The 141,231-nt window shown below is 51.8% G+C and overlaps 5 protein-coding genes and 1 pseudogene across 12 annotated transcripts in view; 2 read left to right on the forward strand and 4 right to left on the reverse strand.

Moving 5' to 3' along the window:
* The window catches only part of TMCC1 (transmembrane and coiled-coil domain family 1), a 159,565-nt gene extending 142,634 nt beyond the window's left edge, over positions 1-16,931 (forward strand). For all 7 annotated transcript variants that reach the window (XM_079795376.1, XM_079795375.1, XM_079795377.1 and 4 more), the window contains 2 exons: positions 5,065-5,200; positions 12,966-16,931. In XM_079795376.1, coding sequence (XP_079651502.1) covers positions 5,065-5,200; positions 12,966-13,280 — 451 coding nt within the window. In that variant the 3' untranslated portion in view covers positions 13,281-16,931. The remainder of the gene's footprint in view (positions 1-5,064; positions 5,201-12,965) is intronic.
* Positions 16,932-33,486: 16,555 nt separating this feature from the next.
* Positions 33,487-34,222, reverse strand: LOC307113727 (translationally-controlled tumor protein-like; annotated as a pseudogene). The gene is made up of 2 exons: positions 33,911-34,222; positions 33,487-33,674 (listed from the first exon to the last, which is right to left on the reverse strand). The product of its transcript is annotated as a translationally-controlled tumor protein-like (transcript).
* A 17,399-nt stretch (positions 34,223-51,621) lies between these two features.
* On the forward strand, positions 51,622-102,799 carry PLXND1 (plexin D1). The gene is made up of 36 exons (XM_079794815.1): positions 51,622-53,071; positions 68,529-68,705; positions 71,309-71,440; positions 71,695-71,795; positions 72,337-72,466; positions 73,680-73,857; positions 74,035-74,143; positions 74,554-74,656; positions 80,548-80,652; positions 83,148-83,237; positions 83,423-83,516; positions 84,679-84,833; positions 85,657-85,808; positions 86,760-86,859; positions 86,957-87,096; positions 87,845-88,012; positions 88,093-88,183; positions 88,400-88,663; positions 88,751-88,900; positions 89,648-89,762; positions 91,190-91,297; positions 91,392-91,504; positions 92,253-92,357; positions 93,064-93,194; positions 93,487-93,685; positions 95,642-95,788; positions 95,989-96,145; positions 96,672-96,775; positions 96,856-96,919; positions 97,673-97,707; positions 97,970-98,074; positions 98,567-98,730; positions 99,847-99,994; positions 101,074-101,214; positions 101,352-101,426; positions 101,650-102,799. Exons 1-36 carry the CDS (start codon positions 51,746-51,748, stop codon positions 101,764-101,766), a joined length of 5,793 nt encoding a protein of 1,930 aa, XP_079650941.1. The 5' UTR covers positions 51,622-51,745; the 3' UTR covers positions 101,767-102,799.
* Positions 102,800-123,310: 20,511 nt separating this feature from the next.
* Positions 123,311-130,839, reverse strand: H1-8 (H1.8 linker histone; the record flags this gene model as incomplete). The annotated part of the gene is made up of 5 exons (XM_079795064.1): positions 123,311-123,562; positions 123,901-123,965; positions 125,001-125,241; positions 126,883-127,142; positions 130,740-130,839. 5 exons carry the CDS (start codon positions 130,837-130,839, stop codon positions 123,311-123,313), a joined length of 918 nt encoding a protein of 305 aa, XP_079651190.1.
* A 7,608-nt stretch (positions 130,840-138,447) lies between these two features.
* The window catches only part of RHO (rhodopsin), a 4,967-nt gene continuing 2,183 nt past the window's right edge, over positions 138,448-141,231 (reverse strand). Inside the window, 4 exon segments of the mRNA XM_079795383.1 lie at positions 138,448-138,627; positions 139,458-139,697; positions 139,804-139,969; positions 141,156-141,231. The exon segment at positions 141,156-141,231 is cut by the window's right edge and continues 93 nt beyond it. Of these exon segments, the coding sequence (XP_079651509.1) occupies positions 138,517-138,627; positions 139,458-139,697; positions 139,804-139,969; positions 141,156-141,231 (593 nt within the window). The 3' untranslated portion in view covers positions 138,448-138,516.
* IFT122 (intraflagellar transport 122) overlaps positions 141,129-141,231 on the reverse strand; it is an 82,287-nt gene continuing 82,184 nt past the window's right edge. Inside the window, exon 31 of the transcript XR_013814873.1 lies at positions 141,129-141,231. This exon is cut by the window's right edge and continues 93 nt beyond it. The gene's annotated coding sequence lies outside the window, so the exon portion shown is untranslated.

Here is a 141,231-nt window from a genome sequence, read left to right on the forward strand (position 1 = left end):
CAAAATAGCCATTAATTTTTTGTCTCTATAAATTTGCCTGTTCTGAACATTTTACATATGTGGAATCATACAATTTGGTCCTTTCCCATTGGCATCTTTCACTTAGCATAGTATTTTCAAGGCTCATCCATATTGTAGCATGCGTCATTACTTCATTTCTTCATTTATATGTGTGTATGTGTGTGTGTGTGTGTATATATACCTACTTGTTCATTGATTTTGAGAGAGAGAGAGAGAGAGAAACAATTTGTTGTTCACTTATTTATGCATTCATTGGTTGATTCTGACCAGAGATTGAACCTGCAACCTTGGCATATCGGGACAATGCTCTAACCAACTGAACTACCTAGCCAGGGCTCATTTAATTTCCTTTCCAAATAATAATTCATTTTATGAATAAACCACATTTTATTTACTCATTTATCGGTTGATGGACATTGGGTTGTTTCCACTTTGGGGCTATTATGAATAATGCTGCTGTGAACATTCATGTACTAGTACAAGTTTTTGTGTGGAAATAAGTTTTCATTTCTCTTTAGTATATACCTGGAGTGGAATCTGGGTCAGAAGTTTAGCTTTTTGAGGAACTGCCACACTTTTCCAAAGCAATTGCATCATGCTATATTTCCACCAGCAATATATCAGGGTTTGAATTTCTCCACATCTTCGCCAACTCTTGTGATTATCTTGTATTTTATTATAGACTAGAGGCCCAATGCACGAAATACTTGCAAGGGGCTCGACCTTCACAGCCCAGGTTTCGTCCAGATGGTCGTCCGGGTCTAATTAGCATATTACACTTTTATTATTATAGATTCATGATCTTTTTACTAGTATTACACTCCATCTCCCTTTGTAGCTGTGTGATTTGGGTCAGCTATAGACCTGACTCAGATGTCTTCCTTATAAAGGGGTTAGCTTATCTGGGCTTCTTGAGTAGTTTAAAAGTGGCATCGCAGTGTAGAGGTTAAAAACTTGGGTTTTAAAGTCAAATAAACCTGCCTAGCTGGTTTGTCTCAGTGGATAGAGCGTCGGCCTGTGGACTGGAGGGTTCTGGGTTTGATTCCGGTCAAGGGCACATGCCTGGGTTGCGGGCTCAATCCCCAGTAGGGGGCATGCAGGAGGCAGCCAATCAGTGATTCTCTCTCATCATTGATGTTTCTACCTCTCTCTCCCTCTCTGAAATCAATACAAATATATATATATATATATATATATATATATATATATATATATATATATATATATATATATATATATTTAAATAAAGTCAAATAAACCTTGATTCAAATCCTTGCTCCCCTACTTAATTTCTGTGTGCCTTGGGCAAGTTACTTTAACTCACCTTTAAAGTGAAGATAATTTCTACTACCTTCTTGGTGTTGTGGAAATGAATTTGCATAGAAAGCACTGAATAGCCCTGATCGGTTTGGTTTGGCTCAGTGGATAGACTGTCGGCCTGCAGATTGAAGGGTCCCAGGTTCGATTCCGGTCAAGGGCATGTACCTCAGTTGCGGGCACATCCCCAGTAGGGAGTGCGCAGGAGGCAGCTGATCGATGTTTCTCTTTCATCAATGTTTCTAGCTCTCTATCCCTCTCCCTTCCTCTGTAAAAAATCAATAAAATATATATATATATTTTTAAAAAAGCACTGAATATACTTACCTGGCAGGGGAGATACCATGATCACGAAGGTGGTTTCCCCAGGATGAGGCTTATCCATTGCACTCCGGGTATGCTGACCCCTGTGATTTCCCCAAATGTGGGAAACTCGACTGCATAATTTGTGGTAGTGGGGGACTGCGTTCATGCTCCCCTTCAAAATAAAAATAAAAATAAATAAATAAATAAATAAATAAATAAATAAATAAAGCACTGAATAAATGGTAGCTCTGCTACTGCTGCTGCTATTTCTTTTTAATCTGTCCTAATGGTATACGTGAACTATGTTTAATATCAAATAAAGATTCCCCCAGCATTCCTGAAAGACTGTATAATTTGTGGGCCAAGAGATTGGGGCAGTAGTTTATAGAACACATGCCAAAGATGTCACATGGGTCTGCTTTCATCAGTATACAGGCTGATTGCTACCACTATGCTCCCCTCCCTGCCACCAACATTAATCTTTAGCTTAGGAGAGTTATTTGCTGACATGCCCATCCTTTTTCTTAAATCCCAAGGAACTGACACATTGGAACACCCGTTTTAAAAAGCCCCTCTCTGATGAGGAGAGAGAATGATGAAAATCATCAAACACTGAAAACACCATAAAACAATGGGCTTAATTTCATAAAAAGACAAAATGTTAATCTTATGGCATTGGGTGAACTTAAAATTTGATAGAAAAATCAATTCCAGAGGTGGCACCTATTTTTGAGCACATGCCCTGGACAGCAGATGAAGTGAAAAGGCAGAGTTACGGAAAATATTGGCCATAGTTACAGACAAAAGGTAGAAATGCTTTTTGATCACCCTGTTCAGTCACTTTAGTAACAGAATTTCAGCATGAAAGGAAGCAATACAGATTCCTATCAAGGATAAAGGAGAATTAAACAGGATTCAGTAATATAGTAAAAGGGTCAAACTATGCCTTTTAAAAAAAAATCTTGTTTCTTATAGGAGGAATGAAGTTCGGGATATTGTTATTTATCATATAATCATTGGAAGAAAAAATGTTGTTGATGCCACAACAGAAAAATTTTCTTAAAACAAAGACAGTTCCTGTAGTTCTTAAAAGTTTGTATGCTATAGATGTGATGAAAAGTAAGGGAAAGGGGAGGGTAGTTTTAAATGTTTGAGTTTGTTCTGGCATTTTTATTTTTTTAATAAGAAGTCCTCTAAGGCTCACATGCTAGTGTTAGGTGTGTGCTTACCTGAGTAGTGCTCGCTAGTTAGTATATACTCCGGTTGGGATGAGCCCTCTGTCTGACAGAGAGGCTTCCATTCTAGTCACCATAAGCTGGGGCTGTGTTTATTCTTTCCTTTCTAGTCTTTTTAAATGTGTAGTCTTCAACCTTTCTCCTACCTATGTAGCTCTTTGTTTGATTCCTGGGACTCCACACACAATTTACCCCAGTCTGTCCTCCTCACCACTAACATATAACCTATTTTCCTAAAACACTGTGTTCATCATGTCACCCTTTCCCCTTTCAGCAATCTGTTTTGGACCCATCTACTGTCTATTCCAGAATCCTCACTCACCTGCCTATCTTTTAAGACCAAACTTCCCTTTTTTCCTCCAACATAGATCCACTATTCCAATTATCCTAATACATTTCTACCTCTTGTCCTTTACCCATGCTCTTTTCTACGTGGAAATTCTGCTCTCGTTCTTTAAACCTGTTCCAGTCCCATGGGTCATTAGATGCCCTGCCCAGGTTCCATCTTTATGTAGAACTAGAGGCCCAGTGCATGATTGAATCATGCACATATAGGGTCCCCTACACGCTTTCGCTTTCAATCATGGGGGAGCTGGGTGCCTGTCCGCTGGTGCACCAGTCCTTTCAGAAGCCTCCAGCGCGGCGAAGGCTTCTGAAAGGACTGGTGCCTGAGCTGACAGGCACCCAGCTCCCACGCTTTTGCTTTCGATTGCGCGGGAGCTGGGTGCCTGGTGCCTGAGCGGACAGGCACCCAGCTCCCACGCTTTTGATGGTCCGCGGCGGGACGTGAGCTCGCTGCCCCAGAGGCCCCTTCTGTGCCGCAGCACAGCCATGGTGCAGACGCTGAGCGCGCGCCGCCACTGGCGACGTGCGCTCAACGTCCCGCCGGCCCAATCGGCCACCCCGAGTCCCACCACCCCCCCCCGCGCCTCCTGGCCAATCGTGGGCATGGCAAAGGTACGGTCAATTTGCATATTTGTCTATTATTAGATAGGATAAGCTCTCTTATATGTAGTCCTAGTGCTAGTCATACAAGGTGAATTAAAATCACCTTGCTCCCAAAGGACTTGTATGCATGCATATTAGCATAACCAATGGACACAGACACTGGGGCTGTGGGGGCTTGCCTGGGGTGGGAATGGCTGGGTGGCAGGGAGGGTGGGGTCAAGCGGGGAAAAAGGAGACATATGTAAAACTTTAGACAATAAATAAATAATAAATAAAATAATAAAATCACCTTGCTCCCAAAGAATCTCATCTCCCTTCATTTTCCCTCAGCTATAGTCACACAGGCCTACGTTCTTTCCCTCAAACCTACGAAGCTTGTTTTCCACCTTGAGAACTTTATACTTGTTATTCCTTCTGCTTTAAGATGTCCCCTACCCCCATCTTCACAGCACTTATTCAAGTTTCAGTTCTCATTGTTGAAGAGTGTTGAACTGGGAAGAGGCCTTCCATCTTAACCAGCCACCAGGTGCTCTGCTGTATACCCCTAGTGATCTTATTTTGATTACTTATCCCTTTCTGCCATCATCTTGGGTTTTCTGCCTCTCCCTCATCTCCTCCACCTCTACTTTAGAATGTAAACTCCTGAGGGCCGGGTTTCTATCTTGCTTACCACAATATTCCCAGTACTTTGAACATACCTGACACACATCAGGCTTTCAGTAAATATGTGTTGACTGAGATGTCCTTGACACTGTGCTTGACCATGGGAACGATGGGCTGTGAATCATGGACATCAAGGTGAGTGACCTGTCCATTGTCAAAATAAGCTACTGGGGACTGCTTGATCAGTTTCCATTTATGTGCTTGTTTATCTTTTGGTGAGACCTGCTTAATTGTACTCGAGTTTTCACTTCTCCCATATGCTGCTCAGAACAGAAAAAGAACTGCCTCATTTATTATAGGTATGCTCAAAGCTAACCAGGGTTGCTGGCATTTCTGCAAATACTGTGTGTGAAGAAGAATGTAGAAGAGTTATGTTGCCACTATCATATGGCCTTGTGATAAACTGCCCATTTTAGGGAAGTGCTGTACCCACTGGGATGCCCTGTTACCCCAGGCCACTCAACTTTTTTGTGCTTTTATTTTATTCCTTTGCAGAATGAGTTTGGGGATTAGAGGTGAATAACACCAGGAAAATACAGAATGCCTAAATTTTTAATTTCCCCCCCCTTTTTAGATGTGAACGATTAGAAGAACAACTAAATGACCTAACAGAGCTCCATCAGAATGAAATCTTGAACTTGAAGCAGGAATTGGCCAGCATGGAAGAGAAAATTGCATATCAGTCCTATGAACGGGCCCGGGACATCCAGGTTAGCATGAAGGATCCAGGTGTAAAAGCAAAAGATTAAAAAAAGTAGAATGATTGTTGCCAATGGCTAGGGGATAGGGGGGATTGTTGTTAAATAGGTATAGAGTTTCAGTTTTACAAGATGAAAAGAGTTATAAGATAGATGATGGTGATGGTTGCACAACAATATGAATGTATTTAATACCACTGAACTTTATACTTAACCCTTTGCACTCGCTTGCTTTTTTCTCGAGCTGCTACCGATGCTAACCGTGTCGAGTCACACTCGACATCCGGGTGCAAAAGGTTAAAAAGTTAAAATGATAAATTTTGTTATGTATATTTTAACACAATAAAAAAAAAGAAAACGGAATGAAATACTGATAATTTTACAACATAGATGAATCTGAAAAACATTGTGTCCAGTTGAAAGAAACCTGTCACAGAAGACACATATTATATTATTCCATTTATATGGAATGTCCAGAATAGGCCAACATAAGGAGACAAAGTAGCTAAGTGGTTGCCTGGGGCTGTGGAAAAGGGAACCGGGAAGTGATAGCTGAGGAGTAGAGGGTTTCTTTTTGGGGTGATGAGAATGTTCTGGAATTTTTATAGTAGTGTACAACATTGTGAATGTACTAAATGTTATTAGATTGTACATTTTAAAATGGTAAATTTTGTGTTAGTTGTATTTTACCATAATAAAAAGAAGTTTAGGGGGGAAAGGTTGGGAGGGTAGAATATCAAAAGAAACCAATATCAGCTATAATATACCTGCTCTTCATTTCTCAAAAATCTATACAATTTGAAGGTGATACGCTTGCTTGGGTTTCTGGGAAATGTTTCTTAGGCTCAAAATAGTCTCAGCCTATGGAAAATCATATGCACTACATCCGTTAGTTACTGCTTGTGCAGACAAGTCTCATGGCCATCTTGCTGATCTTCTTCTGTAGCAAAGGGGGCTTTTGTCCTAGCTGCCAAGTCAAAACCTTTTATAGGTACATTGCTAGGCAGTTTGTGAGAATACCACAAGGCAATCATGTGTAAGGCTCGTAGCAACCCTCTAGTTTATTCTGTGGGAAAATAGAATATTTATCTTTTGCTTATCCAGTTGGGAGGTATTTCTAAGGGAACAGTTGGTAATTTAATGTGAACATCTTGAAATTAGTCTTGGAGAAGGTCCAGGAAACTTGTATTACAGTAGCCTAAAAGAATCAAGAGAATGTCTATATTATTTGCCCAGCTACTGTCTTGTCCAGGCGCCTGGAATTCTGTTTATTTTTTAGTTTTTTCCCCCCAGATGATAGTGCATCAGGAAGTATCCTGTGTCCATTCTCCAGCTAGCTTCAGTCTGAAGTTGCCTGACCTTCACTTCAAATCCTAGGAAACCAGGACCCATTGAAACCAAGATCAGAAAAACCCAGGGTTCCACCAATGCTGAATTTTGGAGGTTATCTGACCTAAGGGAATAGGTTCTATCCTCTGAGTGTTATGGTAAATTTCATAAAAACTCATGGGTGAAGGTCATAGCCTTAAGGGGAGCAGATCACTTGTAATATTTGGTCTAGTATTTGAGCATAGTGTCCTCTCTACATAGATCAGTAAATCTTAAAAAGGGGAAGTACTCTGCTCTGTACTTAAAAGACAGAGCAGAGAGCCCTTTCCACTCATGTCAGGGACTTACTTGACTTAAAAGAACACCTGGTAGGGTGTATCTCCATTGTTATAGTGGAAACATTGGAAATAACCTAAATCTCTCCAGTACGGAACTGGCTGACATATTTATACTATAAAATTACCTGCATCAGTTAAAAAGAATGAGGTGGATTTCTACGTGTTGACATGGAGAGATCGCCAAGACTCATTGTTGAGAGAAAGAGGCAAGTGTGGACAGTCCTATATTATGATAGAAAATAAAAAAATAATTCCATACATTTCCCTAGGCACATATTTGTATACACTTAAAACATAGGTGAAAGGATGAAAACAAACCAAACTGCAGTATTTACTTCAAGAGCAGGGGCTGGAATTGAGGAAAATATCAAGAGAAAGTATGTGTCCTATTTGAATTTTTTTATGGTGAACAAGTAGGTGTGTCTTGTGCAACTTAAATTAATAATTTTTAAATGAAAAAGAAACAAAATTATTAAAAAAAGAAACATTATATATTTGAGATCTTGTCCATAAAATGTTTAACCAAATCTAATTGTATCCACTGCTTCTTGTGAGCCATCCCACAGGAGTGCAATGGAGGACAGTTGAGGTGAATAATAGTCTAGACTCCTTTTGTCACCTTGTATTTAACCCCCTTTACCCTCTTTGTCCTCCCCCTACCGGCTTCTTCTCTGGTAACCACCATTTTGTTGTCTGTATCTATAGGTTTGTTTTGTTTTGCTTTTTGTTTGTTTGCTTTTTGTTTTATATCCCACATATGAATGAAATGATATGGTTTCTTGTTGTTTTCTTTCTGACTTATTTTAATTAGCATAAGACTTTCAAAATCCATCCATCTTGTCATAAATGGCAATATTCCATCATTTGTTTATTAATTCTCACCCAAAGATATTTTTTTATTGGTTTTTAGAGAGTGGAAGGGAGAGGGAGAGTCAGAGAGCAAGAAACATTGTGAGAAAGATACATGGATTGGTTGCCTCCTGCACGTACCTTGACCAGGGCCTGGGGCTCGAGCCTGCAACCGAAGTACATGCCCTTGACAGGATTTGAACCCGCGATCCTTCAGTCCGCAGGCCAACGCTCTATCCACTGAGCCAAACCGGCTAGGGCAATATTTCATCTTTTTATGGCTGAGTATTAGTATTCCATTGTGTGTATATGTATATACCACATCTTCTTTATTCAACCATCTATCAGATACTTGTGTTGTTTGCATGCCTTGGCTCTTGTAAGTAATGCTGCAGTGAACATAGGTATCTATATATCTTTACAAATAAATGTTTTCAGAATTTTCAGGTAGATAACCAGAAGAGGGATTGCTGGGTCATATGGTAGCTCTAATCCTTAATTTTTTTAATATAATATATTGATTTTTTACAGAGAGGAAGGGAGAAGGATAGAGTTAGAAACATCGATGAGAGAGAAACATTGATCAGCTGCCTCCTGCACACTCCCCACTGGGGATGTGCCCGCAACCAAGGTACATGCCCTTGACCAGAATCGAACCTGGAACCCTTCAGTCCGCAGGCCAACGCTTTATCCACTGAGCCAAACCGGTTAGGGCTAATCATTAATTTTTTGAGGAACCTCCATGCTGTATTCCATAGTGGCTACACCAGTTTATATTTCTACCAGCAGTATATGAGAATTCTCTTTACTCCACATCCTGTGCAACATTTATTTCTTGTCTTATTGATAATAGTCATTCCGACTACCTCATTGTAGTTTTGGTTTGCATTTTCCTTACAGCTAGTGATGTTGAACATTTTTTTATATATTAGTTGGTCATCTGTATGTCTTCCTTGGAAAATGTCTATTCAGGTCCTCTGCCCATTTTTTAATTGGATTGTTTGGGGTTTTTTTCTTGTTGAGTTGTTCTTTGTATATTTTGGATTTTATCCCCTTCAGGTAGTTAACATTTGCAAATACCTTCTAGAATTTGGTTGGTTGCCTTTTTGTTTTGTTAATTATTCCTTTTGCTGTGCAGAAGCTTTTGGTTTGATGTAGTCCTATTCATTTACTTTGGCTTTTTACTTCCCTTGCCTTTGGTGTCACAAATACCCCTCTGAAATGAAGGTCCTGAAGTTTGGTGACTATGTTTTCTTCTATCTATCTTATATTTATCTATCCAGTTTTATATTCAAGCCTTTAAACTACTTTGAGTTCATTTTTGTGTGTGGTGTCAGATAGTCTAGTTTCATTCTTTTCAGTTTCCCCAACACTATTTATTAAAGACTTTCCTTTCTCCATTATATGTTTTTGGCTCCTTTGAAAAGTAGGTGCCCATATATGTATGGGTTTATCTCTAGGCTCTCAGTTCTGTTCCATTTGTCCTTTCTCTGCCAATACCTTATTGTTTTGATTACTATAGTTTTTTAGTATAATTTGAAGCCAGGGAGTGTGATACCTATAGCTTTGTTCTTTTTTTCCAGGATTGCTTTGGTTATTTGGGATCTTTTGTGGTTCCATACAAATTTGAGGGTTTTAAAAATTCTATTTCTAAGAGAAATGCCACTGGGATTTTGATAGGGGTTGCATTAAACCTATACACTGAGTGGCCAGATTATTATGATCTCAGAATGCATAGCTGAGTGGCCAGATTATTATGCATTCTGAGATCATAATAATCATATATATATATATATATATATATATATATATATATATATATATATATATATATATTAGAGGCCCAGTGCATGAATTCGTGCATGGGTGGGGTCCGGCCTGCCTGCTGGTCAAACTCCTGGTTGAGGGGACAATTTGCATATTAGCTTTTTATTATATAGGATATACACTGAGTGGCCAGATTATTATGCGTTCAGAGATCATAATAATCTGGCCACTCAGTGTATATTGCAACACTGTGTTGTAGTTTCCAATGTACAAGTCCTTCACTTCTTTTGTTAAGTTTATTCCTAAGTATTTTATCCTTTTTGTTGCAATTGTAAATGAAATTTTTTTCTTCATTTCTCTTTCTGATACTTTGTTAGTATATAGGAGTGCAGCAGATTTTTTGTACGTTGATTTTGTATCCTGTAACTTTACTATATTTATTGTTTCTAATAGTTTTTTCATGGAATCTTTAGGATTTTCTATATAGGAATCATGTCATCTGCAAATAATGACAGTTTTACTTCTTCATTCCAAATTTAGATGCCTATTCTTTTTTCTCTTGCCTAATTGCTCTGGCCAAGACTTCCAGTACTATATTGAATAGCATTGGTGAGAATGGGCATCCTTGTCTTGTTCCTGATCTTAGAGGAAACGTTTTTTTTACCATTTAGTATGATGTTAGGTGAGGGTTTGTTATATATGGCCTTTATTGTGTTAAGGTACTTTTCTTCTATACCAATTGTATTAAGTGTTTTATCATAAGTGGATGTTGTATCTTATCAGATGCTTTTTCTACATCTATTGATATGATTACATGATTTTTATCTTTTATTTGTTAATGGGGTGTATTGACCAATTTGCATGCATTGAACCATCCTTGCATCCCTGGAATGAACCCCACTTGATGATGATGATGATGATGTTTTATCTTTTTAATGTACCCTTGTATTCAATTCGCAAATATTTTGTTTAGGATTTTTGCATCTATGTCCATCAAAGATATTGGCCTATAACTTTCTTTTTTCTGTTGTTCTTACCAGGTTTTGGTATCAGAATAATGTTAGCCTTGTAAAATTAGTTAGGAAGTATTACTTCCTTTCGTTTTTTTGGAAGAGCATGAGAATGATAGGTATTAAACCTTCTTTGAATGTTTGGTGGAATTCACCAGTGAAGCCATCTGGTCTTGGACTTTTGTGGGGGTTTTTTGAGAGTTTTTTTTTATGACAGTTTCCATTTCCTTACAAGTGATCGGACTATTTAGGTTTTCCAATTTTTCATGTCTCGGTCTAGGAAGGTTATGTATTTCTAAGAATTTGTCTATTTATTCGAGGTTATCAAATTTGGTGGCATAAAGCCTTTCATGGTATTCTTGCATAATTCTTTGTATTTCTCTGGTGTCCGTTGTAACTTCTCTTTCATTTTTTATTTTATTTGAGTCTTTTCTCTTTTTTCCTTAGCAAGTCTAGCCAGAGTTTTGTCAGTGTTATTTCTTTTCAAAGAACCAGCTCTTTGCTTCATTATTTTTTCTATTATCTTTTTGTTCTCTATTTCATTTATTCCCACTCTAATTTTTATTACTTTCTTCTATTGACTTTGGGATTTCTTTGTACTTTTTATAGTCCTTTAAGGTATAATGTTAAGTGGTTTATTTGAGATTTTTCTTATTTCTTGAGATAGGCCTGTAATGCTGTAAACCTTTTCGTACCATTTTTGTTGCATCCCCAAAATTTTGGTATGTCGTATTTTTATTTGTCTCTCTGTATCTTTTGATCTTTTGCTTTATTTATTTCTTCTTTGACCCAATAGTTGTTCAGCAGCATGTTGTTTTATCTTCACATATTCATGTTTTTGTCAGCTTTCTTCTTATAGTTTTATACCATGTTGATCTGATAATATGCTTTGGTATGATTTCTGTCTTCTCAAATTTATTGAGACTGGTTTTGTGCTACAACATGGTCTATCCTTGAGAATGTTTCGTGTGCACTTGAAAAGAATGTATATTCTTGTCATTTGGGTATGGAAAGTTCAATAAATATCAGATTTGTCCTTTGCTCTAATGTGTCCTTTTTTTTTAATCCTCCGCCACAGGATATTTTTGCCATTGGTTTCTAGAGAGAGTGGTAGGGAGGAAGAAGGGGGAGAAAGAAAAAAAAAAAATCCATGTGAGACACATCAATTGGTTGCCTCCACACCTGTCCCTACAGGTGCTGGAAACCTGCAACTTAGTCACATGTCCTTGCCCAGGAATCGAACCTGTGACCCCTTGGTTCAGTCCTTGGGCCAATGCTCTAACCACTGAGCAACCGGCCAGAGCACTAATGTCATTTAAGGTCGATATTTCCTTCTTTAACTTTTTATTTGGGAAGTTCTCATTATTTGTTTGAATAGGCTCTCTGTTCCCTTTTTCCTCTTTTTTCCTACTGATATACCTGTTATTCTTATGTTGCTCTTTCTAATGGAGTCAGATAATTCTCAAAGAGTTGTTTCTTTTTTTTTTTCAATTATTAGTTCTCTGTCTTCTGGGTTGTTTCTTTCTTTGACCTCACTAATTCTCGCTTCCATCTAGTCTGCTCTGTTTCCCATGCTCTCTGATGCATTTCTCATCTCATTTAGCTTCAGAATTTTATTTGGCCCCCTTTTTTATAGTTCCAGTCTCTTTGATAAAGTACTCCTTTTGTTCATTCATTTTTTACCTGAGCTCTTTTACCCACTTTTCTGACTTCTCTTGTTACCTCATTGAGCAATCTTAAAAAAAAGAAAAAAAGTTTTTATTGACTTTTAGAGAAAGAAGCATTGATGTGAGAGAGAAACATTAATCCATTGCCTCCCATACATGCCCCTACTGGGGACTGAACCTGCAACCTAGATATATGCACAGAATTCTCCCTAAAGAGCAGGAATCGAACCCCCAATCTTTTGATGTACAGGACAACACTCCAACCAACTGAACCACCCGGCCAGGGCCAGAGCTACATTCTTTTTACGAGTGGTCACTGGCCCCACTGTGTTTTTGGAGGTCTCTCTACTAGGCTCTGCCAGGATGGGGGCAGGGACACGTTCATGATTTTGCAGCCCTGCTGTACTGTTTAAGATATCTCAATTTTCTCTATCTGGCTCTGTTGGGTTGGGTGGGACAAGGGAGGCAAGTTCATGATCTTATAGCTCCACCCAACTGCCAGCAGCAGTTGTAATCACCTCTGGGTTGCCCTGGTCTTAGCCTTCTTTGCAGGGTTCTTCAGCTGTTCTGATGAGTTGATCTTTTAGGCATGTTTGTATGTTGAGCAGGGGATCGTTTTTTGAATTATGTTAGTCTGATTTGTAAATTTAAGGGGAGAAACAAAGAAGTCTTCTTTTCACTATGATGCTGTGGTCACTCTAGTATATTTAAAATCATTGGCATAGCTCAAGATGCATCTGGCTTGCCCCAGGGGCAAATCAGCTACTCAGATTACTTGTGAGCAAAAGACTTAATTATTCCCTGTTCTGGCCCACAGGAGGCCCTGGAGGCGTGCCAGACCCGCATCTCCAAGATGGAGCTGCAGCAGCAGCAGCAGCAGGTGGTGCAGCTGGAAGGGCTGGAGAATGCCACTGCCCGGAACCTTCTGGGCAAACTCATCAACATTCTTCTGGCTGTCATGGCAGTTCTTTTGGTCTTTGTCTCCACAGTAGCCAACTGCGTGGTTCCTCTTATGAAGACTCGCAACAGGACGTTCAGCACTTTATTTCTTGTGGTTTTCATTGCCTTTCTCTGGAAGCACTGGGATGCCCTCTTCAGCTATGTGGAACGGTTCTTTTCATCCCCCAGATGATGCTGGCAAAAGAAGGCAGTGCTCCCTTACCCTCTGGCGAGTGCATGCAGCAAAGAATTAGACAGCAACTTACCTACTCTGAAGTTTTCTACAACAACAAAAGAGTTGAGTGAATCTGTTTACATTTAGAATAATGTTTTTTTCTTCAAGAGACGCAATTGCAATAGTATTTTTTAGATTTTATCCAAGAAGTTTTTTGGGCAAAATTCTTGGATCATTTTTATGTAGCATGATTTTCCTTGGGATGCAAATCTTAAACAGTCCTTTAACATGAACCAACAATCTGGAGCACACTGAAGGGCATCTAAAATGTGGCTTGAAAAACTGCACTAAAACCCACTAAAAAGATGCGAAAACCTGATTAGGGAAACCAGTTAAACCTAACACCCTGCCTTGTCTGGGCTCACCACCTCTCCCCTCCCAGACTAACTTTACTGTGAAATCCTACCACATTCCATGTCTGAATTTTTGGATTCAGGGCGGATTTTCCTTGTCCGTGGAAGAACACATGGATCTCCCTGGCTTTCTCACCCAAGTTGGCCACTCGTGCTAATGCTGAAAGTATGATTGCTTTTGAACCTGGTCCCTTAACCTTTGCTAGGATACAAGTGTGAGAGCATCATGCCTCACAGGATCACTGCATAATCCTACTACAGTATTTTGAAGTAGCCCTCCAAATACTTAATTTTAAGCAAAATCCCATGGCCGCACTTTTAAGGTTTTTTTTAAAAACATGTGTATAGTCATCAATTTAAAAAAAATAAATCCGAACAGCATACTTGAAGAATGTAATACTCAAACTCTCAGTGCTTCCTTATGGTTTCTAATAGGATTTTTTATTGTTAATATTATTGGGTGGTTTGTGTTTTTTTGTTTTGTTTTTTGAAAGGGTTGGGAGGGTCTTTTACTTTTCCTTTGAAATAAAGAAGTGATGTTTTTAAATGAAGAAATGTGTGGATATTTAAGAGTGCTGCTCCCTCTTGTCTTGAAACAGTTTGAGTAAAGGAAGACTTGCTATAAATGCTGCCCTCTGATGCCCTTGTTTTGTGATGCAGCTTAAACTCCCTTGTCTGGCTGCTGCTGCTGCTTTTTGCTATTTGCTGCCCCACCACCACCACCACCACTTCATGGGCTTGGCTTGGTTGGAGAGGAAAGGGGTGTGCAGGGAGAAGTTGTTTCCACAAACCAGCATGATAGGATAGAGATTTTTTTGCCCCAAGAGAATGTTCACCCAGTGACTTTGGGCTGAGCTGTCTTTAGGAAAAAATGAGACTAAGAGAGTCATAAATAATTCCTTGTGTTTTCTTAATTTATTTGTTAACACCTCCTAATTACTGAAACCAAAGTGATTATGAATCTTCTGTCTGCATTTTGGCCCCTGCATCCTTAATTTCAAAGCTTTATTTTGTCTGCCTGAGAGAATTGACTGATGGTGATTCTCCCTAAAGAGCAGAGAAGGAGATATCAGGTTAGAAGGACCCAAGTTTGGGGTGTAAAGTGTTGTCAGCTTTCTATTCATATAGACTGACATTAACATAATTATGCTCAGTGGACTTTTATAGACAGTTTAGAAAAATGGACTGAGACTTCTTCCCCTTTCTATAGCTAGTTCCACCATCTTGGTGGAACTTGGGCTTTTAGAGCTTATCTAGAAAGTATATTTGTAGCATTAAGTCACCTCTTAGCCTCAGCTCTGTGCAACCAAGTAATGAGCAAGGGGCACATGATGTGCCCCAAAAAGAGAACATGCTTTGCCTGTTTCCCTCTATCCCGGGAAATTCCTTTGAAACTAGATTAGCATTGCCTTGTCTGTCTGACAGCATGGTTTACATGACAGCTCCAGCCTCTGGTGGCTTTGGCAGGCTGGCCTTCTCAGAGTCAGCATGTTGTTACCATAATCATTTTGATATTTTAACTCAGGTATCCCAGTCTTCATTCTATCCCCAGATGATTGTAGCATACCTGTTAGCTCTGTTGACCTCTCAAAATTAGTGCCCAGAGCAGGGACCAGGGTGGATTTTTTTTAATCACAAGGGAGACTTTTCTTTAAAAAAATAATTGGAACCAATTCATGTTCAGGCCAAAAACAAATTGTTCCCAAGCCTATGTATTGAAAATGTTAACTTTGTCTAAAAATATTGCAGTGATTTTAGACCGGAGTGCCAAAGGATACCATGACCTTGTTGAACTAGCACAGTTTGTTCTTTCTGTTTTAGCTAAAGGCTCAGAATAGAGAGCCACAGTTCTCCAGTTTTTCTAAGATGGAACCTTTACGTCCCCTAAACTGTGTAAAGGCTACTAAGTTTTGCGGGCACTGGAAGTCACTGTGATAGATGAATTTAAATTATTCCTTATGCCTTGGGATGGTTTCTATCAAAGGAATGTTTTTACCTCTGGAAAGCCCCCTGATCTCCCAGCCAAACATGCCTGTGCTAACTTTCCATTCTCCTCTCTCAAACTGTCCTAGGAAGGACCTTCAGGCTGGGTCAGGCACAGTAATGGCCCTTCTAGCTCTCTTGTTTCTTGATTGTTCAGCAGGCCCAACAGTTGTCTGCATTTAATGCTATTTGTAACTATGAATATGGTTTGATGCCTTTCCCCATTTTCTGCTGCCCATACCTATTACCTTTGAGTTTCTTTGCATTGTGACTGTTCTTGGATTCTCTTGTCTGTTCAAAGCTCTTCTATAACCTTGCTCTAATGATTTAACAATTGTTCTGTAGGTGGAAAATTCCCATCATTTTAATGCTTCTTCTCTTTTAAAGACTACATGCATTCCCTTTGAAATGAAGCATTCCTGGATTACTTGTTAGTGGTGGTGCCTGAGGCTGGCTGTGGTAGCCTGGGTGACTATGTTCAGGTTATAGAATGACTAATATTTTACATTTTTTATGATAATTGAAGGACATGTCTGTCTGCTCCAATTTCAATTCCTTGGTATATACTCAGTGCATCCTAGCAAGGGAGGCTTTCTATTCCAGTGGCTTCTTAAGCAAAAGTAGGTTAAATTTTACACTTCACATTGACTGGGACCCTTTCTGTCCCTTGTACCCCCTCCACCCAATTGACATAAAAATCTGGTACCAAGGAAAATACTGAGATTAAGCCTTCCTTGCTAGTCATGTCCTAATAATGAGCATATTTTCATGTGTCTTTCACTGCCTTTGGTTTTGTTTCTAATTTCATATTCCTTTGAGGTACAGTCAGATGAAATGCTGAATTCCGAGAGAGTTCCAGTACAGAGCTGCCTTTCAGCTTTGGAAAATATGCATCCAAAACAAAACCAAATATTATAGTCAACAAATTCTCAAAGGCAAAATTATGGTTCCCACCCCTAAATGAGACTGGGGATTTTGAATGTGGCTCTAAGAGTTAACATTTCTATCTGTGTGTTATGTATGCTAAGTGATATCCCCAGTAGGACTGACTACTAGACTGTAAGTGTGTTTTATCAAAGTGTGTAAGAATAAAAACTCGCACGAATTGAAAAGTACAGAAATGACACTTGTGAACGTGTGAACGTTAACACTGTAGTTGATAGATCTTAAGCTGCTAATTGTTGAGAGAGAATTACATTTATGTTTTGTCTGGTTGCTGCAGATTCTCAGCAGCACTTTTACTGTATATACAAATTGAAATAAAGACCTCAGCTATTAACGAGGTGGTTGGACTTGGGTTTGTTTTGCTCTTTATTTTTGCATATTCCGTTTCCAGTGACAAGTTTGTCAGTCTGAAAACTTTCCACTAGTTTGTGCATTAGAAACTGTGTGTATGTGTTGTGTGAGTGCGAGCATGTGCGAGTATATGTTTAGCCAGTATCTTGAAACTGTAACTGATAGCTGAGTGGCTATCACTGTCTCCCTGGATTTTATATACATCACTTCCAATGTGGCACTTTGCCACAATTCCTTTAGACTGATAAGACTGCCTTTTAGACCTTTGGAGGGAGTTCTTTAGAGGCGGTACTCCCCAATTCAGCATCTGAAGATTCCACAGTGGGTATGATAATCCCTGTCCATCTGTTAATAAACAAATGTTATGATGGGTGTATAAACATACTTGGTAAATATTTAACATTTAGAGTTCCATATACATGTAAGGGGTTTATCTAGCCTAATTCCATTGATGGTTTTGTTGTAGAGGTAGTAATTTCTTTATTTTTTGTTAATCCTCACCCGAGGATATTTTTTCATTGATTTTTAGAGAGAGTGGAAGGGAGAGACAGAGAGAGAAAAACATTGATGTGAGATGCATCGATTGGTTGCCTCCCACACGCACCCTGACCAGGGCCGGGGATCAAGCCTACAACTGATATACATACGCCCTTCACTGGAATCAAACTGGGACCCTTCAGTCGCCGGGCCAATGCGCTATCCACTGAGTCAAACCGGCTCGGGCTGAGGTAGTAAATTTATATTACAGCTTTTGATCTATGGGAAGCCTCTGGAAATCCAAAAGCTTAATCTTGCCTTTGACAGGGTAAAGCAATCTGCATTTCAGGATATTTGGGGCCACACTTCTGGTTTAGTAGCTCTGTTCCTCCTACCACATCTATGAACTAGAAACATCACACCCATCTACCTAGTAGGTGTTGTGAAAATAAGAGAGATCTCTTGAGAAAGTTTTTAAAATTGTTGTGAGAATGCCCTTCCTTAAGCTTCTAGAAACAAAATGCAGGTTGTGCATTGCCCAATCCCAAGGGGCTCGATAAGTAAGTTACACTACGAAGGATACATCTTAGTGTTGTACAGTGCATAATGGGCACAAAGAGCAGCTCTGATTATAGGTGATATGCAATTTCAAAGCCTGCTTTATTTTCATTCACTGAAAACTTTGGAGAATGGAAGGCTGGTAGCATAAATCTGAGAAGTTGCCATGTAGCAAACAGTTTGGGGAGGTAGAGGACAGTATGGCCAACTAGAAAATGTGTGACTCACCTAAAGGATTCAAATGTGTTACTTTTAAACTCTATGGACTAAGTCTAGGTAGAGTAGCTACATTTGTTAAGTACTTATTGAATGCCAGGCATAATGCTTGGTACTTGACATGTAGTTCTCACTTAATTCCCCCCCATAATCTCCCATAAGCAATGTCCTCGTGGAGCTAAAGACAGTGAAGCATGAGTTAAATGGCTTGCTCAAAGTTACACTGGTAGGAAATGGGAAATGAATGTGATGGGAAATAGATCTATGCAGGATATGTAACAAAAGATGGGTGTCCACAGCGTGTCAGTATAAGAGTTAATACAAACCAAGAAGAAAAGTCAACTCGATAGAAAATAGACAAAGGTTATGACAAAATAGTTCACAAAAAAAGAAATGAATTTCCAATAAGCATTCAAATGAAAATGTTCAGCCTTGTGTGAAAATCAGTGCATTAAGTTCCGGGGGGAGGGGGGGAGGGGTGCGTGCAGCCAGTTGTGGAATCGTCTCCTATTTACATTTAAAATATTTTTGGCCCTAACCGATGGGGCTCAGTGGATAGAGCAGGGGTCCTCAAACTGTTTAAACAGGGGGCCAGATCACAGTCCCTCAGACCGTTGGAGGGCCGGACTATAGTTTTAAAAAAACTATGAACAAATTCCTATGCACACTGCACATATCTTATTTTGAAGTAAAAAAACAAAACGGCCAAAACACCCGCATGTGGCCCGCGGGCCGTAGTTTGAGGACGCCTGGGATAGAGCATTGGCCTGTGGACTGAAAGGTCCCAGATTCGATTCCAGACAAGGGCATGTACCTTGGTTGCAGGCACATCCCCAGTAGGAGGTGTGCAGGAGGCAGCTGATCGATGATTCTCTCTCATCGATGTTTCTAACTATCCCTCTCCCTTCCTCTGTAAAAAAAATCAATAAAATATATATTTTTTAAAAATAAAATATTTTTGTTTGTGTTAGTAAATATATATGTAAATATATAGAAACATAACTGCATAGAAAACTGTCCCCAATAGTTACTTCTGGGAAAGGGAGTAATGGTGGGACTTTGATGCTTGACTCCTGTAAAATATGGATCTCTTAATATGAATGTATTTGTGTATTTTTTAATTAAAAATATAAAAACTTAGCCGAGCTGGTTTGGCTCAGTGGATAGAGCATCCGCCTAAAGGGTCCCAGGTTCAATTTCCGGTCAAGGGCACGTGCCCAGGTTGTGGGCTGGATCCCCAGTGGGTGGCGTGCAGGAGGCAATCGATCAATGATTCTCATCATTGATATTTCTATCGTTCCCTCTCCCGTCCTTTCTGAAATAAAATTATATATATATGTAAAAACTTAAAGAAAATAAGTCCAATGAGGAGAGGTAAAAAAAATAAATAAGGTGGATAGTGTTCCTAATGCCAGGCTATAATAGACCATCTTTTTCTTTAGGATTGTTTTAGAAGAGGCTCTGGGCCAAGTTTCTTACAGCCCTGGATTTCTGGGCTTGGTGGTCAAATGGATGTCCTGATGCCAGAGGGCACAAGTGGGAAGTGTGCTTGCAGCAACTGGGATAGCCTATTCAGTTCAGCCCTTCATTCATCCAACAGCGATTGAGAGCCATTCTGTGTATAAGACTGCGCTGTGGGGATATGCTAAATCAAGGGGAAAGGAATGTGGCAGAAGGAGATACATGTTGTAATAGAGTCAGAAGCCATGTGTGGGAGTGAGGAGGAGGAAGCAATTTTGAGAGGGCAATTGGGAAAGGCTGGATAGAGGAGGGAGTGGTATCTGGGCTGAGAGATGATGGGTTTTTGATGAGTGGAGATGAATGAGGAGGGCATTCCACATTGAAGGAACAATATTAGCAAAACTCACAGAAGTGAAAAAGGCCAAGATGAGTAGTTCAAGCAATGGATATGAGCCTTGGATGGCTAGTAGGCTGCCTTGGAAGAAAGTGTGAATCAATAACAAAGTTCAAGTGGTAGGGAAGGTTTTAAGAAATCTTGAATGCCATGCTAAGGTTTGCCCTATGGTTGCAAGAGAAGCCATTAAAGCTGTTGGGAGGTGTAATGACCCAGCCTTGTGTTTAAAGGTAATTATAATACTTTCTAAAGGAACCTGTAGCCTTTTTCATGTCATTAAGTCAATTGGCTGGTTGAGAAATGCTGTCCAACGTATTTGATCTTTTGCCTTTTGATCCTATAATGTGGGGGAGTTGAAAATTTTATTTGATATCTAGGAAGTGAGGGTATAGGAAGCTCAGAGTTCAATTCTTGTTACAAAAACAATTCCTGTCACCTTTGGCATTAAAATTCTTAAATTCTACCCCCTCCACCACCCTCAGTGTGGCTAGTGGATTGAGCATGGCCCCATGCACCAAGAGATCACCGGTTGGATTCCCAGTCATGCTCCGGTTGCGGTCTCAGGCTCAACCCCCCAGTGGGAAGGTGTGCAGGAGGCAGCTGATCAACGTTTCTCTCTCATTGATGTTTCTATCTCTCCTCTCCTCTCTCTAAAAAAAAATAAAAAAAAAATAAAAACATTTAAAAATTTTTAAATTCTTAAATGCTAGAGCAAAAGGATTTGACAAAATTTATTCAGGTTTCTGCCTTAATGCTTAAATTGTCCAAAAGAATATTCTTTTAGAAGACTTCATTTCAACAGTTATTGACACTCCTATTAAATGTACAGCAAACCATGATGGAAATAAATGATAACCACTATACCTTAAAGAGAAGATTCTGAGAATTAAGTGAAATAATTATACAGTGCCTTGCCCACCAACTAAAGTAGAGTAAGCATTTCAAAAATAGTCTCCATTATTAATATTATTTTTTAAAGATGTTCTTATTGATTTTAGAGAGAGAGGGATAAAGAGATGGCAACATAGATGAGAGAGAAACATTGATCGGCTGCCTCCTGCATCCTGCACTGGGGATTGAGCCCCCAACCCAGGCATGTGCCCTGACGGAATCAAACCAGTGACCTCTTGGTTTATGGGTCGACGCTCAACTACTGAGCAACACCGGCTGGGCTATTAATATTAATAATAGACTGATAATTCCTTGAAGACAGGTATTTGTCTCGCTCATCTTGATCTCTTTAGAATATAACATGTTTCCCATTCTTACCTGAGGAAAAGGGCCCAGTAGCCAAAATTTGAGCTGTCCCTGGCCAGCCCTGGCTCTTGAGTTGATTTGGGAAACCAAAAAAATCAGTATAGGTCAAATATACCCTGACAATAGAAACAACAAAAAAGAACATCACAGCCATTGAGAACAAACTTGCAAATGGACTCCCATACAATTGGCTAATGATAGATTTTTACTGGAGCTTTCTTAACCACAAGGACATTGTTGTGTTCATGGCTATGTCCTTAGTGCCTGGAATGGTGCCTGGCACTTCAAAGGTGCTTGTTAAAAAGCGGAATTTAAAAATGTTTATTAAATACTTATTCAGTGCCAGACACAGTGCCACTTGTTTCACTTCTAACTCTTACAACTCCTCTGAAGAGGAGGTGCCATAAATTCCATGTTGCAGATGAAAACAGAAGCTCAGGTAGGTGCTTGGATTTCATCCTGTGGATAAGCCATTCCACTAGTAAATGGCAAAGTCAGCTTTTGCATCCAGCTGAGTTTACCATAAGGCCCATGCTATTTCTACTATTCCATTTGGCTGGACAAGGAATCAGATTTGTGGATTTCAGACTCTTTGACCTTGAGAAGGCAAATCACTTTTTCTGGGCCTCAGTGTAAAGTCAGTCACCTTAGTTCTTTTCCAGCACAAAAATGATATTCTTAGTACAGTGCCTGATGCCCAGCTCACAATCTTCATAGAAGCATAAGCTATAATCACTGAGCTGATTAAGCATCAGGACAGGACAAAATGGGAGTACGTAGCTGAGGTCTAGGTATGACCAAAATGGAATTTGTGGAGCGAGGGAGCAGGAAGCCAGGGGAGGAGGATGTAAATGTAACAAAATGTCTGCATAATAGTGGATTCATGGGTGTTCTGTACTCGTACTATATGAAATACTTCATGAGCTAAAAGAAAAAAACACAAGGTATCATGTCAGTGACATAGCACATTAATGGAAGCATTAAAGTGATGATAATTGGGTCAGTTCCTCTCAATATGTTCTTCATGAAATCTGCAAGTTGTGTTCAACTGGTCAGAATTCTTACAGAGCACATCAACACATCTGTGGTACTTCAGTGTTCCAAAAATATATATAGTATCAGTTTTATCCCATTTAATTCTTCATTTACTGTAATGATTAAAGGTTCATGGGTTATCTGAAAGAAGTAGTTGCAAGCAGCTTAAAATTTTCTCATGTCCTTTAAAAGAAATAAGTATTAATTTTTTTTATTGAGGTATTATATGTGTACATATCTTACCATTGCCCCCCCACACCCCACATCCATACATGCCCTCACCCCCCAGAGTTTTGCGTCCATTGGTTATGCTTATATGCATGCATACAAGTCCTTTGTTTGATCTCTTATCTCCCCCACCTCTCCCTAACATTCCCCCTGTAATTTGACAGTCTGTTTGATGCTTTACTGTCTCTGTATCTATCTTTTTGTTCATCAGTTTATAATGTTCTTTATTATCCATAAATGAGTGAGATCATGTGGTATTTTTCTTTCATTGACTGGCTTATTTCACTTAGCATAATGTTCTCCAATTCCATCCAGGTTGCTGCAAATGATGAGAATTCCTTCTTTTTTATGGCAGCATAGTATTCCATTGTGTAGATGTACCACAGTTTTCTGATCCAGTCATCTGCTGACGGGCACCTAGGCTGTTTCCAAATCTTAGCTAGTATTAATTTTAATAATTGATTTTTCAAGCACAAAAAGTAAAAATTTCAAGCATAATGTCACCAAGTTTTTGTCCATTTTAAATGCTCTATCACATAATTTGATTTTTTTTTTCATTTTAAAACACCTTTATCTGGTTCCAAATATATATATATATATATATATACAGTATATATCTACACTAATAAAAGAGAAAAATGCTAATTGACCGTACCTTCACTATGCCCACAGCCAATCAGAGCGAGTATGCAAATTAACCCAACAAAGATGGCGGTTAATTTGCATACACTGAGGGAGGGAGGACTGAAGAAAGCAGAAAGCAAGGTGGCAGGGCGGGCGGCGGTGGCGGCGGGCAGGGCAGGGCGGAAGCCCTGTTCTTACAGGAATCTTCCTGCAATGGGCCCCTTGTGTGTTTGTGTGTGTGTGTGTGTGTGTGTGTGTGTGTGTATGTTTTAATGTATCAATGAACCTTTTTCTTAGATAATTAAGCTGAAAGAGTATGTGTAATTCATGAATGTGAAAAGTTGACTTCACAAGTGTTATCATTCAGTGGGGGCAGCTGCCTGCCCTGGCGGTTCTTGATAGCCTCCTTTTAATAGAGACTCTGAATCACACACAGTTTTAAGCAGTGGTGTAAGCTTCTTCTTTTCTCTTACTCGTTTCCAACAGGCGTCTTCCAAAAACATATGACACACTTCCTGCTGAAAGTAATGTAATCATCATGACCCAGTTGTCAGCCTGGAGAAGCTGACTCAGATGATTGGCATGTGATGCTCTTTGGCCCTGCACTAAAACAACCTAGTCTACTGTGCTTTTTGTTCTTTTTAAAAAAATGGCAGCTTTCACACACCATACAATTCGCCCATTTAAAGTGTCCTATTCAGTGGTTTTTCGTATATTCACAGAGCTGTGCATCCAGCATCACTAATTCCAGAACATTTTCATCATCCCAAAAAGGAACTCTGCACCCTTAGCTGCCACCCTGCTGCTCTTCTATCCCTCCCAGCCCTAAGAAACCACTAACCTTTCTATCTGTAGACTTGCCTATTCTGGTCATTCATATAAATGGAATCATGCAATATGTGATCCTTTGTGCCTGGCTTCTTTTACTTAGGGTGTTTTCAAGCTTCATTCATGTGGTAGCATGTTTCAGTACTTCATTCCTTTTTGTTGCCGAATAAGATGGCATTGTATGGATATACCACATTTTTATCCATTCATCAGATGGTGGATATTTGGGTTGTTTTCACTTTTTTGGCTATTTGGAATAATGCTACTGTGAACATTCATGTGCAAGTTTTTGAATGAACATGTTTCATTTCTCGTGGGTATATACCTAGGAGTGGAATTGCTGGGCCATATAGTAACTATGTTTAACTCTTTGAGAAACTATCAGACTGTTTCCAAAGTGGCTGAGCCCTTTTATATTCCCACCAGCAGTCTCCACATCCTCGGGTACTTTTCATTATCTGACTTCGTACCCACCCTGTGGGTGTGAAATGATGTCTCATTGTGGTTTTGACTTGCATTTCCTTGATGACTGTGTGTTTTTATTCTAATATCTCTTTTCACCAGCTTTCCTGTCTATATCCTCCCAAACCAGGCTGTGGCTGTCACATTTCATTATTGCCAATGTGGTTGCCGTACCTAAAAAGCCTTTCAATTCCCTTCTAAAAACTGCTTTTCATCTACTATGGGCCAGGATTCCATATAACCCAGTTTGTCAGGATTATGTCCAACGTGAGATTAAATGGGTTCTGAATGAGGCCCTGCCGTGAAGTAAGGTCTGTGCCTGCACTTTGTGACTGCTGATCTAGCAGCTTTGTGATGATTCTGCTTAAAACCGCGATTTTATTCAAAAGAAGGAAAGCAGAAAGGGAGGGAGGGAGAGAGAGTGAGAAAGAGAAAAAGAGGCAGAAAGGGAAAGAGGGAAGGAAGGAAGAGGGAAGCGTGGCTTTCCACTAGTGGGCTGGGTTGGCCCAAGTCTTAATGCCCTCCCTCTCCTTGCTTCATGCCTGGTACCGCGTCACTCCTCTGCCCCTTTGCATGTGCTGTTCCTTCTTGCAGTGACCCCTCCCCCGACTCCACTTGTCTGCCTGGCAAGCTCTTATTCATTCTTTTATTTAACTCTTTACTAAGGGATTTTCAACCATAGGCAAAGAATGAATAGTATAATAAACCCCAATCAACAATTATCAACATGTGGTCAATCTTTCTTCATCCGTACCTGCCCTCCAGTCCCTACTCCCCTCAAACTGTATCCTTTTGCAGCAAATACAAGAGAGCATACATTATTTGTCCACTTTTATTCTTTTGTTTATTTATTTTTGGTCAGATGTTCTTTTTATTAAGGTGAAATTCATGTAACATAAAATTAATCATTTTAGCCTAGCTGTTTTGGCTCAGTGGATAGAGTGTCGGCCTGCGGACTGAAGAGTCCCAGGTTTGATTCCAGTCAGGGTCACATGCCCGGGTTGTGGGCTTGATCCCCAGTGGGGGTGGGGGGGGCATGCAGGAGGCAGCCAATAGATGATTCTCCCTCGTCATTGATGTTTCTATCTCTCCCTCTCCCTTCCTCTCTGAAATCATACATACACACACACACACACACACACACACACACACTAGTATATACACATATATATATTTAAAAATTAATCATTTAAAAAGTGAATGATTGCATGTCATTTGGCACATTCACAATATTGTGCAACCACTAGCTCTATCTAGTTTGAAAGGAATTTCATCCCCAAGAGAAAACCCCATATCCCTTAAGCAGTTTCTCCCCTTGAGCCCACCCTCTAACCACCATTCCGGACTCTGTTTCTGTGGCTTTACCTCTTCTGGATGTTTCATATAAATGGAAACATCTACTATGTGACCTTAGCATAATGCTTTTAAAACTCATCCACATTGTAGCATGTATCATCACTTCATTCCTTTTTATGGCTGAATAACATTCAATTGTATGAATAGACCACATTCTGTTTATCTGTTCATCAAGTGATGGCCACTTGGGTTGTTTCCACCTTTGGCTACAGAGAATAATGCTGCTATGCACCTGGGTGTGCATGTCCTTGTTTGAGTACCTGTTTTCAATCCTTCTGGGGGTGTACACCTAGAAGGGACATGGTTGGGTCGTGTGGTAATTCTGAGAGAAGGCGTTCTTCTATGTGTAACGTTTTGAGGACATAAGCAGCCTCTCTTCTGTGAAGCCTGCCCTGGTTTCCTCACACATTCATGTGACCCCACGTTTGCCCCCCCCCCTCTCTTTCTCTCTCTTACAGCACCTACCTCATTGCATGGCTTCTACTGGATTATGTGTGGCTTTACCACACTATATCCCTTTGTCTGGTAACTGAGCTCTCTTTCAGAAAACACCCTCATTTGCACAACCCGTAGTTCCCCACATGACTCCTGGCTTAAGAGAGGGACAGGTGATCCAAGTCGTGCCGGAGTCAGCCTGAGGCTCTAGCTGGCTGCGCTGGGGAAGAGGGACTTGCCCCCTAGGTTTGCTACCTGTAAGGACCCTCTGTACTTGAGCTGCCAGGAGCACAGCCTGCCTAAGCACGAAGTCGAGAGGGAGGGAGGCAAAGCCAAGACATGGAGAAGAGGGTTCCTGGTAAAGCCAACTGAACTCCTTGGATGCAGCAGCCATGCTTGAACCACCCAGCGTCATGAGCCAGTGAAGCTAGTCCTAACGGGGTTTTGTCATTTGCAGCCAAGAGACACATGTGATGGTAGATACATAATGGATTGTCTGCCAATACCCTCCCTTCTGCCTCCCCTCACTTCAGCATGCTGTCTGCATGGGAGTTGCCGCAGTCTCACAATCTAGGCCTGTCAGGCTTGGGACCGGAGAGAGGGTCAGTCCTAGTGCTTGGATCACAGGAGCAGGAAAGTATGAAGTTTGTAAGGGACAGACCCTAGGCTGGCTGGCCAGGAGAGGTGCGATAACACACACCACAGCACCCAGGGCCCCGGCCCAGCTGCCCTTGGGGCCAGCTGCACGCCATCCCCACCGTCGTTTGATGATGTACCATCTACCAATATACTTCTCACTAATCCCCCGTTTTGGTCCAGTCTAATTCAGGCTGTGTTTCTGTAACCCCTCTTCGTGTATCTCCCCAAGCTCCTTAAGACACAAGCTACTTACTTGTTTCTGTTTCCTTCACGCCAGCATGGCCTATGCCTGCATGGACACGCAGCGGACTTTAGGTGGAGTGTTTATGCATTCTAGGAGCTGTGCTAAGTTATTACGTCTGTTGTCTTGTTTAAGCCTCCCAGCATCCCTATTAGATGCCATTTGAAATTTCCAATATTTTTCCTGTAAAAACAGCAATTTCATATGGCCCGACCTAACATGAATGAAGTTTTTCTGATGAAGCCAAAGAGATGGGGGTGTTCCCTGAGGTAAGCCAGGTAGAAATGGTGAAGTTGATGGGCAAGGTGAGGCTTTGGTTCATGAGTGAATCCATGTGAAGTACCTAGAGCCATACCTGACGCATAATAAATGCTCAATTAACATAAACTGGTGTGGCTATTATTTGGAAGCTCTGCTGATATATATATATATATATATATATATATATATATATATATATATATATATATATATATGACGGCTGTAACAAAACGTTGCCATTTCCATGCTTGCTATCACCTTCATACTTCCGCACACGAAGTTCCCACGGTCCCTCTGTCCACTTCGGATTTCTATTCTTCCTTCAGTCACCCTCTTCTCAGAAGTCTTCCCCGACCAACCTTTCTCCCTCACCGTTTCCCCAAACGGAGCAGTGAAGCTGCTGCTCAGCTGTGCTGGCCTTTGCAACAGTGACAGGGTGAGCTGGTGGTGCAGACCTGCTGGACTGTGAGGGGCGCTCAGGGAGGACCAGGCTTCTCTCCTCAGGGACCCCACAGTCTCAATAGATAGGCAATGGCAGGCGCTGTGGGGCACCTATCCCACAAGGGCGCCTCCGGATGCTTCCGGCTCTGGAGAGGGAGATACCAGGTATGAAACAGTGATTGAGATAGAAATCTCCTGGTTTATGGGACAAGTACTCAGAGGAACTTGAGTCTGGAGTGAGGCCAGCGTTCCAAGGGTTCCCCACACTTCAATCCCAGCTCTCTGGTGCCACCTGTTGGAGAACTGCAAATGGTTTTACTGATGGGCACCTTCCCTGCCCCCAAAGAATTTGGGAACAAACACTCTTACATGTTTTAAAGTTGACATTTACAATATAAAAGTTTAAACTGTTGCCAAGGATGTACTGCCCAGGGTATTTTAAATATTGACGTTGTAAAGTTAAACTGTTTCATCCCTGTAATACAGCCAGTGACTCTAAAGATTGTGATTGAATACCCACTGTCACCCGTATGGGAAGTACATGAACATGCTCTTCTATATTAATGAGGTTTTACCATATTTTTCTCTTTGAACTTGTGTTCAATACTACTGTCCCCACAGTTTTAGCCTAATGTAATATGTCCGTATGCCTAAAAGATTCTACTGATCACATCGTCCTACTTCTCTGTAGCAAAAACTAGAAATACAAACTGAAATTTTAAAAATTAAAATTTTTCTGTGACCATAGCCACTGTTTAAAATGTTATCCTGTAAAGTTTTAATTACAAATATTAGTATGCAGTTGATCAAAACAGCATAAATATATTACAAATGTTGATATTTATTCAGCAAAATATTAGAATGTATTTTATGAGTTGACTGGGTTTCCCCATTTTGTGTACCAATGGATAAATGCTTCCTTTTTCAAGACAGTGTGCAGCTTCATCTAGTCCTAGTTCTCATTCTTACAGGCAAAGCACTCAGAAATCCCGTGACATAAATAACGGAAAAGAATGGAGGGAGCATGGAGCCGTGTCATGCCAATATTTTAAATCAATAATATTATATCAACAAGAATTATTTTTTGCTGCAACTGGGTGACAGGTAAATGAGGGTTTATTATACTAGTTCCTCTGCTTTTTGTTTGTTTCCCTATTACTGTACATAGTAAAAGTTAAAGAAATTATGATTAATCTCTATTAGTTGACAAGAAAATTAGGCCCTCCTGTAATTGTGTTGCAAGTAAAAAATGGGAACTATGTACTTGACTGGCTAAGGGGTTTATTTCCCAGTCTCTGGAGCCTTTCTTCTCTCCAGATCCAGCACAAGACTTCCAACTGGCCTTTTGTCAGCCTCAGGCAGGCTGGGCGTTTGCCTTTCTCTCCCAAAGCTAGAAGCTTTCTCTAGGAGTGGGTCCGTTGGAAGACTGTGGTGGGTGACCCATTTCCCCAAAGGCCTGGGAAAATGGGTCAGGCCAAGAAGGAAAGAAAGATTCTATCTTGGAATACAAGTGCATTCTCTCTCCCCTCCAGCCTCTCCCATGCACCCTGCCCAGAACCTGGCACCTCTCGGTGGAGAGAACAAGGGACCCGCCCGGGGCATGTGGTTAAGGGTGAGGCTGGAACTATTTCCATCCATCTTCTGCGAGATACTTCAGCCCAGGAAAGCCTAATTAAAGTGAATTAATTTCTTTTTTTTTAAAAAAATCCTCATCCGAGAACATGTTTTTGTTTTGTTTTTAATTGACTTTAGAGAGAGAGGAAAGGAGAGAGAAACGTGGGATCGGTCGGCACCCCAACTGGGGGTTGAACCCACAACCTAGTTATGTACCCTGACCTGGAATCGAACCTGCAACCTTTTGGGGTCCAGGAGGGCGCGTCAACCAACTGAACCGCCAGTCCAGAGTGCAAATTAATTTCAATTAAAACAAAAGCAAAGAATTAAATGTGATAGTGGAGTGGGATGGGTGGAGCAGGGGTAGGGGAAACACTATAAAAGACCTCCTTGGGCATTATGCTAAGTGAAATAAGCCAGGCAGTGAAAGAAAAATACCACATGATCTCACTCATCTTACCTTATAATAGAGAAACATGCAAATTGACCGCACCTCCGCTATGCCCACGATTGGGCCGGCAGGAGACTGGGGGCGGGACTCCGGGTGGCATATCCCCCGTTGAGAAGTTCAAGATGGCGGTGCCAAGTGGCCGGGCCCATGCCGCCGCTCCCGGGGGTGCCTGGGGCGATCGGCACCCCGGGGGGCCGCTCCTGGGGGTGCCTGGGGCGATCAGCACCCCAGGGGGCGTGGCCGGGCCCATTGGCACCCCGGGGGGGGCGTGGCTGGGCCCATGCCGCCGCTCCCGGGGGTCCCGGGGTTGATCGTCCACCTGGGAGGGCGTGGCCCTGCCCCTCCCGCCCCTCCCGGGGGTCCCGGGGGGCGATCGGCCACCCGGGGGGCGTGGCCCCGCCCCTCCCGGGGGTTCCGGGGGTCTATCGGCCACCTGGGAGGGCGTGGCCCGGCCCCTCCCGCCCCTCCCGGGGGTCCCAGGGGCCGAGGCTTTCCGGGCCTTGGGCACCAGTGGGCAGCCTGCACGGATCGCAGGAAACCACTGGGGGTCGGCTATTGCGATCCTTAGCAAGGATGTTGGGTGCCGCCGAGCCCAAGGCCACCGCCCGGGGCCAAGCCCCGACCCTGAAAAAGGCAGAAGGCGGTGGCCACAGCCAAGGCCTGGGTCCCTGGTGCCGGCAGAAAACTGGTGCAGGCAGCCAGGTGAATGAAGGTCTATTGCACGAATCTTCGTGCAAACGGGCTACTAGTTTATGGATAATAAAGAACATTATAACCTGATGAACAAAAAGATAGATACAGAGGCAGAGAAGCATCAAACACACTGTCAAATTACAGCGGGAAGGCTGGGAAGTGTTGGGGCCCATTTCTCCAGGCCTTTGGGGAGTGTTCGGTAAGAGATCAACCGAAGGACTTGTATGCATGCATATAAGCATAACCAATGGACACAAGACACTGGGGAGGTGGGGTGAGGGCATGTGCCGGGTGGGGGTGGGGGTTGGGTAGGGGAGGCCGGAGGGAAGGTCAATGGGGAAAAAAAGGAGACATATGTACTACTATTTGTAATACTTTAAACAAACAACAACAACAAAAAAGACCTCCTTGGGACAACTGGCAATATTTGCATACGGTTTTGCAGATTAAGTAATGGTATTGCATCATAATTAAATCACCTGATTTTGAAAACTCTGCTGTGGTTGTGTAATAGAATGTCCTTGTTCTTGGGAAATACACACGGAATGGTTTAGGGGTCAAGGTGCATCACATCTGCAACTTTCTCTTTGATGCTTGGAGGGGGACTTGAACATGCAGAGAGGGGGGTCAAAATGCTAAAACTTGGTGAATTAGGTTAAGAAGAGTGTCCAAGCGTTCTCTGTACTGTTCTCACAACTTTGTAACGGAAATTATTGCAAAACAAACTCTGACGCGGAAAGCCTGGTCTCTGTCACCACCTGGTGGCTATTGCGGGGAGCGCACCCTAGGGCCGGAGACATTCAACTCCCCGCCTCAGGCTCTGTCCAGAGCGTCCCTGGAGGGCCAGGGTTGATTCCGCTACGTCGTTAGGTCCGTCTGACGTTGTGAGCCACTGCAGGCGCATCTCTTGTGCAACCAAAGCGAAGGCACATTGATCTTGGTTTGAGAGAAGTCAGAATTTCAGGGCTTCCAACCCAGAAGCTTTCTACGAGGGAAACAGACCCAGAGAGGGCCCGTGCTCGAGCATGACTAAAACCAAGTCTTCCTGCCTCCCTTTTTTCTCAAAAAGCAGCTGGTTGCAGACGCTCAGACCCGGCCCTCCGCTAGAGTCTGGGCTCCCAACAGGTCTCTCTCTCTCTCTCTCTCTCTCTCTCTCTCTCTCTCCACCTCCTACTGTCCCTGCGCTGCACCCCCAGGCACACTCTCCCATCTTCCCGCCTTGCCCACGCGGTTCCTTTGCCCCAGCTCCCCGCCACCCGGAGGCCTGCGATGCCCACTGAACTCCGTGAGCCCTGCCTCCGCGTCTTCCCGAGCACATGCATCTGTGGTTTCGGAAGGGCTGAAGGCTCCAAGGGGGAAATGGGTGTGTTTTGGGGGTGCCGATGGTGGGCCTTCTCTCTGGTGACAGCGTGCACTGTCAGAGAAAAGAGTGCGACGCTGCGGAGCGAGGGGTGCTGAGGGGCTCCAGGGCACTCACAACACGGACCCAAGCTGGGACACCCCAGGAGAGCGGTCCCGTCCCGTCCAGTGCGGGGACCTCGCCTTTCCAAGCGAGGAGGGTCAGCTCGGGCAGGAGATTCTCGGAGTGAAATCTACACACCACCCCCACCCCCACCCCCACCCCCACCCCCACCCCCACTCAGCCCCCTCCCCTCCCGGCCCTACTGGCAGACCTGGCTCCGCTGCAGATCCCACCCCTGAGACAATGGCAGAGGCGGGGCTGGAGTGGACGTGGGAACAATGGTCACCCCCTGACCCCCACCCCCCAGCTTCCGGCCTTTCTCCGCCGCCGCCAGGCGCTGGAGTGGCGGGGACCGGAGTCTGAGCCCACCGAGCTCTGCCCTCAGCGCTGTCCTAGGGGCCAGGGGTCCACTCCCACCCAACTCTGTCCCCAGGTGGCCTGGCAAGGGGGATGGTTGCTTTTTAAAACTTTTTTTTTAATTGAGGTAATATTTACAAAACGGGAAATGGACAAATCTCATTGTGAACTGTGATGAGTTTGTTTTTGTTTGTTTGTCTTTTCAGAGGCCCACACATTGATTTTAGGCCACATAGGTCTGTCAGTCATCTCTGCTCTTCTAAAAACAAGCGATGGTGGCATCGTCCCGATAAAGCCGAACTCCAAGTTAGAGCTCCTGTCCTGTAAGCTGCTGACTTTTCCCATTTGAAACGGAACTACCTTGAAATCATACAAAACTTGCCAACCCCATTTCATGAAATCTGACGAGAGCATGCAACACAATTCCAAGAGACCTAGATTTCTACAGAACTTGGTTCTAACTTGACATGATAAAGAAGCTCAGACAATGCTTTGCTTCCGGCTGTATGAGTCCCTCTTTATTCTTTTGGTAATCTCTTCCAGTTAGCTACTTCTGTTAGTAGGCAACGGAATGTCTAAGGAATCCACGTCAAATGTTGGCTGCTGTGAGCATGGTCTTCTCCCTTTGCTTCATCTCAGAATTAAGACTTGATTCTTGTTTTGGTGGTTTTTGTGTGTGTGTGTGTGTGTGTGTGTGTGTGTGTGTGTGTGTGTGTTTTCTCCTCAGTCTCGGGAGTAGTTTCCATTGCAGACAGTCTGCATGCTTTATAATAGTGGTCCACAACCAGGCTCTAGCATCTCCAGGCTAAGAGGCATTAAACTAAGAGGCATTCTCTCAAATGAGTTTAAATGCATTTTATTTTTAGACAACCTACAGGACATGTTTTTTTAAAGAACAATGCCTCCACTCCAAATAAATCAAGGTCAAAATAAATGAAGAGCTCACGATACCATCATCAGTCCCATGTCCTAGTCCTGGTGTGTGGATGAAAAGCAGCAGCCGGTTATGATGACAGGTGATGGATCCAAATTGCCAAACTTGTTAACATTTTTCCACTTCCAAACCCTCCTTAAAGAAAACCATATATGGGGTCACACCATCCTCACGGTAGCCCAGCAGAGCCACCAGGCCATCTGGATTCATGTTTTCACAATAAAGAACTGGTCGTTTTTGGAATTGGCAAGGATGTGCTTGATCTGTTCTGCAGCCCCTGTCATAAAAGGCTTTACTCTTTCTTTCTTTTTAAAATATATTTTATTGATTTTTTACAGAGAGGAAGGGAGAGGGATAGAGAGTTAGAAACATCGATGAGAGAGAAACATCGATGAGCTGCCTCCTGCACACCTCCTACAGGGGATGTGCCCGCAACCAAGGTACATGCCCTTGACCGGAATTGAACCTGGGACCTTTCAGTCCGCAGGCCGACACTCTATCCACTGAGCCAAACCGGTTAGGGCGGCTTTACTCTTTCTGGTCTCTGCTCTTCACGTTTCCCTTTGATTGATTTCATGTCATCTTTGATGTACTTCCTGTAGGCTTCTGGTTTCCTGCAAATGATGGTTCGTGACAGCAATATCCACACCAGTGATGACTGTGTTTGAGGTACCTTGGCCCACAGGACCTTGAGCGGGGGCATTTCCACCAATCAGCGAGTCATCAGTGTTACCCTCTGTCCTCCTGACCATCTTCCCCTCTTCCTCCAGGCACAGCCCGTCCGAGATCTCCCGGGTCTTGTAGATATCGAGAACATCTCATCCTGGCTGGTGAGGTCCTGGTAGATGATCACGATGGATGGCAGCCGGAAGGAAACGGGTGGCACTGCCTTAGCAGGAGCTCGGAGCTCAGAGCGAGTGCACTGCAGCCGGAGCGGTGCTGTGTGCGAGTTTTGCGGGGGCAGGGAGGAGAGGGGAGGGTGGAAAAGCTATGAGGAGTTTTTACACGTTTGTACCCTGTAACCAGTTCTCAGAACAAGGGAGAACATTCCCAGCTCCAAGAAGTTCCTAGTGCCCCTTCCCAGTCAATCCCTGACCCCAACCCCGGCCCCTAACAAGCACTGATCAGATTTTTCTCTACAGTATGAAGACTTTAGATTCTGATTTTGAGATCCATCCTTTTGGTTTGTTGTTGTTGTTAATCCTCACCTCCATTGATTTTTAGGGAGAGTGGAAAAGACAAAGAGAAACATCAATGTGAGAGAAACGCATTGATTGGTTGCCTCCTGCACACACCTGAGTAGGGTCTGGGCCAGGGAGGATCAAACTGAGGACCCTTTGGTCTGCAGGCCAACGCTCTGTCCACTGAGCCAAACCAGCTAGGGCCATGTTGCTTTGTATATTAATAGTCCATTCGTTATTACTCCATTGTATGTACCTTTACTTATTTATCTATTCACTAGCTGTGGGACATTGGGTTGTTTCCAGTTTAGGACAACTATTAATAGACCTACTGTAAACATTTTGTACAGGTTTTTGTGTGGTTGTGTGTTTTCATTTTATTTCAATACCTAGGGGTGGGATTGCTGGGTTGCATAAGTCTACATTTGACTTTTAAAAGAAACCACCAAATGGTCTTCCAGAGTGGCTACACCATTTCACACACACACACACACACACACACACACACACACACACACCCGCCCAGCAGTGTATGAGAGCTCCATGGCTCCGCATCCTTGCCAGCACTTGGTGTTGTGAGTGTTTTAAATGTCAGCTCCTGCGGTGGGTGTGGCGTCGTCTCAAGAGAGTTTATTGACTAAATCAGTGAACATTCCCCACTTCCAGGAAGTGCCATCCGTGTCCCAGCCTTTCCCCGCCTTCCGGGCAGAACTTAGGTCCGGGCAGAACTTAGGTCCAGGCAGAACTTCGGTCCAGGCAGAACTTACGTCCAGGCAGAACTTCGGTCCAGGCAGAACTTAGGTCCAGGCAGAACTTAGGTCCGGGCAGGGGTCCTGGGGCCAGAACCAGGCCCTAGGTGGGCAGATGTCTGCCCCATCATGCCTCAGGGGCATGCACCTTCCTATGCTCCAGTCCTTCCCAGATGCTTCAGGGGAAGGAGCTGGTACTGAGTCCCCAGGTCAAAAGGGATGGGACCGGGTTTCAACCTGGGTCCTCCTATCTGCTCTGTTGGGGAGGGCCTTTTTGAAGGGGGATGTTTGAGCAGGGACTGAGTGACGAGAAGGTGGCAGCCCTAGGGGAAGGACTTCACAGGCAGAGGCAAGGGCCTGGAGGTGGGAGCATGCCTAGTACTCAAAGGCAACAGCGGGGAGGCCAGGGATGCTGGAGCCGAGAGAAAAGGGAAGAGAAGAAGGCTGGTGAGGTCATGGCGTCAGATGGTGCTTAGTCGGCTTCGGCTGCCGTAACAAAGTACCACCGGTTTAACCACAGACACGTCTTTCCTCACAGTTCTGGAGTCCGGAAGTCCAAAATCAAGGTGTCAGCAGGTTTGGCTTCTTCTGAGGTCTCTCTTTGGTCTGGAGCTAGCCACCTTCTTGCTGTGTCCTCACATGGTCTTTCCCGTGTCTGAACACGTCTCTCCTTATAAGGACACTAGCCCTATTAGACGAGGGCGCATCCATATGCCCTCATGTTAACGTCATCACCTCTTCAGAGACCCTGTCTCCAAATACTGTCACATTCTGAGGTACTGCGGTTAGGACTTCAACATATATTTTTGGTGTGTGTGTGTGGGGGGGGGGGGGTACAGTTTAGCTCATAACAGATGGCTTTAGCTATCTGGGAGGTGGGGGCCTTCGTGAGTGTTGAGCTAGAAGAGAGGAGATATGATTTGCATGTTAATAGGATCCCTCTGATGCCAACGCCCAGAACAGTCTGCAGGGAGGGATGGGGAGAATGGTGAGGAGACTATTGCCATAGGCTGGAAGCCGGTAGCTGGACCTGGGTGGTAGGGTCCGTGGGGATAGAAATCAGACTCTTGTTTTGTTTGCGAGGTGGAGCAGCAGGTTTCCCAGAGGGAAGAATGGATGTGGCTGGAGAGGGAGGAGAACATGAGGGGCATGAGGGTTGGGCTGAAGGAGGTGCCAGCTTCTCCTTGCTTCCAGCCTGATTCCTTATCTCCTAAGTGCCTATTGTGTGCAGCTTGCCCCTGTGGGTGAGGAAGGAGAGGCGTGGGGGGCAGAATCCAGGCCACAAAGGGTGCTGACTCAGGCCTTCTGCTCCTCCGGCCCTTCCTCCTTCCTCCTGGCGGTGGAGCCTGACCCCCTCTTGGACAAACATCTTGTGGCCGTTTCCGCCTCGCCTGCCCGGAGCCCCAGCCGGGCCTGAACAAACACTCGGGACCTGTGCTCCTGGCCTCAGCTCTGGGAAAATCCCGGCCAGGGGCTGTTCAGGTCAACCCTGGGGAGAGTGGGAAGGAGGAGGCGCCACCCCTGGGTCTGTGTGGTCCGCCCTGGGGGCCTCCTCCTGCTCCTGAAGCCCCAGCGCAGTGCGTGGGCTTCAGCTTCCCATCCGTAAAATGGGCCCAATTCTAACCCCCTGAGAGGACTGTGGGACCATGGAAAGCACCTCCCTGGCCTGGCACCTTGAGGGGTGACGCTCCCCACAAAGTTGTGAGAGGCCTGGGGAGTAGGTCTCCCAGGGACCTGCCCAAGGGACCCTAGTGCTCGACGGGGCTGGATTTTACCTTCCCTCCTGTGACCTCCCCGTTCCCGTTCCCGTTCTGAAGTGGCCCATGGGACTGCTCCTCCAGGCCCCTTCCTGTCACCTCAGAGCCTCCTGGGGTTCCTGTCAGAAATTAGGAACCAAGCCAAGGGTGGGGCAGCAGAGGACAGTCCTGACGGTGTGAAATCTGTGAAAATGGGCTTTGAGGAGTGAGCGCCCTGTCCCTGGAGGCGTGAGCAGACAGCTGAATGTGGAGGAGGTGACCTCACCAACATTTCCTCATTATTTGTTTCGAGAGCCCTGTGAAGTGGGCAAGCTAGCGGGTTTGGGGTCAGAAAGGCTCAGATACAAATCCAGCTCTGCTGTGCGACCAGGCCTTCAGCGCTCTGAGGGGCGCTGCTCTACCTCCTCGGCTGCTTGGGGAGTAAGTGACTCTGTCAGGGAAGAGCGCCCGCACCCGCAGCTGCCCGCGTGGAGGTGCGCGGAGGTGCTGGCCCCTCCGTGGCTGAGGGAGACGGGTCTCCCTGCTCCACCTCGCTGGGGTTCCTGACTGGCCCACAACCCAAACCCCCTCCTTGAGAACTTTGCCAGATAAAGCCTTTCCAGCTGGGGTTTGATTTTGTTTTTGTTTTCCAGGAAGGATCTGGGAGCAGAAACAATGAAATAAATTTTTTTTTTTTCCTTCCTAGCAGTTTCTCCTCATCTGAGAGCTGCGGGGCTGGCTTCCCACTTTGCTTTCCGGTGTTGGTGTTCCGAGGAGCTGCCAGGAGAGGATGAGTGTGGGCGGGGGAGGTCAGCGGGGGACTGGGTAGGAGGTGGGGGAGGGAGGGGGGAGTGGTCTAAGCAGGGCAAGCATTAGGAAAAGACCTGATGTGCTCCTTTCTGCCTGTGGATCATTGTACGTGCTGTCCCCCTCCCACCCCAAGACCTGGCCCCATTGGTAGCTCCAGTGCCTCCTTGAAGCAACACCTCCTCCAGGAAGCCCTCCCCGATCACCCCCACCAGGACTGAACTGGTGTCAGCAGCACCTTCCTGCTCTTATTAAGTTATAATCGACCTTCCACTGTGGGCTGGTTGTGTTGGTGTAGGGTCATCTCCTCTTCATGAGACTCTGCGCTCAGCACGGGGCCCAAAGATGGCCCTCAGTGGACACCAGCTGAGTAGAGCATGGAAACGGGGACCCAGTCCCTGCACCATGGTCCTCACTGATTGCTCAAGGGTCTTGATCTGGGAGGGGAAAGCAGAAGGGGAGAATCGGGTTCAGATGGGAGGGCCAGGGGGTCGGAGGGGCAGCGGGTATAGGCACAGAGCGGGTGCGGATGGGACAGCGCCCAAGGCTGTGTGAGTTTGGGCGGTGAGTTCTCTCAGTTTGTTTCCTTATCTGTAAAATGGGGATAAGAGCACCCCTTGAGTGGCCCCAGCACAAGGTCTAGGGGGGATCCTGCAGGTGTTCTAACCAGCTTAGCAAGGGCGGGAGCTGGGGTTGGTACTGAGGTGGTAGGGTCTCTTGGCTGGAAGGGTACAGCGGATGGAGGCAAAAGCAGAGCCCTGGACCCATAAATCACCTCGAGCCACTCGGCTACTAATGCTAACATTAGTACGACCACCCCCCTTTGCCTTCTCCCAGCATCCTCTGCGAGGGGGCCAAGGGTCCTGCAAATGGAAGTGAATTATAGGCAGGGGGGTACTCAAACCTGCTGTAAATCACTCTGTGGCCGCAACATTTAAGAGCCTTTTCTGAGGCTCCTCACTTAACCTTTTGTCCCCTTGCCAATCACGGGGGGGACCAGCATTGGGTAGGCATGAGGGGGTCCCAAGGGCCAGGGCTCTGGCTTAGGCTCCCCATGCCCAGGACCCACTTGGTGGCCTTGAGGGCCGCTGAGGAGAGAGGGACAGGAACAGGGGTAGAGGAAGCAGAGGGAGGCACCTCCTGGGAAAACACCTGCGCCCTCTGGCGAGGTACTGAATCGGAGGGCGGGCCTGCCGACAGTACCACTCACGCGGGGTAGCTCGCCCACCCCTACGCAAGTGCGTGGAATGGAGCCCAACACCCCTCAGGTTTACACAGCGCTTGTTGTGTGCCTGGCTCTGCCCCAAGTTAATGCTCCACAACAACTGGGAGAAACTGAGGCCCGGAGTAGGGCTGTGACTTGCCCAGAAGTTGTAGAGCTGGGGTTCCTCCGACGCTTCCAAAGGGGGAGCCTGCGGATCACCCAGGTGAGTCCAGCCATAGAAGCTGTGGTGGAGGGAAGAGGCTGGGGGGCGGGGGGCGCTCTTCTTGAGTGGACGACCTCCAACAGGTAGCTGGCTGCTCTGCGCCCCCATCTCCCATCTGGACGGCCGTCTGCGTGTCTCCATCCAAGCCCCTGGGCCCCACCACTCCCCCCGGGAGGTGCAGCTGCAAGCAGATTCCCTTTGACCTCTGATTCCCTGCAAAACTCCACCAGAACCCACGTTCCCTCAACCCATGATGGCTTTTGTCCCGTGTTTATGTTTAACGTGAACAATACACATTCTTTGTGGAGACAGAAAATTCAGAGACAAAGAAAGGAAAACCTCATTCCACCCGCCCCCAACTAAAAGTCATAACCCGGCAAGGCGAGGCACTGGGGGTGCATGCTGCCCAATTCTGCCTCTCCTTGACCTTGTGACCCAGGATGCACACCTGGGAGGCTGGGCCTTAGGCCTCAGGGCCCATCTGCAGCTGCACAGCCCGTCCACGCCCAGGCCTGGGGCTGGAGCTCAGGCCCTGGGAGCTCTTGGTTCCCTTCAAGACGGAGGGGGCCCACCTCCGCCCATGAGTAGCAAGGGGGAAGCGAGAATGGAGGGCAGGGATCAGGTGAACCGGGCCCAGCAGAAGAAGGGAAAGGAACCCAGTTCTCCCTCCTCTGACAGACCTGCCCACCGTGGGCCAGCACAGCCCCTTGTTTGGAATGGAGGTGCCAGGGTGGTGCCCCCACCACTCAGCCCACACCACCCAGGGGTTTCCTGGAGCCCCAGGCTGTGATGCAGGAAGGAAGGGGTCCCCTGGCTTCCTGCCCAGGAAGCCCCAGCTTCCTCAGACCCCTGGCTTTGACCTGGCCTGGCCAGCCACACCCCTTGAGCGGGTTCCGGGACACTGAGGCTAGGGGAGGGGCACCACATCAGCCCTGTTTTCAGACAGAGCCTGAATTAGGACTAGAACCCTGGCCTGTTTCAGCCAGAGCCTCAGACACCTGCCCCAGACTTCCTTTTTTTTTTTTTTTTTTTTTTTGAGGCCTAATACATTGACTTTTAATTACAGTTTTCTAGACATTTGAAGGAAATCTCTCTTTATTTCTTTCCAGAGTAATTTCTAGGTCATTTTTAGAGTTTCTTTTAAAATCCTTTTTCTTTCTTTTTTACTAAGCAGCCTACATGGTTGCTTCTTTGCCCCAGACCTTCTTGGTGGCTGCCCTGGGGCCAGCGCGGCAGCCCCTGAATCTCCCGAACCACCTGAGCGATTTGCAGTCACACAGAGCTGTGCGCAAGTCCTGTGCTGCCCTTGGCCGACATGGCCTTGGCAAGCCCCTGCTTCTTTTCGGCCTTCTGTAAAATGGGGCCAGACAGACCCTGTGCTCATGTGGAGAGTAATTAAGCTAAGTGCAGGCCCAGCCTGGAGGGGCCCAGGATGAGTGCCAGTTGGGTTGGGGGGTTTAGGTGTGTGGCCACTCCTGCCCGCCCGGCCAGGCCCAGGTGTGGCCGGATAATGGGCTGGGTGACTGAATCTGTGCTGACCTCATCGCCTTCCTCTGGGGCCCCACAGGGCTGCCTGTTTTGCTGGGGAGGTCTCCCCTCCTATCCTCTTCCTCCAGGCCTCCTTCCTGCTTCCCTGGTCTGAGGCTGGGCCCTTCCGTCCAGGCACTCATCAATCGCACCCGAGGTGCCAAGCGTCCGGCCTGTCTTCTCAGGCCATGATTCACTTCCTGTTTCCAGGAGCTGGAAATAGCTTCCCCTGGATGCTGGGCAGATGCTGGGGGGCTACCTCCATAAACAGCTGGTCAAAGTCTCCACCAGCATGCCTCCACCCAGGCCTGTGCATTCACCACTGACTACCCAAGTCTGTGTTTTGTTGGACACCAAACCCGCCTGAGAATGCACTGGTTGCTCATTTAGGGAGGTAGGGACACCTACTGGGGTTTGGCCCTGGGGCAGCAGCAGTGACAAGGAGAAAGGAGGACCTGCCCTCAAGGCATCCGTGGGCATTAACCAAATAATACAACTAGTATGCACAGAGGACTGTGCAGGGAGGGTGCGAGGGAGTCTGACCACAGAGCTGAGCTGGGAAGCAAGAGGGACAGCCAGCTGGGTGGTGGGACCAGCAGGAGGGCATGCATGCCTGGAGTGTGGCCACGGCCACACAGAGACTGCGGATGAGGAAAAAGGGACAGGGCTTTATCCCAGGAGCTTTTGTAGGGTTTCAAGTTGGAAAAAAATAGCATGAACATATTTGCAATTTGAAAATATCCCTCAGGCTACTTCATGGAAAAATGATTCAGAAGAGGCAGGAGGAGAGCAGGAGAGGGAGCAGGAAGACAAGTCCAGGTGAGAAGGGTGGGGCTCGGACCTATACGGTACTCTCAAACTGATGGTGTCTAGGGGGTGACTTCTAGACAGGTGAGGAAAAGGGACAGGGCATCCAGGTGCCTCCCGGTTCTGCCTTGAGCACATTGCAGTGGGGGCCCAGGGGTGAGTCCAAGATGTGCCTGTCATCTGCTCTGTGACTTTGGACAAGTCACTTAACTGTTATGCCTCGCTTCCCCCATCTATAAAATGGGTACAATAAACCTCCCTCTTAGGTGGTTGCTGTGAGGAAGAAGGTCCATGGGCAGCCTCGATAAACATTAGCTGCTTTGATTCCAAAAGCATTTTCTACCTCAGGTCTCGTAGGTCTTGACCTTCTGCCAGGAGTGAGGAGGCTTCCGCGAGTTGGAGAGGTGCAGCTGGAGACAGGCTGGGAGAGAGAAGGGCTCTGTCCAAGGCCCCACAGGTGGGAGGTGGTGAAGCAGGATGTGAACTGGAATCCTTCTGGCCCCACAGCCTCCCTTGCTGCACTGGGCCCAGAAGCGCCCCTCCCCTGCCCTGGCCTGAGCCGGGGGAATAGAGGGGAGGCTGGCACGGTGGCCCTGTAAATTTCAACACAGCCAAGCCACGACCTCCTAGGAAAACCTGTATGTTAGACACACAAACCCTCCCCAGGCCAGGGCAGGGGATGTCGACCTTCCCTGGAAGGGGAGGACAGCCTCAACGGGTTGGGCAGGGGAGAGGGTCAAGGCTGCCCTGGCACTGTATAGAGTGGGTGCCGGCCAAGAAAACGATGGAGAACATTCGTTCATCTCCTCTCCCATTCATTCATTCATTCATTCGTTCATTCGTTCATTCACTCACTCACTCACTCTTGTGAGCCTGCTTTGAGTCCAACCTTCTGCCTGGTGGTGTGGGCTTTAACCAAATGGTACAGCTAGTGTGCGCAGAGGACTGTGCAGGGAGCATGTGCAGGACCAGGACCAATCGCCTTGACAGAGAAGGTCTCAGTGGCCTCTAATGGCCCAGCAAGAGCCAGCTCCGGAGATGCCTGCTGGCTGGCTAGGGAGCCAGAGCAACGGACACATGGCCACCTGGTGGGTGCTCTGATGGTGGCGGTATGGGGGGCCATGGGAGTCCAGAGGAGGGGGTCTTACCCAGCCTGGGAGGTCTGGGAAGGCTGCCTGTAAGAAGAGAGGCCACAAACCCTGGTTGGGTAGCTCAGTTGGTTACAGCGTTGTCCTGATACACCAGGGTTGTGGGTTTGATCCCCAGTCAGGGCACATACAAGAAGCAACCAATGAATGTATAAATAAGTGGACAACAAATCCCTCCTCCCCCTCCCTCCCTCCTTTCCTCCCTCCCTCCCTCCCTCTCTCTCTCCCTCCTTCTCTCAAATCAAATAGAAAAAAATTTTAAAGATGGGGGAAGAAAAGAAGAAGAGAGGCCAGCGCCGAGTCCTGGAGACATAACCAGGGGGACAGGCAGGGAGGGGAAGTTCAGGGTTGTAGCGGGACTTGCTCTTCATGCTGGGCCTTTGGGTCTCAGATTCTAACTAATGTGGGCGAGCCGGAGGAGAAGTACAAGCAAAGGACTGCAGCTCGTCCTGTGGTCAGTGAAGGCTGCTCTTGAGTAAGACGAGAGATGGCGTCACCCGAAAGTCCCTAAAGAACTGGTTCCAAGTTCCTCAGCAGAGGGGACTTTCGGCTAGGCTGAGTAATTACTTGCAGGCTGGGCTGCCCGAGGTTAAGTGCGGGACCATTCAAGGTCAGAAGCTGGCTATCCAAGGCCAGGCTGCACCCTACAAGGCAGAGATCGTGCTATTGAAGGTTGATCATGCAAGTCATGGGATTTCATGGGGAAACCCTCTATCAGCGCTGGGGGCAGCAGGACCAGGACCAACGGCCTTGGCAGAGAAGGTCTTGGTGGCCTCTAATGGCCCGAATCCCAGCATGAACCCGTGGCGGACTGTTGGTGCATGGCAGCCTTTGTGTACAACTTCTCACGTCAGCCTGTTGTACCCGCAGACTTGGTTGTACACTCATCCCCCACATGTACCTGGATCCCCATCTGTGTACACATGACCCTGACATGCCCTCCATGCACACAAACACACATTCACACCCCTACTTCCAGGCACGTCTCACATCCATGCTCATCTTCCTACACTCCGCCCCCCCCCCCCCCCCGCCGCCCCTCACGCACACACACTGGGAACCACCCCCAGACAGGACCTGCAGGCTGGTGTTTGGGGAGAAGCTTATTACCAGGGCGGCTCCATGGGGCCCCGGTACCTCTTTTCAGCTGCTGGGAGCTGGACCAGGCGGCTGGGCCCTGCCTCTCGGCAGCTGTCGGTGAGAAGGCCCTCCTCCTTCAGAGCCTTGGCCTGGGGTAGGCTCCGCCCTCTAAGACTGTGCAAACAGGGGGAGAGTCTGTGTGGAGGCTTTGTGGTGGAGTCTGCAACCAGTGACCACAGGGAACCCCTCGAACTTAACACCTACAAAACGAGCTCTGCATCCCCCAACCCCAGTACTCTCTGGCTCAGAAAGAGGCCCCCTAGGTCGGCAAAGCCCAAGACCTGGGAACTCCCCACCTGGAGCCTCCCTCTCTTCACCCCCACCCCACACCCATCACCCCAGTCCTGGTGAGCCCACTTCCTAAATAGCCCCCTGGCCGGTCTTCTTCCTGCTCGGCCTTTGCCGCCACCTGTCAGGCCCCCATCATGACCTGCCTGTTCCCCCCTCAGTCCATTCTGATCCTGTCCCTTCCCTCTGAAAGCCATTTTCCGTGTCCTACGCTCTCCCTGGCCCCACCCTCACCGCCATGGGGAAGTCCCCACTGACAACAAGATGGACTCAAGTTCCCCGATGAGAAACTCTCCTCAGATCACCCGGCATCACCCTTCATAGAACTGGTGGCCCTTTGCAGTTATGGAATTATTTGAGTTATTTGATTAAAGACTGTCTCCCCCGAGAGACTGGGCTGAGGACAGGGACTATGTCAGTAGAGTGCCCATAACATCCCCAGTTCCTGGCACATAGTAGGTGGTTGGTCAATGGTTATTGAGGAAGAAAAGAAAGAAGGAAGGAAGGAAGGAAGGAAGGAAGGAAGGAAGGAAGGAAGGGAGGGAGGGAGGGAGGGAGGGAGGGAGGGAGGGAGGGAGGGAGGGAGGGAGGGAAGGAAGGAAGGAAGGAAGGAAGGAAGGAAGGAAGGAAGGAAGGAAGGAAGGAAGGAAGGAAGGAAAAGGGAGGGAGGAAGAACTCTGTTCTAGTGTTTTATTCTGCCCAAGGTTTTTCCTGGAGGGGGCAGGACCCTCAGAACTGCACCAAGAATCAAGTGTGAGGGGTCACCTTGAGAGTCAGTGGGTCTCCCAAGCCAAAACAGAGTAGGGTGGCCTGATGTGGCCTGGCCTTGTGAAGGTGGGCGGTCAGTGCGGCTCCATGGACAAATGGGGGTCAAGAAGGCAGCTTTGGCAGAGTTGTCTGGCATTGTCCAGGAAGGAGGTCTCTGGCAGATATCCTGGGTGGTGATCCATCCATCCATCCCAACATTTATTGGTAGCGACCATGTGTCCCACCCACACATACACCCTCATACGTGTGGTAAGCAGTTTCATGGGAGGAGCTTCTAACACTGCTTCAAGGCTCAAAGAAGACTTCTTAGGAGAAGGGCCCTTTAGCCTGGGCTTTGAGGAATGCCTAGAAGTTCACTAGGAGAGACTTTCCAGAGGAGGTGACATTTGGTCTGGGTCTTGAGGGATGCATACAAGTTGACCAAGAACACAAGAGAGGAACCATCTCTGGATGCTGAGTTACTTTAGGGCCGTGTGTAGGCCACAGGACAAGAAAGACCAGGCCCTGCTCATCCATGCCAGCCTCTCCCATGTGCCTTGTATGTGACTGAATGAGACAGAGAGTCTCAGATGCCTCGTCCTGGAGTGGTGAAGACTGACCCAGTTCACGTGTGTGCTCAGCACGGAGCAGGTGCTCAGCCAGAGTTGGGGAAATCTCAGAATTGATTCCGTTTCAGGCCATCTCCCTCCTTTGGGTCTCCTGTGATGGGCATACCTCCAGCGACGGGGCACTCACTCCCGTGTAGGGCAGCCTTTTCACTTTTCAGACCTAGCTGTGTCCCAGCCAACCAAGTGGTGAGGGTTGGAAGCAGCTGCTGGAAGGCCTGGATTTCAGCCCATAGCTGCCTGACCATCAGCAGCTCTGATGCTTCCAGGAATGGTTTCCTCCCCACCACGGTCTCCCAGGGAGCATCCGAAGTGGGGGAAATGTCCTCAGAAGTTTACTGGGACACAGAGTGGAGGCTTTTGCAAGGTTTTGGCCGGGGAGCATCCAGGGCACAGCGGGTGCTCACCCCACATGACTCCCCATCCTCCTCAGCTCTGGGCTTTCCTGCCTCCCTGTGGCTTCCATCGTCAGGGGCGCATTCATGGAGCACCTACTGTCTGCTCACGGGTCGCCCGCCCCCAGCCCGCCCCGGTGTTGTCCCCCGGAGATGGCGGCAGCCTGGGAATGTGGGTGGGGACCCCCGGGGCGTAGGCTGCTGGACAGAGGCCTCAGTGTGGAGCTGCTGGGGTCCTCTCCCGGGGCCCAGACCCATGACTGCACGTCTGAGAATGCCTCCCATTATCCAACTCACAGAGCACAAAGGGGCCACGCGGGGCTTGGCAGGCCCGGCGCCCGGGATGGGTGCACGGGGGGTCTGGTTCCCCACCACAGAGGGCAAGGATGTGCCCAGAGTCGAGAGGGCAGCTCTCACGCAGGAATGAGAACCATTTCCTCCAGCCTTCGGGGAGACAAAGACAGAGAGAAATGACCAGGGACTTGCCTCCTCTCGGGCAAGGGCAGGCCACTCCTCCTGAGCTGTGAAACCAGGCCCAAAAGGCCACTCCCCCCTCCTCACCCCTGGGGGGCATCCGACAGAGGCCGGGGAGAGAACACTCCAGAACTCCAAAGGTGGGGAACCCTCCTCGTTTCCTGTGGCATCTGCCGTGGGGAAATGCCAACAGCCATGCCAGCAGCACCACTGCTGTAATTTAAACGCATCGGCGTGACGGGTGCTGGGTCTCCCGGCTCCTCCTGGGCCGCTCAGTGGGATGTGGTGGCAATGACAGGAGGTCTGATATGAAGGGGCAAGGTGGGCTAGAGAGGGAGTAGGAGTCGCTTTGGGCCACCTCTTTGCTGTGTGACCTTGTTCAGGCCTCCAGGCCTCTCTGAACCTTGGTGTCCATGTTTCTGAGAAGAGAGGAGGGAGACCCGGTGGAGGGTCAATTAAGCAGGTGATCTTAGGCATCTGCGCCCTTAATTGGCTCGGCACTGACAACTGGCCTCCGTGCAGCTGCCATGAGGGTGACATCATTCTCTGGGCCTGGGGCTCTCCTGAGTGGGGTACAGATGATCGCTGTGAGGAGCCTGGGGGAGAGGAGCAGGGTTTCAGAGCTGGGAAGACCGTGGATGCCACACTTCCTGATACGCCGGGCCGCGTGACATGGGTATGTTTTTCCATCCTCACAGCAGCCTTGTAAGGCGGATTGTACTCCCCTCTTTCCAGATAAGGAAACTGAGGCTCAAAGAGAGGTGGGGTCACCGTGGTGGAACTCAGGTCTCAACTCCCCGGCAAGGGGCAGAGAGAGGCAGTGGTCAAGAGCAGGGTCTGGAGGCCAGTGAGCTGTGCCCCCACAGGCGAGCGTTGGCACCTCCCTGATCTCCATGTCCCCATCTGTAAAATGGGCTGACAAACCCCACCTCTCAGGCTGCTCCCAGGAGGAAACAATAGGGGTAAAGCCCTGAAGAAGCCTCTGCTCCTGGCCCTCCTCCTCTCCCTTCCCTCCCTCTCCCCCTCCCCCTCCCCCTCCCCCTCCCCCTCTCCCTCTCTCTGTAGAGGCCAGGAGGAGGGTGCTGAGCTGTCCCAGAGGATTCTGTCTCCAGCACCTTCCTGTCACCAAGGCAGTGCTCAGAGCAGTCAGCGTATCAGGAGGTATCAGGAGCGTTTCCTGCAGGAAAAGCGTTCTCTGAGCCCAGGCCCATCAGCAGGAGCCCCCTCCTCCCAGCACAGCCTGGCCCCACTGTTATTTTTTCCAATTGTAGAAGGAAAACATTTCCTCCCTCTCCTCACAGCTCTGCCCTGGGCAGCAGGGAGCCGAGGATGGACAGGGCAGGGTGGGGAGCCCCCGGCCAGGCAGGGGGAAGGCCCAGGCCTGTCTTCTCGGGGCCAGGCTGACCACTGACCCTCAGTGCCCAGGCGAGGACCTGCCCCCTCTGAGCCACCATGTCCTCACCTACAAAGGCACTACATTGGGTCAACGTCTCCCAACTTTCAGGCGTTTCATACACCTGGGTTGTGACCTACTGCACATTTATCTTTAAATTAACTCACCTTTTTCTGCCTGGCTGGTGTGGCTCAGTTGGTTGAGCGCTGTCCCATGCACTAAGGGTCGCTGGTTCAATTCTGGGCAGGACACATGCCCAGGTTGTGGGCTCAATCCCCAGCAGGAGGCAGCAGATTGATGTTTCTCTCTCTCCCTCTCCCTACCTCTCTCTCACTCTCTCAAATCAATAAAAACATATTTTAAAAAAATTAACTCACATTTTAAAAACTTCAGTAACTGCATTTATTAAGCAAACTTTACATCATTATTGTACCTGGAGAACCAGTATCACTTGCCAAAATCAGAAAATAACTGCAAATGTTATAAGGACAACAAGTGACTTCTAGAATGCTGGTGTCAACACCAATGAGCTTGAGACCTTCTTTCTATTAAAAATGGACAATGACAAATGTTAGAGGCATTAAAGATACATTAGCTCCAACAGAGACCTTCTCCTCGATATAATCAGAAGGCTTGAACAAAAACTGAAAATGGCCTGAGTCACAGTGTAATTCAAGGTTAGCTAGTAGTTAATCCAGGGTTGGTTAATCTGAGTTAGTTAATTCAGCGTTAGTTAATGCTGGATGCCACCTAACCTCCCCTCCTGGGTACCCTCCATCTCTCATCGGTTTCCTCTTAAACCTTTTCTGAGAAGACTCCCCACTGCATCTTCCTTCCTTCTGCCAAGAGTTATCAGCACCCCCTCTGCCCACCCAGGGGTGTGGGGTGGCTGCCACCATGACCCATTCTAACCTGGAGAAGCTCCCAGCTAATGGGCAGAGAGAAGAAAGCACAGGATCTGGAGATAGATCTGAGTTTAAATCCTCACCTTGCCAATGTCCCTCAGTTTCTCCATCTCTGAAATGGGTTCAATGATCCCAGTTTTGTCAGCTGACTGTGAGGATGGCAGGAGGTTGTTCAGGGCAGTACTGGACTCCACTAGCGACCATGGGGCTCATGACAGGAAGTGGGGCCCTGGTGCGCCATTGCTCAATGCAAGGGGAGAGAAATGGGCATTTGCCCAGTGCCTGTGATGCGCCTGGCACTGTGCTTTCTGGAACGTTATACTCTTCACATCTCACAATCTCCCAGGGGCCAGTGTGCTGTTATGATTGTCCTTATTTTGCAGACGAGGAAACTGAGGCTCAGAGAGGGCAAGAGCCTTGCCCTAGGCCATACTGTACTTGGACTTCCAGCTTATGCCAGGACACTTGGACCCTGGCTGAGCTCTCTGCAGTCTAAACTGGCCCTGCATTCCCCCAGCCAGGGTGGCTCCAGTCCTAGAGCTCAGCTTGGCAGGTAGTTTTGTGTGCCCAGAACCATCTTTCACTGTGTGCCAGGCGGAGCTTCGAGGACACAGAGCATTATCCTCAGGGCTCAGTGGGGGGAGCTGCAGGATTCAGCAAGATGAGCTGGAGACAGAAAAGAAGCTAGGAGGGGGCGAAAGAAGGAGAGAGGAGTGGGGGATAGGGAGGGAGACAGAAAGAGAGAGAGACAGACACACAGAGAGATAGAGAGACACACACAAAAGACAGAGTGAAAAGAGAGGGGGTTGGGGAGGGACAGAGAGAGAAAAAAACGGGTGGAGCAGAAAGACATAAATAGAGATGCGTTGGGAAGGCCAGAGAAAGATAAGGCTGAAGAGAGACAGACAGATGGACTGATGGGGGAGGACGCAGAGGAGGGAGTGGGGTGAGGTGAATTGGGGCAGGCAGCCTCCTGCACCCCTGCTGGGCTCCCCAGTCGGCTCCCACAGGTTGTACAACATGAGCCCTGGAGGTGGGGACATGGGTCCTACCTGGCTGTCCCCTGAGTGGCCTTGAGCCCAGGAGGATGGTGCCAGAGGCAGAGCCTCTGATTTCTTACAGCTGAACACTCCCAGCTCTCAAAGCAGTGGCAGGACCTGGGGATGGGGGAGGGGAAAGCGGGGATTGGAAAAGGCAGGGGTGATGGGCAAACACTGATGGCAGGAAGGCAGGAAGGCAGGAAGGCCGGGGTGTTGGGCTAAGGAAGCAGGGGGCTGCTGTAGGCCCGGCTTTTCCTGCCTACCCTGTGGGGCACGGAGAAATTCCCTGTCCTTCCTTCCTGGCGTGGTGGTGGGAACAAGTCAGTTGAGGCCAGGCCACCCTTAGAGCAAGGGCCACAGGGAACCACGTGGCAGCCAGAGGTCTGATAGGAGCCCCTTCTAGTTCTGAGAGGCCAGAGCTGGCCTGGGACTGGGGGTGGGTTGGGGTGGTTTCAAAGCCAACAGATCTTGGCTTTCAAACATTGCAATTCTGCTCCTTATGAGCTGTGCCTCCGGCCAGTCCCTTCTCTCCGGGGCTTCAGGAGCTGCATCTGTGAAGTGGGATCATACGAGTACCAGCCTCAGAGGGCAGCTGTGAGGAGGACGAAGCCAATCAATTCATGGAAAGCTCTAGAGGAGCCCTGTTTGAGCACCCACCTTTGCCAGGTGCCATAGAGGCTCGTGACACGGGCCCTGAGACCTTGGAATCGTGGCTGCCTGCCTCCCACCTCAGTGTCTACCTGTTCCTTCCAGGTGGAAGGAGAAGTGGCCCCGTGCCGGCTCACGTGGCTGACCTCCCACTAAATGGGGGGATTTTAGGTTCTTCCAGAGTTCCCCACAACGGGGGAGTGCTTCCTGGGCAGGAAAGCAGCGGCCCACAGGGCTGGGCCTCCACAGGAGGCCTCTGGGGGCCACTCCCTCAGGACCACGGCCTCATGGGTGTGGCCAGTGCCGACCAGACTGCCCCGCAGCCTGGCACCTGCGGAAATAGTGCCTCTCTCCATTTTCCTGATTGATGAGTCTGACCCTTGAGCTCTGTCCCTCTGTCCCACCACTTATAAAACCCCTTTTATGGGGCCGGGGTTTGGGGGGGACAGATCTTGGGGACTAAGGGGGTGGTGCCCCCTGCCCAGCTGGCCCTGGAGGTGCCCAGGCCTGGACAGTGCCCTAGGAAAGAGGGTGAAAAGGCGGAGACGTGGAGATGGGAAGAAGGGAGGGCTGTGGACCAAGAAGGCAGAGAGGGAGAGAAGGGGGCAGACTGAGATGGAGAAGAGGGAGGTCCGAGGGATGGGAGAGAGACCGCGAGTTCCAGGGGGAGGGAGCGGAGGGAGCGACGGAGAGAGGGAGAGGGAGCGAAGGACAGAACAGAGAAGGGAAAGAGAGACACATACACGGGGAGGGGGCTTAAACAGGGACAGAGACAGGGAGATACTGAGAGACAGGGGGGTGGAGAGAGAGAGGAAAGAAAGCAAAAAACCAGCCCGAGCGAGACCAGGAGGAGGGAAGGGAAGAAGAATAAGCGACGGAGGCGGAGGCGACGCCGGGAAAGGGAGCCTCTGGGGCCGTGGACGCCGCGCCCGCAGGAGGGTCCCGGAGGGCGCGGGGCGGCCGGACCCTCCGACAGCCAAGCCGGGGCCAAGCAGCCGGCGGGCGGGGCGGGGCCGCGGGGCAGCCCGGAGAGCCCGCCGGGGCGCTCGGGGAGGTGGGCGGGGGGCGGGCAGGGGCTCGAGGGCGGGGCGCGGCCGGGCGGGGCGCGGCGCGAGGGCGTGTCTGCGACGGAGCCGCCCCCGCCCCGCCCCCGGCTTGCGCTGCGCCGCTGAGCCCGGCCGGGGCGCCGGGGCCGGGGGCGGCTGGCGCGGGCAGGAAGCGCCTCGCGGCCCGGGCCCGCCCCCCGCCTCCTGCCTCCTCCGGGCTCCCGGCTCCCGGCCGCGCCGCACCCCATGCACTCGCCGTGCCGCGCAGCCCGCGCACGCCCGGATGGCTCGTCGCGCCGCGGGCGGCGCACCCCGTAGCGCCCGGGCCGCCGCGACCGGCCCCCGGCCGCCGCGCCCGCCATTCCGGGCCCCGCCGCCGTGCCCGCTGCCGCTGCCGCTGCTGCTGCTGCTGCTGGGGGCGGCGCGGGCCGGCGCCCTGGAGATCCAGCGCCGCTTCCCCTCGCCCACGCCCACCAACAACTTCGCCCTGGACGGCGCGGCCGGGACGGTGTACCTGGCGGCCGTCAACCGCCTCTACCAGCTGTCGAGCGCCAACCTGAGCCTGGAGGCCGAGGCGGCCGTGGGTCCGGTGGCCGACAGCCCGCTGTGTCACGCCCCGCAGCTGCCGCAGGCCTCCTGCGAGCACCCGCGGCGTCTCACCGACAACTACAACAAGATTCTGCAGCTGGACCCCGGCCAGGGCCTGGTGGTCGTGTGCGGGTCCATCTACCAGGGCTTCTGCCAGCTGCGGCGCCGGGGCAACATCTCGGCGGTGGCCGTGCACTTCCCGCCCGCCGCGCCGCCCGCCGAGCCCGTCACGGTGTTCCCCAGCATGCTGAACGTGGCGGCCAACCACCCGAACGCGTCCACCGTCGGGCTGGTGCTGCCGCCCGCCGCCGGCACGGGGGGCAGCCGCCTGCTCGTGGGCGCCACGTACACCGGCTACGGCAGCGCCTTCTTCCCGCGCAACCGCAGCCTGGAGGACCACCGCTTTGAGAACACGCCGGAGATTGCCATCCGCTCCCTGGACGCGCGCGGCGACCTGGCCAAGCTCTTCACCTTCGACCTCAACCCTTCCGACGACAACATTCTCAAGATCAAGCAGGGGGCCAAGGAGCAGCACAAGCTGGGCTTCGTGCGTGCCTTCCTGCACCCGCCGGACCCGCCGCCGGGCGCGCCGTCCTACGCGTACCTGGCGCTCACCAGCGAGGCGCGTGCGGGCGACAAGGAGAGCCAGGCGCGGAGCCTGCTGGCGCGCATCTGCCTGCCTCGCGGCGCCGGCGGCGACGCCAAGAAGCTCACCGAGTCCTACATCCAGCTGGGCTTGCAGTGCGCGGGCGGCGCGGGCCGCGGCGACCTCTACAGCCGCCTGGTGTCGGTCTTCCCCGCGCGCGAGCTGCTCTTTGCGGTCTTCGAGCGGCCCCAGGGGGCCCCCGCGCCCCGGGCGGCTCCTGCCGCGCTCTGCGCCTTCAGCTTCGCCGACGTGCAGGCTGCCATCCGCGCCGCGCGCACCGCCTGCTTCGTAGAGCCTGCACCCGACGTGGTGGCGGTGCTCGACAGCGTGGTGCAGGGCACCGGGCCAGCCTGCGAGCGCAAGCGCAACATCCAGGTAAGTCCAGGCATGGCGGTCGCCGCGGGAGAGCGGGCCGGTAACTGGGCGGGTTGCGCGCTTTGCGGGTCACTGGTGTGAGCGTCCGGGGACACACGTGTGTACTCTGGACCACAGGTGCATTTGCGGGGACTTAGGTGTACTCTCGTGGGTACAGGTGTCAGCTGAGATGGGGGCAACTAGCGCGAATACGGCCCAGGTGTGCGTGTGAGGTCATTCAATTGAGTGCTGGCTTACAGGTGCGCATACCTAGGTGCGTGGGAGGGGTTCAGGTTGTGGATAGGTTCGTGGTGAAGAGAGCTAACGGTGTATATATAGCTCAGGTGTGCGCCCGGAGGTGGGTCCTAGGCGGTGAGCACACGGCAAGTGAGTGTATGTCTGACCAAAGGCCTTGGTGGGGAGGTGCCAGGGTCAGGAGGGTATGCAGGGGGCAGGGCTGGCCCTGAGGCTCAGGAGGGAATGAGGAGTGGCCAGGTGTGAGGACACACCAGCTGGTGGGAAGGGGACCCAGGTGTCTGGGGCTGGGCTGGGGAGTAACAAGGGGGCCAGGTTCGGGGATCAGTGTGTGTGTTGAAGTTGTGGGGACGTGACCTAAGGGTGCCGAGGGAACTTCGTGCCGTTCTCTTCAAGTAAGCGCACCAGCAAGGGGTCACTCGTTCAGGGGGCCCTGGGAAGTGGAACCCTTCACCTTTTCCACACTCTGCATCTGTGTCCGAGTCTGGGGAATCCATCTGAACCCCAGGCTTTGCCACTGCCCTGGGAAGCCTCCGTTCCTCCTTCCGCAAATGCCAGACTCAGACTTCTGGTGATTCCAGAGCCCTCCTTGGGGCCAGGCCCCCCGATTGCCCTGCCCCATTCCTCCTCTGTGGTCCTCGGGCTGCGGCAGGAATCTCATGAGCTTAATTACTCGTGGGTGTGCCCAACACTGGGGCTTACAGAAAACTCAGATTCCTGCCCTTATGGTCAGGCTCCCACGGCTGCCCACCACCCGGCTGGCTGGCTGCCCCGAAAATAAAGGTCATCGTGGGTGAGCAGGGCAGACTGTCCCGGGGAGCAGGGCCCAGCCAGCGGAGGGCTGGCTGCCCAGCGCTGTGGTGAGACATCCACCATTCCTCTTCCCAGAGCCACAGACCCCAGTGGGCTGTGTTTGGGGTGGGTTTTGTTTAAGGAGGTCTCGGGGCTAGGAGTGAGTGGCGAGTCGACCCTACTCTATGGAAGGAAGACCCTGTCGGGGGACCAAGGCCTCCCCTCAACCTTCCCAGGCCCTGCATGTCCATCCAGGCCCTGGTCAGTCTGTCCCCTTGGGCCTCTAGTCTCCTCCTCCCCCTCTGGCAGGAGCCTTCTCAGTTCCTAAGGTCCATTATTTTCAGCCTGGCCTCGTGCAATGACTCATTCTGCTGAAGGGGGCTGGGGCTTCCTTCTTTTTAGGGGGCAGGGCCTCTACAAGGACACAGCCCCAGGGACAGAGTGGCCAAGGGCCTCCTCCTGACCCCAAGGTGAGGCGGGTTGTCAGCCCTCCGTCACTCTCCCTGTGTCCGCCCCATCCCTCTCCCTGTCCCCATACCCAGCTATCGGCACAGGCCAGTGCCCCTGGGCAGGCTCTTCCAGATGTGTAAAATCAAGGCCCCAGGGTGGGGGTGGGCGGGTGGTTATTATTCTTGCTCCAGGCTGTTGCCAGCTCCTCAGTTAGAGGTTAAGAATTTGGACTTCGCACACTGGGTTCAAACCCTACTCTGCCACTTCCCAGCTATGTGACGTTGGCAAAGGACTTAACCTTCCTCATCTGTAAAGTGGGGATGATAAAAACAAATCTCTAAGGACTAAATGAACTAATTAATGTGAAGCACTTCTCTGGCACACAATAAGCACCTGGTAGAGGTATGCTGTCCTTGTTATTATTACCCCAGGGGACAGTATTAGCAGAAGTCTGGGCTGGATCCTGAACAGCAAAGTGACCTATTTGGGCTTCTCCTTGCAGCAGAGGCGACTCCACCCTCTCCCACCTCTAGAAGCCTCAGTAAACATTTCTAAACCGCTACTGGGTGCCCAGCCCTGTGCACTGGGGGGCAATGGTGACTCGGTTTCTGCTCTTGTGGATCATGCAGGCGAGCAGAGGACTGACATGCAGGCAGGCTCTTACAGCCGGAGGGATGAGGGAGCCAGGAGAGGGGCATCAAGTCGTTTCTGCTGCAAGAAGAAGCCAAAATAGGTCACTCTTTGCTGTTCATCTTGGGGGAGTGATATCAAAGCAGAGGGGGATGAGCAGGAGTTAGCCATCTGAGGCTGGCAGGAGAGGAGGGAAGGGTCCAGGCTGAGCGAACAGCCTCTGCAAACACCTGGAGGTGGGATACAGCAAATGGGCTAGAGCAGTGGTCGGCAAACCGCGGCTCGCGAGCCACGTGCGGCTCTTTGGCCCCTTGAGTGTGGCTCGGCGTTAGAACCACTTCTTCAAAATCGACTCGCCCAGGCCGAAAACCGACTTCTGCGCATGGGCCACGAAGTTTCAATCTCACTGTACGTGCGCGCCCACACGTGGTATTTTGTGGAAGAGCCACACTCCAGGGGCCAAAGAGCCGCATGTGGCTCGAGAGCCTCGGTTTGCCGACCACTGGGCTAGAGCTACTGAACCGAGTGGGGAGGCGGGTGGGGCTGCAGGGTGCAGGTTGGCCGTATGATGGGATTGGGACTGTATCCTGGGGACATGGGGAGCCATGAAGGGTTTTAGCCAGAGGAGTGATATGACTTGAATGAGCATCTGCATGTCTTCCTCTGAGGAATGGGAATGACAATAAAAGTACCTGCCTCGCAGGACCATGGTGGGAATTCCACGAGATCATACTGGGGAAGCTCTTAGTAGAGTGGCTGGCACATGTGCTTGCAATTACTATGATTATTTTTATTTTATTTTTTAAATCTTTTATTAATTAAATATTTTTATTTTATATATGTTTTTTGTTTATTGATGAGAGAGAGAGAGAGGGAGAGAGGAGAGAAACATGGATTTGTTGTTCCACTTATTTATGCATTCATTGGTTGAGTCTTATATGTGCCTTGACTGGGGATCAAACCAGCAACCTTGGCATATCGGGACGATGCTGTAACTAAGCTCCCTGGCTGGTGCTTACTATGCTTATTTTTAACGTAATTATTTTAGAAAGTCCCTAGGTGACTGGTGAGAAGGCAAGAGGAGAGACAGGGGGAGAGTAGTTGGGAGGCTGGTGCCATCTCCCAGGCAGGAGATTCACTCACTCATTCGCAAATAGTCCTCCAACACTTGCCGTGACGGGCCCTGGGCGCAGCTGTGCAGGTAGCGGGCCAGGCCTTGTTCTTGGGGATGTGATGGGCCACCGGGGGGCATAGAAGGAAGCGGTGGGCTTGGGACAGATTTGGCTGCCAGGATGTAGCCCCAGAGGTGGGGACCGACAGGATGGAGGGGAAGGAAGCTGCCCAGTCTGGCCCGACATCAGATGGAAGTTGGGCGAGGGGACAGCACCTTGTTCTTCCATCTGTTCTCCAAGGACATCTGACCTCCAGGCAAGGGAGGTGGCTTGGCCAGGCCTCTGGAAACTCAGCTTCCTGCAGTTGTAGGGTTTTTTTTTTTTGGTTTTGGTTTGTTTTGTTTTAACCCTCACCAGAGGATATGTTTTTATTGATATGTATTTATTTTCATTTTTTTATTGTTGACAGTTTACAGATGTCTCCCACTTTCCCTGCCCCCCTTCACTTTTTATTGATTTTTAGAGAGAGAGAGGGGAAGGGAGAGGCCAGGGTTGCCTGAAACGTAGGTATGTGCCCTGACCGGGAATCAAACCCGCAGCCTCTTGGCGTACGGGACGATGCTCCAACCAACTGGGCCACCTGGCCAGGGCCACAGTTGTTTTTGGGGTCTCTCAGCCCCACAGCCTCAGTCAGGGTAGTTTTGGGCAGGCTTTTTCCTCTGCTCTCCACCTTTAAGACAATGAAGGGAGGAGGTACTGAGGTGTGAGGTGAGAGGCAGGGAACCTCAGAGGCCCCAGCATTGCCCCTGATGGTTTTTGGCATATTTGGGGCTGTTGGACTGTTTTGATAAAGTGGGAGTGAGGAAATTAGCCTTCCTTGCGTATAGCGTGGATTCCTTCCGTCACCTCATGTTTGAGGTGAAAGCAAGTTTGGGAAGTTGCCACAGCTATCAAGGGGGGAAACTGAGGTACAGGGTCACCCAGCAAGGCAAGGGCAGGCTGAGTCTTTTAAAAAATACATTTTTTATTGATTTCTGAGAGGAAGGTAGAGGGGGAGAGAGATGAAACATCAAGGATGAAATCGAATCATTGATGGGCTGCCTCCTGCACGCCCCACACTAGTTGAGCCTGCAACCCAGCATGTGCCCTGACCAGGAATCAAACTGTGACCTCCTGGTTCATAGGTGGATGCTCAACCACTGAGCTCACTGTCACCTTTGAATGACCATAGTATTTGTGTTTTTAAATCAAAAAGAAAACTGACAGGGAAATGTCAGTGCTGCATTTTCAAGGTGTCTTTTTATAGTAAAGGTGGAAAAAGAACCCTCAGGCGGTTTTAAACTGGCATGTGGTGGGTGGGTGCTCATTGTCAAGAAGGCGTTTTTCTGAACCAATTTAGGGGTTGAAATGCTGGGTGGAGGTGGAGGGAGACAGCTCCCAAGATGGGCTTTCTAGATGGAATTGGAATGGGGCTGGGAGTGAGCTCCCCGTGGCCAAGGGTATAAGCAGAGGCACTTGGTAGGACTTAGGAGAAGGGGTTCCCGTGGGGTTGGCCAGGATGACCTTCTAACCTAGAGAGATAGACAGGGCTTGGGCCAGAAGACTGTTCATATCCCTCCCCACGCTGGGAAAGCCATCCATTTGGATTCCCAAGTAGGTGAGGGTAAAGCTGATCTCGAGTTCTGTTCTCCTCCCTGTATGCTGTGTGACCGCTGGGTCTCATGCTTTCTCATTGTAAAGCCGGCCAGTGTCTTCTGAGGATGTGGGCAGATTAAAATCTCACACGCAGTGCCCAAAAATGGCAGGCAGAGGAAAAGAGTACATCAGAGGAAAGTGTGCTCGGCGTGTGGAACAGCCAACCGGGCAGCTTGTGCTCAGAGGAGGGAGGATGCTCTAGATCAGTGGTTCTCAACCTTCCCAATGCCGCGACCCTTTAATACAGTTCCCCATGTTGTGGTGACCCCCAACCATAAAATTATTTTCGTTGCTACTTCATAACTGTCATTTTGCTACTGTTAATGAATCGTAATGTAAATATCTGTGTTTTCCGATGGTCTTAGGCGACCCTGCTAGCGGTTCTCCATCTGTAGAGCCTAAGACCATTGTAATTGTGGCAAGTTGTACAATTACACCCCCCTCCTCCCCCATGGAGATCTGGGCGTTGCCCTTCGTACAAAACCCCCTTCGGTGATAGCACCTCCATGCAGGCTCTGGATGGAGCTAGACTGACGCTGCAGTGACTCAGATCCAGAGTGGGGTGCGGCCGGCTGGGGCACCTGCAGAGGCCGGGCCATACGTTGGGGACGATAGCTGATGGGGCCTCCTGCGGAAGTGGGGGAGGCAGGGGAACACCTGGTTGCATTCAGCTCTGGAACTAGGATTGCCTGGATTCTGGAAGGAGTGTGCCCCCGGCCTTTTGGGTGTGTGAATGAGGGATGTGGTCCGTTTGAACGATGACCGGGCACATCCCTTTCTACACGGACCCCAGCCCTGCCCGGTACAGACTGTGCTGGGCACTGGGCTTCCCTGCAGGGCAGCCCCTCACTGTCTGGCGTTTGCCAGGAGGTGGCCCTGGCCGTGACCACAGTAAGACCTGCCATGACCCAGGCAGGCCCAGAGAGGTGGGTGAGTGCTGGACCCTGGATTTCCCCGTCGGGAAAGAGGGCTCAGCCGAGGGAAGAAGGGGTGTCCTGGCGTTTGGCGGAGGCCCTGTGTGAGTCGGTGTCGGTTCCTGCAGGACGGCCTCGACCCGAGTTCATTTTGCCCGCCCGCAGCTGCCGGTCCTCATGGAGATGAAGGAAATAGGCTGGTTCCAAGTTCTGGTTGCTGCAGGGGGGAAGAGGTGGTGTGTGTGGAAGGAGCGTGCGGGCCGGAGCCCCTGGGAATGAGGGGCCCCTTCCCCTTTCTGGGCCTCCGTTTCCTGCTCCGAGTTGGGACATGGGGTGACAAGGAAGCCCTCACTCTGACACCAGAACTGCTCCCATCAGCATCATTAGCATTCCTACTGCTGTTTCTCGGGAACTTATTCTGTGTGGGGCACTCTGCAAAGCACTTTACGTGCAGTGTATCTTTTCATACCCACCCCGCCCCGAAACAGGATGAAGTGTTATCCCCAGTCTACAAAAAGGGGAAACAGTGACTTGCCTGAGGTCACACAGTGGCTGAAAGGCGGAGCTGGTGCCTGGCCGCAGAGTCTGTGTTCATCGCCTTTAATCTCTGGGTTCTCTGAAAACAACACTGACCAAAGGGCCCTGACGTCACAGTGGGAGGGGGTGAATGGGCCCATTTTAAAGGTGGGGAAACTGAGACCCAGGGAAGTTCTGTTCCCCAGGACTGCAGCTACCTTCACCTACCAGAGCCCAGCACCTCCTGGGCAACATCTCCTACCTGTCTGTCCTCCTGGTGGAGGGTGCTCTGAAGTGTGGCGGTATGGGGGGGGGGGGGAAGGAGGGGGAGGCTCAGCTTTGTTACATGGCAGCCCCCAAAAAGGATGAATCAGACCCTGTCCCTCCTCTCCAGGAACCCCCACATGGTCAGGAAGGAGAGCATGACAAAAGACATGCTGTAGCCAAAGCCACACACGGACCAGCCGCATCTGAGGAAGTCAGGGAAGGCTTCCTGGAAGAAGGTGACGTTGGAGCAGGACTTTGACAGATGGGGCTGGGGATGGCATTCCAGGCAGGGGACACAGCAGGGGCAGAGGCCCAGAGGTGTGGTAGAACGTGGCTTGGGTAACAGGCAGCGATGAAACTGAGAGTGTGTGGGGTCTGGGGTGTAGGCCAAGGATTTGGACACTGTCCTGTGGGCTGTGGAGAGCCAGCAAGGGTTTGTTTGGGAAGAGCGAGACAGTTAATCTGTTTCTAGAAGGGACCATGGGTGCGAGCCCCGAATTAGTCCTGCCAGGTGCTGGCAGAGGCAGGAGGCTCTCTCTCAGGGCCCGCCCCACCGCGTTCCCCCCACCCCACCCCCCGCTGGACCAGGTGACTCCCCAGGGCCGCTCCAGCTCTGACAGCGGTGTGGGGATTGCCATGGAAACCAGCAGGTCTCCACACGGGGACAGGCCCGGAAAGTCCCCTGGCGCCAGCCGCGTGGATTTGGATCCTGGCTACTACCCCCAGAGCGAGACTGTTTTCTTCCTTCCAGAGCCCGGGTTTGGGCCGGGGGAGCCATACAGGCCACCAGGGCGGGCCTTGCACAGCCCGCTCTCCTGCTAAGACCCGATGCCACCTGGATCTGCCCATCTCTGGGCCCGTGTGGCTCGCCCCGCCCACTCCACTGTCCTTTACCCTGAAATATAATAAATCACGTGCTGGAGGAGGGAGGAAGCTGTAAGCTCCATTACGAGGTTCAGTGAGGCCCCAGCGGGGCGTTAATCATATAGCACTTTCTGCTCTGATCGGTAAATAATGGGGGGGCAGTGGGCAGAAGCCTTGACGTGGAAGCCAGGCCGGGAAAGGAGCTAAAGGGGGATCAGCACCCACCCCCGCCCCCTAAGCCCCGCTCAGGATGCGTCCACCGTCTGTGTTTGAGCCCTCCAGAAGTGGACATTTCCTTGGTGGGCCTCAGTTTCCCCAGCTTGCAACCCAGGGCATTTCCAGCTCCAAGTAGCCACACTCCCCGCAGCTGTTGGCAACGCCCGGCAGAGCAGCTGTGAGAGGCTGTGGTGAAGGGCCAGGACTCTGGAGCTCGCCTGCCTCGTTTGAAGCTCCCATCTGGACATAATGGCTGTGTGACTTTGGGCAAATCACTCCACCTCTCTGGGCCCCGGTTACCTTTGCTGTAAAGGAGCATCAGCTCGTTAGGGTGTGTTACATGAGGGGTTAACTGAGGTTATGCAGGCAGAGATCTGCGCACAAAGTAAACAGTAGCTGATTATTATTGTCATGTTGTTGATACTGCTGTATTGTTGTTATTATAAGCTGTCACTTCCCTGCGAGGGGTTGGTCCCCGAACTGGGATCTGGTCAACTAGCGAGCGGGACCCACGTGTCACCTCTGTGTCTCCAGCACATGGGACTTGGCCCAGAGATGTTTGCTGGGGGCCCCACGCCAGCCCGGTCCCCTCAGCTGCGCCCCAAGTGGTGGTAAAGCGACTCTGGGACCCAGGCCAGCACCCTCTGGGGAGGGGGGTGTGAGTTCCAGTCTCGAGGGCCCCGCAGCCCCAGGAGGAGGAAGGCAGCGGGCTCTCCCCTCCGGCCTGCATCCTCGCCAGGGAAGAAGCTGGGACAAAACCGTTCTGGGTGAGGAAGGGCCAGGGCCACTGCACTGCCACCCCGCCCCCCCCCCCCCCGCCCCCCGTTCGAGCCGGGAGGGAGGGAGTGACTTCTCACTGGGGCCGGCGGAGAGGCGCTGGCTGCCCATCCCACTCTGTGCTCCTCTGGGACCCTGGGGGGAGGGCTGGAAGTGGGGCCAGGCTGGGCTGGAATGAGAAACAGCTTCAAGAAGGGGGAGCAGGGTGTCTGGGGGGAGGGGGGGGCACGTCCAGCTAACAAAACAATGGCTGCTTGAGTCAGCGGCTGTGGCCTTAGTTCCCAGGAAGGCCCTGAGCGGAGCAGGCCGGGCCTCGCTCCCAACATCCGGGCAGCACTGCTGACCCAGCCTCACAGGCTTCCCTTTGGGAAGTTGGTAGAGTGGCTCGTCCTGGGGGCTCCCCAGTCCTCAGGCACCCCTGAGCTCCTGCCTAGGGGCCTGCAGCGCTGACTGGGAAGATTTGTTATGGTGTTGCTGTGACTGTCCCCACTTTACAGATGAGGAGACTGAGGCTCAGAGAGAATGGGGCACCCCACCGTGTTAAGAGCCGTGAAGCTTGGCACGTTAGGGGCCTCAGCTTCTGTCTGTTTGGGGGCACAGCAAGAGGGTGTGGGCCCCCTGCTCCCACCCCCATCCCGGTACAGCCAGGCCTCTGACCTCAGCCCGGGGGCTGCCCCTCCAGACTGTGCCCAGCCGCTCGGCGGGGCCCGGAGTGTTTTGTGGGTGGGTGGACACTTGTGTTCAGGGCAGCCTGGCCAGCTGGTTCACGCAGCCCTTCTTGATGGTGCCCAGTTGGCCTGGATGACCTCAGTGCCCTGGGGCTGGGTGACCTGCCTCCTCCAGGGAGGGGGTTGGGGCAGCCCCGGTAGGCTTCTCTGAAGCTCCGGAAGGGTCTGCATGAACTGCGGTGGCCATTATCATTCGCCAGTCCATCCTCCTGACTCAGGCAGCCGGGGCGGGGTGGGGAATGACTGCGCTGCGGGTTCTGCGGAAACCTCTGCCCGTCTTGGTGCCTTGCTTTCCCCAGCCCATTGCTTTCGCTCTCCAGCCCAGGGCCAGGCCTCCCATTGTTCTCTGGCCTGTTGGCCGTCCTCTCCAGCCCTGGCCCGTCCAGGAAGCGGGCGTCTTGATCACCCACAGGGAGGTGCTGGTATTTCCTCTCTGGGCAGCAGGCAGCTTCCTCCTGGGCATGGGAGCCATTGTGAGAGGCCCCCCAGGATGGAGTCCGTTCTGACCTCCCCCGGGGCCAGCAAACAGTAGGCCCATAGCTCTTTCCATGCCTCGGTTTATCCTCAGTGCAGGTGTCAGCTCGGTGGACTCACAGCCCAGTAGGTACAGTGTCCAGAGAGGCCCCTCAGACGGATGTGGGAGGGAGGAGTTTGGGTTTGAGAATCATAGGTGTGCCTTCAAATCCTGACCTGACCATGTATCCTTGGGTGACCTTGAGAACACTTTCCCCTTTAACCTCAGCGCTTCTGAAGTATGGGGGAGGAGTTACTCAACTGGGCTTTGCAGGAAGCAACAATCCAGGACCTGTGGTCTAGGCCCGGCTTTTGAGGCCCCCATTACATTGTACCTGCCTGGTCCCTGTTGGCTCCCGCTCCTCCGCTCCTTGTCTCTGGGGCGTCCCCTGGCTGCTCCTCAGCTGTCCAAGCTGAGGGACAAGGAGTGGCCGGGACAGAAGGTTGAGGGAAGCAAAGGGGCTGGCCAGACCCAGTAGGACCTTGAGGGCCCCGGAGCAAAGTTTGGGTTTATGTCGAGGGCACTGGGGAGCCATTGAAGGCTGTTGAGCTGTGGTGGAGGTACAACCTGTTTTGGGTTATTATTATTTTTTTTAAATAAACGTTTTTATTTTGGAATAATTTTAGATTTACAGGGAAGTTACAAAGATAGTTCCTACATACCCTTCGCTCAGTTTTCCCCGTTGCTAAGGTCTGCCATTACCAGAGGACATTTGTCTAAACGAAGAAACCCACGCAGGTAATTTGCTCTCAGCTAAACTCCAGGTTTTACTCCACGGATGTCCTTTTACTCTTCCAGGACCGCCCTTTGCATTTCGTGCTTCGTAGTTTGAACGGTTCCTTTTGGCTGCTGTGGAGGGTGAGTGGGAGGGGGCCCTCTTAGCCCCCAGCCCAGGGGAGGTGAGCGGAGGGCCGTCTGTACTCTGCCACGTAATACCCCGGAGCGTGCTTTCCACTCCTGGCAGTGAAACCTCACTTGCCCGAGATCACAGTTCAATCACAATAAAAAACTTGAGGCAGGAAGGTATACAAAGTCCCAACAGCCGGTGTAGTCTCTACCTGGGACGGAACCACTGGGGCTCGCAGCCTGCCACGGTGCCCGCCATCGCTGCCTCATCCTCCTCAGAGTGCCACCTGCGGTGGGACTGAGGTTTGGCGGGGTCGGCGGGCAGGATGTGGGAGGCCTGAGAAGCTGGGCTCTTGAAGCTCTTACTCCAGCTGGCTTCCTGGGGAGAGAAAGTCAACACAATTACAGCTGGTAGTGAAATCAATATGTCAGAGTTTTAATGGGAGAGCGGGCAGAGCTGAGCTTTGGCACCGGGAGGCAGCTCGCCGGAGGGGTCAGGGAGCATCCTGCTCTCAGAAAAGAGGTGAGGCCAGGGGCTGTTGCTCATCCCATTATAGAGAGGGGTCGACGGAAGTTCTTGGAGGAATCGACACCAGCCGCCAGGTATTGTCTGGGCCTGGACACCTGCCGCCCCTGTGTGGCCACACGTAGAGTAGGCATATGATTGACTCATAGTTTTCCCTTAGTTCTCCAGCACTCAGCATGGCCTTGTTGCTCTCAGTCTCTCTGCTTGGAAAGGGAGCAGGCCAATGCAGTTGTTCACACTTTAGTCAGAATTAGTTTTCTTTCTTTAGGAAATACTCACCCCAGAGCTCAGTCTCTGCCCTGGAGAAGCTCATGCACAGGCTACCGTGATGAACGAAGTGGGTGACGGGCGCAGAGCCTTCCCCGAGGAAGGGGGATTATTTTGAGTCACACTTGGTAGGCTGGCTAAAAACTTCCTGGCTGGGCTTGCCTGGCAAGGGGAACCACGGGGTTAAGACAAGGGGACTGAGCGGCTCAGAGGTGTGGAAAGGACACTGGCTTCTGAGGAAACAACACTGCGAAGGCCCAGGAGCCCCGGAGGGGAGACGTGGCCACATTTGAGGAACTGCAGAGATTGGCTTCTCGCCGCGGAGGGTGGGGCACAGGGAAGAAGTGAGACTGAGGCCTGGCCAGTTGGCAAGACCCAGATCACAAAGGCCTTCGGTGCCAGGCTTGATACTGAGGACAGCCAGGAGCCAGAGCAAGGTTCGAGGCAGGGGAGGGCCGGCCAGTTTTGCTCTTGGAAAGGTGACCCTGGGGGTTGCAGGGAGCTGCTGTGACAGTCCAGCCCCCCCATCCCCCACTCCCAGGGGAATTCTTGTTCCTGACAGGCCCAGGCTGAGTGAAGCTTGAAGGAAGGCGGGTGCTAATGAAGGAATTCCAAGCAGTGTCATCTGGTCAGAGGGGTATTTTGGGCCTGTGGAGCTGTCTGCCCCAGGAGACCAAGTTCGGCTGAGGCCACTCTTGGGACAGCTGCCTGGTCCCCAAGGCTTCTGTCCCCCCCCCCCCCCTTTTTCCGGGCCTGCAGCCCCTCCCCCAACAGGGGAGGCATTTCCCCGCTGGCCCAGCGTCCATTCTTGAGCCAGTTCAAAGCTTTGTGATTTCCCCTGGCGGTTAGGGAGCCAGCTTACCCCTCAGAGCACAGATCATCCGGAGCAGCCGATGGGTTACTTCTCCTTTAAAAAAAAATTTTTTTTTTAATTTTATTTTTAGGATGAGGAAGAAAAAAAGTTGGAGCAAAGGCTTTTTAGAAAATTCCTTCGGCACAGAATTAATGGCTTGTGAACGTCAGGGCAGGCAGGCGAGAGCCGAGTTCCCAGCATGCTCCCCCCGCATCGTCTCTGTTGCCCTGGCCCACAAATCACCCGGAGCTGGGCGCCTGTCCGGCTTTTCCCAGGACCCCCCACCCGGGCTGGCTGGGCCCCCCCCCCCATCTCAGGGCCCAGGGCAGAAAGCCTCAAAGGTGACATCGGGGCCTCCCAGGTCTCCCTTCCTTCCCACGCCTCCCAGAGCTCAGGGAGGAAAGTCACGTCCTCTGGGCAAAGGTTTACCATTTTAATTTTAAAACAACTTGTTGTTTAATGATGCAAGTAATCCATATTCAGGGAAGAGAAGTTATGTAACCCCTAGGGAAAGCGTCCCTCCAGAGCCTGAGTGCAGACAGAGCCCGCCTCACCTCCTCCCTGCAGCTGCAGGATGGCTCAGGGGGGCCTGGCTGGGAGAGGCAGCTGGGGAGGAGGTGCAGGCCCTCTTTCCAGGGCCGCCCCAGCTCGGGCACGCGCACAGGACGGAGTGGGGCAGAGCGGGACTGAAGCCGAAAGACGGACGAGAGGGAGCCAATTACAGCTGACCCTTGAACAATGCGGGCTTGAACCACATGGGTCCACTTACAGGCAGCTTTTAAAAAATATACAGTTGGCCCTCTGTGTCCTCGTGTTTTGCATCCACAGATTCAACCAAGCACGGATCAAACACACTATTTTGCATGTGTTTGGGAGTGCGTGGATGTGGAGGGCAGACTGTATGCATTGTTCTGTGACATTGTATATAAGGGACTTGAGCACCCTCAGGTTTTGGGTACCTAGGGACGACTCGGGGAGTCAGAAGTTATACGCGGACTTTCATCTGCACGGGGAGTCAGTGCCCCTAACCCCTGTGTTGTTCAAGGGTCAACTGTGTATGACAACCCAGGGAATGGCACTTCGGGCAGAGGGAACAGCAAGGGCAAAGGCCCTGGGCAGGACCCAGCTTGGAATGTTTGAGAAACAAATGAGGCCAGTGTGGCTGAAGGGGAGGAGTGAGGGGAGGAGGGTATGGAATGGGCTTGAAGGTCCCAGGGGCTGATGGGAGGGAGGATTTAGGATTCACGGTTTATTCTGTAAGTCACCAATAGAGGGTTTTAAAGGGCTCACTTGGCTGCTGTGTTCTGGGGAAATGTGGGGGACCAGAGGGCCTCCTACATGAGAGGATGGCCGCCCGAAGGTGGTCAGAGGGAGTCAGGTTCAGAAGCTTTTGAGGTCGGCATGATTTGCCCGATTCCACTTTATAGTAATTGTAGTGACGATCCTGTCAGAAACAGCAATAGCATCAGCTAACACTCTGAGCATTGACCATAGGCCACACCTGCTGGGTGTGCTTTTCAATGAGTTATCTCATCCCAGCCCCTATGAGGGAGGCGCTAGAGATGCACCCATTTTATAGTTGAGTATACTGAGGCTCGGAGAAGTGACTTGCTCAGCTCACCTGCAGCCATCCCATGCAGGACTACCCCCACTCATGGGTTCTTGCCCAGGGCACCCCAGCCCCACCCCCATCTCTAGACTCCGGGCTCAACCTCTCAGGGTTGTGCTGAGAAACGGCCCTTGCCTAGAAGCCCATGGGGCCACAACTATGTTTATTTGCTCAAGGACAGAAGGGCCCACTATTTATTGTTTTCTTTTGAAAACTAGCTGAGCTTTTGTGCAAACACCACACAGGCACACAGTCAATGGCTTAGGTTTGCAAAAAGCACAGATAAGCAAAAAAAAAAAAAAAAAAAAGCCTCACTAAGCTGTACCTTACAGCCAGTTTCAATGCTATGACCTTCGGAGTCCCTGTTCAGAGCCTCTGACGCCCACATCCTGGCACCTGGGGGCCAGTGTGAGTTCAGGTCTGCTGTCAGTTTCAGTCTGCGGCATTGCAGCTGGGGATCTCGAGCCTCAGTTTCCCCATCTGCGACGTGTGGCCTCAGAGGGCCTCCAGGATTCAGGGAATTGATGCCCAGGCCTGGTCCGCTGTCTGTTCCCAGTAAACCTGGCATGCTTACTGACATGACTTTTACTTCGTTGTTTATGCATCTGTTTTACCAAAATGGCTCTGACATCCCGTGAGTTCTTCAACCGGATGTCCTTCTGTCATAATCAGTACAGGTGTGTGTGGCACTGAGGGGTGGGAGTGGCTTTTCTGGACTATGTGCCGTAATTGATGTAGTTTTTTCATGCTCAGTCCTGTCAGATATGAGGTTGTGTCCCCCATCCGGTCTTCTGAACTGTGCTGGCACCTGCATCCTTGTGGACGTGCACAGTCATCTTCTCAAAGGCGTTTCCTGGGGGTCTGCTTTGTATTTTTGGCAACGTTGAAAGGACCACCTAGGCCTGGAGAAGGGTGGGAAAGGTGGGGGCAAGTCCGGGAAATGGCGGGGGACTGGGATCAGAAGCCGCAGCTGTCATGCTCCTGGGAGGTGGGGCTAATTTGCTACCCAGCTGGCACGGGACTGATCTGGATGGTGGGACTGGGGGTTTGGAGACATCTAGCCTTGATTTGCCCATCCGTAATGTGGGTAGATGAGGGCATGTGTGCTTGAGGGGAGGGGAGGCCTCAACCTGGAGTCCTGTGAGCTGCTGGGAATTTGAGGTGGTACTGGGGTCAGCGCAGGGGGCCTGGGAGGAGGGTACCCCATGGCTGCTGTGGGGACATAGCTGAGGCAAGAGGGTAAGTTGAGGCAGAGGATGGGTCTGGTGTGGGCTCCTCTGCTCTGCCAGCCTGTTATTTCAAGGGCATGAGGGTATGTAAGCCTCACCCTTCCCAGCCTCCCTGGCCCCCTGCACTCTGACCCGTCCCCTTGCCAGCCCTTCTTACCCCCACCCACAGCTCCTCCTGGATGGCTCCTACGTGCCTGAAACATCGTCTTGGGGAAATTTTGTGACTAAAGCCAAGGTCAGGGATCCGTCTGGGGTCGGGGACGGGACTCCGCTTGTATTTGGGTCTCAGCCCAGAACTGGGCCTATAAAGCAGAAGCAAGACTTTCAGGCTCTGATGCTGAGCCGAGACACACACCGCGCGGGCAGGGAGCGGGAGAAGGTTCTGGAGCCGAGGTCTGATGTGCTGTTTCTCTTCCAGCTGCAGCCAGAGCAGCTGGACTGTGGAGCTGCCCACCTACAGCACCCGCTGTCCATCCTGCAGCCCCTGAAGGCCACGCCCGTGTTCCGAGCCCCGGGCCTCTCCTCTGTGGCCGTGGCCAGTGTCAGCAACTACACCGTGGTCTTCCTGGGCACAGCCAGTGGGCGGCTGCTCAAGGTGGGACTGGGGGAGGAGGCCGGGAGGGGTGGGGAGCAGGAGGCCGAGGCCCAGTATTAGCCTTCACGTCCTCCGATTTGCCTCGCCCTTCACAGTTTACAAAGCATTTTCACATCTGTTTCTGCCCCTCCTGCTCATGACAGTGAGTGCCCTGTCGTGCAGAGGAGGGAACCCTTTGCCAAGGGCCAGCCCTCTCTCCGTGCCTGCGCCTGGGCTTTGAGGCAGACGGAGCTGCGTCCGAGTCTCTGGGCTCTGCCACTTCCAGGCTGTTTCCTTTTTCTGGGCCTCAGTGTCCCCCTCTGTGAAGGGCTGTGAGCCCTGCCTCTTGAGACGGTTGTGGGGCTTTGATGGGGGAGGGCCACCGCCTGGCAACTGGGGGCTCTCATCCCAGTTCCCCCCACCCCCACCACCAAGGTGACTGGTTTCCAGAGGTAAGAATACCTGGCCTGAGGTTTCTGGGAAGGTGAGAGGGATCTGGTTCCCACGACGGGGCTCCTAGGGGAGGGCCCGGACCTGCCCCCCTCAACCACCTCCCGTTCCCGGCCTGTCGAGGAAGTCAGCTGCCTGGCACGGCTTCAGTGTGCGCCAGGCCCTGGCCTCATACACTCAGATCCGATAATCCAGTTCCCTCCGCTGCCCAGGCAGACGCCACAGGCTGGGGCTGGGCTGGAGTGGGGTTCGGAGCCCAGCCCGCCTGGCCCTGGGGCCCTTGCTGGACCACTAACAGTGTGGGGGAGATGCCAGGTGTGGGGGGGTTGTCCTCAGCCTTGGAAGCCCCCCATTGAAGGTCCTTACACAGTGGGGCTCGTGTTTTGGGGTCAGATACTTGGACTTGGATCCTGGCTCTGCCACTCCCAGCTGTGTGTCCTGAGTGAGCCTCAGTTTCCTTGTCTGTCAAGTGGAAAATGAACTGGGCCATCCAGGACTGTGGTCAGAGTCTCCTGCGATGATGCCTCTGTGTGTGGGAAACAAGGAGTCTCCCCTACGCCCCGCCCATGAAGCTGCACTTATTAGGCACCCACTGTCTACCCAGCCTCGAAGGGCACATCGTGGGCATTATTTCTTTTAATTTCCACACCCCTGCCATGATTCCCATTTCACAGATGGGGACACTGAGGCTCCGAGAGGGAAAACAGTTGCCCCCAAGTCACACAGCAAGAGCTGGGCTTGAATTCAGGTCCAGCTGGCCCAGAGCACACACTGCCCCTCAACCCACCTCTTCACCCACCGTCCTGCTCTGTGAAGACTCTGTCTCCTGCCAGCCTGGGGTTTAGATCATAACACCCAGCCCAGGCCCTGGCGCACAGTAGGTGCTCCATAAACATTTGAAGGAGTAGAAATGAATTGAGTGTCTGCTGGATGCGAGGGGGTGGGGCTGGGGGCAGCATACTGAACCTGGGCCGAGCTGCCTTGGACAGATTCTGCCGACAGGCCACCTGGGACTGGCGGTGTCTCGGGGGCTGGAAAAGGCCTGTGGGAACCTGGGAGAGAGTAATTTCATTTTGGTGTGTGGAGGGCATGCGGGCAGCTTTTCTGGAGGCGACGTTGGGAGAGCAGCGGTTGGCCTCCTTTGCACATGGCTGGGAGGGGGAGAGGTATTCCAGAAGGGAGCACAACTGGGGCAGAGGCCTGGAAGTGGAATCTGTGAGTTGGTCGGGTGAGTAGAGATGAGGCTGGCAGTCAGTTGGGTCAGATCATCAGGGCTTGCACAAGTTTGTTGCATAATCAGGAAGGACTCACTAAAGGTTTTGGAGCCCACAGAGGAGGAGGGCCCTGGCCACTGGTACGAGCCCAGGCCTGGGGGCAGCATGCTGGGAGTGAGGAAGGCCAGTCGAAAAAGAGCAGTTTGATGGGGCTCTGAGGGCCATACAGAGGGGCCCTCAGCTCGAGAAGCTTCCAGGCCCCAGCTAGTCCTGGTTGTCCTCCTGCCTGGACATTGGACCCCATGACCCAGCTCCAGCCTTGGATCCGGGGTCAGACAGGCCAAGGCTTGCATCATGACCCTGAGGAGTCTTCATTTTATGATGCCTGCCAAGTCCCTCGGCCTCCTTGGGCCTCAGTTTCCTCATCTGCAGAATGGGTGTGAGGGGGCAGGAATGAGCAGTATGGCCCCATTAGCACTTTGCCTGCATCTTTTCATCCGGCGCTCCCCACAGTCCTGTGGGGCAGATACTGTCAGCCCCCTTAGCTCAGGAAGCTAAGGCCCAGAGACAGCCTTGGACAACGTGTCCGTTTTACAGCTTGTAAATGTCAAAGGCAGAATCCAAACCCAAGTTCCTGCTCTTAGGCGTGACGCCAAACGGCCTCCCAGAAAATGCTTATAACTGTAAGCCCGCACGTGTTCACGGGGTGGGATGTGTTGGTGAGGGGCAGAGGGAGTTCCTGATAGGAGCACAGCAGAGGCAAACTGTGGCGGTGGAACCCACTGCCTTCCATGTCTGTGACTTCCCACCAGTCCTGGGGGGCCCGAGAGGATGGGGAGGCTGAGCCCCCAGGCCTGGGTCAGGTCCCCTCCGCCAGGTGACCGCTCCCCTGCGTTTGGCTTCCCCCCACTGTGGGCACCCCCCCGCACACCATCACCCTGACCACCCCCACCTCCACAGATCAACCTGAATGAGAGCATGCAGGTGGTCAGCAGGCGGGTGGTGACGGTGGCCTATGGGGAGCCTGTGCACCACGTCATGCAGTTTGACCCGGCGGACCCCGGCTACCTTTACCTGATGACGTCCCACCAGGTAAGGCCGGCGCCCGGCCTGACAGGGTCCCAGATGAGCTGAGCTGTCTTGCTTGCCTGGCCTTTGCGCCCACTGTTCCTCCTGCCAGAAGCACCCATTCCCCACCTCCTGCCTGTTCACCCTTCACCTCCCAGTGCAGGGAAGCCTTATTCCCCTGTTACCCCCGTTTCCCCCGCCTCTCGTGGCCCTCACCGGCTGAGTCCCCGAGGAGGGGCTGGCAGCCTCACTGAGCTGGGCCCTGCCTCTGCCTCCAGATGGTCAGAGTGAAAGTCGCCGCGTGTGCCGTGCACGCCACCTGTGGGGACTGCGTGGGTGCGGCCGATGCCTACTGCGGCTGGTGTGCCCTGGAGACACGGTGAGGCCCCGGGCAGGGGCAGGGCCGGGGCTGGGGCTGGGGCTGGGGCAGGGCCAGGGGCAGGGGCTGGGGCTGGGCCAGGGCCCCGGGCAGGGGCAGGGGCAGGGGCAGGGCCAGGGGCTGGGGCTGGGGCAGGGCCAGGGGCAGGGGCAGGGGCTGGGCCAGGGGCAGGGCCAGAGGCAGGGCCAGGGCCAGGGGCAGGGCCAGGGGCTGGGGCTGGGGCTGGGGCTGGGGCTGGGCCAGGGGCAGGGCCAGGGCCAGGGGCAGGGCCAGGGGCTGGGGCTGGGGCTAGGGCTGGGCCAGGGGCAGGGCCAGGGCCAGGGGCAGGGCCAGAGGCAGGGGCAGGACCAGGTGCAGGGGCAGGGGCAGGGCCAGGGGCAGGGGCTGGGCCAGGGGCTGGGCCAGGGGCAGGGGCTGGGCCAGGGCCAGGGGCTGGGCTAGGGGCAGGGCCAGGGCCAGGGGCATGGGCAGGGGCTGGGCCCGGGAGGCTGCAGCAGGAAAGGAGCCCACATGGGGCCTGACATGGGTCCCGCCGCTCCAGGTGCACCCTGCAGCAGGACTGCGCCAACTCCAGCCAGCAGCATTTCTGGACCAGCGCCAGCGAGGGCCCCGGCCGCTGTCCCACCATGACGGTCCTGCCTGCCGAGATTGATGTGCGCCAGGAGTACCCAGTGAGTTGGGGGGGCAGGACCCACTGTGGGGGATACAGGGTGGGGAGCTGCCCTTCACCTGGCACCTAAGCCCTGAGAGTGGGGACTCCTGCCCACAGTAATACAGTGAGAAGGACTGGGCCCTCCTGAGCCCTGACCAGGTGTCAGGACGTGCTGTGTGCGTGAGGGTCACCTCCGGGTGGCCCCACAGAACTCTGTGCGGTGGGTGCTCTTTACATCCCCATTTTACAGACGAGGAAACAGGCACAGAGGTACAGGCTGTACAGCCAGGGAGTAGCTGAGCTGGGAGTTGAACTCAAGTGGGCAGGCTCCAGAGTCCCAGGAAGCAGGGGCGAGTTGTAGGATGGGAGGAGAACGAGCCCCCCATCACCTTTGTGTCTTTTTCCAGCCCCAGAACAAGGGAGGGGGTGGAGGGACCACCGAGTGCCAGGCTGCTATTTTGCGTTCTCAGAAACAGGTGACTGTAGTGTGTGGGCAAGTGGCGCCCCCCTTGCTGTGCCCAGGAGGGCCTAGAGCTCCCTCAGCCCCTCCCCACCCAGAGCAGGCAGCGTTGGGGCAGGAGGCCTCCCAGACCCTGGCAGAGAGCTGGGGCAGAGGGACAGACAGGTCTGAGGCCCACCCAGCCCTGCCCTCAGTGGCTTCTCTGGCGTTGGGTGTCCTCAGCTGTCACCCGTTTCAGACAAAACCCTGGCCCTCGAGGGACTGACATGCTCACGGGGTGAGAGAAAATGAGCAAGACAGACTGTCAAGATGGTGATAAGTGCTGTGGAGAAGAAAGCAGAACAGAGAGAGGGGTGGAGATGGAGTCAGGGGTGTTGACATTTTAGACCAGATCAGGATGGGGGTCCTCACCGCAAAGGTGACATCTGAGCGAAGATATGAAGCAGGTGAGCCAGGTCGCGTGTCTGGGAAGAGTATTCTGGGTAGAGGGAACTGCCCGCGCCAGGGCACTGAGATGAGAACAGGATGGGAGGATTGGAGAGAGTGATGGGCTCAGAGAGGTCACGGGCCAGATCCTGCAGCGCCTCCTTGGCTGGGGTGAGATGAGTTTCATTTTGCAGATAGGGACACTGAAGCCCAGTGGGTCATATGTAGGCGGCAACCTCGAGTCCTAGCCACCCGTCACCGCCATTGGTTCTCCAGGGGTTACTAGGTTGGGGGTGGAGCTATAAGGGGAGGGCCTGCCCCCCAGCTAAGGGTCCTTCGCCTCCAGGGCATGATCCTCCAGATCTCTGGCAGCCTGCCCAGCCTCAGTGGCATGGAGATGGCCTGTGACTACGGGAACAATATCCGCACTGTGGCCCGGGTCCCAGGCCCTGCCTTCGGCCACCAGATCGCCTACTGCAACCTCTTACCCAAGGACCAGTTCCCGCCCTTCCCGCCACACCAAGGTAAGCTCTCCGTTCACTGGACTGTGGAGACAGCCGTCTGGGGTTCCTCAGAGGCCCAGCCCCGAAGGGGGGTCATGGTGGATCTCAGGCATGGGGGACATGTCGCAGACTCTGATGTCAGTGGAGACCCCTCTACCCCCTTGTCCTTCTCTCCCTGGATCCCCTGGTCCATTCCAGACCATGTGACCGTGGAGATGTCCGTGAGGGTCAACGGGCGGAACATCGTCAGGGCCAACTTCACCATCTACGACTGCAGTCGCATTGGACAAGTGTACCCCCACACAGCGTGAGTGGGCAGGGGGCCAGCTTCCAGGGAGTGGGAGGTGCTCGCTCTTTGGGAAGCCTTTGGAAGGAAAACGATAGTGTCCTAGTGGCAGGTCGGGCCCTCGCCAACTCATTTAGACAACAAGCTGTCGTCACCTCGGCCTGGGTTCTGTGAGCACCTCGGCTGGTAGGGGCAGAGAAAAGTGCTTTGGTTACTCTTCATTTAGTCTTCTGAAGGTTCTGCTTGCCCATTTCCTTCTTGCATACCTCCTGCGGTGGGGAGCTCACTACGCTACCAAGTGCACAGCCCTTCCTGGCAGCTCTGATGATGGGAAAGACCTTCCCTTGTGCTAGGACCTGCCTCCTGGGTTGCAGTGGTGAGGGGCAGGGGTGAAGGGAGGGTAGAGAGCTGAGTACCCCCTTGTCTTCCAGCTGCACCAGCTGCCTGTCAACACAGTGGCCCTGTTTCTGGTGCACCCAGCAGCACACCTGTGTCTCCAACCAGTCTCGGTGCGAGGCCTCCCCAAATCCTACGGTAAGCCAGGCCTGGGGCTGCCCTCTGCCTCCACTAATTCATCGCCTCTTTTTATTTTCTCTTTCACTTAATATGTTGGAAACATTTCCACGTCATTAAGTTTCCTTCTTTGGCACCAGATTGCACAGCTGTGCTGGCCGGTCACATAGCGCATGTAACCAGTCCCCCGTTGTTGGACACGCGGATGGCTGTCTGCGTGCTAATGCAGCCAGGGCACTGTGCGCATCCTTGAGGGTTCCCTGCAGACCAATCCTTAGAAGTGGCATTTTGGGGTGAACGTGTGGCTCTAGTTTTTACACCTTTAGCTCAGCTGCCCTCCAGAAGCCTGAGCCAATTTGTATTCCCACCTGCAGTAGGAGGGCCCCTTTCCGCACATCGAGCCAGGACTGACTAGGGTTTAATTTCACCTTTCATATTTTCAGCAACCCTAGGGGGTCCGGGAGTAGCAGACTTGGGATTTGAATCCAAACCCCTCTTTCTAAGGCCATGTTCTTCCCAAATGAGCTGGGCTGAAAGGCCCGTGTCTCGGTCTCCCCGTTGGCCCTGGGCACCCGGAGTCGGGGATGCCAGCCTCTTCCTGGGTGCAGAGGGCACGCTGCCTCAGGAACCACATGTTCCCAGGCTCTTTTGCTCATGCAGGTCCCTTGGGCTCCACGGGCTGATTCTGCACTGGCTATGGGCCGGGCCCTCCCCGGTGCCACGGGATGGCTAGGCTTAATGAATTGTACCAGGGCCAGGTGTGGTGGTAGCGTGGGGAACAGGAGGAAAAAGACAAGTGGAAATGCGACATACCTTTTGTTGGTTGTTTCTGGGGTGAGTTCTCTTGCACGGTGACCTCTTACGTGTGCCCACAGAGCCTCCAAGGCTATTCCAAGCCGAATGCCAGGAATGACCAAATGGGATTCCTGAGACTTTGGCTGGGGTGGGGGGGGGGGTGGCCGGCCTGGGGTTGGGGGACCGCGGGGTCCTGAGACCACAGCTCATCTCCCGTCAGACCTGGCTGCTGGCCCTCTGTTTTGTATGAGGGCTGCAAGGGACCAGGGTGAGGTCCTGAGTCCCTGCCTGCAGTTCATCTCTCTAGGAAAGGGATGTTTCTGCCCACTTTCCAGATGGCACAACTGAGGTAGTCAGTATGAGCCAGGGGCCCTGCCCCCCAGCAGAAGGAAGTCTCTGGGGCTCCAGTCTGGACATGGATCCTAGGAAGCAGCCCCAGCCTCTTGGCACCGGACCCAGAGAAACGCGTCAGGAATCCTTGAAGCCTTGTCTGCCCACTCTTCCAGCTCCAGCCCCTCCGGCCTGAGCCTCAGCAGGGCTCTGAGGAAGGGGAGTCCACCAGGAGCCGTGCTCAGCGGAGAGCAGTGAGGCCGTGATGTGGAGTTCTGTGCTGGGGGACACCAGTGGAGGCTGGGTGGCTGAGCCACAGGGGAGGCCCCAAGCCGCTGCAGGACGTTGGCATTTCCAGCCTGGACTGACCGGGACTCCTGCTCTTGTTTGGGGTCCACATCTCCCAACCCCCAACCCAGGGCTGTGCACACAGTAGGGACTCGGTGAATGTCAGCAGGAAGCATGTGAGCTGGCAGCCTGCCCCCGGAAGGGTGGTGGGGTGAGGGGAACCCCAGGCTCAACCCAGTGTGTTTAGCATTTATTAAACACCTATGGTATGCCTGAGTCCGGGCACTGGGGAAGAACCCAGGTAGACATCCTTCTGCCTGCCCCATCGTGAGCCAAGACCCGAGCTGTGAGTCGTGGCTGTATGGTTCTGGGCCAGCCACCAGTCCTCTCTGTGCCTGCTTCCCCACCTGTAAAGTGGGCCCTGTTCCAGAGGCTGCACCTGTAAGGTACCGGCTTCCTACTTGGCACACGGTAGGCGCTCCGTAAAAGGCGAGGTGGGACAGGAAGGGGGCCTTGGTGCCAGGAGCTCAGCAGCCTGGAGGTGTTTCTCTGGTGGTGCCCTCACGACCCACTCTCCCCCAGATCTGTGCTCTGTGGGTCAGGAGGTGGGTGGGGGCACAGAGAGGGCCTGTCTTAAAGGATTATGGTAATCCAGCAGGAAAAGAGGCAGCTCCCTCCCTGGGCCTGCAGGAGGCTCTGACCAGTGCTTAATTTGCCATCTAATTGAGCGCCAGTTAGCTGTGGAGGCGCCACGCCTGTGGCCGGCGGCAGGCAGCGGGGTCGGAACATCCTTCTGGACCCCTCGGGAGCTGGGAGGAGGCGGTGGCCTTGAGCAAGGCCTGGGCGGTGTCCCTGGGAAGCAGGTGCTGGGGCTGAGACGTGGGTTACTTCCCTATTTCCTCCCAGGCCCCAGAGGAAGGAAGTGGGAGCATAGAGGATGTTGAGAGCAGGGTTTCAGCTTTTCCGAGGATGGCGTGGCCTCCCTGAGGGTGGCTTCCCCCAGGAGGTGTGACTTCAGGCCTTCAAAGCAAGGAGGTTCGGCCGATGGGAGGGCAGCTCCCTTGGTGGGGAGCCTGGAGGGACGCCTCCCCGAGGAGCCAGTGGAAAGCGTGGTTTGGTAGGAATGTGGGGCAGGTTAGGGGGAGGATGGGACTGAGGAAAGGGAGGGAAAGGGAACAGGTCAGTGGGTTCAGCGCCCCTGGGCCGGTCAGTGCTCCCTTCATCGGGATACCAGTTCTCTGCCCTTGAACTTGGTAGAGAACCTGGGAGCGTCTGTGAGCTCCAGCATAGGGACAGGTCAGGCCCTCTGTGAAGCAGCACGTGCTGGGCTCACGGTGGCTTATCATGGCTCCCGCAATGCTGCCCAGCATCTGTCCCCCCTCCCCATCTCCCTCCTGAGCCCCCAGGCTGTGCCCTGAACTTCCTCCAGCAAAGGGAGAAGCCACGTGGCTTGGTTTGGTTGCAATAGGGAAGCCCTAGTTCAAACTGGCCTCAGCCCCAATGGAATTAACTGACCCACGTGAGTGAAAGGCCTGGGAGGGTGGCCTCACCTTCAGGCACAGCTGGATCCAGGGGTTTCAGCAAGGTGGTCGGGGTCCTCCCCACCCCTCTGGGTGGGCTCCATGCTCAGGCAGGTCATCCCTCCGGGCAGCAAGATGGGCCCGGCTACTTCAGGCTGCTCCCCATCCCGTTAGCCCCGGAAACAGAAGAGAGAATTTCATTGGTTCTGGCTGCAGTGGCTCAGTTGGGTGAGCACCATCCTGTGCACTGAAAGGTTGCCGGTTTGATTCCCAGTCAGGGCACTTGCCTGGGTTGTGGGTTTGATCCCCAGTCAGAACATGTACAGAAGGCAACCCATCGACGTTTCTCTCCCCACCCCTCCAACCCTCCTCTCCTCCCCTCCCCCTCCCCCCTTCTCCCCTTATCTCCCTTTTTCTCTTTAAGCTGTCTTCAGGTGAGAATTTTTAAAAAAAGAAGAGCTTTCATTGGTTCTGCAGAAGTCCCATAGTTGAGTCGCACTCTGGCTGAACAAGAGTTCCCTACATTCTCTGAACCAATTGCTGGGGCCCGGGTGGTCTGGGCACCCGCCCATCCCTGAGGCTGGGGTTTAGAGTCTGTCTTCCCAAACCAGAGGGCTGGGTTTGGGGGAACTTCCCCAAAGGCCAAGCCAGAGTTGGAGGCAGATGGTCGTGGCTGGAGGCCAGCAGCAGACACACCTGATGCCCCCACGGAGGCTTAGCTGACCCTGGGGGCGGCATTGGAGGAGGGCAGAACTGAGCCAGCACTCTCAGCCTTGGTTCTGCTCAGTAGAATGAGTTCAAACATCCAAGTGGCCCGGGGTTATAAGGGTCAAGGGGAGTCAGGGGCCCCTCAGAGATGGTCCCACATCATTCCCTCTGGAGGGCCTCTTATGGGAGCCCCCATCTGTTGACCTTCACGCCTAGACTCCTCTGTCGGCCACCTACCCATGGGTAGGGAGGAGCTGGGGGGACAGAGCTGCTGGTCTCCAGCCAGCTGCAAAGCAGAACTGGCGGCAGCTGGGAACCCTAATTGAAAACATGTGGGTTCCATTCCCTGGAATTCCATGGCGTCCAACGGGACAGCACAAGACGACGACTCCGAGAGGGACAGCGACTTGTGCGCTCACACAGGGCCGGACACCGGCTCCTACCTCCCAGCCGTGCACTGTCGGCTCAGGAGGCCTCACCACGGCCTGACTGTGTCGCTTCTTCAGCCGAGGCCCTGGGCTCTGCACCACGCACAGCTCCCAAGGAAACCCACCCGTTTGGGCGACGTTTCTGGCCTGGTGGTCAGCAAAACGTCTGGACAACTAGAGCCCTCCGTGCCGCACATTCCACCTCGGGCAAACCATTTTACTTCTCTGTGCCTCGGTTTCCTGTCTGTCAAATGGGTGTGATGATAGCACCTACTTCCTAGGGTTGAGGGAGGGAAGATTTGGTGTAAAACGACAGGGCCAGGTGCCGAGAACTGTCCAGGTGCACAGTGAGGTCGGTGTGAGCAGTGGCTGCCACTGCCATGAGCGTGACCATTAGTTATTACGGGCCTTGGCATCCCCTCAGGTCTGGTTTGATGCCAGACCCCTGAGGCTTCCCTGATTAGCAGTAAGGAGAAAAGACCCTGAGCAGGCCTCCAGCTTCCATCCCTGGACGCCTTTGACCTTGGCGGTGACCTCCAGGTGACAGATGGATCATCGTGTTTCCAAACCCTCCCCAACCGGACTTGGGCAGGAGAGCAGAGCAGGCAGCCCCTGGGCTGAAGGGTGGCTGGCCCCTGTGTATGGCTGTGGGTGCTGCAGGGCCCCTACGCTCCCCTCTCTGGGGGCCCGCAGTCAGGCTCTCGGAGTCTGAGGAGGCAGGACATGGCACGCCGGGAACCCGGGGCCGGAGAGGAGCTCCACACTTCCCAGCTCAGAGAGGCCACTAAGTTGGCACGGTGGGCACAGCCCCTGGTCTCTGCCCCTCAGCCTGGGCCTCAGTTTCTGGCCTGAGAGTGACAGATGGGAGTTCAAAGAGCAGCTCTGCCCTCTGACCTCAGGCCACCCCCACCTCTCTGAACCTCAGATTCTTTTTATTTTATGTATGTATTATTTTAAAAAATATATTTTTATCGATTTCAGAGAGGAAGGGAGAGGGAGAGAGAGAAACATCAATGCTGAGAGAGAATCATTGATCGGCTGTCTCCTGCACGAAACCCGGACATGTGCCCTGACCAGGAATCGAACCGTGACCTCCTGGTTCATGGGTCAACGCTCAACCACTGAGCCACACTGGACAGGCATGAACCGCGGGTTCTTGCCTGCCCATCTTCCCTCCCTCCCTTCCTTTTCTGAAATAGCCTTAGTGGCTCCACCTCTGCCATGGGAATGATGATGCCCAGGCCCTCCCTGGGATTCTGGGAGCTGGCGCCTCTGCCCAGGGCTGTGACTCGAACCCAGGCAGCGGGAAAGGCTGTTCATCCACTGGAGCCTGGTGGCACCAGGACCTTCACAGCGCCTGTTTCTCATGGGCTATTCAGAAGTCGGGTTTCTTTTCTCTGAATCATTCATTTGTGTCATCTGAAAACCGGCATTCCAGAGCTGGGTGGGATCTTGGGGTGTGGGCACAGCCCCCATTTTACAGGGGCTGATCCTCAACCTCAGCCTCCTGGCCTCCTCTAAGAGGCATGGGAGGGATCCAGTTCTACCACTTGACAGGTTATTGTCCTCTCTCCGTGCCTCGGTTTCCTCATCTGTAAAATGGGGTCAGTATTCCTTCCTGCCCATGGAGTTGCCACGAGGATCAAAGGAGATGGTTGGGACTCCCTGGCACGTTGCCCTCAGTGCTGTGGACCTTACAGTCTTGTTGCTAGTGTTTTCTCACACCAGCTGACTGGCATCTCCTTGGGGCGGCGTGACCGCACGGGCAGGCTGGGTGGCCATGAAGCCGTCTCTTCTGAAATGCCCCCTCGGCCAACGCCACCTCCTTGTGTTTTGCCCGCAGAGCTCTCGGGACTGCCCCCAGATCCTGCCTTCAGCCCTGGCGCCCATGCCCACAGGCAGCTCCCAGACCATCCCCGTGCGTCTGGCTAACGCTGCCTTCTTCCAGGTGAGTGGGGGCCAGGCCCGGTGGGAGGGGGCGGGAGGCTGGGGGAGCTAAGTCCCAGTGGGGCCCCGTGCTGGGGGCCCACCACCCACGTTTTGGTTTCCTCGCTCTGAGTTTCCAGGTTCTGCTAGAGAGAGCCCCGCTCTGGTTGCACAGAAAAGGGAAAGGGAAGTGGGTGGTGAGGCCTAGGCCTAGGGGACAGCAGGCCACCGGCAGGCGAAGGGGAACCCTGGCCAGGACCCACTGGGTATCAGAATGCTTTGTCCAGCACCCCCAGGCTCCCCTACCCGCTTAAGATCCCCGGCGGGTAGGGGAGTCTGGGGGTCCTGGACAAAGAGAGCTGGGCCACAGCCCATGGTGGGCACTGCCCACGTGTACCCCGTCCTGCCCCACCCCAGGCTGAAATGCGACCCTGGACACATCTCCCCAGGGGTGGCTGCCAGTCTTCCCTGGACGGGGAAGATGAGGTTCGGAAAAGGGAAGTTGATGCCCCTGGGTCACAGCACGTCAGGCTAGACTCGTACCCTAGCCCTGGACTCCCGATCGAGTGCTCTTCCCCACAACCAGCCTTCCCTTCCCCCACCTCCCATCTGGGCTGGGGGAGGGGATGTCGCCCCGTTCTGGGTCCCTTCTGGGTGGGAAGCGTTGATGAGTCCTGGAAGCGTGCCAGCCACCCCCTTCCCCAGCTCCTGGGTGCTCGCCATCTGTCACTTTCACAGGGAAGCTGGGGCCTGTCGTCACTCGTGGGGGCCACGTGCTGGGCACCCGGGATGTGGCGGGGCTGGAGCTCCGTGTGGGGCAGGCGGGGCCCTGCCCTGGGCCCTCAAACTCCACCTGCAGCCGTTGGGGCTCAGCCTCCCCGAACTTCCAGGGGTCTGGGTCCCTGTGGGGCACCGTGCTGCTTCCCGGGGCTGCAGGAACCTGCCCTGGGGAGGCCCACGCCCTGGGTTTGGTCCTGGCTGCTGCTTTCCGGCTGTTCGGGGACACGTGTCTTCCTTCACTGACCTCCGTGACCGCCCTCCTTCCCTCAGGCCTGCTTCTAGAGCACTGAGGGTGGGAGTGGGCAGAGCCCCTGCCTGGGGTCTGCAGCAGCCCTGTTTGCTGAGCCTACACCCTGGGGACCCCCAGGACAGGCTGGACCTGCCGGCCCCCAGGGGGCCAAGGCCTGAGCTCAGGGACTCAAAGGACAGACCCCCCTCTCAGCTTAGCATCGCAGGGGACAAATGAGCTCTCAGCCCTGTCAACAGCCACTTTCCTGTGCGAGCTTCAGAGCGAAGGGGGGTGGGGGCAGGGTAGGGGAAAGGTTGCTGACCTGCTTCCTCCTCGGGGTGTCACATCTGCCATTGATAGGTACATAAGCAGGAAGTCCTGCCACGTGGCTGGCCTAACACTCATGAAACCCGAGTTTGTTCACTCAGCAAATATTTGCTGATGCTACTCCCCAGAAGCCCCGTGCTGGGCCAAGGGCAAGATGAGACTGGGGAATCGGACCCTGTCTATTCATCCATCATTTATCGAGCGCCTTCTGCATACTAATAACAGCCAGCACATATTAGGCACCCACAGTGTACAACCTACTAAAGATACACAATCTCCACTTTTCTCAGCAACCCTGCAGAATAGGGAGGCTTGTTTCGTTGCAGAGTTTAGAAAACCAAGGCTCAGAGAGGAGGACTGCATGCAGAGGGTTGCACAGCTAGGAAGTAGCAGAGATGGGGCTCACACCCAGGCCTGTGTGAGGTCGAGCCTGAGCTCTTTCAACTGCTGTCAGCTCCCCAGGTGTCAGAGGGATCAAGACCCAGCCCCAACCCTCGCTAGTGGGTGAGGGGACAGGTGGGAACAGCCTGGGCACCGGGATAAGGCAGTCCTTCACATACAGGGTGGGGAGTAGGCTTTAGGGGCTTAATAGAACCTCTGCATGCACCCAAATGCTTACTGCTGAGTGAGTGATCACATGAGGATGCCCCCTGATTTGAGGGGGTCTGGGAAGGCTTGGAATGTGGGATATTTGAGCTGGATTTTGAAGACTGTGGAGTTTTGCTGGGTGATAGGAGGAGAGATAAGCCTTTCGGGGTGGAAGAATGGGCTTGGTCAAAGGCCTGAGGGTAGGACAGTCTGTGCTATGTCCAAGAGTGTCCTGTCTGCCTGGGGCATGGGCTTGAGGTGTGGGGTGTGGGGTGTTAGGTGTGGGGTGTTAGGTGAGGGGTGTTAAGCGTGCTGAGTAGAAGGCTCTCGTTTGGGCCAGAAGGGGTGTTGGTGAGGCTTTTGGTGACACGGAGCGCACAGGCCGGAGTTCTAGGAGTTCACGTACCCCTTGCCTCCCTCGCGCACTGGGCATGGAGGCAAGAAAGGACATTCCGGAGGAGGGTACAGCCCAGGCGAAGGCTGAGAGCAGGACCAAGCCCCCTCTCCAGGGCAGTGGTCCATGAGGTCCTGATGGAGTTGGAGGGCAGGGGGTGCTGACCAGACTCTCCTCCCCCGCCCCCCGTTCCCCACAGAGCGCAGCCCTGGAGTGTAATTTTGGGCAGGAGGAGATCTTTGAGGCCGTGTGGGTGAATGACTCAGCTGTACTCTGTAACCACGTGGTGGTGAGTGGTGTGGCTCCAGGGGGGGCAGGGGGGGGCCTGCACAGGTCCATGTGCTGCACTGTCTTCTTCCCACCTGGCCTCCTGCTGCTGCTGGTCCCCCGATTCCCAACAGCTCTGCCCCGTCTGTCTCCAGCAGAGACCCGAACGGCGTCTACGCCCCTCATGCTTTTCCCATCCTTTCGCAGCTGCACACGACCCAGAAGAGCCAGGTGTTTCCACTCAGCCTCCAACTAAAGGGACGGCCAGCTCGGTTCCTGGACAGCCCTGACCCCATGACAGGTTGGAGCCCCCATCCCCCCGCATGGCTACCGGGGACTCAGCCACAAAGGGTGGGCTCAGCCGTGGGGCGGGGGGGTCTCATTCCAGTGCTCACTAGACAGTCACAGCTGCCCCACCTCGCCATTCCCTAATGCACACAGGCTCTCGGATGCCAGCCCTGCCGTCCAGTACCTGGTCATTTAGTATTTATTTATTTATTGAAAGAAAAACAGCAACCCAAAGATTTATTTTTTCCTCAGTTTACATACTCATAGGTTGGCTTGGGGCTCCCCTCTGTGCCATTAATTTTTTTAAAAAAAAATTATTTACATGTTTCATTGAATTTATTGTGGTGACACTGTCGTACGTCTGTATCGAGCGGCTACTCTGGGCCAGCTGCCACGCCCTCGGGTCACCTCCATGCCAATGGCCGTGTCACCTCGGGCATGTCCTGACCCTTCCCTTTCGGGCCGCAGGGTCCCCAGGTGAAAGGAGGGCCCAGGACCTTCTGCAGGGGCTGGGGTGACGCACACAAAGCTAGCGGGCGCCTGGGGCACCATCAGCCCCAAACGGTGGTTGGTGTCCTTACTCTCCTCAGATGTTTGAATCAACTCTCCCAAGGCCTGTCTGTCTGTTCATGGGGAGTCTCAGACATCCCGAGTGGACATGGGCCCCCCACATCCCCACCACGGAGGCCTCAGACCCAGCCTGCACACCGAGGCCCTGGAGAATCCTCCCTGCAGGACTTCTCGGGCCACTCCCAGGGTCTGCGGCCCGCAGAGCCCACGTTGCTCCGTGTTTCCCAGCATCCCGGAGCTCCGCTGTGGGGCAAAGAGACCCGCTCAGACCTGAGTGTGAATCCCAGCTCCGTCACTCATAGGCTGTGTGTGACCTTGACCAGTCACTCTGCCTCTCTGAGCCTCGTCTCTTGTCTGCCAAACGGGGCTAACAAGCAGTTCCCGTCTGATAGAACTGAGGTGGGGCTGAAGGATATTAATGAGGCTGTGGCTGTCCTGGGCTTAGCACAGGCCCCAGAAGGTTTGGAGAAAGTTCTAAGACCCTCCTGGGGTCCTGGCCCTCAGAAACAGGACCTGCCTCTGGGTGGGACCCCACAGGGAGTGGGTGAGTGTGGAGGGGACAGCGGTCATGGGGGCTGAGCCCTGTGCCTCCATGTCTTTCCCAGTGGAGGTCTATAACTGCGCCATGGGCAGCCCCGACTGTTCCCAGTGCCTGGGCCGGGAGGACCTGGGCCACCTGTGTGTGTGGAGTGACAGCTGCCGCCTTCGGGGGCCCCTGCAGCCCCTGCCTGGAGCCTGCCCTGCCCCCGAGATCCGGGCGGTAAGCACATCCCCCCCACCCCCATGGAAGCCCCTCCTGTGCTCCTGCACAGCACACGTGCTTGCACACGCCCTGCACACGCATGCGCTGTTACCTGTTGAACACCTGGGTGCTAGGCCTCTGCAGGGCTGGAGACATCGCAGTGAACAAAACCAAGTGCCTGCCCTCACGGAGCGCATGTTTTCGATAGGGACGAGTGAGGAAATAAGTCACATTCAGGAGGCGGCAAGTACTCGGAGAAAAGCCGCAGGACAGGGGCCTGGGGAGTCGGGTGGCGGGGATGCCGGACAGAGTGTCTCTAGTGTTATAGCAACGGCAGGGGACATGGTGACAGCGGAGGATGCCAGTCACTCCCAAGCCTCCGTTTTAATTAAGAAAAACGTCTCGGAATGATTCTGATGGCTTAGCCTGGGTGGGTCGGGGGAGGAGGCTGATGGTCTTGGCCTGAGTCAGGGGCCTGTCCCAGGCCCAGTCAGCTCTGGCTGGGATGCAGGATCATGTGGTCAGACGTGACTACTAAGAGTGGACCTCGCTATCCTCAGGACACCCCCCCCCCCAACAAATAGCATTGCGTGTGTACATACACTCTGTGGCCCCAGACCCTAGTGGACTTAATCACTCACACACGCACACGCGCACACACACACACACACATCCTCACTGGCAGTCCCAGTGACCTGTGACGTGACTAGCAATCCCAGCATTCTCCGAGCCTCCCCTAAGTGGCCGGTCTGTGCGGCACGCCTCCCCGGGAGCCTGTGGCAGTGGGGGGATCCCTGCTGGCATCCCCGCCTCAGAACCCTGTTCTCTGGTCACCCGGCAGATTGAGCCCCTGAGTGGCCCCTTGGACGGTGGGACCCTGTTGACCATCCACGGCAGGAACCTGGGCCGGCGGCTCAGCGATGTGGCCCACGGCGTGTGGATTGGCGGTGTGGCCTGTGAGCCACTGGCGGACAGATACACCGTGTCAGAAGAGTAAGTAGCAGGCAGTCCCTGGGGCAGTTTGAGTGACCTCTGGCCTTCCCCCCCCCCACCTCTACCTCTCTGAGCCCCCCACCTCTACCTCTCTGAGCAGTGTCAACCTCATCTCTGCCCTCCCTTCTCCCGTTGGCCGTCCCACCCTCCTCAGCAGACAGCCTTCGGTCCCCCGCCCCCCGGAGTTGCTCATTCCCAGGTCTCCTGGGCTTTGCTCCCATCATTCCCACCACACATCGTGCCCTTTGCTGCTCGGGACACCACTCAGCCTTCAAGTGCCCACTCCTCTGGAAGCCCTCCCATGTTCCCCCAGACCAGTCCAACTTCCACAGAAGCCTTGCTCTGACGAAAAGGGAAAAAGTGCGGTTAAGAGAGTGTGCGGGCTACTGGTGAGGTGCAGAGATCGGGCCTGCAGCCATCGGCCTGGCCTGAGGGGCTCGGGGACACCTTTGGGAGCAGGGAATGAAGGAATGGATGTTGTTTCGGAGCCCATGTGTCAGGCTTGCAGATCAGGCCACCAGCCCAGCAGATCAGGCCACCAGCCCAGCAGATGTTCTGTGGTCACAGGACTTCCAAGTGTCCTAAGAGACTATCTTGTCTAACCCCTTGTCATATAGTTGCAGAATTGTGGGAAAATTGTAGAGTATGTGTGTGTGTGGGGGGGGTGGGGGGCAGTGGTCCCTGGGAACAGCCAGGATGACATTTGGGGGGCTCAGTGGTTGTTTTCCAACTGATAGGGAACTCGGGGGGGGGGGGTAATGCCCTCAGGCGTGTCCCAGTTGAATGCCAGCCCCAGCTGTGCGTGGGAGGGACAGGTGGTTGAGTGCAAGGATGGGGAGCGCACACATCCTGGGGTGCAATTGCGGACATTGTTCACGGGAGAAATGGGGCAGTGCCTGATAGGCCCCATGCTCCGCTGGCGGCTCTCCTGACCAGAGCTGCCTCCCCCAGGATTGTGTGCGCCACGGGGCCGGCCGCAGGGGCGTTCTCCGATGTGGTGACGGTGAACGTCTCCAAGGAGGGCAAGTCACGGGAGCGCTTCTCCTACGTGGTAAGGCAGGCCGCCGCCCCCTGTCCCGCCCGCCCACCCAGCCAGGCTCACCCCCTGGGCGGGCTCGAGGCCTGACCACCTGCCTCCCGCCCCACAGCTGCCCCTGGTCCACTCCCTGGAGCCTGCCGTGGGCCCCAAGGCAGGGGGCACCAGGATCACCATCCACGGGAGCGACCTCCACGTGGGCTCCGAGCTCCAGGTCCTGCTGAACAACACAGAGCCCTGCACGGAGCTCATGTAAGCCCCTGGGCCCCAGCTGCCCCCTCTGGCCCATAGAAACCACGGGGCTAGGGGCCCGGAGGGGTGGGGGTGCTACCCTGGGACCAAGCATCACCCCTTGGCCAAGCCCTTTCCCCTCCGAGCCTCAGCTTCCTCATCTGGTAAGAACGGGGAGTTATGGGAAGCACTCTGTGCCCAGCATACAGTAGGTGCTTCCTAAGTGACAGCTGCAGTAAAATGGTGGTGATTGCATACACTCTGAGATCCTTAGCTCCTGGTGAAATAGCTCTGTCTTTATTATGCACTTAATGTGTACCAGCAGGCTTCATGGATGGGGACAAAAAGATGAGCCCAACACAGTCTCAGCCTTCGGGGAAAAGCAGACGCTCCCACCGGAAATAGAAATGTCCAGTGGGGTTGGATTGGGAGAAAAGTCTGGGCTTTCAGAGCCACGGGACAGGGCCCTCGCCAGGGGCAGGAGTTGGGAGAGGAGCTCTGGGAAGGCTTCTCGGAGGAGGTGGCACTGGGCAGTTGGGAAGTACAGGCAGGGTCAGAGAGAAGGGAAGCTATTCTCGGTGGAGAGGACAGCCCGAGCAACGTATGGCAGTGGGAATACAGAAACAGATGCATGTGCAAGAGGGCAGAAGAGCAGGTGGGGGCCAAGTGCGAAGGCCTGTGCCCCTGGTCCGTGGGGCAGGGGGTGTTGGGCAGGGGCAAGCAATGGGAGGTGGGGGCCCTGCAGACAAAGCTCGCTGCCCTCCCACAGGCGCACAGAGACTAGCATCACCTGCACAGTGCCCGGGGGCACCCTGCCAGCCCCCGTGCCCGTGTGTGTGCGCTTCGAGCACCGGGGCTGCGTGCGTGGCAACCTCACCTTCTGGTACATGCGGAACCCCGTCATCATAGCCATCAGTCCCCGCCGCAGCCCCGTCAGGTGAGACCCTGGCCCCGACCCCCAGGCGGGTCTCGCTCTCTCGGGCTGCAGGTGGGCTGATGGGCTTGCTGTCCCCACAGCGGTGGCAGGACCATCACGGTGGCTGGTGAGCGTTTCCATATGGTGCAGAACGTGTCCATGGCTGTGCACCACATCGGCCGACAGCCCACAGTGAGCGGGGCGGGGGACCGAGGTGGTGGGGGTGGCTGGCAGCCCTCGCTCTGCTGCCTCTCTCCATCTCTCTCTCTCCTGTCTCCCCATGCCTTCTTGTCTCTCTCCCCGCCTCTCTGCTTCTCTGTCTCCCTAAACCTCAAACTCTCCCCATTTCTCCATGTCTGTTTGTTCATCCCCCCACCCCAACTTTGGCCCATGGCCCTCTCCCACCAGCTCTGCAAGGTTCTCAATTCCACCCTCATCACCTGCCCTTCGCCGGGGGCCCTGAGCAACGCGTCCGCACCAGTGGATTTCTTCATCAACGGGCGGGCCTACACCGACGAGGTGGCAGTGGCCGAGGAGCTGCTGGACTCCGAGGAGGCACAGCGGGGCAGCAGGTTCCGCCTGGACTACCTCCCTGACCCTCAGTTCTCCACGGCCAAGAGGGAGAAGTGGATCAAACACCACCCTGGGGAGCCCCTCACCCTAGTCATCCATGTGAGAGCCAGCGGGTGCCGGGTGGGGGCAGTGAACGGGCTGAGCTCGGCCATGGGCCTCGGTGAGCCCTCCCCTCCTCGCCCACAGAAAGAGCAGGACAGCCTGGGGCTGGAGCGCCATGAGTACCGGGTCAAGATAGGCCAGGTGGCCTGCGACATCCAGATCGTCTCGGAGAGAGTCATCCACTGCTCGGTCAATGAGTCCCTGGGCACGGCTGAGGGGCAGCTGCCCATCACGGTGAGTGCATGGGGCTCTGGAGGCAGAGGCGGGCATGGCTCCCAGCCCCATCTGCAGGTGCCTGTCCCTGGCTCAGCACATTGGGACTGAGCACTTTCATGCTCAGTAGTTTAGGCAGGCAGAGCTTGACATCCCCACGTGACAGATGAGGAAACAGGGCCAAGAACGTAGGGACCTGCTCAAGGTCAGTGGTAGGCCTGATGGGGCTGGACTCTGAAAGGCCATAAGAAATTGCCCCTGTTCTAGGCGCTCTCCCCAGAGTCTGGGCTGCCAGTCATCACACAGGATCATGGAGGGCAGGGAAGCCAGAGGAGGAGAGAGAGGCCCAGAAAGGGGGATCTTTTCTGTACTGTACCTGCTTGCATGCCTCCTGGGCTGGGGAGCTCATTTCCTCACAGGCAGCTCTGACTGGGAAAGCTCCCTTTCGTCTGCACCTCGGTCCCAATTCTGCCCTCAGACACCTCCCGTTCCCAGGACAACCCTACAGATACCCGGGGACAGCAGCCTCGCCTCCCAGGCTTTAGTACTAATGACAGCCCCCCCGCCCCGCCACTGAGTTTCTCCTCTGTGCCAGGCCAAGGACTCAAAAGCATGGCAAGCATGACCTCCTTTAGTCCTCAAGCACCCCCTGGAGGTGGGCGTGGTTGTCTGTGTGTTAGGTGACTTGCCCCAGGACACATAGCTAGTTAGGAGAAGAGCCGAGGCACAGTCCAGGGAAGCTACAACCCCCTCCCCTATCTTGTGCAGATCCAGGTAGGGAACTTCAACCAGACCATCGCCACGCTGCAGCTAGGCGGCAGTGAGACCGCCATCATTGTGTCCATCGTCATCTGCAGCGTCCTGCTGCTGCTCTCTGTGGTTGGTAAGGAGCCCCCCCCACCCTTGTGACACCTTGGAGGGCAGGCCTCCCCCCCTTACCCCCCTGAAGATGGGCAGATAGAAGAGAAGGCATAGTGGGCTGGGGGCACAGCTTGAACACACGCGTGGGGGTAGGAACAGGTCCTGCACCCAGAGGTGGGTGAGAGGGGTGCCTGGCTACAGCATGAATGGGAGGATAGATGTTGGGAGGGCACGCAGAGGGATTGGGAACCTTTCTGTCTAATCATTAGGGAGCTGTTGAAGGTACTTAAGAGAGGGTTGTTATACCACTATTAAAGCAGTGGTTATAAAGGTAATATATTCAGTGTCGCAGAGAAAGCGGAACCCTCATACACTGCTGGTGGGGTTGGAAAATACTTTGGCAGTTCCTCCAAGTGTTAAACAAAACGCTGCCATGTGACCCAGCAATCCCACTCCTGGGTGTCTACCCAACAGACATGAAAACATGTTCACACAAAACTTGTGCATGAAAATTCATGGCAGCATTGTTCATAACAGCCAGAAAGAGAAACAACTTAATGTCCATCACCTGGTGAATAAGTAAAATGTAGTGTAGATGTACACACAACGGAATATTGTTCGGTCATAAAAAGGAATGAAGTGCTGAGCCTTGACAACATTATGCCAAATGAAAAGCCACTCACCAAAGACCACATGTTGTAGGATCCCGGGTGATGGATGCACAACTAAAAGCCATTAGAATTGTCTTCTTTAGATGGATGAATGGGTTACATGGCGTGTGCATCATATCTTAACAAAGCTGTCTTTAAGAAATATTCAATGTAGAAAATTTTAGGGAATCAGTGAACTTAAAAAAAAAACACATCCATCATTAACACCCTGTATATTTTGGTATTTTTCCTGACAGTCTCAAAGTTTTATATAATACGTACAAATATGTATTATACATAAGAATATAAAATATTTTAATATTATATATATTACATATATATATATATATATATATATATATCCCTTCTCCCAACTCAGAAAGGGATAATATAATACTGCTTTGTAATCTTTTAAAAGTTTCTCAATTCACAAGTAACAGGTCATTGTAGAAAGAATTGAAAATGCTAAAACGAAAAAAAAAAAACACCCACAAATCACCCATAATTCTCTCACATGTAATCTATCCATAGGGAAAGCCACTGCTTACCACTGTTTTACATACACACACACTTCTTTTTATAAGGAAGGGACACTGAGCCTTATTTTACTGGTTTCTCCAAACCCTTTGCCCCGTCGGAGTTAGCCCGCTGGGGAGGGGAGGCCTGGGCACCTGGCCACGCCTGTCCCAGAGGAGGTGGGGCTGAGGCCGCCTCTCCCTCCAGGCCCTGCGCACAGCAGGTGCCCACAGACGCTTTCCAAAGGGCTTTCAAGGCCTGACCCCCTCTCCAATGCCCGCAGCCCTGTTTGTCTTCTGCACCAAGAGCCGCCGCGCTGAGCGCTACTGGCAGAAGACCCTGCTGCAGATGGAGGAGATGGAATCTCAGATCCGAGAGGAGATCCGTAAAGGTAGTGGGTGGGGACCAGGCAGGACCACGGGCCTCGGCTTTCCCACCTGGGGAATGGGTTTGAGAGACGCTCACCTCTGCCTTCCTGTCACCAGGCTTTGCCGAGCTGCAGACGGACATGACGGATCTGACCAAGGAGCTGAACCGCAGCCAGGGCATCCCTTTCCTGGAGTATAAGCACTTTGTGACCCGCACTTTCTTCCCTAAGGTCAGCCGGTGCCCTCGTCTGCCACCTCGGGGGCTCTGGGCTGTGCCGCTCTAGAGGGCACCTTTGTGCATATGGAGAAGCTTGGCTAGTGTAGTGTGGGCCCCGGAGCAGTGCAGATCCACAGGGCCTGCCGAGAGGGGCCCAGGTTCTACCCACTTCCCCTCATTATTCACTCGATGTTTAACTGTCGTAGAGAAGCTGGCTGCCAGCCCCACGCTCCTCCTAGGGTGCTACCTCTCCCCTCACTGAGGGGTGAGCAGAGGTGGCCCAAGCTGCATGTGCCCTGCTAGCCTCTCTTACATCGGGCCTTTCCCAGCCAGGCTTCTCTGGGTCTCCACATACCCCCTTCCTGCCCTCTGGACTCTGCCCACCCCTTCCTCGCCTCCTTCTGTTCCTGGCTGCTGCCCTGTCCCCCCTTTCCCTGGCCTGCCCAGAGCTTTGGTGCTGATGGCCAACGCCCTCCTCTTGCCCTGGTCACACCGTGCAGCAGCCTCTCTGCCTCCGTGTCCCTCATTCCACACTCAGCTGCGTTCGTTTTCCTGACAGCCTTGTGCCCTCTGGCATTGCTACAGCTTGGCGCATGCTGGCTCCACTCCTCTTCCTCCGGGAAGTCCCCCGGGGACGCCCCTCCCCACGCCTCTGGAATCCTTGTCTTTCTCTGTAAAGTGTCCCTTTGCCTGTGTTGAACGTCTTTGCATGCCAGTCAGGGGAGTCCAGCCCTGCTGAGGTGCTGGGTCTGCCTCCACAGTGTTCCTCCCTCTATGAAGAGCGTTACATACTGCCCTCCCAGACCCTCAACTCCCAGGGCAGCTCCTCCGTGCAAGAGACACACCCACTGCTGGGAGAGTGGAAGGTGAGTACCCTCAAACCCCCCCCCCCCCCACACACACACACACACTGGGCCGCCTCGGCCACCCAGTCCCTGTCAGGCTCCACTTTCCAGCTCATCGGGTCCATTGATCCCAATCACGGGGGTGGAGGGATGGGGGGAGGAGAATCTGCCATTGGAAGGTAGTGAGCGCTTCATCCCAGGAGGTATTGAAGCTGCCCCCAGGCCAGGCAGAGAGGAGAGAGGACTGAGCCTCCCTTGACATCCCACTCTGCCTGTGCCTTAGAGCAGTGGTCGGCAAACTCATTAGTCAACAGAGCCAAATATCAACAGTACAATGATTGAAATTTCTTTTGAGAGCCAAATTTTTTAAACTTAAACTTCTTCTAACGCCACTTCTTCAAAATAGACTCGCCCAGGCCGTGGTATTTTGTGGAAGAGCCGCATGTGTCTCGCGAGCCGCAGTTTGCCGACCACTGCCTTAGAGGATAGTTGAGAGGGTCCCTCATGGGGATGCTGGGTTACCCCCAGGCACTCTTGCCCTTTTTTGTGCCCCACTTTTCAATTCAACTGAGCCATTGTGCCCAGTCACGGGGAGTTAGGAGGCACCCACCATGAAAAGGTAGTGAATTCCCCATCGCAGGAGGCATTCTAGGAGCCATTCGGGGAGTCCTAAGTGCTGACCCCTCGGCCAGGCAGACACGGGTCCCCTCACCGATTGCTTCTGCAGATCCCCGAGAGCTGCCGGCCCAACATGGAAGAGGGCATCGGCCTGTTCTCCTCGCTGCTCAACAACAAGCACTTCCTCATCGTCTTTGTCCACGCCCTGGAGCAGCAGAAGGACTTCGCAGTGCGGGACAGGTTGGGCTGCAAGACTTGGGGTGCGGGGGGGGGGGCTCTGTCTGCGGTCCCACTGGTCCTGGGTCAGCCTGGCTGGACCCTGGGCTCGGGAAGTTTACAAATCACCATGTCCTCTGGGCAGCTAGCTGGCCTCCAACATGAAGTCGGGGTACTGGGGGTTCTGAGACCCCACATTCCTCCCCTTCCTGGGCCTGGATTCCACCCGCGCAGGCACATCAGTGATGAGGCCACCTGTAGCCGCCACTGTGTCCCCCGCCCCCCGATCCCACTGACGCCCCGTGCCCACCCACAGGTGCAGCTTGGCCTCCCTCCTGACCATCGCGCTCCACGGCAAGCTCGAGTACTACACCAGCATCATGAAGGAGCTGCTGGTGGACCTCATCGACGCCTCCGCCGCCAAGAACCCCAAGCTCATGCTGCGGCGCACGGAGTCCGTGGTTGAGAAGATGCTCACCAACTGGATGTCCATCTGCATGTACAGCTGTCTGAGGGTGAGGCAGGCGTGACGGCGCCACCGATACGGCAGGGACCGCGTCTCCCAGTCTCCCGCGGTGGATTGGACTTGGTTCATCCTTCCGCCAGCTCTTCCAGGAGAGTTACCCCTGTGTGCAGATGGGAGGGGGACTCAGAGGAGGGCAGGGACAGACCCCGAGGGTCCATTATACAGACGGGGACGGAGGCTCCGGGGAGGCCTGGCTTCCTGCGAGGCGCAGAGCCCGCTGGGGCAGAACAGAGGCCATGTCGGGGAGCTTGTCCTCAGTCACCAAACCCTCTCAGCCACTGAAGCTCTCCCAACGTTAGGGGAGGGAGATGTGGAAACAAATTAAAATAGCAAAGCTCCACCGCTGAGGCTTCTGACCGGGCTGGAGGGTTCCAGGTGGCGGCCCGAGTAAGGTGAGAGTAGGAACGAGCCAGCGAAAGCATTGGGTGGGGAGGGTGTCCCTGGTTTTGGTGGCAGCAGGGGCAGCGCCAGGAGGAGGGGCTGTTTCTGAAAGGAACTGAGGGAAGGCGGGTGAGTCTTTCTGATGAGATAAGGCTGGGAAGGCCAGGGAGGCCAGGTGGTCAGGCCGTCTGCCTTCTGCCAAAGGGACCCCATTAGGGCTTTTCTGCAGAGGCCAGGAAGTCATCTGGGGGATCCCAGGAGAAAGGCAGAGGCCTGACTGAAGCCCAGAACCAGGGCCTCAGATGTCCTGGGTTTGAGTCCAGTCTTTGGCACAAACCAGCTGTGCGGCCTTGGGAAAGGCATTGCCCCCTCTCTGTCTTGTGGGCCATGCCCCTGGGTGTGGGGCTCGTGAGGGCAGGCAGCCGGGAGGAGCCCTGTGGTGGGGACGGGGGATGGGGATGGAGCAGAGGAGGCTGGGCCGAGGACGGGGCCATCCCACGGCCCCCTGAGGCTCTCCCGGTGTCACTGGTCTTGGTATCGGTCTGCACTGGCTGCAGCAGGGCCCGTAGGGGCTGCCGTGGACTCTGGACCCAGCTCCTGAGGCCTCTTTGTGTGGCTTCCCTCTGAGCCTTCGTTTCCTGCTCCAGAAGACGGGGCATCAGTGGCTCCCACCACCAGACCCGGAGAACTAGATCAGGAGTAAGAGTTGGCATGCTTGCCCTGGCTGGTGTGCTCAGTGGTTAGAGCGTCGGCCCGCGCATCAAAGGGTCTCGGGTTCGGTTCCTGAGGCAACCAATCGATATGACATCAGTGTTTCTCTCTCTCCCCTCTCTGTCCCTTTCACCTTCTCTAAACATCAGTGGAAAAAATATCCTCGGGTGAGGATTAACAAAAAAAAAAAAAAAAAAAGAGTTGGCATGCTATCTTCATCATCTTGCCAAATCTGCCTAACACTATTATGTACTTAATTTTTTTCCTTAAATCAGCTTACCATTTTACCTAAGTATCTACCATCAGTGTAATTCCTGATCCCTCGCTATAAAATGACCATGAAAATCAGCTCATGGCTGTGAACTTGATGAAAGGGAGACTGGCAAGGTGGGGGGTGGCGGGTGGCCGAGGGCAGGAGAGTCCAGTTGAGCCCAGGACTCTCCACTCTCACCGCGCGGCGATGTAGGTGGGGACCACGTCTGTGTTCTTCCACCCGAACTCACCTTGGGAGGCTTCGCAGAGAAAGTCACGGGCTTGGGAGTCAGCCAGGCCGGCGTCCGCGTCCTGCTGTGCCTCTTCCTGCGGCTGACCCCGGGCTGGTTACTTGCTCTCGGCCTCAGCAGAGAGGGATGAAATGGATGAGCCCGCCTGCAGCCAATGGTGTTTGACCGTGGAGTCCATGGAGACTTCGGGGGGCTGGGGGGCGGCACCGGGAGCCAAAAGAAGGATATTACACAGGCAGCCATGAAGGTGTTCCGGAGGCCTGGGAGCTGGGATGTGGAGGGGGGCAGGGAGGCCGTGGGGGCAGGCAGGCTGGGCCTCGGCCCCTGACGACAGCCCCTGTCCACCCCAGGAGACGGTTGGGGAGCCGTTCTTCCTGCTCCTGTGTGCCATCAAGCAGCAGATCAACAAGGGCTCCATCGATGCCATCACAGGCAAGGCCCGCTACACGCTCAATGAGGAGTGGCTGCTGCGGGAGAACATCGAGGCCAAGCCCCGGGTGAGCCGGTGTGCGGGCGGGGGGGCAAGGGCAACTGGGAAGCAAGCGGGGGGGGGGCGTCTCCTGAACTGGCTGGGAGGGGTCCCCACGTGCCTGGAGGCTACGCTCTGGCCCGGCCCCCTCCTGTGGGCTGTCGCCTGCCGGGGCCCCGGGCAGTGGCGGTGAGGACGGACTGACCTCCCCTTCCTCCTCTCGTGCAGAACCTGAACGTGTCCTTCCAGGGCTGCGGCATGGACTCGCTGAGCGTGCGGGCCATGGACACGGACACGCTGACGCAGGTGAAGGAGAAGATCCTGGAGGCCTTCTGCAAGAACGTGCCCTACTCCCAGTGGCCCCGCGCCGAGGACGTCGACCTCGGTGGGCAGGGGGGCGGGCGGCACCCCCGGGTGTCAGACTGTGTTGGTGGGAGCCAGCCCCTGCCTTAGGCATACCAGTCCACTCCTTTCACTCAGCAGATGGGCACAGACGTGGGCACTGGGGACATGGAGATGGTCAGATGAAGTGCACCCCAACTGGGGATTGAGCCCACCACCCTGGGCATGGGCCCTTGAGCGGGAGTCAAACGGGCAAGCTCCTGCTGCACAGACAGTGCCCAGTGGAGCCACACCAGCCAGGGCTGGGGGCACCTTTCCTTATTTCATCAGCAGTAACAGCAGTAACAACCCCGCGGAGGAGGACATTTCCAGAGCTCCTGCTTTGTGCTCCTCCCCGGGATCGAGCACGGCTCTGGCCTCCCAGCACCCTGTTCCCCAGTTTTCTCCCCACTCTCTGTTTACAGAGGGGGAATGGAGGCTCAGAGAGCAAGCAGCCTCTCCCCGTGTGGCCTGGCTGGTGCTGGCCCCTCGGCTGGCCCCGCCCCTGACCCCCTGCTCCCCGTCTCCAGAGTGGTTCGCCTCGAGCACACAGAGCTACATCCTCCGGGACCTGGACGACACCTCGGTGGTGGAGGATGGCCGCAAGAAGCTCAACACACTGGCGCACTACAAGGTGGGCTCCCAGCCCCGCCCAGCCCCCACTGGCGGCCCCCCTGACCTGACCTCTGACCTCAGCCTCTCCACTCCCGCCAGATCCCCGAAGGTGCCTCGCTGGCCATGAGCCTCACAGACAAGAAGGACAACACGCTGGGCCGAGGTAGCGCCGCTGGACGTGGGGAGGGCGGCCAGGGCCCCTTCTGCGCGGTCCCCGTGGGGAGGCCGAGGCTTCACGAGGCCGGGCCATGGCCTCCGTGGTTGGGGCAGGGGCCAAGCCAGGCCCCTCTGACCCAGGACTGCTTGGCAGGGCCTGTGACCGGGCCTCTCAGGCTGACTTCCTGCGGGCAGCCCGAGAGAGGCCTCAGGAGGGCGGGCCGTGGTTACCATGGGTCTGGGCAGCTGCCAGGCCAGAGGGGTGGCTGGCATGCCCGTCTAGGGTTTGGGTTATGTTTCTGCCTCAAATCCCACCGTCCACACCCTCAGATGCCCCAGGCTTCATGCTTCTGGGTCTCGGGGTTCCCTCTGAGGTCAGGAGCAGGACCTTGGTTCTCTCCCCGCAGCTTGTGGGGTCGGGTGGGGGGTGAGCGAGGACAGCCTCCCTCCTGCCTGGGCCCCTCCTCTCTCCCTGTGTGACCTGTCGCTGTTCCTGCCATCGCTGCCTCCCTGCTTCTCCTCTCACCTGCCTGTGTCTTTCTCTCAATGCCGCTATCTTTCTCTTTGTCTCTTCCTCTGTGCGTCTTTCTGGATCTCTCTCCTCTCTTTCTTCACGTGTTTCTCCTTGACTCACTCTGTCTCATTCTCTCCATGTGTCTCTTTGGAACTCACCCTCTCTCTTGGTTTCCGCTCCATATCTGTTCTCTCCCCCTCTCCCTCCCCTCCCTTGTTTATTTATTGTGTGTTTTTCCTCTCGCAGTGAAAGACTTGGACACAGAGAAGTATTTCCATTTGGTGAGTGCCCGGCCTCTGGCCCTGGGGCTCCCGCCCCTCACTGGGTGTGGACGTGGCTTCCTGCCACCTTGGTCCTCTGGGGAGAATGCTCCCAGGCTCTGGGAAAGGCTGGGGGGTGGGGAGCGGAGATGGGAATCCAGAATCAGCAGGGAACCTGGTCATTGGTGCAGACCAAGTGCCTCTGGGAGAAGGATGGGGCCTCCCCTGGGACGGCGGAGGGTGGCGCCTGGCCCCGGCACTGACCGCCGCGCCGGCCTCCCAGGTGCTGCCCACAGACGAGCTGGCCGAGCCCAAGAAGTCCCACCGGCAGAGCCACCGCAAGAAGGTGCTACCCGAGATCTACCTGACCCGCCTGCTGTCTACCAAGGTAGGCCCGGCCTCCGCTCCTTGCCGTGGAAGGCCAGCTGTCCACATGCCTGGGGGGCGAGAGCGCTTCCTCCGTGGAGCCAGCTGGGCTCCCAGGGTGAGAGGCTAAGGGTCCTGCCTTTGCTCAGAGCCCCGAAAGGTGTCTGACAGACAACTTCTAAACGAGCCAATGGAACAGAGAGGGCAGAGGGGTCAGCCATGTCCCCAAGGTCACACAGCTTAGGTGGCGGTCTGCACCCTACACACCACACCCTGGCTCCACTGATTTCCCACTCTCTGCCCCCGACTTTCCAGCGCCCCTGTGAGGTAGGCCTCACGAACCCATTTCACAGGTGAGAAAACTGAGGCCCAGAGAGGTTAGGTGGCCGGCTTGATGCCACGTGGCTTCCACATTCACCAGTTCCAGTGCCACAGTCTCCCCAGAGCCAACAGGGTCCCACTTACCCTCTCCAAGTGGTCCCGGGCCTATGGCACCCACGCTGCTCTCCCCCAGGGCACGCTGCAGAAGTTCCTGGACGACCTGTTCAAGGCCATTCTGAGCATCCGTGAGGACAAGCCCCCTCTGGCCGTCAAGTACTTCTTCGACTTCTTGGAGGAGCAGGCCGAGAAGAGGGGGATCTCAGATCCTGACACCCTGCACATCTGGAAAACCAACAGGTGGGTGGTGGGTGTGTGGGGAGGGCGGTGCAGCTCCATGGGTCCCTGGGGGCAGCAACAGTGCGGGGGTTCAGAGCCCGGTCTCTCGGCCCGCCTGCTTGGGTCCAGTCCCTACGATGCCACATCCCAGCTGTGTGATCTTGGGAAAAGACTTAACCGCTCTGTGCTTTAAGCTCTCCCGACCCCTGCTGTAAAACAAGGGCAATAAAAGGAATCCACCTTAATTATAAGAATTAAGGAGAAGCGAGGATTATGTAAGTGTCGCCCTTACCATCCTCCTCCCTCCATTCTTCTTGGGGAGGCCCTGCCCGCTCCATTTGACAGATGGGAACAGTGAGGCTCACAGAGACAGGACTGCCCGAGATCACGCAGCCCTGGGATGGCTCAAAGCAGCATAATCTTGGCTCCCCTACCCAGTTTGTAGCCTTCTTTGGAGGCATGTCTGCTTTTGGGGTCACAGATCCCAACAAGAAGTTGTTAAAAAAAAAACCTCAGCTGGTCCTCAGAAAAAAATGCCACAGGCCCAGAAGTTTCTGTGCAGTTGCAGGGGCTTCTCCGAGCTCTGGGGGTGCATAAGCCCTGGCTGCTGAGTCACTGGGAGGCGCTGCGGTGGGAGTGGGGGTTTTACCAACCCTCTGGCTCCTGAGGCCAAGGCCTAGGATCCAGGCCCCGCCCTCCTTCAGCCCTTGCCTGCTGCTAATGGTGGACTTCCTGCTGCCGTGAGAGGCTAAGGGAGGAGCCATGGGCTGCCAGGCCGGGTGGGGGTGCTGCTAATGAGAACCAGGACCTGGCCTGAGGCTCCTGCTGGAGCCTCTGTGGGGGTTGGGGTGGGCAGTGAGGGTGGACTGGGGCCCCTCCACCCCAGCCAGGCCTGCAGCTCCTGACCCGGCCTCCTGCCCTGCTCCGTGCAGGAAACCTGGCTCTTAGCTGCCCGTAGCCCGGCCAGCAGGGATGGTCATCAGCCCCATTTGTGGGTGAGCAGACCAAGGTCTCTAGAGGCTCCATCTTGTGAGTAGGCTACACCAGCCTTGAGGGGTAAAGCCAGCCTGTCCTCTGGGCCTGGCTGCCCTACCCTGGGGGTGGGCTCACACTGCCTCTGTGACGCCCATCCCACAGCCTTCCTCTCCGGTTCTGGGTGAACATCCTGAAAAACCCCCAGTTTGTCTTCGACATCGACAAGACGGACCACATCGACGCCTGCCTCTCGGTCATCGCACAGGCCTTCATTGACGCCTGCTCCATCTCTGACCTTCAGCTCGGCAAGGTCAGCTGCTCCCGGGGGCAGCCTGCGTGCTAATGACGGGACGGAGATTTTTCTGGGAGGGGAAGTAGAGGAGCTCGGGTCTGGGGGACGTGGGGGACGAACAGGGACATTCGGGCCGGAGGAGACGTCCAGACACGGCAACCACAGTCAGAAACTGCATCACGAAAGACCGGTTGCACCTGCCTCAGGTGGGCCCAGCGTCAGCTCCCAACGTTTAGGCCATAGAATCAGGCCCAGGAAGCCAGAGCGAATGTAGAAAACCCGCTTGGTCCAGCACAGCGTCATCTGAGAATCCGCCAGGCTACAGGCAGCAGTCCCGATGGCCAGGAGCCCTCTGAGTGGGCACAGGGAAGGGGTGGGCAGAGGCAGCAGACGACCATGACCTCTGAGATACACGCAGGAGGGCGCCCCCGAGGCATCTCTGCGGGGAGAGGAGAGAGAAGGGTGTTCCTGGCAGAGGGAACAGCCTGGGCGAGCAGGGCGGCATGAAAGAGTGCTCGCGGCTGTGAGCAGGAAGGAGGTGGTGTAAGCAGACCTGGCCGGGCAGGATGGAGGCTTCATGGCCCTGCGTTTTGCCCGTGATTTTCAGAGATAGGCCACGAGGGAGAGTGTGGAGAAGGGATGCGTTCACTATCTCGGAAGGCAGGACGCCCGTGACAAAGAACGGGGAGTGTACTTGGCACATTTCACTTTCGGGCGTTGAAAACATGTGGTGGGAAATATTCCACTGAGCCAGCAATCAGGCTTCCAGCAATCTTAGCCACCAAGACCTATAACCCGAAGCAAGGATGTAAACAAAACCGCCTCTGTGCGACCAAGGGCTGGCGCCAAGCCCACGTACTTTCCCCCGAAAAGACCTAGATCCCCTGTCAGGTCATCCCCCGGCAGTCCCATAGAAGACGGGGCAGGGGCTCCGTGCAGAAGGACAGCAGGGTGGGGGGAGGAGCCCCTGGTCTGAAGCTGGCGGAGTGGGGACCCTCAGTGACGGGGGCCTTCGTGTGGCAGTAGAGAGCGTGGCTGGTCCAGAAAAAGACAAATCCTTTCCTCCTCTTACTCATCCCCTCACTCTCTCTCCCCAGGACTCACCCACCAACAAGCTCCTGTACGCCAAGGAGATCCCCGAGTACCGCAAGATCGTGCAGCGCTACTACAAGCAGATCCACGACATGACCCCCCTCAGTGAGCAGGAGATGAACGCGCACCTGGCCGAGGAGTCGAGGGTGCGGCTGGGCTGCGGGGGTCGGGTCTGGCATTTGCCCGTCCAGTGAGGGGTTTGTGTACCAGCAGCAGGCTGGGCTGGGCCCACGTTGGACAGGTTACCCACCCTTCCCAACGCCCGCCTTCTCTTTGCTTGTAGAAGTACCAGAACGAGTTCAACACCAACGTGGCCATGGCAGAGATTTACAAATATGCCAAGAGGTATCGCCCGCAGGTGGGTACCCCTGGTGGGCGGCACTGACCCTCGCAGCCACGGCGCCCCCTCCCCATCTCACCCACAGAGAGGTCCCCACTCCAGCATTTACGTCCCAGGACGTTTGTGCTTTAGGGCGGGTCAGCAGCTGTGGGAATCCAGGCAGGGTGTGCTCCCCAGAGACTGCCAGGGGACCCACTGGGGCCCAGGCCTGCAGCCCCACAGCCCCTCTGCTTCTCCTCAGATCATGGCGGCCCTGGAGGCAAACCCCACGGCCCGGAGGACCCAGCTGCAGCACAAGTTTGAGCAGGTGGTGGCTCTGATGGAGGACAACATCTACGAGTGCTACAGCGAGGCCTGAGCCGCCGGACACCGTGTGGGGAAGGAACCAGGCACCCGGCCCTCGACTTCATTTGGTCCCCCGTGCCTCTGACTCCGGCTGGGCCAGGACTGAGCAGAGTCACTGGAGAGGGGGAATGAATGAGGAGCCCCCCGCCCTGGCCCCTCGGGCACCTCTGTCCCTCCTGCTTGTCCCCAGGCCCAGCCTTTGGGATGGGGACTTGGATGACACAGCCAGTCTCTGGTAAGGTTCCCACCACCCGCCAGGACAGCCTGGACGGCGCCCCGCACGCTCTGTCACGGCCGGCTGCTAAGAGCCCCGCCCGACTCGGTCCCGCAGACAGAAAAACGTGAGAGACCGCCTGGCCCAGAGGCCGCAGCCAGAAACACTACCTCAGCCTTTCTGACGGCGGGGAGGCCTCCTCGAACCAGCCCGCGATCGGTTTCCGACTTAACCACCAAAACGCCGTCTCGCTCTCCCCTCACCCAGAGAGGACCCTGGCCACACACAGTTTCGAGCGGTGTCAGATTCCCGTTGCTTAAGTGGCTACTGGTGGCGTGGGCAGCGCCCACCGCCCGTGGGGAGGCTCCTGGGGCTTTCCTGGAGCCAGGAGGGCGGAAGACCGGGGGGCCGGTGCTGGGCGGTTGGGTCTGGGGGGAGCGGGGCTAAATTGCACCAAGGATGTAGCTGGGCTACTTGATCTTGCTGGAAGTATTTCTAAAGAGAGCACCGCTTTGTTTTTTTAAGAAAGCTTTTCTATATTAAACTCATCATGCACCAACTGTGAACAGCTGCCGCTTGTGCAGAGGACCTGGGAGGGGACCGAGGGGCTCCCAACGCAACACTGGAAAGGACTGTTCCAGAGGACGGGCAGCTCTGGCACGGACCCCCCGCCACCCTGAGAAAACCACGCCTTCTGTCCCTGCCTCAAGCGGCCCTCTGGCTGACCGGAGCCCCCGCGGCAGACCCCGCCCGCGCAGGGCCTGGGCCGGAAGGGTGACCAGGATGCTCTAAGTGGAACCTTCTTTATAATAAAAGCCTGATGGGAAAACCTGCTGTGGGCTCCAGCCTTCATCCCAAGATGGCCGAGGCGGGAAGGCAGTGCTTGTGGCGAGAGGCAGGGCGCCCTGGCCCAGACCTGCCTCAGCCTCCGGAGGAGTGATGGCGATGGGACCGTGTGGCTGCCTGCCCGCCCTGGGCCTGGCTCTGAGGGCGCCACGGGACCTGCAGGAAGACGTCACGGCTGCTGGGTGCCACCCACCGCTGCTGGGCCCTGCTCCCAACTCACCTGCAGTTACCAAGTCCATGAGGAAGGGAACAGTGTCCTCGGTTTACGGGGGTGGGAACAGCGCAGAGGAGGACTGCCCCCAGGGGGCGGCCAGGGAGCCGCGGGGGGCGGTGGGGGGTGAAGCCAGATTGTCTGGGCCCTCAGTCCTCGGTGCCGTGCTTCTGCCAGACCAGCCTCCACGGCAGCCTCCCGATGGGAGGGGTGGGCCACACTGGAAAGAGAGCGGACATGTACACACCCCGAATGTTTCGTCCCTCTTCAAAAAACGTGTCACGAACCCCGTTTTGCAGGTGAGGAAACCGTTTCCCCCAGGCCAGTACGACGGTTAGCCTGACTGGAGGCCAGCAAATACCAGAACCCCCAGCCCACCCAGCTGGGCCTGAGCTGGGGGCGAGGTTCACCCCTGACCTCCTGGAGAGGTCACGAGAAAGCAAAGCAACTCATTTTTTTCCCCTTCACGAAAAAAAAAAAATAAGCACACACATTTATCAAAGGTAAGAACTAGGACAGAAAAATTCATACCGTTTAAACAAAATCCTACAAATGCCAGTTTTTAAATTAATGAGAACAGAAAAGTGAGAAGAGAAAAGTAAACAATTTTTAGCTTTAAAAATAGCCTTTTCCTGTGGTAGCTTCTGGGTAGAGAGATTCGTTATCTTTTCGAATTTTCTATTCTGAGCCCTGATTCCTGCTTATTAAGCAGCAGATTTCTAATTTAAGTTATTGACACATTTGATAGAAAAAAAAATTTTTTTTTTGGTGTGATGCTAGAATTAAATATACTTCCTACAGAAACATCAGGAAGTCAAAAAAAAAAAAAAGAGAGAAGAAGAAAAAAATAAAAGCTACCTCAACCCACCCACGGTTAATATCTCAGAGAATGCCAAATCACATACTTGCCTGGGTTGGGGGCAGAGGAGTAAAAACCGGGACCAGGGTATACACACCATTTTGAAACCTGTATTTTCCCCATGCAACAATATGTCAGCAACATCTTTCTATGTCATTAAATATTCCACAGCCTGTTTTAATGCCTAATTAACATGCAATTCCTTCTTGACATTTAGAAATGTATTTGCAAATGGAGGAAATCTCTAGATTCCAGGGTCACTTCTCAGCACCGACGGTGGCCACCTTCTGTGAATCCCCCACCCGTGGTCCTCGTCTGGGGCCCCTGAAGACTTGCCTTGCGCTACAGGCATCCCTGTGCTCCGAGGGTCACCGGCGGTGGGCTTTGGCGCAGTGTCGTCACGCAGAGGAGAAGACCTGCCCGAGTTTCCTGGGTGCCACGTGATGTCCGGCCTCTGCCAGGCCCGGGCACTGCCCTGCCCCGCAGCTCATGGAGGCGAGATGCCCAGTGATGCCCCCTAACTGAGACCCTGCCTGGGTACCTCCCGCAGCCCCTGGCCAAGCCATGAGAAGAGCAGAGACAAACACACACACCACCTTGTGAAGTGCTAGCCTAATCCCCTGCGTCAGCTCACGGTGCCCCTTGGGGCGCTACTGGCAGACACGCCGAGGAAGCTGTTGGCACATCTAGGCAACGCCGTGTGTGAGGTTTGGGGAGGAGAGGGTGAGGTAGGGAGAGCAGGGCAAGCCCATGCTGGGCTGCCTCAGTTTCCCTTTGTGTGCCCTCTGCTCCCTTCTTAAGTCCCGTCCAGTTTACCCCCGACTCCCTTCAAGTTCATCTTTTCTTCTCTGCCCCCAGCCTGGCTTAGCTGTCCCCCCGACATGGGGACCATCTCTCAGCAGTCTCCTGGCCACGCCGAGTCCTCACACCAGGGGAAGGCTGCCATGCAGTCACCGAGCTCAAACTGCGGTTCAAACTGTGGATTCATCGTTGACCCCATTCTATGTCCCATCCCTCAGCAAATCCCATCCATCCTGCTTCAACACCTACCCTCATTCCACCACTCCCACCCCTCCCTCCACAGCCACCCTTCGCCATTGGGAAGGACCACTGCAGGGCCCCCTCACGGGCTTCCTGCTGCGGCCCATGTCCCTGTGAGGTCACTCTGCCGCTCACTGTCCTCTAATGGTTCCTTACCGCATGAAAACAAAACCCAATCCTTACCCTGGCTGACGGGGCCTTTGAGGATCGAGCCCTTGTTTGCCCTGCAGCCCTCACTGTGGTCATCTCCTGCTAGGTAACAAACCACCCCAATACTCCATGGCTTAAAACAGCAGCAATCGTGTATGTTGCTCACGCATGTGTGATTGGGGAGGGCTTAGCTGGGAGCCTTGTCCCTGTTCTATGTGGTGTCCGTTGGAGCAGATCAACTAGGGCTAGAAGATTGAAATCCAAAACAGCATACTCCTGTGGCCGGCCAACTGGTGCTAGCTGGTCAGGGCGTTCAGCAGGGGCTAAAAGTTGGGGTGCCTTGGTTCCTCTCCACCAGCCGCTTAGGCTTCCCCACAGCATGGGTAGGTGGCTGAGTTTTAAGAGCAAGTATCAATTTGAGGAGGTCCAAGACAGCGGCAATGTAGGAGAATGCTACATTTGCCCCTTCCCTGAAAACGCTAATATCTATATCTATATCTATCTATCTATCTATCTATCTATCTATCTATCTATCTATCTATATATCTATGTAGATAGATATAGATATATAGATAGATAGATAGATATAGATATAGATATAGATATCTATATAGATAGATATAGATATATAGATAGATAGATATAGATATATAGATATATAGATATATATGGAGAGAGAGAGACAGAGACAGAGACAGAGACAGACGAGGGGTGGCGGGGAGAAGGCTGGGAAGCTGCAAGAGCCCCGCGGAGCTGCGGGAACTCTCAGGGCGGCAGGAGCTGCTAGTGCCATTTCCATAGATGGGGTGGTGGGAGCTCTACTCTGGTGCTGCCTGGTGCTGCGTCCTACCTTCAGGATCTACAGTGCCTGGAGCCGTTTGTGTCTGAACAAAGGGAGCCAGCAGGAACAACAAGGTGTTACCACACAGCTCTGGTCTCCTTTCCAGGAGCTGCTCCAGCCAGTGCCCCAGGCACTGCCAGCACCCACCTGGCTCCACCCAGCTTCTTAAACTACCTGACACACAAAGCCCACACAGAGGTCGCTTCTAAGCAAGACCGCTAGAAGGCTGGGGAGTCGTGGGAGCTCTCTGGGGGCTGTGGGGTTTCTCTGGGGTTGGAGGTGCCAGTGAGCGCCCTTGTTTACATCTCATTCCACCTCGGGCTGGCCGGGGCTCTAGCCAGGTGCTCTGGCCTACCTGCAAGGTCACTACAGCATGTTCCCAGACACATTGCCCAAGACAATCATGGTGCCAAACAAAGAAAGCAAACAGGGTCAGTAGAGCATTACTATACACATCTGGCCTCCCCAACTAAAGCCGCCCCAGCTCAGTAGGCCAGTGCCCAGATGACTTGGTGACCTGCTCAGCTCCTTCCAGCCTGCCAAAATCACCGGTCACAGACAAACTACACTGAGGCCGCTTCTACATGAGGCCACTTTGTGCAGACTAGGAGATTCTGTCTAAATTTATATAAACAAACATAGAAAGTCAAACAAAATGTAAAGACAGAAGAATAGCTCACAAATGAAGGAACAGGAAAAATCCCAGGGGAAAAACCCTTAAGGAATTAAAGACAAGTAATTTGCCTAATAAAGAATTCAAAGAAATGATCATAAGGATGCTCACCAAACTTGACAGAAGAAGAGAGGAACTTAGGGAAAGCTTCAACAAAGATTTAGAAAGTATAGTAAAGAACCAAGCAGACCTGAAGAATATAATAACTGAAATGAAAAAAAAAAACCAAAAACATTAGAAGGAATCAATAGCAGATTAGCTAGCATAGAAGAACGAATCAGTGACCTGGAAAAAAGACTAGTGGAAATAAACCAATCAGAACAGCAAAAAGGAAAAATAATGAAAAAATGAGGATAGAGTAAGAGACCTCTGGGATAACAAAGTGTTCAAACATTTGCATTATAGGGATCCCAGAAGGAGAAGAAAGGAACAGAAACTTTATTTAAGGCAATAATGCCTGAAAACTTTCCTAACCTGGTCCAGGTTAGGAAGCATAGAGAGTTCCAAACAAGAAATACCCAAATTGATCCACTTGAATACATATTGTAATTAAAGTGCCAAAAGAGACAATCTTGATAACAAATTATATACAAAGGATATCCCACAAGGATATCAGGTGAACTCTCAGCAGCAACTTCATAGGCCAGAGGGAGTGGTAGAACATCTTTAAAATACTAAAAGAAACAACCCTACAACCTAGAATAATTTACCCAGGCAAGATTATCATAGTTTCCCAGATAAGCAAAACTAAAGGAATTTATCACCATTAAGCCAGTTTTATAAGAAATGTGAAAGAATTTGCTTTATGCAGAAAAGGAAAGGCCATAAACAGAAATACAATAATAGGAGAAAGATAAAAATCTCACAGAAAAAGCTAAATATTTAATAAATACAGCAAATCAGACATTTTAAAAGCTACTACAAGGTAAAAAGAAAAAGTTTCGAACTCAATTCAAACTACAATAAGTAGGTAGGAGATATACAACACAAAAAGATCTAAAACATGACATCACTAACAAAGCGTAGAGGGGGGAGTAAAAATGTAGTCATTATAGACTATAGTCAAATTTAAACACTTATCAGCTTAAATAGACTGAACACACACACACACACACACACACACACACACACACACACATATTTATATTAACCAAAAGCCAAAAATCTACAAAAGGTATACAAAAAATAAAGAGAAAAAGCCAAATGAAACACTAAAGAAAACCAGCAAACCACAAGGGAAAACAAAGAAGAAAGGAGCAGAGGAGAACAAAAAGCAATTAACAAAATGGCAATAAGTACACAGTTACTAATAATTACTTTAAATGTGAATGAATTAAATTATCCAATAAAAAGACACAGGGTGCTGCATGGATTAAAATCCATGACCCATCTATATGCTGCTTACAAGAGACTTCAAATCGAAAGACACATACAGACTGAAAGTAAAGGGATGGAAAAAGATATTTCATGCAAATAGAAATGAAAAGAAAGCTGAAAAAGAAATCTGAGGTAGCAATACTCCTATCATACAAAACAGACTTTAAAACAAAAATATGTTTTAAAAAATACAAAGAAGGACATCGCATAATTATAAAGGGGTCAATTCAAGAAGGGGATATAACAATCATAGATATCTATGCACCCAACACAGAAGCATCTAAATCAGGGGTCCTCAAACTTTTTAAACAGGGGGCCAGTTCACTGTTCCTCAGACTGTTGGAGGGCCGGACTATAGTTTAAAAAAAACTATGAGCAAATTCCTATGCACACTGCACATTTCTTATTTTGAAGTAAAAAAACAAAACGGCAAAAACACCCACATGTGGCCCGCGGGCCGTAGTTTGAGGACGCCTGAAAATATATAAAGCAATATTATTAATAGACACAAAGGAGAAACCCACAATAATACAATAAGAACAAGGAATTTTAATACCCCATTCACATCAATGAATACATAGACATATATCCATAATGAACAGAAAATTAATAAGGAAATAATTACCTTAAATGTCACATTAGATCAGATCCACTTAATAAACATCCCTAGAACATTTCATCCCCAAACTGCAGAATACATATTTCTCTCCAAGTGCACATAGAACGTTCTCCATATTAGGTCACAAAACAAGCCTCAATAAAATGAAGAAAGATTGAAATCATATCAAGCATCTTTCCAACCACCATGACATGAAACTAGAAATAAATTCCAGAAAAGAAAAAAAAAACAAGCTGGGGGGAAAAAACAACCCCACAAATGAGTGGAGACTAAACAACATACTACTAAACAACCAATGGATCAAAGAAGAAATTCTTAAAAATATCTTGAAATAAAAATGCACAATTTTTCAGGATTTATGGAACACAGCAAAAAGAGTTCTAAGAGGGAACTCTTTGCCGGTCTACCTCAAGAAACAAGAAAATTTTCCAAATAATACTATAACTTTATACCTAAAGGAACTAGAAAAAATAAAGTAAAAAGAAGGAAGAAATAGTTGAGATCAGAGAAGAAATAAATGAAAGAGAAATTAAGAAAACAATAGGGAAGATCTATAAAACTAAGAGCTATTTCTTTAAAAAGATAAATAAAATTGACAAATCTTTGGTCAAACTCATCAAGAAAAAAAAGAGAGAACCCAAATAAATAAAATCATAAATGAAAGAGAAGTGACAACCAACACCATGGAAGTACAAAGAATCATTAAAGAATACTACAATTATATGCCAACAAGTTTGACAATCTAGAATAAATAAATAAATTTCTAGAAGTATATAACTTTCTAAAACTGAACCTGGAAGAAATACAAAATCTAAACAAACCAATTACTATCAATGAAATTGAAGCAGAGAAAAAAACACCAAAAAGCTCCCAATAAATAAAAGTTCAGGATCAGATGGTTTCACATGTGAACTTTACTAAACATTCAAAGAATAATCTATATACACTGAGTGGCCAGATTATTATGATCTCTGAACGCATAATAATCTGGCCACTCAGAGTGTGTGTGTGTGTGTGTGTGTGTGTGTGTGTGTGTGTGTGTGTGTGTATTAGAGGCCCGGTGCATGAATTTGTGCATGGGTGGGGTCTGGCCAGGGGGAGGGGACATGGGCGGTTGGCTGGCCTGCCTGCTGGTCAAACTCCTGGTCGAGGGGACAATTTGCATATTAGCCTTTTATTATATAGGATATACACTGAGTGGCCAGATTATTATGCGTTCAGAGATCATAATAATCTGGCCACTCGGTGTATATAAAAGCCCAGCAACTGGAATGGCAGAACGCACACTGCAGCAGCCAACCGGCCTGATCTGGGCCCCTGATCAGCGCCGCACCCCCCGCCCCCCGCCCAGCCAGCCCAGCCCCCAATTGCCCCCAACACCCCAATCAGGGGCAGGGCCAGCTGGCCAACCACCCATGGCCCCTCTCCCTGGACGGCCCTACCCTAACCGGCTCCCCCATCCCAATCAGGGGCGGGGCCGGCTGGGCCTCTAGTTAATATATATTCTTCTAAAACCTCAAGCTATTAAAAAAAACTGAATAGAAAGGAAAGCTTCCAAACTCATTATATAAAGACAGCATTACCCTTATAACAAAAGTAGACAAAAATATTACACACAAAAATTACAGGCCAATATCCTTAGTGAACATAGATGCAAAAATTCTCAACAAAATATTAGCAAACCAGATTCAACAATACATTAAAAGGATCCCAGGGGGATTAAAAATGGTGGCGGAGTAAGTGTACTAGTAAGCTACACTGACACTCTCCCAGGACTGAACTGTAAATACAACTAAAATACAGAAAAACTACCCAGAAAAATCAACTGAAGACTAGCTGGAGAGAACTCTGATAATCAAGGACGGAAAGTGGAGACTGCATAGAGACTAGTAGAAACTGCGAAGACATGAAAGGGGTGGCCGGGTCCCCACAGACAGCAACTGAAGGTCTGGAGGGATATCTCAGCTTGTTCCTACTGAGAACTCTGGGGTCTAAACCCTAAGCTGGTCTCAGAGCACCAGAACTGAGAAAGGTGCCTGCCCAGAGCACCAGAACTGAGAAAGGTGCCTGCATCACATCTGGCTGAGAAAAGCAGCAGGGTTGCTGCCAGCCACCCAGAGAAGGCTGGAAATGCAGGCACCCTCTTAAAGGACGAACACACAAAATTTTGTGGGCAGCCACTCACCTTGGGTTCCGGCAGGGGGAGGGCAGAGTGGACTGGAGCTGCATGAGGACAGTTCACAGTTGGGAGCTCTGGGGTTGGAGCTTGGAGGGCAGCCAGCACACTTTCCGCTTTCCCATGCTGAGTCATTCCCATGCTGAGTCATTCCCACATGCTGCAGAGGACATCTTTCTCCTATGGACCTTTGCTATCCAGGTGGTTTTGGCCTAGGGGAAAGCCAGTTGCTGCGCCTGGTTGGAAGAACTCTCACCTCACTCTGTGGTTGATAGCCTGAGGCCAAGATAACAATCAGAGGACCACATCAAGACCCTGGTTGGGGTGCATGGGGGAGGGGGAGATAGAGGAAGATATAAACAAGTGGAAGAATATACCATGTTCATGGATAGGTAGAATTAACATAATTAAAATGTCCAGCCGAAACCGGTTTGGCTCAGTGGATAGAGCGTCGGTCTGCAGACTGAAGGGTCCCAGGTTCGATTCCGGTCAAGGGCATGTACATTGGTTGCGGGCACATCCCCGGTGGGGGGTGTGCAGGAGGCAGCTGGTCGATGTTTCTCTCTCATCGATGTTTCTAGCTCTCTATCCCTCTCCCTTCCTCTCTGTGGAAAATCAATAAAATATATTTTAAAAAAAATGTCCATACTACCCATTAATATGTCCATACTACCTAAAGCAATCTACAAATTCAATGCAATCCCTATTAAAATACCAACAACATACTTCACAGATCCAAAACAAATACTCCAAAAATTTATAGGGAATAAAAAAGACCTCGAATCATTGCAGCAATCTTGAGAAAGAAGAATAAAGGTGAAGGAATCACAATACCAGATATCAGACTATACTACAAAGCCACTGTAATCAAAACAGCCTGGTACTGGCACTAGAACAGGTCTATAGATCAATGGAATACAACAGAGACCTCAGAAATCGACCCAAGCCATTACACTCTATTAATATTTGACAAAGGAGGTGAGAATATACAATGGAGTTAAGACAGTCTCTTCAATAAATGGTATTAAGAAAATTGGACAGGAAGATGGCTGCCGACAGGAAGGCAGACTGCAAGATAGTGTGTGAGTGAGAGAACGGAAGGAGAGTGTGTGGTTGCACGGGGAGTATTTATTTGTGAGTTGAGGGACAGCTATACTCCAAGGGACTGTTAGGGATTGCCAGACGGGGTTCCCCTGACCGGGCAGCCTCCACTGCTGCTGAAATCCCTCCTAGAGCAACTGGCTCTGACACGGAGACCACGCCATCTTGGAGGGGAGAGTGGATGTTATCAGAAGTCTAAAAATCCCGGGAATCTACAACAACAACACCCAGGGAACAGCTGCGAACCTAGGAACACCGAACCCCAAGCAAAGCGAATACATGGACTCGAAGGAGTTCTGCACCTTCTCACGAAAAGGTCAGATTTCACCTAGGAAAAGGAGAGAGAGAACTACATAACCAAATACCCAGAGAAGAGAGATCATGGGGAGACAAAGAAACAGCCCGCATATGAAAGAAAAGGAGGCATCACCAGAAAAGGAAGTAAACGAAATGGAGGCAAGCAACCTGTCAAAGAAAGAATACAGAGAAATGGTCATAAGGTGGCTGAAAAGAATGGAAGACAAATTCAACAATATGTGTAAGAACCAAGAGGAAATGAAGAAGAACCAAGAAGAAATGAAAAATGACATTGCTGCTATAAAGAACTCAATAGAAAGCATCAACAGTAGACTAGAAGAAGCAGAGGACTGCATCAGCGAGCTAGAAGACAAGGTAGGAAAAAATACCCAAGCAGAGCAGCATCTAGGGAAAAAAAATTAAAAAACAGGAGGAGAGCCTAAGGGAACTTTGGGACAACACTAAAGTAAACAACATCCGCATAATAGGGGTTCCAGAAGGAGAGGAAACTGAGCAAGGAATAGAAAACCTGTTTGAAAAAATAATTACAGAAAACTTCCCTGATATAGGGAAGAAAAAACTCACACAAATCCAAGAAGCTCACAGAGTCCCAAACAAAATGAACCCCAAAAGACCGACACCAAGGCACATTATAATTAAATTGGCAAACACTAACAACAAAGTAAGAATCTTAAAAGCGGCCAGAGAGAGACAGAAAGTTACCTACAAAGGATCCCCCATCAGACTAGCAACTGATTTCTCAACAGAAACTCATCAGGCCAGAAGGGAATGGAATGAAATATACAAAGTCATGCAAACAAAGGGTCTGAATCCAAGAATACTGTACCCAGCAAGGCTATCAATCAAAATTGAGGGTGAAATCAGGAGCTTCACAGACAAAAAAGGACTAAGGGAGTTTATTACCACCAAACCAGCAATGCAAGAAATGCTAAAGTGTCTGCTGTAAAAAGAAGAAATAGGAAGTGAAGAAGGAACACAAGGGTAAAGAATAAAAATGGCAACAAACAAGTACATATCAATAGTAACTTTAAATGTAAATGGATTAAATGCCCCAATCAAAAGACATAGGATAACTGAGTGGTTAAGAAAACATGACCCATATTATCTGCTGTCTACAGGAAACCCACCTCAGAAAAAAAGATGCACACAGACTGAGGGTGAAGGGATGGAAAAAGGTTTTTCAGGTGAATGGAAATGAAAAAAAGGCTTGGGTAGCAATACTTATATCTGACAAATTAGATATCAAAATGAAGGACATAAAAAGAGATAAGGAAGGCCACTTCATAATACTAAAGGGAGCAATCCAACAAGAAAAAATAACTGGTAAACATATACACACCCAATACAGGAACACCCAAATACATAAAAAAAACTTATGGAGGATATCAAGGGAGAGATTGACAGCAATACAATCATAGTAGGGGACTTTAATACCCCACTATCACCATTGGACAAATCCTCTGAACAAAAAAATCAGCAAAGAAAGATCAATCCTAAATGACTCACTAGATCAGATGGAATTAATTGACATCTTCAGAACATTTTACCCCAAAGCCACAGAATATACATTATTCTCAAGTGCACATGGGTCATTTTCAAAGATAGGCCATATATTAGGTCACAGGCAAAGTCTCTTCAAATTCAAGAAGATAGAAATCATATCAAGCATCTTCTCAGATCACAGTGGCATAAAACTGGAAATCAACTACAATAAATACAATCCAAAAAAATCAAACACCTGGAGACTAAACAGCATGCTATTAAACAATGACTGGGTTACCAGAGAGATCAAAGAAGAAATAAAAAACATCATGGCAACAAACGACAATGAAAACACAACAATCCAAAATCTATGAGACACAGCGAAAGCAGTCTTGAGAGGGAAGTTCATAGCTCTACAAGCCTACTGCAAAAAACAAGAAACAATGTTAACAATGTTAACAATGTTAACCCTATAACTCAAAAAGTTAGAGAGCAACAAGAAAAGCCCAGTGTAAGCAGAAGGAAGGAAATAATAAAGATCAGAGCTGAGATAAATGACATAGAGACCAAAAAAACAATACAAAAGATCAACAAAACCAAGAGCTGGTTCTTCGAAAGGATAAACAAGATTGATGAACCTCTAGCCAGGCTCACCAAGAAGCAAAGAGAGAGGACCCAAATAAACAAAATCAGAAATGAAAGAGGAGAAATAACAGCAGACACCACAGAAATACAAAGGATTGTTAAAAAAATACTATGAACAACACTATTCCAACAAACTGGACAAACTGGAGGAAATGGACATATTCCTAGAAAAATACAACCTTCCAAAACTCAATCAGGAAGAATCTAAACATCTCAATAGGCCAAGAACTATGGAAGAAATTGAAGCAGTCATCAAAAAGCTTCCAGCAAACAAAAGCGCTGGGCCATATGGCTTCACAGGGGAGTTTTACCAAACATTCAAGGAAGAACTAAAACCTATCCTCCTCAGACTATTCCAAAAAATTCAAGAGGAAGGAACACTTCCAAGCTCATTCTATGAAGCCAGCATCACCCTAATACCAAAACCAGATAAAGACAACACAATGGCCGAAACCGGTTTGGCTCAGTGGATAGAGCGTCGGCCTGCGGACTGAAGGGTCCCGGGTTCGATTCCGGTCAAGGGCATGTACCTTGGTTGCGGGCACATCCCCAGTAGGGGGTGTGCAGGAGGCAGCTGATCGATGTTTCTCTCTCATCGATGTTTCTAACTCTCTATCCCTTTCTCTTCCTCTCTGTAAAAAATCAATAATAATAATTATATATATATATAAAGACAACACAATGAAAGAGAATTACAGGTCAATATCCCTCATGAACATAGATGCCAAAATCCTCAACAAAATTCTAGCAAATCAGATCCAGTAGTACAGCAGAAAGATCATACACCATGACCAAGTAGGATTTATCCCAGGGATGCAAGGATGGTACAATATCTGCAAATCAATAAACATGATACATCACATAAACAAATTGAGAGATAAAAATCACATAGTCATATCAATTGATGCAGAAAAAGCATTTGACAAAATCCAACACCCTTTCTTGATAAAAACTCCCAGCAAGGTGGGAATAGAAGGATCATACCTCAACATAATAAAAGCCATATATGACAAACCCACAGCCAACATCATACTCAATGGGCAAAAACTAAAACCATTTCCCCTAAGAACAGGAACAAGACAGGGATGCCCACTCTCACCACTCCTGTTCGACATAGTACTGGAAGTATTAGCCATTGCGATTAGACAAGAAGAAGAAATAAAAGGCATCCAAATTGGAAAAGAAGAAGTAAAACTGTCCTTATTTGCAAATGACATGATATTGTACATAAAAACCCTAAAGACTCCATCAAAAAATTATTAGACTTAATAAATGAATTCGGCAATGTAGCAGGATACAAAATTAACGCCAAGAAATCTATGGCATTTCTATACACCAATAGTGAACTTTCAGAAAGAAAGACTAAAAAAGCAATCCCATTTACCATCACACCAAAAAAATTAAGATACAAGGAATAAACTTAACTAAGGAGGTAAAAGACCTATACGCGGAAAACTACAGGACACTGAAAAAAGAGATAGATACCAAAGAAGACATAAACAGATGGAAGAACATACCATGTTCATGGATTGGTAGAATCAACATCATTAAAATGTCCATACTACCCAAAGCAATCTATAGATTCAATGCACTCCCCATTAAAATACCAATGGTATATTTCACAGACCCAGAAAGAACTCTGCAAAAATTCATCTAGAATAAAAAAAAAAGACCCCGAATAGCCACAGCAATCCTGAGAAAGAAGAACAAAGTAGGTGGGATCTCAATACCAGATTTCAAGCTGTATTACAAAGCCACTGTTCTCAAAACAGCCTGGTATTGGCACAAGAACAGACATATAGACCAATGGAATAGAATAGAGAACCCAGATATCGACCCAAACCACTATGCTCAATTAATATTTGACAAAGGAGGTATGAACACACAATGGAGTCAAGACAGTCTCTTCAATAAATGGTGTTGGGAAAATTGGACAGATACATGCAAAACAATGAAACTAGACCACCAACTTTAACATACACAAAAATAAACTCAAAATGGATGGATTTAAACATAAGACAGGAAACCATAAAAATACTAGAGGAATCCACAGGCAGCGAAATCTCAGACATATGCCGAAGCAATTTCTTCACCGATACTGGTCCTTGGGCAATGGAAACTAAAGAGAAAATAAACAAATGGTACTACAACAAAATAAAAAGCTTTTGCACAGAAAAGAAATAAAACAACAAGAAAGCCCACTGTATGGGAGAACATATTTGCCAAAGTTATCACCGATAAAGGTTTAATCTCCAATATTTACAGGGAACTCATACAACTTAACAAAAGGAAGATAAATGATCCAATAAAAAAATGGGCAACGGACCTAAATAGATACTTTTCGAAAGAAGAGAGAAGGAAGGCCAAGAGACATATGAAAACATGCTCAACGTCACTAATTATCCGAGAGATGCAAATCAAAATGATAATGCAGTACGATCTCACACCTGTCAGAATGGCTGTCATAAACAAATCAACAAACGACAAGTGCTGGAGAGGATGTGGAGAAAAAGGAACCCTCGTGCACTGCTGGTGGGAATGCAGACTGGTGCAGCCACTGTGGAGAACAGTATGGAGTTTCCTCAAAACACTAAAAATGGAACTCCCATTTGACCCAGTAATCCCACTTCTAGGAATGTATCCTAAGAAACTAGAAACACCAATCAGAAAGGATATATGCACCCCTATGTTCATAGCAGCACAATTCACCATAGCTAAGATTTGGAAACAGCCTAAGTGCCCATCAGCAGATGAGTGGATTAGAAAACTATGGCCCATCTACACAATGGAATACTACGCTGCTATAAAAAAAGAAGGAATTCCTACCATTTGCAGCAGCATGGATGGAACTGGAGAGCATTATGCTAAGTGAAATAAGCCAGGCAATGAAAGAAAAATACCACATGATCTCACTCATTTATGAAAAATAAAGAACATTATAACCTGATGAACAAAAAGATAGATACAGAGGCAGTGAAGCATCAAACAGACTGTCAAATTAAAGCGGGAAAGCTGGGGAGTGTTGGGGAGGGGGGGAAAGAGATCAACTGAAGGACTTGTTTGCATGCATATAAGCACAACCAATGGACACAAGACACTGGGGGGTGGGGGTGGGATGAGGGCATGTGCCAGGGGGTAGGGGAGGCTGGGGGAAGGTCAATGGGGAAACAAAGGAGACATATGTACTACTATATGTAATACTTTAAACAATAAAATAAAAATTTAAAAATAAAATAAAATGATTTGTTCCAACTATGAAAAAAAATCTTAGAATGATATTTGAAATAGGTATGCTCTGAGTTCTGTCAACACAATAAACATTCAAACCTGTAAAAAAAAAAAAAAAGAAAGAAAATTGGACATATACATGCAAAAAAATGAAACTAGACCACCAACTTATACCATACACAAGAATAAACTCAAAATAGATAAAAGACTTAAATGTAAATCATGAAATCATAAAAATCTTAGAAGAAACCATAGGCAGCAAAAATCTCAGACATCTCTCGTAGCAATATGTTTACAGATACATCTCCTAGGGCAATGGAAACTAAGGAGAAAATAAACAAATGGGACTACATCAAAATAAAAAGCTTCTGCACAGCAAAAGAAACCATCAACAAAATGAGAAGGGAGTCCACTCTATGGGAGAACATATTTGGCAATGAGACATCTGATAAAGGTTTAATATCCAAAATATATAAGGAACTCATACAACTTAACAAAAGGAAGACAAACAATCCAATTTAAAAATGGGCAAAAGACCTAAGTAGACACTTCTCCAAAGCAGACATACAGATGGCCAAGAGACATATGAAAAAATGCTCATAGTCACTAATCATCAGAGAGATGCAAATTAAAATGTCAATGAGGTACCACCTCACATCTGTCAGAATGGCTATCATCAACAAATCAACAAATGACAAGTGCTGGCGAGGATGTGGAGAAAAGGGAACCCTAGTACACTGCTGGTGGGAATGCAGACTGGTGCAGCCATTATGGAAAACAGTATGGAGTTTCCTCAAAAAAATTAAACATGGAACTGCCATTTGACCCAGTGATCCCACTTCTAGGAATATGAAACCTGAAACACCAATCAGAAAGAATGTATGCACCCCTATGTTCATAGCAGCATAATAACAGCCCAAGTGCCCATCAGTAGATGAGTGTGTAAAAAAGCTGTGGTACATTTACACCATGGAATACAATGCAGCAGTAAAAAAGAAGGATCTCTTACCCTTGAGACAGCATGCAGGGACTTGGAGAGTATTATGCTAAGTGAAATAAGCCAGTCAGAGAAAGATAAGTAGCACATATCTCACTTATATGTGGAATCTAATGAACAAAATAAACTGATTAACAAAATACACCCAGAGACATAGAAGGATAGAACAGACTGCGGAATCTCAGAGGGAAAGTGGAGGAGGGTGGGTGGGAATAGATCAACCAAATTACTTGTTTGCAAGTATGCATAACCCATAGACCCAGACAATAGGGTGGTGAAGGCCTGGGTGGGGGAGGGGGTGAGCTAGAAGGGGTCAGTGTGGGGAGGGACATATGTAATACTTTCAACAATAAAGATTTGATTTAAAAATAAAAAAGGATTATAGCCCTAGCTGGTGAGTTCAGTGGTTAGAGCATTCACCCATGCACCAAAGGGCACATGCCTGGGATCAATCCTCGACCCTGGTTTGGGTGCATGCGGGAGACAACCCATCAATTTTCCTCTCTCACATCAATATTTCTCTCTCTCTCATCAATGGCTCCCCACCCCCTCCTGCCCTCCCGTTCACTCTCCCTTTCAATCATTGGGGGGGGGGGAATCCTTGGGTGAGGATTCATACAAATAAATAAATAATCCTATCTAATAAAGAGGGAATATGCTAATTGACCCTCATGCAGTTGCAAAGATGGCGGCACCCACAGCCAATAAGGAGGGAATATGCTAATCGACTGCCCTGCCCTCAAAGATGGCAGCACCCACAGCCAATAAGGAGGGAGTATGCTAATTGACTGCCCCACCCTTGAAGATGGCGGAGCCCACAGCCAATAAGGAGGGAATATGCTAATTGACCCGCCCTCAAAGATGGCAGCTCCCACAGCCAACAAGGAGAAAATATGCTAATTGACTGCCACACCCTCAAAGATGGCGGCACCCACAGCCAATAAGGAGGGAATTGCTAATTGACTGCCATGCCCTCAAAGATGGTGGTGCCCACAGCCACAAGATGGCAGCGCCCAGTCTCCTCAGCCCCCCAGCTGCCCAGGGTCGGCCTGAGGCACAAGCAAGCCTCAGATGGTGGCTGCCCAGCCACCCAGGGCTGCCCAAGGCTCAGGTAACTAGGGCCAGCCAAGGCTTGCACTGCCGGCAGTGGCAGCAGCAGTGGTGTGATGGGGATGTCGCCTTCCCCTGATCACCGGGTCTCCTCCCACCCCTGAAGGCTCCCGGACTGTGAGAGGGGGCAGGCTGTGCTGAGGAACCCCTCTCCAGTGCATGGATTTTCATACACCAGGTCTCTAGTTTTAAATAAAGTAAAATAAAAAGGATTATACACCATGGCCAAGTGGGATGCAAGGATGGTTCAACACCAGTAAATCAATCAATCAATCAACATGATACATCACGTTAACAAAATAAAACAATCATATGATCATAGGTGCAGAAAAAGCATTGGACAAAGTTCAACATTCTTTTATGATAAAAACTCTCAACAAAGTGGGTATAGGAGGAATATGTCTCAACTTAATACTGTATATGACAAACTCACTAATATCACACTCAAAGGTGAAAAGCTGAAAGCTCTTCTTCTAAGATCAGGTACAAGACAAGGGTGCCCACTATCTCCTCTTCTGTTCAACATAGTATTGGAAGTCCCAGGCACAGCAATCGAACAAGAAATAAAAGGCATTTAAATCAGAAAGGAAGAAGTAAAACACTAATTATTTGCAGATAACATGATACCACATATAAAAACCCTAAAGGCCACCAAAAAACTGTTAGAACAAATAAATAAATTCAGTAAAGTTGCAGGATACCAAACCAATATGCAGATCAGTATTTGTTGCATTTCTATACACCAATAATAAATTATCAAAAGGAGAAATTAAGAAAACCATCCCATTTATTAGTACAATTGTATCAGAAAGCACAAAATACCTAGGAATAAATTTAACCAGAGAGGTGAAAGATCTATACTCTGAAAAGAATAAGACATTGAAAAAAGAAACTAAAGAAGATACAAATAAATGGAAGGATCTATTTTGTTTGTGGTTTAGAATGATTATTATTGTTTAAATGTCCTCATTACCTAAAGCAATCAATATACAGATTCAATGCCATCCCTATTAAAATATCAATGGCATTCTTCTCAGAATTAGAATCCTAAAATTCATATGAAACCACAAAAGACCCCAAATAGCTGAAGAAATCTTGAAGAACAAAATAAAAGGTATCACATGACCTGATATCAAACTATATTACATAGCTACAATAACCAAAACAGCGTGGGGTGATAGACACACAATACAACATACAGATGATGTACTATAGAGTTGTATACCTAAAACCTGTATAATTTTATTAACCAATGTCACCACAATTAATTAAATAATAAAAAACAGCATGGGCCCTAGCCGGTTTGGCTCAGTGGATAGAGCGTCGGCCTGTGGCGTGCCGGTTCCCAGGTTTGATTCCCGTCAAGGGCACATGCCTAGGTTGCAGGTTAGGTCCCTGGTAGGGGGCGTGCAGGAGGCAGCCGATCAATGACTCTCATCATTGATGTTTCTCTCTCTCTCCCTTCCTCTCAGACATCAATAAAAATATATTTAAAACAACAACAACAACAAACAAAAAAAAACCAGCATGGAACTTGCATAAAAACAGATATATTATGAAATAGAATAGAGAGCCCAGAAATAAATCCTTGTTTATATGGTCAATTAATCTATGACAAAGGAGGCAAGGATATACAATGGAGTCAAGACAGTCTCTTCGATAAGTGGTGCTGGGAAAACAGCAAATACATGCAAAAAAAAATGAAAGTGAACCACTTTCTTCCACTATATACAAAAATAAACTAAAAATGGGTTAAAGACTTAAAGGTGAGACCTGAAACTAGGAAACTCCTAGCAGAAAACACGGGCAGTGAGCTCTGACGTCGCCTTTCGCGGTATCTCTGTGGAGAGGTCTCCTTGGGCAAGGGCAACAACAACAGAAAAAACAAACAACAGCTCTACATCAAACTAAAAGATTTTGAACAGAAAAGGAAAGCATCGACACAGCGAAGAGACAACCTGCTAAACTGGATAAGGTACTTGCAAGTAATATAGTACATCCAATAAAGGGTTCGTATCCGAAATAGATAAAGAACTCATACAACTTAATGCCCAAACCCCCAAACAATCCAATTAAAAACTCGGCAGAGGACCTGAATAGACGTTTCTCCAAAGAGGACGGAGAGCTAGCCAATAGACCTACAAAAAGATGGGCACCGTCACTAATTATCAGGGAAATGCACATTAAAACCACAATGAGATATCCACCGCCTCACACCTGTCAGAGTGGCTATCATCAATACGTCAACAAATAAGCGATGGCGAGGAGAAAAGGGAACCCTCGTACACTGCTGGTGGGATTGTATATGGATGCGGCCACTATGAAGAAAACGGTATGGTGATTCCTTAAAGACGTTAAAAATACAGGTGCCATGTGACCCAGCAATCCCACTTGTGGGTATTTATCCGAAGGAAAAACAACACTAATTCAAAAAGATATATGCACCCCTATCCTATGTTCATTGCCAACATTCTTTACAGTAGCCAAGATATGGAAGCAGCCCAGGGGTCCATCGATAAGACGAAAGGATAAAGAAGATGTGGTACACGTACACAATGGAATATTACTCAGCCATAAAATAGAATGAAATCTTACCATTTATGACAACATGGATGGGCCTAGAGGGTATTATGCTCAGTGAAATAAGTCAGAGAACGACAAATACTGTATGATTTCACTTACATGTGGAATCTAAAACAAACAAACAAACAAAAAAAACCCACACACAAATGACTAAACAAAACAGAACAGACCCATAGATACCGAGGACAAGCTGATGGGGTGAGGGAATGGGGATTTAAAAAAACACACAGGAAGTAGAAGCTTCCAGTGTCCTAAGGTCTGGGCCCTTACTGTCATGTCCACGGTGCCATATCGGTCAAGCAATCACCGAGCCCAGAGTCAAGAGCCAGGACATGGCCTCCACCTCTCCCTGGGAAGAGTGCCACGGCCATTCTGAAAGCGCCCCAGGCTTCACGTCCCATTGCTGCTCCTCCTTGGGCTGCAGGCCTGCTCAGCAAGCTCCCCCCTCAGGGCCTCACACCTTCTCTTCCTTCTGCTGATAGAGTGGTGGTGCTTGGTAACTAGTTGTGGAATGGCCTCTAACTCCTCTCAGCCGCTCTCCTCTCTCCTCTTCACAGCCAGAGGGCCTTTTCTAAACATACACACCCTCGTTTCCCCTGCCTATAACCTCCCTGGCTCCCCACGACCCCTGAGAGAAGGTCTACCTTCCCCAGTCTGCATGCCCACCCCTCCCCCATGCTGTTCTCAAAGCCACAAATCCCCCTCTTCCCCCCCACACCACATGCTGGGGGCCCTCTCCCTGCAATGCCCTTCCTCTCATCTGTCTGGCTACTCCTGCTCATCCTTTAAGACCAAAAGCTGCCTCCTCCAGGCAGCAGTCCCAGATCTCAGGCTGCATTCAACACCTCTGCTGTGCTCTCAGATCCCTGCACCAGCCCTTTCCATTGTACAGTCTGTCTCCCCTGGGGCAGGAGCTTCTACCTGGGCCCTGGCCCTGAATGGCCAGATCCTTAGGCCTCAGCCTTCTTCCACACCAATTTGTGAGGGAGAAAAAAATTCTTTATTGATAAATAGGTTACAGTAAAATAAAGTGATGTTTTTGGGGGGAATAAAAACTCTGAGTCTTAGTGTCTCTCCACCCCGCCTCTAGCTCTTGGCTTCTGCCTTCACGCTGGTCTCTTGGGATGACGAGGCCGTGGTAGGCACACCAGGCCTTCTGGGGCCCCTGGGGACCTCCGTCTTCCTCTTCGGTGGTCCAGGCACCACCTTGGACTCGCTGTCCTTAGGAGCAGCAGCAGCTTTGGCTTTCGACCCTTTCCTGGCACCCTGGGCAGTGGCCTCTTTAAGGACCTTGTTCCCCGTCTTCTTTTTGGCTGGGGAAGTCACACCATTTTCACTCTGTAAGAGAGCAAACCCAGGAGCACGCAACCAGGCTGGTGGGGTGGGGCACACAGCTCGGAGCCGCCAGCCCGCGCGCGCGCGCGCGGTTGAAATCCCAGCTCTGGGTGGCTTTGGCCAAGAGACCTCACCTCTCCGGGACTCAGTCTCTCTCCTGTGAAATAGGGATGGTGGTCCTCGGGGCGCTGGAGGGCCCGGCAGGAGGACAGACTGCACTGGGCTTTGTAGGAAAACAAGGGACCCCCTTCCTCAGCTGACTTCCAGGGGCTGGGGAGGGGCCCGAACTCTGGCCTGTGCAGGGGGCAGACCCAGAGCCGGGGGGCCACACGGGCACCTACCTTGGGGACGGTGGGTTTAGAACTCTGAGTCCCAGCTTTGGCGTTCCTGGGGGCCTTGGCATCTGCTGGAAAGTGGGGAGAGTATGTAGGACGGAGTCCTCCCAGGAGGAGCTGCTGGTGGGCAGGAAGGCTCAGGGGCTCCAGAGCCCTGGTCCTGCCTGGGCCCCACTCCTCACTCTGCCACTGACTGACTTGGGGCAAGTGGCTGAGCCTCAGCGCCTGGCTGCCCTGGTCTGCAAACTGGGAATGACAGCATCTCCCTAAATCAGGGGTCCTCACACTTTTTAAACAGGAGGCCAGTTCACTGTCCCTCAGACTGTTGGAGGGCCGGACTATAGTTTAAAAAAAAACACCTATGACCAAATTCCTGTGCACACTGCTAAGTCGGCTGCTAAGCAGGACAGGCAGCAGCGGCAAAAACACCGGGCGGGCCGGATAAATGTCCTCGGCGGGCCGCATGTGGCCCGCGGGCCGTAGTTTGAGGACCCCTGCCCTAAGGCATCGTAGGAGAATGAACTGGACCGTGGGTGACCATCCCTCACTCTCAGCCTTGCCCCCTCTTGCCTCTTTCCCTTGCTCTGACCCCAGTGCTCTGTGCCCACCCACAACCAAGGGCCTAACAGGCTTAGCAGCCTCTAGTCTTCGGTCCATCTCCCACATGGCGGCCGAGATACACGTAAAATACCTCAGCCCCTAGCTGCTCCCGGTTCAGAGTCTTTCCATGGCTCCTCATGGTTCTCCAGACCAAGTCCAGACTCCGGGCTGCCCTTCCCAGCCTCCCCCTGCTGCTGCCCCTCTATGCCTCTCCCCCGCAATTGCACACAGAACCATTTTCATTTCTTCAAATGCTTTCCCTTCTTCATTTCTCCAGGCCTTTGCATAGGCTGACACCTGCTCCAGGAAGCCTTCCCTGACTCCTCTTAGGGATGAGTCAGGCTCCTCCCCCACCCCCCAATCAGCTTCCATGACTTCCGTGTGTCCAGGTCGAGCCTGATGCTCAGGGTGCACGTGCCGGATAGGAATCTCCTCCCCAGAGCCAGCGCCTCCATCCTGACATCCCGTGGCTGCCCACACCCTCCTCTCGCCTCTCACACACCTACCCGAGCTGTCCTTTTTGCCTTTGACCTTTAACTTCCCCTGGGGCCCGCTGGCACCAGGAGGGGCCTTTGTGACCTTGTCTGCCTGTTGGGGGGCCTTCCTGGCCTTGCCCCCTCTTGCCTCTTCGCCCTTGGTCTGGCCGTCTTTCTTGGGGGCCTCCTCCTTGGCCTCCCTAGGTCTCCGGGGGGCCGACACGGTGGCTGTCTTCCTGGGCTTGATTTTTTTTTTCTGCTTGGGAACTAACTGGCAGAGGAGAGAATGGGGTGGGGTTGAGAGCTGAGGTTCTGGGGGCTCGTGTCCCTACTCCCAACGTGAAGCTCAGGGAAGAAGGCCCCCTTCAAAAAGAGGGGAGACGAAGGAGGTGGTCAGGGCATGGGGAGGTGGTCAGGGCAACCGCGTGCCAAATGCCTGCCGCCAGGAGCGCCTTCAGGCCTCTCTTTGCCCTGCAAGGCAGGGCTGCTGCCACTTAGGAGCCGGCCGAGTCTCCCATTCTCACCCAAGCTGCCCTTCCTGCTTCCTGAGGCCACGGGCGCCCCCTCCCCCAATCTGGAAGCGTCAAAGCCAGGCTACTGGGAGCAAGTGCTGCACACTGAGCCCCGACTCCATCCTGAGAGGCTAAGCTGCGAACCTCCTTTGGCATCCTCCCTGCCCACACGGTCCATGGACCGTGGCTCCGACTCGCCTTCCCTCTCCCCAACAAAGCCTGCCCCATCGCACACTGCCACGTCTCCAAACTCCCCACCTCCCCGCTATGCCCGCCAGTGGAACATGGACTTCACGGCCACACAGCCCGGCGTTTACAGCTCCCCCAGCCCTCCCAGCTGTGCATCTTGGCAGAGTCTTCTCGGCCCCAACTCCCTTCAGTCTTCCCATCTTTACAAGGGAACCATCGGAGAGCGTGCGTGCATCAGGGGGTGCAAGGGCCCCTGGCAAAAATGTGGTCCTTGCCTTCTAGAGTCTACTTGTGACGATGCTGCCCCCTAACCCCAGCCCTCCTGGCTCCCCAGTTCCCACCCAGACCAGAAACAACCCCCACTCCCAGCACACTACGCATCCCTACCTCCGAGTGCCCTAGGCCCTTCCCTGCCTCCCACCCCCTCAGCCCCCTTTCCGGATTAGCTCCTAGGCCCTGCAGCCTAACCCAGCCACGCGTACCCCAGCACCCCTCTCTTCTCCCTCACCCATCCCACCCTAGCACCGGGTCTTGCCATGGCTGTCCAAGCTCTGGCCCACGTCCAGGTGTTCTACAGGGATGGGACTTCCTGTGCTCAGCCACCATTACCACAGGGACTGGAACGCAGCAGGCCAAGAACGTTCCATGGCAACTGTCAGAGCAACTGCTCCCTGCTGGGGCGCAGCAAGGACCAGGCAGACCCATGCCTGGGTCCCTGAGATTTCCCTGGTGGCAGCTGGCAGGCAGGGTGCTGGGGTTCAATTTTGTGACCAATCTGACCCCCTCTGGAACCCTCCCCTTTGAAAGAGGAGGATGTGGTGCTCAGGCAGGTGCCAGCCTCGGTTTGGAGCCAGAGAGCATGGGGGGTAAACCTGACCCTGCGACCTGGGGCCCAAGGTGGGGCTGCCTCGTCGGTGGTGAGGGGTTCCAGGAAAGGGTGGTGGGCAGAAGGGAACACACCTGACAGGGATGAAGGTGGACACAGCGGGGTGGCCAGAGCTGTGTGGGGGCTCCGACGGGGCTCACACACCAGCCCTCCTGGAGAAGAGGGGGGTCCCCGAAAACACACAGGAAAAAGGAGAGAAGACAGGGAGACAGGGGAACCGGCAGGGAACAGCACACAGAGGTCAGGAAGAGAGAGCTGGAGCTGAAGCTTAAACCCTGGCTGAGTCTCCGTCACCCTGTGGCCCCCCCGCCCCCAGCAGGCTCACTTTGAAGCTGCCAGTGGCCCCCCTGGCCCTGGAGTTGATGGGCCTGATGAGGAGGCCGCGCTGCATGCCGGTGTCCAGGGCCCGCTTCAGCAGGTACTTGAGCCGGATGGCGTCCACCGTAGGGTACTTCTGCAGGATGTACACCTTGATGGCCATCACCGAGGTGCCCTGGCGCTGCTCGCCCGCCTGCAGCGCCTCCAGCACCATGCGCAGCATGGGGGGGTTGCGTCGTGGTGGTGGGACGGCATGCTGGCGCGGGCCTGCAGATGGACAGCAGGACATCACCCAGAGCCAAAACCACCTTCAGGCCCAATGGACCATAAGCACGGCTGGCGAAGCACACGCCAGGCACCAGCCAGGCCCCACGGTGGGCGGGCAAAGGGCCTGGGGGATTCAATGTACCCCCAGTGAATGCCTGTGGGCACCCCAAGGACAGGGCACACTGCTTGGCCGGCGCTGTCTCCTAGGCCCGTCATGGGATTGAGCACACACCGTGGAGGCTCATGGAAAGCGTGAAATGTTCCTTTTAAAAAAACAACCCAACAAACAAAACGGGTCCAGAGACAGGAAACATGCAATAGACTGACGAACCTCAGAGAAAAGTGGGGGGAAGAGATTAACCAAAGAACTTATATGCATATATGCGTAACCCATGGACACAGACAACAGTGTGGTGAAGGCCTGGGAGTGGGGAGGAGGGGGGTCAGTGGGGGGAAAATAGGGGACGTCTGTAATACTTCCAACAACAGAGATAATTTTATAAACAAACAACCCGAAACCGGGTCAAGTGTCTAGATCTAACTGCAGCCAGGGCGCCCAGGGCTCTGTGGAAGGGCCACGGAGAGGTCAGCAGAACCCAGGCTGCGAGGACCTCTGCCGGACACCCAGCCCCGCTTGGTCTGCACGTCCACCAGGAGGAAGACAGAAAGGGGGAGTGGCCCCCAGAGATGAGATTCTGGAGAAACCTTTCAACCAAATGCCAGGTGGGGTCCTTGACTCGGAACATGATTCAGACGAGCCAGCGGCGGGGAAAGGCAAGGCAACTAGCTAAACGTGAATACCGGGAATATTTGATGACGTTGAGGATGATATTGTTCCAGGTATGCTAATGGTATTGGAATTATTTTGTAAGAGGCTCTTATTTTTTAAAGATACTGGTGTTTACAGATGAAATGGTGGCTCTGGCACTTGCCTCGAAATAGCCCCGTACACGAAACAGGAGTGGCCATCCACTCATGACTGTTGAGGTTGGATGATGGGTGCTGGAGGTGGGATTGGGGTGGGGGTGGGGGGTCCCTGTACCACTCTGTTTTTATGTTCATTTAAAAGTTTTCATAATAAAAAAGTTACAAAAGAATTCCACTGCTAAATATATACCCGAGAGAAATGAAAACATATGTCCACACAAACATTTTTACACACAATGTTCATAGCGGTGGTATTTATAATCGCACAAAAGTAGAAACAACACACATGTCCATAAACTAATGGGTGGGTAAACACAATGGATAGCAATAAAGTGGAATATCACCCAGCCAAAAGGAGGAGTGAAGTGCTTCCGTGAACACACTATGCCGAGTGAAAGAAGTCAGTCACACAAAAACCACAGTGTAGCACTCCATGCATGTGAGCTGTTCTGAATGGGCAAATCACAGGAACAGAAGGTAGATTAGTGATTGCCAGGGGCTGGGGGTGAGGGGGTGGATGGGAGCGACTGCTATGGGTGCAGGTTTTCTTTCCAGGTGATGAAAACATTCTAAAATCGACTGTGAAAATGGACCCACAGCTGTGCATATACGAAAAGCCACCGTACACTTTAAATGGGTGAACTGGGTGGTGTGTGAATCGTTGATATATCTCGGTAAGCTTTTACAAAGAAAAGTTGCAAAAAGAATAGGATCAAGGGCTGAGCAGGGAGAACGTGTGAGAAGTTGTTTGTCACTATAAGGCACATAAAAGTGGTTTAAATGGGGGGGTCAATTGGGGGGAAAGGAGACGTGTAATACTTTAAACAATAATTTTAAAAAGTGGTTTAAATAGAAATTCTGATTTAAATATTAGGTGATTAGAAATGTTACTTTCTAATCAACTTGCAAAAATTAAAGACCTCAGAAAGGAATCAATTGGCTAAAATATATATATTTTAAAAACACATTTTAAAGTAGGGAAAAAAACCTCTAGATCATGAGCAAACTTGTAGAGACCTAATCCATTTGGACCACTGCTGTCTCCTGGCCAGGAGAGCCCAGTGTCTGGGAATATTCGCTTTGGGACCAGAGCCTGTGAATTGGTGGAGTCCTGGGTCAGTCACCCCAGGCCTTGGGAGTTTTACCCTCCCCTCTGGGCTTCAGTCTTCCCATCTGGACCGCGGGAATGGGGCCTTTAAGGAGGCCGAAGCCCTCCCAGCTGCAGTGTTCGACGGTTTCCAACGGGGTCCTCAGCCTGGCCTGGGCTGACACATGCCTTAGTGTCCCCTCTCCGGCCTCTCCCAAACCATGCCCGGCCCAGGGAGCCACATCCAAGTCTCCTCCCTCCCCAGACCCTCAGCGGGATTCAGCTCCTCATTTGGCAGCTACTCAATACTGCCATGTCCAGACCTGCCCTCGACTTTTCCCTCCAGGAACAGCACCTCCCCCCATACCTCCCAGACACCCAACAAGGACCCAGGGGACACCCTGGACCTCCCCTCCCCTTCACCACCATTTCCACCCCACCCCTCCCCCTAGGCTTCTCCCCCTCCATTCTGGCCTCTCCTCTCCCTCACCGCCCCCCCCCCAACCCCTTCTCCTCACTGCTGCATCTCACATCCCTCACCTGCACATTACCTTCAGTCTAAGGGGCTGACTCACTGACCACAGCTGGTCTGATTGGCCCCACCCACCCTCACAGGTGTTCTCCCCAACTCTGCCCCTAGCCAGAGGGAAAACTTGCAACTCCCCAAATGCTCCACCAGCACTCCCACCTCCGGGCCTTTGCCTACGTTCCTTCAGTGTGGACGGCCCTCCTCGTTAGTCACCCAGGCAGCTTTTGCTCACCCTTTAAGGCTCAGACGGCACTGTGGTTTGAACACCTGCCCTGGCTTCCCAGCCGGAGGGAGCAGCTCTTCCCTGTGCTCTCGGGGCACCTGGAACCCCGTCTCCTCCAAAGGAGCCTTTGCAAACACTCAGGGAGATTCCCCTGCCTCACCCTCTCTCCTCTGGCTGAGACTGACCCTCCCTCCAGGGGTCACCTCCTCCAAGGGTCACCTCCTCCGGGGCTCACCTCCTCCAGGGTGCAGGGGTGCCCTCCCAGCAGAGTTAGGTGACCTCCCTGGGTTCCTGCAGCCCTCTGGGTCCCCACAATTAATATGCATGCCACATCACCCAACGGCATCGATTAACGAGGCAGGTTTGCCCGTCAGACTGGGAGCTACTGTAGGGAATGAACTAGGACTGGGAGCTACTGTAGGGAAAGAACTAGGTCTGTCTCCGTGGACCCCGTACGCTGAGAAACCCCGAAGCGTTGTTTGTTGAAAACTGAGATGCAGCCCTAAATCCACAGCCCAGCCCTGCATCAAACACTCGCTTCTCTCGCCCCTTCCACTAGCTGCAGCGGGCTCCCAGCGCTCCCCTGGGAAGAAATGGGCTCCAGCTGGGGAGGCCTGCTCTGCCCGCTTCCCCTGAGCCGGGCAGCCTCAGCTCTCGGGTCCTGCCTGGCCCCTGCCACCGCTGGCAGCTGACAAAGGGGCAGTTGAACTCAGCGGCCTCCATGATGGGTGCTGGGGCCAGGCTGGAGAGGAGGGGGGGGTGGGGGACGGTCTGGGACACCCAGGGAATGGTCTTGCTGGAAAGAGGGGGGAGCTGCCTCCCTTTGCTCACCTGGCTTTAGAGCCCCAGACCACCCGGAGGTGGAGGTCATGGAGGTCAGCGAGGCCGAGGAGATCAAGGTGTCACTGGAGGCCAAGCTCCCGGGAGCCATTGCGAGGCTGGCACAGACGCAGAGATGAGGCCGCCCGCCCGCCTGCGTGTCTTATACACCAGTGGCCTGGCCCCGTGACTCCAATTAGCCCCTGATTGGGCTGGGAGGCTCTGAGATCCTGATTGGGGCAGGGGGGCTAGCATGGGGCACTGTAACCCTGCCTAGGGCACGACACCCCAGCTTAGTCAGCCACCCCGTGTGAAGTTGGAGGAGTTATTGGCTTCTCTGAGTGTCAGCCCCCCTGAAGAAATGATGGGGGCTGAGACTCTTGTTCCCTCCTGCACCCTCTGCCCACCAGGGGCTGGAGACGCTGATGCGGAATTGGGCACAGCTGGGTTGTGTAGGCGAGGCCCTCCGATCCTACCGCCCAGGTGTCCGACCCTGTTCCCTGGCTGCTGCTTGCCTCGGTTTCTCAAGAAATAGCAGTTGGAGGCCAACGAATGGGGTTTGCCTGAACCAGACACACCTAGGTCAAGCTGTGGCCACTGTTATTTTTAAAATTTGTTTTATTTTTTTGAGAGAGTGTAAGGGAGGAGGAGAAAAAGAGAGAAATATCGATGTGAGAGAGACACAGCAATTGGTTGCCTCCTGCACACATCCAGAAGGGGCAAGGACCAAAGTATAGAACTGAACCCAAGACCCTTCAGTCCATGGGCCGATGCTCTAACCACTGAGCAACCAGTGAGGGCCTTTATTTTTTTTAAGAAAGAAATCTTTCCCCAGCTGGTGTTGCTCAGTGGTTGGTCACCCACCCATGAACCAAGAGGTCACCAGTTCGATTCCCAGTCAGGGCACATGTCTGGGTTATGGGCTCTATCCCCTGCAGGGGGCAGGGGTGCAGGAGGCAGCCAATTGATATTTCACTCTCATCGATGTTTCTATCTCTCTACCCCTCTCCCTTCCTCTCTCTAAAATCAATAAAGACATTTTTTAAAAATAGAAGGAAATCTTTATGGAATTAAAGAGCAATTTTAAAATAAAATTGCTTTCTAATCAACTTGTAATTTTAAAATAAAATTGCTTAGCAAAAGTCTATAAAAATTAACAATGGCCATTGGGAAAGTGGACAAAAATATAAAAAAATATAAATAGGCAATTCACAAAATGGTTTATAAACACAGGAAAATACCCTCAACCTCCTTGGCATTCTGGAAAATTCAAATTGAAACAATGATATTATTTTCCCATAAAAATGACAAAAATTGAAGACAAAGTGTTGGCAAAGAGGCAGGGAGCTGGATGCAGAGGCTCTCGCTGCCCCTGCCAGGGGTGTAAATTGGGGTGCAGCCAACTTTGAAAAGGTTTTCCCTTAAGCCCAGCAACTCCCCTTCTCCTAGAAGTGCATTAGTTAGGGGAAAAAAGTAAAATAGAACTAACTTCCAAGTGAATCACTTGGGGCCTGGCTAAATTACTCCCTTACTGTAGAATACTCTGCAGCCACTTAAAGTGATGAGCTGGGTTACAACAAAGATGAGGTTGTATTTCTCACCCAGTAGAATAACAAATATTTAAATGGCTATCAACGCTGAGTGCCCAGGACACGAAGAAAGGCGTAACCATTAGGAGGGTAAGTCGGAGCCACTTTAGAAAGCAATTTAGTAGCATTTAACATAACTAAGGATGGACTCCTGCCACATCCCACCGTGTCACTCTAGGTATAAATCAAAGAAATGCTTATGTTCTACAAAGGGTGCTTACTGCAATCTTAGCAAAACTTCAAAGCAGCCTCAATGCCCACCAGGAGGACGGTGGAACAGTACAGAGCAGTGAAAATGAAAGCGCCAGAATATATCTGAGGAATATACTCTTCACTTCTAAGAAGACAGAACTGTGTGTGTGTGTGTGTGTGTGTGTGTGTGTGTGTGTGTGTTAAAGGTACAAAAGGTTTGAAAGAATTTATACCAAGGTAATAGCAGGGATTACCTCTGAGGAGGGCATAGGATTTGGATGGGATGGGTTTAAAAGAGATTTAAAATTTTATCTATATATATATAGTCTATTTTTGGAATTTTCCCAGGGGACTCTCCATTGCCAGGAGGCAGCAGTGGTCATCAAAGTGCCCTATAGTGAAATCAGATGTCACTCCCCTGTCTAGCACTCCTCATGGCTCCCCACTGCCCGGGTTGAACGTTTGACCTCTTCAGTCTGGCTTTTGGAGCCTTCTTGCCCCACAGACCTGCCACACAGTTGCTCTTGGAATGGGCTAGGTGCTGAGATCTGGGTTTTGCTCTGTGTTTCCTCCGTGTGTCTGTGTTAGATTGATGTAGAAGTGACCCCAATTTTTCACCCCTGCCCATATAATTTGCAATGTAACTTTGCAGGTCCTCCCGTACTCCTTAAATCTGTGCTAGCCTTTGTGACTTTCTTTGACCAATAGAATGTGGTGGAAGTGATGTTATGCTAATCCCATTGGCATATGAACAAGCCCTGGCCAGCTTGATGGATGCAGAGAAGCTCATACACCTATCACCCAGCCAACTAATCAACCCTCCAATTAATCACACATACTTGAATCTGCCTAGTGGAGATTAACTAAGCTTGGTCTGGGCAAGCAGAACTGCCCAGCTGACCCACAGAGTTGCAAGCAGCAATACATGGTGTGTTGTTTTAAGCCATGTGGCTTAGGAGCTGTTTGTCATGCAGCATAAGCTAACTGATACAATCTGCCTAGAAGAATCTTCCTTACCCCGACCTACCTTCTCTGGACTGATTTCTACTCATCCTTTTGGCCTCGGTGTAGATGCCACTTCCTCAGAAAAGCCCTCCCCGACGCCCTAGGAGGTTATGGGCCCCTCCTCTGGTTGCCCAGCAGTCCCTGAACTTGCTGTCTGGGAGCCTCCAGCATCCTGAGTTACAACTCTGCCTTACCTGTCTCCTGCACTAGCCCTTGAGCTTGGTGGGGGTGGGGGGTATTGAAGGGGAGGGAACAGGGCTGTGTCTGTCTTGTTCCTGGTGGTATCCTTGGTACCCAGCACAGCGCCTGGCACACAGTAGGTGCTCAGCACCCATTGTTGTAGAAGCCCCGGTGTCAGAGCCCAGTTTGGCTCCGTGCAGGAAGGCTGAAAACCAGGTGTGGGAACCATGCTAGAACATTAGATACGAGTATGAGGCAAAGAGGCATATGGAAGCTGGCGCAAACGGGGGCAGCAGTTTTGATCACATTGTGGGGAATTTCCAAGAATTGAGAAATAGAAAAAGACTCAGCAATACAAACATTCCCACAAGCTTAATCCGAAACCCTGCTCCCGGTCTGTGCCAGGATAGAGGTTTGCATTTGGAGGGAAGAAGTTCTAAAATGTGCTGCGTGATCTAAAAATTCTCCTAGAGGATTGCCTTTTACAGGAAATGATCACTGTGAGGATCAGCCTGCGGAGAGGAGCGGCGGCATGGTGTACTGATGTGACTCCTTTACTGAGGCTTGTACGGAGTTTAAGTTTTGCCGAAAATATTTTTAGCATCTTGGAGCATTGAACAGGGTCCACCTGCACGAGCGCTTCTGATGGTTCTGAAGGTTACAGCTCTCAACTTTCTGAAGTAGTGACAGGGTGTCTGTTTTGTGTAACTCTAGATTCTGTAGCGTCAGGATATCTGTGACTTTAGGTCAATAAATGCACAGAGGGCAGCGTAGAAATAAAAGTAGCTGCCAAGTTCAATATCTATGTTAATATTTTATAGCCACTACTTTATTTACACATGAAGAAGCAGAAGTTCAGAGAGGACCTGTGCCAGATCTCCCCGAGTCCAGGCCCTGAGCTGCAACCCGGAAGCTCTGTGTCCGGTAAGAAACCAGCTGTGGCTCCAAAGTAACAGTGGCTCAGACAAGAAGCCATGAGACCGTTTCTCACAAAGCTCCCGGAGAATACATTGTGCGGGGCTGGAGGGCCGCCTGGGAGACCTTGTCTCGAGGCTCTGCTGGTCTCTGCCCACAGATTCTGCCTCCTGATCCGAGAGAGCTGCTGCCACTCTGGTCATCATGACCACACTCCTGCCTTCAGACAGGAAAGGAAGGAAGGGAGTGGGGGATGCCTCAGCTCTCTGAAATGTAAGACCCAGGGATTACAAACATCACTTCCGATTATGCTCCATTGGCCAGACCTGATGTCATGCCACTGCAGGTGCAAGGGAGGCTGGGAGATGCAGCCTGGTGCTGGGTGGCAAGGTGCCAGCTAGAACTTGGGTGATATTACTAAGAGAAAGGAAGGGAATGAATATTGAAGCCGTTAGCTCTTGCTTCCCTTTTGCTGAGTCCCCTCCATTATTTTAATCTCTTCGATGCCTATCTCGACCACCGCAGGGGCTGCTCCTTTGAACTTGGTTTACGTCTCTGGGAAGGGAACTCACATTTATTGAATGTCTAGTATGCACGGCATCTTTTATATCAATAATCTCATTCGTCCCTTTAGACAAATCTACCAACTGGGACAATTCTCCCCTTTAAAGCTGAGGGGTCTGAGGCCTAGTGAGGTTCAGAAACTTGGTCCAAAGTCACACTGCTGGAAAGGACACTTACCATCTCCCTGGGGGAACCTTGGGGTGTCAGGAATGCACATCTCTACTGGGGACAGGGGGACCGGCTGCCATTAGGCCCTGCTGCCTTGGGGGCTGGGGTGGGGTTCACACAATCTCCTCCCGGAGGCAGGATCAGGGATGAGAGGGCTCTGTGGCCCTGAGGCTGGCCAGGTCACAGCCCAGGGACTTGGTCCCTCGGATCCATCTCTGGAGCCCCTGGCACGTCCTGGCCTAGGATCCGCCTCCTTAGATTGGGTTGAGTGGAGACGTGATTGTATACAACAGGCTTTCATAAACCTGTGGGCTGCAAGGAGCCTAGAGATGAGGTGGATAATACCCTCCTCTCAGGCTAAGTCAGCAGCTCTTTGCCTTCCTATGCAAGTGCCCCATATATAGCTGTCAAATCAGTTGTAAATTAAAGAAATAAAGAGGCTTTCCTCTCTACCAGGAAAAACCACAGAATGTTCTGGTTTTAGAGTAATTTTTTCCTCTGGATGTGAGGCTGAGACAAACATACCACTCTTCAGAATAAGTGAAGTGGGGTGGGGGAGTAAGGGGACAGGGCAGCCTGCAAGACAGGGCAGCTGAAATGCCACTGTCCCTCCCACTGCCATGCCTGGCCCAACACAGCACCTGACATGGAGAGTAACCTGCAGGTCCAACCGTGGGAACCTTCTTTCTTGTGTCCCAGTGTGGGAAGGGGCCTGATCTAGCCAAATGTCAGTGACGCCGAGTCCATCCTCTTTGGGCCTCTGTCTCTCTGCCCACCCTGCCTCCCACCCTCTTCCTTCTGGTACCAGACCCCCAGGTTTCCTCTGGGCACCTTTCTGTCCCCTCTCTCAGACCATCTGGTTTATGTGGGGTTAATATTGGGCTGCAGGGGCGATCAGGTGACCTAGGCTTGGCCAATGAGGACCTTACCTGGGAAATTTGCTGGAACTGGTGGGAAAGAGAAGCCCACTTTCTGCAGGGCTTGCTGGGCCTGAAACAACTGGCTGCCATTTCTGCCCACCTCTTGGAACAGTCAGCCTATGCATGAAGCCAACGCAGAGAAAAGTGCAGCCAGAAGAGACACAGGAGCCCGATAACATAATCTGAGCCACTGTCTGCAGCCGTTCCTAAAGCCCCGGGCTTTTCCTGTATGGCAACCAATAATTTCTCCCTTTACTTTCAGCCCTAACGGGAATTTCTGGTCACTTGCAGCCAAAAGAATCCTGACTGACATCACCCAAGGAGACAGAGTAAAGAGGGACAAGGACAGAGGTCCCAACTGTTACCTGCCCCAGCCCCACCGTGGCACTAAGACTCTCTCCATCTCAGGCTCCTGCCACCCTGTCCCTCCTTGGAGGATGAGGGTAGCTCTTGGGAGCTATATCTCCATCCTGTTTCCCTTGCAGATGGAGTGCCCAGCAAAGTGAACTCTGAGCTGAGTCCCCAATAATGTCAATAGTCTCCCACAGTGCAGACTGGCCACTGTAGTCTATTATCTCATCTAATCCCCTCAAGGTCTGTTTTAACATTCTCTTTTGCAGACAAAAAAGCTCGGAGAGGTGACAAAACTTGCTTGCAGTTTCACAGGTCACCTGGGTCTCTGTGACTCCCAAGTTGGGACTTTTCCCATTCGTGGGCTGGCTCCCTCCATCCTCTCCCAGCCCCCACACCCCTAGGAGGCTCTGCTGATTGCCCAATCCAGGTATCCCGGGTCAGGGACCAGGTGGATGCTGCCCAGTTTCAATCCATTCTGCAGAAAAAAACCACCACCATTAACACCAAGTACAGGAGCTGAGCTTTTAATGCCCCAATTTGCCTTAGTCTCCAGGCAGGGTTGGGGAGAGATAGAGCTTCCAGCTTTGGTTATGCGAAGAAGGAGGGGTCAGTTCCTGAGGCAGCTCAATTCTGATGCCCCAGCTTCACAGCAAGGACTCTCCAGAATGGAGAATGGACTGGAGCTGCCAAAAATGGGCTCATCAGGAAGGGAGTTGGAATCTGGGACCTGTGAACGTCCCCAGGGAAGGTGGGCCCAAACAAATTTCCCACTCTTTGTTTCTAAGCTCTTCAAGACAAGGGTGATATTGGAGACTCAGCTCTTTATTAAATGTGGGCAGGTGAGCATGGCTTCTAGAAGCTCCATCCTGGCCCAGATATGCCGTGGCCCGAGGGCTGGGTAGGAGAGCACGTGGTTGCCAGAGCTGAGAGAAAGGCCTGTCTCTTCACAGGCTGCACTGGGATGGGGAGGCACTGGGGCTGGTGCTCCAGGCCAGCGGTTAGACTCCGGACCTTGGTCCCAGACTCCAGTCCGATGTTGTTTCGTCAGGTCTGATGACTGCATTCTGCATTCACTCAACTGTCCCTACCTCCAGCCCAACCCCCAAATGTGGTCTGGCCTTGACGCCTGGCTAATTTTTAAAAAAAAACCTGCTGAGGCGGGATACTCGGGGTCTGTCCAATCTCAAAATGGTCACTATGAAGAGGAAATGATAATAGCAATTAATTAATTACATTAATTGATGTTATTCATAACGTTAACTACAATCTGTACAGCTCTTTACAAAGTGCTTTAATACACACACACACACATACACACACACACACACACACACACACACACACACGCACACACACATCTCATTTGATCTTCACAGCAGCCATGAATGGCAGGACCAGGGACTCGGGATTCCCATTTTACAGGGAAAGAAGGTGAGGCCCAGGGAGGAAAACAACTGCTCGAGGTCGTCAGCCATGGAACTGCTGCTGCTGAGGTGGTTTTCAGAGGATAGATATACTCTCCCTGCCCGTCCATCTCTGCATTCATCCCCCCATTCATTCCTTCCTCCCTCCATCTAGCGTTTATTTAGCACCTACTGTGTGCCCCAGTCTGTGCTAGATACTTATCCCTAAGCTGGGACACGTTTCCAGACAGCAAGAGTTCTTCTGTTCCTGAGAGATGAGTTGTGGGGAGGAGGGGTAAGATCCCACTGGCCCCTGGGAACTCAGGACTCCAGATCAAGCCGTCCTCGTGATGAGTGGAGAGCCTCGTTAAATTTTTTTTAACTCATGGAGCCTGTGAGACCTGGTCTGACAGGCACAGGTCCTGGTGGGGCAGCTGTGGCTGGGGGTGGGTGGGGGGCGGGAGACTCCTACAGTCGGCAGCAGAGTCCTTGGCAGGGCTTAGGCTGGTGCCACCTGGCTGTTCTCCGTCTTGGAGGCAGTGGTGGATGCTTCGTCATCACCCAGTGGGCTCTTGCCACAGCAGAGGGTGGTGAGCATGCAGTTCCGGAACTGGAAGGCAAGGGGCATGAGTCAGAGTCAGGGTCCATCCACTCAAAGTGTGTGTAGCAAGCTGGCATGGTTGGCAAGATTTGCCTATAAACCCTTCCCGCTCTGCCCCTCACAGCCCTCACTCCCGGGTCAGATCTGGCTCTCTGGAGGGGATTTACTAAACATATGTGACCCCACCCAGGGATGCCAGGGACTAAAGGCAATGGGTCTTTGTCACTAATGACATTCCGTGATGCCCTCTGTGTGCCAAGGGCTATCTGTAAATTATCTCATTTAACTCAAGAGTTTGGAATTTTGCCCCTTCTATGGATAAAATGCCCGAAGCCCAGAGAATGGAAGTGACACAGTGCCCAAGGTCACACAGCTAGAAAACAGCAGAGCTGGGATTTGGATCCAATATGCCTGACTCGAGAGCATGTTTTCCCCACTGGATCATGGATTCTGCAGAGAAACCACTGGTCTATGTTAAAGGACCACTTTATCCTTCTATCCCTCAGAATAAGACTTTTTAGCTCTTTTTTTTCTCCTTGATGGTACCATCCCATTCTCAGGCTTGGGATTTTGAGCACTTTACTTTTAAAGCGGGCCTTCACAACCATCTGACGTGAGCCAGCCCCAGAATCACCCGGAGGACTTGTTCGAAATGCAGGTCTGGGTGGGGCCCAGGAAACTGCATTTCTCCTAGATGCCTCTGATGCCCTGAGAGAGACCAACGCCCAGTCCAGTTTTGCAGATGGGAAGACTGAGACCCAGTCAAGGATGTGGCTTGTCTTCCACAGGCAGTGCCTGCGGCTTGGGGACCCGGACCCTCCTGCCCCGCCACCTGGCACCTGCTTGTTCATCATGATATAGATGACCGGGTTGTAGATGGAGGATGACTTGGCAAAGAATGCCGGGATGGTCATGAAGATAGGGCCAAAGTTAGAGCCCTGGTGGGTAAAGATGTAGAATGCCACGCTGGCATAGGGCAGCCAACAGATCAGGAACGCAACGACCATGATGATGACCATGCGCGTGACTTCCTTCTCGGCCTTCTGGGTGGTGGCTGACTCCTGCTGCTGGGCAGCGGCCTGCAGGGACACAGGGCCTGGTGTGCAGACTGCAGCAACTCTGGGCCAGGGGCCGGGCTCCACCCTCTCAGTGCGTGTGTCCCCGGCACCCAGCACAGGACCGTACCTCCTTCACTGTGAAGACCAGCTGCCCGTAGCAGAAGAAGATGACAACCATGGGGATGGTGAAGTGGACCACGAACATGTAGATGACGAAGGACTCGTTGTTGACCTCCGGTTTGAGCGTGTAGTAGTCAATCCCACATGAGCACTGCATGCCCTCTGGGATGTACCTGATGGCCGGTGGAGAACGGGACAGGAGGGGGCATAATGGAGACCCACATATGAGGAACTTGGGAACAGGTGCCAGCTGACCGGAGTGACCTGCCGTGGCTGGCCTTGCTCTGGGCCTCACTTTCCCTCTCTGTAAAATGGAGATAATAAAATGTCTGCTTGGCTGTGTCTATGAGAATCAAATCAATTGAGAGAAGGGACTCAAATGCGCCGTGTGAAAACAGTGTTGTTTCACTGTTTGTTTGGTGGCTGTGTTATTGGAACACGACCCAGTCTCCTGCCCGTCTCTCCCCTGGCTTGTGCATACCACTGGCCTGTGCAGGGTTTCTCCCAGACCCGCCGCACCGTAGCGGCTGGAGCCAGGCCTCGGGCTATGCAAAAGAGGAGAGAGAGAATGAGAGGCCTCTGGGGCATGTGGTTAGAAATTTTTTCAATGATTCTAGAGGACGGTGATATTGCACCGACCTCAGAAAACATGGTGTGTCTGTTGGCTGTGCTCACGAGGATGTAACTGGACCAGAGTGGACCAGACAGAGAAAGAGGCTGGAGCGGGGGTGGGCTTGAATTCAGCAATGGGCAGAAAATGACCTCAGATTAGGGGTCATGATTGGACTGGGAGCCCTGCAGGGAGCTTTTATAGAGACTGAGGAGGAAAGGGAAGAGAGGGGATTTCCTGGAAGCAGGGGAACATGAAGCCTCTGGACACGCCAAGTCACCAGTCAAGTTTCCCAGACTGCCTCCCCTTTTCCACATCTCTCATCTCAGCCCCATTTGGAGACAATGACCTGCAGACTGCACAGGACCCGGGTCCCAGGGGCTACAGTGTCACCACCTGCACTAGGAAGGCTCAGCCTCCCCAGGTGCTGAGGCCCAAGGTCAAAGGAAGCTGCCCACAGGGCACTGGACCAAAGAGGATTGGAATGTGGCCCTGGCTTATTTGAGGATTAGGGGCACAGCCAAGGTGAAGGGTTGGACTTTTTGGGTTCTCCTTAAGATGGGGACTCAGGAGGTGGGACCAGCCCCATAGCAACATTAGGGTCTGATCCTTTTTCCCTCTGCCCTAAACCCCAGTCCCAGAAAAGTTACCAGCTCAGTGCCTGGAACCAGACAGCCCCAGGGTTGAGTGTGTCTGGGGGACCCTAAGGAGACCCCTGGAGACCCGGCCCTCCTGCCCAGTGCCATTACCTGGACCAGCCGGCTAGTGGGGGTGCAGCGCAGGCCAGTGCCATGACCCACGTGAAGGCGAGGCCCATGATGGCGT

This window comes from Cnephaeus nilssonii, assembly GCF_951640355.1.
Source record: "Cnephaeus nilssonii genome assembly, chromosome: 17".
Taxonomy (NCBI): Eukaryota; Metazoa; Chordata; class Mammalia; order Chiroptera; family Vespertilionidae; genus Cnephaeus; species Cnephaeus nilssonii.

Bases quoted from the DNA above. Each gene is read 5' to 3' on its own strand.
- PLXND1 (XM_079794815.1), top strand. From the start codon at position 51,746: ATGGCTCGTCGCGCCGCGGGCGGCGCACCCCGTAGCGCCCGGGCCGCC. The intron at 88,184-88,399 runs GTGAGCGGGGCG...CTCTCCCACCAG, and splicing joins ACATCGGCCGACAGCCCACA to CTCTGCAAGGTTCTCAATTC. The intron at 96,920-97,672 runs GTAGCGCCGCTG...TTCCTCTCGCAG, and splicing joins GGACAACACGCTGGGCCGAG to TGAAAGACTTGGACACAGAG.